The 114,976-nt window shown below is 42.8% G+C and overlaps 1 protein-coding gene across 1 annotated transcript; it reads left to right on the forward strand.

Moving 5' to 3' along the window:
* Positions 1-15,727: 15,727 nt before the first annotated feature.
* Positions 15,728-96,157, forward strand: C3H6orf58 (chromosome 3 C6orf58 homolog). Its single transcript, XM_075200659.1, has 7 exons — positions 15,728-15,754; positions 50,109-50,525; positions 51,169-51,243; positions 55,380-55,564; positions 59,514-59,644; positions 87,612-87,850; positions 95,232-96,157. The coding sequence occupies exons 2-7, from the start codon at positions 50,135-50,137 to the stop codon at positions 95,387-95,389; spliced, it is 1,179 nt and encodes a 392-aa protein (XP_075056760.1). The 5' UTR covers positions 15,728-15,754; positions 50,109-50,134; the 3' UTR covers positions 95,390-96,157.
* The last annotated feature ends 18,819 nt before the right edge of the window (positions 96,158-114,976 follow it).

Here is a 114,976-nt window from a genome sequence, read left to right on the forward strand (position 1 = left end):
TGTGGCCTCGGTACCAAATTGTGTACCGGGGCCACCACAGTCAAGATAGATAGATGCGTATCATAGATAAAGTACATTCAGTGGTGTGGGGCAAATTGAAAAATATTCAAAATGCACTGACATTATCAAAAACAAGAGGTTGTCACACGCTAAAACTCCAACATGTATATGATGGAGAGGATGGAGGAGCAGCTGTATGTGTAGTGTAATGCAGACCTGTTGAAGGTTTTTTATATATTTTATTGTGGTGCCCAGTGCCCACTCCTCTACGCAGTCCAGATACATTTATTGGTGCGAATCATAAAAGTTCAGGGTTTTTAATCGCACCAATAATTGTACCTGGACTGCGTAGAGGAGTGGGTCACCACAATATATTAAAAACCCTGAACTTTTATGATTCGCACCAATAATTGTACCTGGACTGCGTAGAGGAGTGGGTCACCACAATATATTAAAAACCCTGAACTTTTATGATTCGCACCAATAATTGTACCTGGACTGCGTAGAGGAGTGGGTCACCACAATATATTAAAAACCCTGAACTTTTATGAATCGCACCAATAATTGTACCTGGACTGCGTAGAGGAGTGGGTCACCACAATATCTTAAAAACCCTGAACTTTTATGATTCGCACCAATAATTGTACCTGGACTGCGTAGAGGAGTGGGTCACCACAATATCTTAAAAACCCTGAACTTTTATGATTCGCACCAATAATTGTACCTGGACTGCGTAGAGGAGTGGGTCACCACAATATCTTAAAAACCCTGAACTTTTATGATTCGCACCAATAATTGTACCTGGACTGCGTAGAGGAGTGGGTCACCACAATATCTTAAAAACCCTGAACTTTTATGATTCGCACCAATAATTGTACCTGGACTGCGTAGAGGAGTGGGTCACCACAATATCTTAAAAACCCTGAACTTTTATGATTCGCACCAATAATTGTACCTGGACTGCGTAGAGGAGTGGGTCACCACAATATCTTAAAAACCCTGAACTTTTATGATTCGCACCAATAATTGTAACTGGACTGCGTAGAGGAGTGGGTCACCACAATATCTTAAAAACCCTGAACTTTTATGATTCGCACCAATAATTGTACCTGGACTGCGTAGAGGAGTGGGTCACCACAATATCTTAAAAACCCTGAACTTTTATGATTCGCACCAATAATTGTACCTGGACTGCGTAGAGGAGTGGGTCACCACAATATCTTAAAAACCCTGAACTTTTATGATTCGCACCAATAATTGTACCTGGACTGCGTAGAGGAGTGGGTCACCACAATATATTAAAAACCCTGAACTTTTATGATTCGCACCAATAATTGTACCTGGACTGCGTAGAGGAGTGGGCACTGGGCACCACAATAAAATATATAAAAAACCTTCAACAGATCTGCATTACACTACACATACGGCTGCTCCTCCATCCTCTCCATCATATACATGTTGGAGTTTTAGCGTGTGACAACCTCTTGTTTTTGATAATGTCAGTGCATTTTGAATATTTTTCAATTTGCCCCACACCACTGAATGTACTTTATCTATGATACGCAATACGCATCTATCTATCTTGACTGCGTAGTGTGGTGGCCCCGGTACACAATTTGGTACCGAGGCCACAATATAATTAAAAAACCCTCCACGTGTCAGAATTCCACCAAACAAGTATCTGGACTGCATAGTGGGGTGGCCCCGGTACCGGGGCCACAATACCTCCTCCAAACATGGTACAGACAATTCGTCATTGAGATCCCAGACAGACAGGGTCAAAGTGTTATTGTTTGACTTTGTAAACCCAAAAAACTGTCCCTGTTGCACATAGTCGTGCAATGAAGACTGACTTTTTCATTTAAAGGCACGATCTTTCAAGTGTAGTGTTTGTAAGTCTAAGTCATATTATACTTTTGGTAAAATTGGTTTATTTTGTTCCTCTTTATGGTAATTAATTAGTAATAGAATTAAAGTATGAAATAGAATTAAAGTATGAAATAGAATTAAAGTATGAAATAGAATTAAAGTATGAAATAGAGTGGTATAGAGTTGTAGTGTGGTATAGATAGAGTGGTCCACACAATATAATAATAAAACCCTCAACTGGTCTGAATTCCACCAAACAAGTATCTGGACTGCGTAGTGTGGTGGCCCCGGTACACAATTTGGTACCGAGGCCACAATATAATTAAAAAATTGGGCATCAACTGTCACCGTTGTTTAATATCTGATACACCTAAATATGGACTGCACAGTGGAGTGGCCCCGGTAGTAAATTTGGTGCCGGGGCCACAATACCTCCTCCAACTTCCAAGTGTAGTGTTTATAAAGACAGACAGCGTCGAAGTGTTATTAGTTGACTTTCTTAACCCTAAAATTGTCCCTGTTGCAAATATTCGTGCAATGGACAGTTACTTTTCTATTGAAAGACTCAAGCTTTCAAGTGTAGTGTTTATAAAATATAAACAACAATACAGTAGTTTTAGAGCACGTCAATACCTCTTGTTTTAAATTATGACACGGCATTTTACTTTTGGTTTAATTTCTTGAATTTTTTTACATTTGGTTTTACTTTTTGAACATGGCAAACGACTGTTGATTGGTCATATAATGCAAAAAAAAAAGTTCCAAGATGGAATTGTCCTTGGGCCCTCACACCCACCCTTATGTTGTTGAAATAGGACATGCACACTTTAACAAACCAATCATTTCAGCGACAGGGCCTACCAAACAACTTTGGCTGAAATGATTGGTTTGTTTGGGCCCCCACACCAAAAAAGCTATTCATCTCTCCCTGTACAGACTAAACAGGCTCTACTGAGGCAAGATGTCGTCCTCATCCTCAACCTCTGATTCCTCTCCCCCTACAGTGTGTACTTCCTCCTCATCACACATTATCAATTCGTCCCCGCTGGACTCCACAACCACAGGTCCCTCTGTAGTATCTGGAGGGCAGTGGTGTACTTCATTGAGGAATTGATTATTCATTTTTATAAACATCATTTTTTCAACGTTGTGAGGAAGCAACCTCCTTCGCCGCTCACTGACCAGGTTCCCCGCTGCACTAAAAACTCTTTCCGAGTACACACTGGAGGGGGGACAACTCAGGTAAAATAGAGCCAGTTTGTACAGGGGCTTCCAAACTGCCTTTTTTTCCTGCCAGTAACAATATGGACTGTCTGACATGTCTACTTGGATGGTGTCAGCAAAGTAATCATCCACAATTTTTTCTATTGTGACAGCATCCAATGCAGCGAGAGTAGACATGTCTGCAATGGTTGGCAGGTCCTTCAGTCCGGACCAGATGTTATCAGCATCCCCGCCAGTGCCTCTTTTGGGAAAACTGAGCTTTTTCCTCGCAGCCATAGATGTGGAAGAAAATGAGGGTGGAGCTGTTGGCATGTCACGGTCCTCTTCAGAGGACAATCTCCTGACCAGCAGGTCTTTGCACCGCTGTAGACTTGTGTCCGCCGGAAACAGAGACACAACATACGCTTTAAACCGAGGATCGAGCACGGTGGCCAGAATGTATTCCTCTGACTTTAAAAGAGTGACCACCCTCGGATCCTGGCAAAGCGTACGAAGGGCTACATCCACAAGAGCTACGTGCTTGGTGTAATCGCAATGGCTTACCAGCTCCTCCCTCACTTTCTCCAGCTGCTTCTGCAACAGCCTGATCAGGGGAATGACCTGACTCAAGCTGGCAGTGTCGGAACTGACTTCTCGTGTGGCAAGTTCAAATGGCTGCAGAACCTTGCACAACACGGAAATCAGTCTCCACTGCGATTGACTGAGGCGCATCCCCACTCCTTTGCCTATGTCGTAGGTGGCTGTGTAGGCCTGAATGGCCTTTTGCTGCTCCTCCATCCTCTGCAGCATATAGAGGGTGGAGTTCCAGCGCGTCACAACCTCTTGTTTGAGGTGATGGCAGGGCAGGTTCATGCTTTTTTGATGTGCCTCTAGTCTGCGGTAGGCACTGGCTGAATGCCGAAAGTGTCCAGCAATTTTGCGCGCCACCGCAAGCATCTCCTGCACACCCCTGTCACTCTTGAGGTAATGCTGCACCACCAAATTAATGGTGTGGGCAAAACATGGGACGTGCTGGAAATTGCCCATATTTAATGCCCGCACAATGTTACTGGCATTGTCTGACACCACAAATCCCCATGAGAGTCTAAGTGGGGTAAGCCACTGGGAGATAATTTCCCTCATTTTCTCTAATATGTTGTCAGCGTTGTGCCTCTTATTAAAGCCTGTAATGCACAATGTTGCCTGCCTTTGCATGAGCAGCCATTTTGTAGATGCTGCTACTGATGCAGCTGTTGCTGTTGCTGCGGAAGGGGATGCATCTACCCAGTGGGCTGTCACAGTCATATAGTCCTTCGTTTGCCCAGAACCACTTGTCCACATGTCCGTGGTTAAGTGGACAGTGGGTACAACCGCATTTTTAAGAGCACTGAGGACACTTGATCGTACTTCTCTGTACATTTTTGGTATCGCCTGCCTAGTGAAGTGGAATCTCGAGGGGATTTGGTACCGGGGACACAATACCTCCATCAACCCTCTAAATCCCACTCCACTGATGGCGGACACCGGGCGCACGTCTAACACCAACATTGCAGTTACAGCCGCAGTTATACGCTTTGCAATAGGGTGACTACTATCGTATTTTGTGGTCATGGCAAACGACTGTTGGACGGTCAATTGTTTTGTGAAAGACTTAGCGGTCTTACGACTTCCCCTCTGGGAAGATGACCGACTAACAGCAGCAACAGCAGCAGTGGCAGTAGTAGGCGTACCGCTGCAGGATTCCTCGGATGAATCCCGTATTGAGGAGGACTCAGTCTGGCTGCTGACTTGGGCTGCAGGACTGAATCTGATGGAGATTGTGGAGGAAGTTGACGAGGAGGGTGTTGCTGGTGTGTATCCAACTGGACCACGGGATTTAGGTGTCCCTGTACCGATGAGGGTCCTAGCCCCAGTTCCTGAACTAACCACTGATTTATGAAGGTTATTCAGGTGACGTATAAGGGAGGATGTTCCTAGGTGGGCAAGATCCTTACCCCTGCTTATTTGAGCTTTACATAAGCTACATATGGCCATACATTGGTTGTCTGGATTTGGATAAAAATAACTCCAGACCGAAGAGGTGCATTTTTTGGTCTTCTGACCAGGCATGACGATGGGCTTTTTCATCCCATGGACATCAGCTTTTTCCCCCCCTGGTGCCTCATTTACAATAACCACATCACCATCCTCATCATCAAGTTCCTCCACAGCGCCAGCTACATCATCAATAGCCTCCTCCCGAGCCACCTCTTCCCGTACAGTGATGGGAAGGTCAGGCTTGACAACCACCAACACCCTTGGACTCGCCTTGGGGATTTGTGATAATTTCTCTTTAGAAGGCAGAGTTGTTTGCTGTTTTGTTGCTGACAGCATAACTCTCTTCAATTTTTTGTAGGGGGGGGGGAGGAGGAGGAGGGCTAAGATCCGTGGGTGAAGCTGAACCACTAGTCATGAACACGGGCCAGGGCCTAAGCCGTTCCTTGCCACTCCGTGTCGTAAATGGCATATTGGCAACTTTACGTTTCTCCTCAGATGATTTAAAGTTTCTCTTTTTGCTACATTTTCTTAACTTGGGCTTTTTGGATTTTACATGCCCGGTACTACGAGATTGGGCATCGGGCTTGGAAGACGACGTTGATGGCATTTCATCGTCTATGTCATGACTAGTGGCAGCAGCTTCAGCATTAGGAGGAAGTGGGTCTTGATCTTTCCCTACTTTATCCTCCAAATTTTTGGTCTCCATTATATGTAGCACAAGATACTGCAGAATGTGTGAACTTGGTAATATTGCAGTACCAATGGACTTATACTGCTGGATTGGTTTTGCAAATTTGGTTATAATTATTATATATTTTTTTTTTTTTTTAATTTTTTATTTTTTTTTACTTTTTTTTAATTTTTAAAAAACTTGGGAATAGTGGGGAAAAAACTATGCCCTTAGAAGCACAGAGCACAGGACACAGCACCATTGGACTGAACAGGACACGGCACAGGACCCAGCAGCACTACGGAACTCAGCAGGACAGAGCACAGGACACAGCACCACTGGACTGATACTGCAGAATGTGTGAACTTGGTAATATTGCAGTACCAATGGACTTATACTGCTGGATTGGTTTTGCAAATTTGGTTATAATTATTATATTTATTTATTTATTTTTTACTTTTTTTTTTTTTTTTTACTTTTTTTTATTTTTTAAAAACTTGGGAATAATGGGGAAATAACTATGCCCTTAGAAGCACAGAGCACAGGACACAGCACCACTGGACTGAACAGGACACGGCACAGGACCCAGCAGCACTACGGAACTCAGCAGGACAGAGCACAGGACACAGCACCACTGGACTGATACTGCAGAACACAGCACAGCACAGCACAGCACAGCACAGCACTGCACAGCACAGCACTAAACAGCACAGAACTAAACAGCACAGAACTAAACAGCACAGAACTAAACAGCACAGAACTAAACAGCACAGAGGACCACCTAACACACCCTCCCTCTACCCTGATCAATGCCCGAGTGAAGATGGCGGCGACTAGCGGGGAATTTATAGGATCCGAGTATCGCGAGATCCGACAACGGGATTATGAGTCAGAGCCTCAGTTTCACTTTGAATTTGGCGCCAATACCCGGATCTGTCTCGGATCCGACTCGGATCCGCAACGTTCGGGTGGGCTCGGATTTCATAAATCCGAGTGCGCTCATCCCTAGTGGTGACCCACTCCTCTACGCAGTCCAGGTACATTTATTGGTGCGAATCATAAAAGTTCAGGGTTTTTAATATATATTGTGGTGACCCACTCCTTTACGCAGTCCAGAAAGATACCTTGTTGCAACGTTTTGGACTAATAACTATATTGTGAGGTGTTCAGAATACACTGTAAATTAGTGGAAATGCTTGTTATTGAATGTTATTGAGGTTAATAATAGCGTAGGAGTGAAAATAAGCCCAAAAACTTGATTTTTAAACTTTTTATGTTTTTTTCAAAAAAAATCCGAATCCAAAACCTTAAATCCGAACCGAGACCTTTCGTCAAGTGTTTTGCGAAACAAATCCGAACCCCAAAAATAACGAAAATCCGGATCCAAAACACAAAACACGAGACCTCAAAAGTCGCCGGTGCACATCCCTAGTCATAAGTTCAATTCCTGACCATGGCCATATCTGTGTGGAGTTTGTATGTTTGTGGGTTTCCTCTGAGTGCTCCAGTTTCCTCCCACATTCCAAAAACATACTAGTAGGTTAATTGGCTGCTATTAAATTGACCCTAGTCTCTCTGTATGTATGTTAGGGAATTTAGACAGTAAGCTTCAATGGGGCAGGGACTAATGTGAGTGTGTTCTCTGTATAGCGCTGTGGAATTAGCAGCGCTATATATATAGCTGATGATAACATGTTTTGTTAGCATACATCTTCATGGTTGGCTATACATCCACTTGTGGGGCATGATCTTACCTTGTGTTCACCAATGAGGTGAAAGCAACATCAACACCTGACATAATAGTAACCTGTTGATAATTGATAAGCACTGTTTCTTTGCTCAGGGAAAACTGTTGTAGGAAACAACTATTATAGTAATTAAAAGATCACTAGAGGTGAAGGTAAAACTCCCTTTGAAAGTACACCCTTAAGGTGTAAAACAAACATTTTAATGAAGAAAAATTAATTAAAAAAATTATGTTACATTGTATAACACACAAGGATCAAGCAATACTTGATATTTGAATTTTGTGTCTTTAATTATGGCGCAGGCATTTATAGCACACAGACCCATCTGCTGTGGGCTTCATGCACGATATTGTTACAGGCTTATATGGTGTCGCTGGTGCAATGCAACATGAAGCATTGGCACAGACTTATGTATGGTCTTCTGCCCACCCTGACCATTTCCCTTATTGTACATGAACCTGGAGCACCTAGAACATGCATAAAACACACACTTATAATACATCAATACCCACCACATTACAGTACCCCTACATTTCAGTAATCAGCATTACCCCCACATTACAGCAAACAACATGACCCCTACATTACAGCAATACCCTCTCCCACTAATTAGCAATACTAACCCCCAAACACACTGCAACATTACCATTAGCACGCCACCCTCACACAACAGCAATACCACCAATTATATGGTCGCCACTGTAGGGAACCAACTTCTGCTTTTTTTCAACTTTCCCACATAATAGCAACAACAGAGTAGTTGCACACATATAATTAACAAGAACCCTTTTCTCTCAATTAAATTGTAATGTGAGAATTTTCATGAATCATTCCACATGAAATAAAATGCTAGCAAATATATCAAAAACAAAACATAACTGTTGAATGATCACCTGAACCTATACTGCCACATTAAAAGGTCCATCATTTTGATTAGATCGGAAACATTTATATTATTTACCTGCAGATGTCTGCCCCACTGACTCACAGACAGGGCTGACAAGAGAAATTTTGGGCCCAGGTACAGCAACTTCTTGGGGCCCCTGCCATAGTCGACAAAGACAGAAACTTGTGCGTGAAAAAGCACTAAGTCACCCCCCTTTGGCAGAAGTGCACAGTGCCCACTCACCGGAGTGTGACATATCTCCCCACAGTCTGGACAAAGAACAAGCCCTAAAAGCAGCATTTTTAGTGAAAGGTATGTAGATATTATAATGAAACAGACAAGTATGAAAAAATATCAACCTTATTTTTTACAATTCTGATGTAAACAACAAATAAATAATATACATTTTTGTTTTAGAGAGATAGAGGAACTTAACTTTGACATGTTAAAACTTTAAACATAAATATCTAAACAATTTAGGTGATATAAATCAGTACTCCTGTAAAGTAATGCACAAAAGCTCTTTCATTGTTTTACCAAGGCACACCACCATACGGTATAAATTCCAAAACCACCATAGGAGGTAGGTAGTAGTAGTAGTACCCCCAGTTCACATAATGCCACACCATAGTGCCCCCAGTTCACATTATGCCACACCTTAGTGCCCCCAGTTCACATTATGCCACACCTTAGTGCCCCTTGTTCACATTATGCCACACCTTAGTACCCCCAGTTCACATTATGCCACATAGTATTACCCTCAATTCAAATTATGTTATACAGTATTGCCCCATTTCTAAATTATGCCATAGAGTAGTACACTCAATTCATAATATGCTATGTACAGTAGTGCTCCAAAACATATTATACCACACAGTAGTGCCCCAAAATCATATTATGCTATAATAGTACCCCCCAAATCATATTATGCCACACCGTATTGCCCACAAATCATAATATACCACACAGTAGTTCCCTCAAATCATATTATGCCATGCATTAGTGCCCCAAATCATACCATGCCATGCAGTAGTGCCCCCAATTCATATTATGCTATATAGTAGTGCCCCAATTCAAACATATGCCACACAGTAGTATTCCTAATTAATAACATGCCATACAGTAGTGGCCCAAATCATATTATACCACACAGTAGTGCCCCAAAATCATATTATGCCATAATAGGGCCCCCAAATCATATATATGCCACCCCATAGTGGCCACAAATCCTATTATACCACACAGTAGTTCCATCAAATCATATTATGCCATGTATTAGTGCCCCAAATCATATTATGCCATGCAGTAGTGTCCCCAATTCATGTTATGTTATACAGTAGTGCCTCATTTCAAAACTATGCCACAAGTAGTACCCCTAATTCATAACATGCCATACAGTAGTGCTCCAAGTCATATTATGCCACACAGTAGTGCCTCAAATTATACTATGACACTCTGTAGTGCTCCAAAATTATATTATGCCACAAAGTAGTGCCCCCAAATTATATTATGCAATGCAGTAGTGTCCACAAATCATATTAAGCCATGAAATAGTGCCCCCACATCATATTATACCATGCAGTAGTGCCCCCAAATCATATTATAGTGCCCCCAAATCATATTATGCCATACAGTAGTGCCCCATGGTCAAGAAAGAAAAAAAAAATAATAAAAAATACATTGCACATGAGAAAATATATTAACATACCTGATTATGAAGACTAATAACCAGTGATCTGGTCTCCTACTAGGTGTGCCGGTCAAGAAGGGAGCCGCAGCCATCAACTCAGACAGGCAGGCAGTCATGAGAGATGAGCACTCCCATGGGGAGCCCATGACAGAGGTTAGATGGATGCTAGGAACAGGAAGGGGGGAGGGGGGAGGAGTGTGGCATATGTTGAAAGGTGGCTGGTTCCTGGGGAGTAGCCAGCACGAGGAAGCTGGTCAATGTCGGGGCCACTAATAGGCTAGGGCTATCCCCTTTATCTTGGGCGCACAGACTGCTATACCGGAACCAGCCATGGAAGATAGAATATAACAGATGTAAAGTAATGGCCAATCCGCCCCTGCATCGGCCCATCTAGCCATCGGCCATTCATTGATTTACCAGAACTGCCAGATGGCCAGTCCAGCCCTGGTTCTCTACTTTTTCTGATGTGACAATATGCTCCCTCCCAACTTGTCTGCACCCTGGTATCTTGCCCAGGGCCGGATTAACCCAAGGTCTAACTGGGCTACAGCCCTGGGGCCTCGGCATCCAGGAAGCCCTTGAAAGTGCTCAGCATCATTATTGCTGCTGAGCCTGTCACTGCAGTCCTTCCACGGCGCTCAATAATCTCCTTACTGAGAAGATCTCGTGAGAGTGAGACTATGAGTCTCACTCTCACGAGATCTCCTCAGTAATGAGCTTACAGTGGAAGGACTACAGTGAGGGGAGAAGGAGATAATCGCTTGGGGGGGTGGGCGGCGGGCGGCTCACAGGGAGTAGCCTCAAGGGGGAATGGAGGCCCCTTAGCCCAGGGGCCTCCATTCCCTTAATCCAGCCCTGATCTTGCCCCAGTTGCCTGCCTGTAGTTACACCTTTGAAGACTGCATTAATGCACTGCAGCACAGTGTAAAAATGCACAGTTGATATGTATAAAATTTGGATCACTCCTGTTATCCATGCGGTATACTGCTGCAGAGGAAAAATATCTCTTAAATAGAACTTTTCATAAAAATCTACTTGTGTTTAATTATTTGTTGTTTGGGTGTTTGCAAGCACATGGAATTGCATGGATTACTTTTTACACAGAGATTTTTTCAACCTTACAAACAATAGAACTCCATGCCTTCATAACACCTTTTTAAGTACTGTAATCTATTTTGAGTTACTTATGTATACCTATTCACAATGGCAAATAGTATGGGCTCACATATAAGTCTGGGTGCATTGGATTCATGCCCCTTCTACTAAGGGTACATAAGGGTTAATTCAGTATCTTTATATCCCTGTGCTATGAGGGTTGGAATATAGAAAAGGCCCTAGCACATGCAAGTGGGAAAAGCAGGCTGAATGCAGGATATCACAGGTTTCACATTACAGTTCACATCACTATTGTTATAAAAGTTGCGCCAGACCACTTCTTTATAAAATCCACTCATTAATTGAACACTGCCAACAGAAACTTAAATAAAGACCTATGGTGTTTTAATAGTTTTGCACAAGAGCTGACACTCTACACATTGGGGTTAAGTTCTCACTCTTGCCCTCTACTTTGTCCTTCTTAGCAACTCTCCTCATTACACTGCATCAGGTTGTTCCTACACCAGGACTTTCTTTAAAAAGTCAGCCCTTGAGCGGACGAAACTCGTCAGGGAGATATGTTTTAATGGATGTGAGTACATTTCTGGATCAGCAGACTGTTCAAAATAATTAGCACTGGACATAACTGGACCAACACTTTACAAGCAGATTCATTATTCATTCTCCATCCTTAATAATAGAGACACTCCAGGAGGTAAATGTATCAAGGTGCGATTTTGTAAAATCAGCGATTTTCTCAGGAGAGTTGAAACTCACAGATGTATGAAGCTGAGATTTCATATAAAATCGCCAGAGTTGTGTTTCTGTCAAAATCGCTATTTGCAAAATCGATAGAGATCAAACTCTCGACTGTTTGCCACTGCAGCTATACAAGTCTCAAATGTATGAAGCTGCGATTAAGCGAACTCAGGAGAGTTTGCTTTCAAACACGCCAGATACAACAAGCTGCATTCTAGCAGCGTGTTGTATAAACACATCACTGTTACACATCACTGTTACACTGCCTGTCAAAAGTTAAAGAAAAAAAAAGCGTGGGGTTTCCCCCTCTATTCAGTCTTAACCCTAGTGCTGCCAGACTACTGCTGGTCTCGTGAAAATCGGTGAAAAATTTAGCGTGGGGTTCCCCCTATTTTCACGGAAACAGTACTAGGCAAACCAGCCAGGGTTGGAGGCACTATAGCAGTGGGACACGCAGCAGGCATCCCCCTGCCATAATGACTAATCAACCCCAGGCTGTTCAGCACTGGGCTGGATTCCCTAGGGAGTGGGGTCCACCAAAAAAACGAGCACCCCCCCAGGGACACCCAGCCCAGTGCTGATAGGGCACACTAGGGCACTTCCTACACCCCTGGGTGGTGGGTGTAGGGTAATAATGGCAAAATAAATGATAAAAAAACAAATAGACGCCATTTTGTTTTGTGAAACTACAAGTCCCAGACAGCCAGGTTGCCATAAATAGTGTGGGCATGCTGCTACTTGTATAACTACAAGCACCAGCATACCCACGGCAGCCAGGACATGTTGGCACTTCGAGAACCACAAGTGCCAACATGCCCTAACACCCACAGCTGGCTGGGACCTGTAATTCCACAAAATAAAATGTTAACAAAATCACAACACCCTGGTTAAAACCACTAACATTTATTAAAAATAATAAACCCACAATAATGACAATAAACATCCTCATTTACACCAATTATTTTTATTAAAAATAATAAATCCCCAAAATACTCACCAATCAAGTTTTCATCTGTTGTCAAGCAGCTTTTAATCCCAAAATGGCTGTCATCAAAGTCCAAAATAAATTTGTATTCAAAGTCAATGCTTGACCATGTCCCAAATAAATTTGTAATTCCAAAAGTCCTGCTTGTAATGTCTTCTGTTCTTCTGCCCAGGGGGAACCCATTGTTGATTGCAGTCTTGTGTTTTTTGGCCAGGGGGGCCCCATGTTTGTAAGATCTCCGAATCTTCTTGCTTGATTGCAGAAAAATAAAAAAAGGGAGGAGCCGCCACAAACAGTTCCTACCTAGTAGGAGCTCCAATACGCAATGAGCTTAGCTCATTGTGCTAGGTCTATTTATAGTATTAGGGGATTTTCCTACAAGCATGGGAAAATCACCTAATACTATAAATAGAAGTACCGCAATGAGCTAAGCTCATTGCGCATCGGAGCGCCTACTGTGTAGAAGTTCCGATACGCAATGAACCTAGTTCATTGCATGACAGGACAGTGTAACAGTGATGTGTTGATAGAACTCGCTGCTACAACACAGGAGAGTTAGCTAACATGGGAGTGTTTTACATCGTAGCAAATCGCCAGAGATGACCAGCGATTTTGAAGATCAGGGTCAAAATTGCAGCTTAATACATTTGAGAAAATTTTGACTAAAATCGCGGGTTATCACCTGCGATTTGCCGCGATTTTAACACGCTGAAAAATCGGACCTTGATACATTTACCCCCAGATCGGGGGTAAATGTATCAAATGTATCTAATCATTGCAAATAAAAGGGGGGAAAGGGTGCACCCCTGTCGGGTCCCATTTCGGATAGGAAAAGAAGGGGAAGAACATCTGATCACCTGTCCAGAGTCAGTTGGGTTTCACTGTCGGTAATATGTTGGATAAGGTCTATAGTCTACAGTCCACCTGGTATTGTCCATGGCCTGTCAGCCTGGGACAAATCCAACCTGATCAGGGTGCACTAGTTTCGGTAATACTGACTTTACCCTATTCGCGAGGACTTTGGCGTATATTTTCAGATCTACATTTAGTAATGATATGGGGCGGTAGCTACTACAAAGAGAAGGGTCTTTGAGTTAGCAGAATGTATGTATGAAAAGGGTCATATGTTTGTCTATTGAACTGAAGGATAAACAGAGAGATAGAACCTTAGAAAATTAGCACATATGGTGTGATACAAACCCATAGTATGACACCATGAAGCCTTTGAAGGATTCCAAAGATATACAATTTTTTTTAATATAAGATGTTAGTAGAAACTGATATTTAGTTCAGTGTTCCATCAACCAACTATGATGACTTCACAGAGATAGGTTTTGGACCGTCTGCACTTGTGAGTGGTGAGAGTTGTGTGGTGGTGGTTGCCTGGCGGAGGGTTCAGGAGTTCCAGGCCTGTGTTTGGGGTTTGTTGGAGCAGTAGTGTTGAGGATGTGGAGACTGTGTAGTTAGTTTGTTTGTATGGGCTATGAAAGAAGAGTTCCAGTGGATGTAGTCCTGTGAAGAGAAAACAGGAGGTAGGAGAGAGGGGCTTACATATTGTGGTGATAAGGAGAAATATATTCATTGTCCTTGTAGGGAAGTCTTGGTTGGTGTTTGTAATGATGACAACATGCTGAAGTGCCTGTAATGTTTTGCTGTGCTGGAACCTGGTGAAATAAAGCATCATGGAACATCAAGTTTAAATTCACTTGCAATTTCCAACAAAGTATTGTTATGGAACGGGTCATTTTGCAGAGGTGTGACGTTCCAACGGTACAATCTTTGCTGTGCAATTCCACAGAATGTCATTCTGCACTATGAGTCTAATTTAGAGATGAGCACAAAGATTCCCCATTTACGTATGAGAAAAAATGCATCTGCATACTTGTGTCTCCACATCTTATCATACATGCATCCGTGAAAACCATAAAAATGTGACAATTATCATCAACTCCAGAACTTGCATCTGGTTTATGCAAGTGCAAAATGTAAGTCTTGTAGCTAATGTATTTCAAGATCTCTGTAACTCAAAAAAAGACACATTTCAAAGAGGCATGCTTACCGTACAGCTATATGACACTACACATACACTTGCACATTATTGCTCCTGATCTGCCCTTCCATGTACAAAGGGCCACAGGTGCAAGATAGGTGTAATATGAAATACAGATGCAAGTTGTGCACATATGTACTGCACTAATTTTGCACCAAGACAGGACTTTATTTCACACCAATGCACTTATGTTCACCCTAAAATTAGGCCTTGTATCTGTAAATAGGCATCTCACTAAAATGCTCCAAGTGGGGCTGGGAAGCACTAACCCCAACATTATTAACAGTGAGCAAATATCATTCTGCAAATTTTTTAAGCGATTGTCATCATCACCGGACACCACAAGGAGCACGTTGGCTTAAAACAGAGCAGTGGAAACCCCCTTTAAGTCTCCTAAGTATTATGTTGCTCTTCTTATGACTTTCTACTTGCTTGTTACTGTTAAAGTCAGATTTATAATAATAATGCACTTTATTGCGTGCAACCTGATTTGCAATATTATTATTATTTATTATTGTCAACATGAGTATGGTTTATTGAGGAATTGCTTATAAAATACTATGAAAAGTTTAGGAACTATTTAACCTCAAAATATCTGTTGCACAACAAAGAAACAATGATGATTCACTACTGGTTTGTAAACTGCTCATGTGACCTCTGTGATGACATAATTTTGTTTAGACACGCCCACCATTATTAAAAGTTATAGATTGGCCTGCAACCAGAGCTCTCTCTCTCTCTGCCAAGAAATCATAGTTGCAGGTAGTATTGAAACTGTGCTGTGTACTGTACTATTTGCTGTATCTGTAATAAGTAAACTTCTATTTGCTGCAAGATCTACAATTGGTATGGACAATATACATTTATTCTAGAAAATGACATCAAAACTTTTTTAGAGAAGCTGATATGTATCTTATGTCAGTTGAATGAAAATATTGATTTTCAAAGTAGTTAAAAAATAACATGGTTATATAAATCTTGAGAGTGATACAAATATTCCTATAGACGTATGTTTTCTTTTTATAGACGTATGTTTTCTTTTTAAAGTTGTTATGTGAATGTTTCTTCTGTCCTTTTCATCATTATTTTTCAATTTAGTAATGCTTTTGTATTGATTTTATTTCTTGACACAGATATGGTTTCTGTGAGAAATGAGCACAGAATATAATACAGAGAGAAGAAAATAGCCCATCAGAATTATACACTTCGGCTTACAAAATACTAAACACTATACAATAAAACCCTATTGAAACACTAGTTATAATTAACTAGTGTTTAAATAGACAAGTGCAAATACTGACAGATTACTAATTTTTAAAAAATGAGGTGCTTGTTTCTTAGTTATGTACAATTTTCATCTGCTTTTATACACACAAAAATGTACCAGACTACAGTGTTTGATCATTGATGCTTTCACAGTAATCAGTATATGGTCCCAAGACTCACATACCTTCTATGGAATTGTCTTTTTGCTGTACTTTGTTTTGGGTGGGAATTGCATCAAAAACAAAATGAGGAACTATAGGAGATTCAGGGAGTTGGCATATAAAACTATTGTCATATTAGCATATTGCTTTATTTAAAAGTAGGGTCACACAGATGAAGCATGATACTTTGAGATGAATGACATTTTGACATGCAAATCACACCACTCTCCTTTATGGTGAGGGCACAGCTGGTACAATCCTCCTCACTTTTTGCGACACCAGCATATGTTGTTTGTCTAACTATATTGTTCTCTGTCTGTAAAAACATAGCACATAGGTAAAAGTGTAGCCAAGTGGTACAGTACAGTATGGACAGTACAGTATGGAAAAAGTTAACAGGATTCAAGTAACTTGTACAGAGACTTTATTGTATAGAACAGTTTGTTCATGAAGGTCAGTGCACACAGCGCTGAGAAAAGATAGATAAACATCGTTGTCACATTTTGTGGGAGTCTCAGAGAGATGATGGCCATGTTTTATTTTTTTGTTTATACTCAATGCGATCATGATCATACAATATAGGCAGCTGCACAAAACACTAAATAAATATATGTCATATTGCAAACATGGGTTTGATTCTTGCCTTCATCAATAAAGTTATGTTCACGCACTGCTACCAGCAGAACATGTAACACTTATTATCTTGCATTCATTATTGTCTATATATAAATGAGTGGAGGAGAAAGTGAGTATAAAGTTATGACAGTCGATGCTTATTAGACTGATAATTGAGCAGATTAGTCTTCTGTGCTGGTACTTGCAGCTGGATCTAACCCTCCTTCATTGTTGAATCGTGTTTCTGGCACTTGCAGCTACCTAATCAGGTCTCAGCCATGCACGCTGAATAAAAAGGGAATAAAGTTGCAGGGCATGGCCATGTCTCTTGGGAAGTTATTTAGCCATATTTACTAACTCCAATTCATATCTAGTATTCTTAAATTATTCTTTCTGATAACATATTAGCTGTATGATTGTAAAGATTTATTCTTGCCTGATTGTTGAATCAAAAGTCCTGCAAACTTTTAAAACCACCTTAAATGTGTGGAAATATAATCCCACACTATTGCATTTAGCACTGTGAGCAATGCTTTCAAGGGCCCATTTTGCATTGAACGCAAATTGAGTTTTTGGCGTATAATGTCATTTATATAGCACCAGCAAATTCCGTACTGCTTTATCATTGGAAACACAAACCATAATAAAACAATACTGGGTAATACTGGCAGACAGAGTTAAGAAGGCCCTGCTTGCAAGCTTACAATCTATGGGATAATATGTTTTTCACTTCTGCAGAAGACCATAAAGCACTAGTTCTGAAACTGCTCAGATGTAAAAAGCATATTATCCGTCAAAAACACAATTTGGGAGTGAGCCCATTATTGCCTAACAATTTAATATCTCAGAGACTCTTGTCTTACCTTGTACTGTGTTTGCTGTATGTGTTACTGTAATCATTTGTATTTCATTTTAGATTTACTTGGTTTATTACAGACATTCAAAGATATTTTACAGATATTATACAAATAGTTGTTTAAAATATTTTGGTGTAGATTAAATTTGATTTGTACAACAGGATTCAGGGTCAGGTTGAATTTTTGTAATTGTTACTTGCTACAATATAGAGTTTTCTGTTTGCTACTTGATTGTATCTTGTCAAAATAAGTGTGAAGTAACAAGCTTATAAACAGTTCACTCTTGGAAAGAGGACAAGTCGCATGCCAGGGTGGCTTAGTTCCAGAGTTTCGACACCTGTGGCTGAATTTCTATTTTGATGGGCTGCGCTATGAAAACAGATGTTGATTTTTGGCTGAAATCATGGTCAGAGCTGAGAGCAGGGCAGTTGGATGGATCCTTCTGACTGCAATTTGCATCCTTGAGTTAGTTAAAAAAAGCACTCTGTAGTCTTAATACGAGGAAATGTCTGAGGAGATAGTTACATTTAAGAAAACACCATGTTGGAATCTACCAGGGCAGGCCTGTGACTAAAAATCAGTCCTGGCATTTAAAGTGCACAGGCCCACCTCTGATAATTATTATAATAATAATAATAATAATAATAATAATAATAATAATTAATAATAATAATAATAATATCTATTACCATACTTTTGTATCCTAATCAGAGAATCTATGAAAACCTTGCAGTTGCTGTCAAAGTATGCTTGAGGGACAGCCCCCTTGCGCTTCCTATTGCTCTCCAGTTTAAGTGGAACTACAAGTCCCAGCATGCCCCACAATTGGCTGGCAGGTATCCTGAGAGGTCTAGTTCCACAGCAGCTGGAGAGCTACAGAGTGTTACTAGAGTCCACTGTGGATCAGATGGTTGACTTCTCCCGGTATCACCGCCACAGTCAGAGGAGTCACAGGACAAACCTCCTCTGTCAGTATGGAAACAAAGGCTGTTATGCGGTGTCCCGTGAGGTGCAAATGTATCACTCGCAGCTCGACTCTCTATTTGCAGCATAGGGCATGCGCAGGATCAGACAATGTTATGTACAGGGCTGCCAAGAGAAGTTTGGGGGCCCTGGCACAGTAAACTTTTGGGGCCCTCCTCTGTAGATGAGTAGGAATCGAACAGTGTGCTGAAAGGGCATGGCCACATTGTGTTGGGGCATGGGCAACATGAGGTATTGATACATTCATTATAATAAAACATTACATTTATCATGACCACCTTAGTCACATCACGCTTTCCCATCCCCTCCCCCAGGGGCACATTATGACACCCCCAGCCCACTGTAATTATCTATGCTTATGGTGCTGCTCAAGTCTAAATTTCGTGAGACTTAAAGCTCCTTGGCTTTCACTGCAGGCTGTGTCCTGTTCGGGGACTGGGAGAAGCTATCAGCTCCCTCCCCCGAACCAGAATTTGATTAAGACTCGAGGGGCCTGAGACACTTAAGACAGGGGGGGGCCCTATTATGTAACATGGTTATCATTTTAGACAAAAACACAGGTAATACTGTGTGCACTACTGTTAGGTGCACGCAGCTCTGCCTTCACAAGCAGTGTACTGTGAAGCAGGATATACCTCTTGTGACAAAACGAGTGTGATACGCTAACCATTCTGTGTCTCGTTTCTCACATAATGTGGATTATAGTACTTTTTATAGCCCTTGCTTTTGTTCCCCAGCTCACCAGACTACAACTGCATTGTCCAATTACATGTGGTTAAGGGGACATTGTAGTTCAATGTAAATATGTATATTGTGTATTATATATTGATGACTTGCAGTAATGTTATTCATTGTCCTTAACATGAAGCCAGGAGGGTTATGGGTAAAGATCAGGTGGTGTCCAGGATACAGGTGAGCGGGCTGGAGCTGCATTCATTCTCCCCCCTCCTTCCTCTACAGGAAGCATGGAACAGCTGGGGACCCTGTGACATCACAAAGTAGTGTAAGGGTTTAATTTTAACAGGGGCTCACTGCTACCTTATCCTTGGAAGTAGGGTAAGCCAATTAGCATCAATTGTTCTCCTTAGGACTAGTCCAGATGTTCTGTCTGCATCCCAGCAGGGGGCTTCTGTGAAAGGACAGCTCACCTTCACTGCCCTGTCCAAACCCCCTAGTCCTGCACTGACCAATGGTTAGACCCAGGGGTTTGCCCAGGGAGGGGAAAGACTGTGGAAATTAGACCTGAGATATAAGGAATGACTCCAGGGGGGAAGGGTGTTCATTCTGGGATTTCATTGATGAAGTGCAAGACTAGTTTTGAGTTGTTTTTCTCTAACTAGAGTCTATATATGCAGCTGAGAGAGATCCATGGGTCGTGAAGTCTGGATAGCCAGGTGACTATAACTCCTTAAACTAGTGGGGTAAGGGAGAGATGATGTGGTAAACCTGCCTGGCAGGTACTGTGTGTACATAATATTCTGGTGTTGGTCGTATGACATTAAATATACTGTTGTATTTTTATAACTGCATTTTGCCTGAGTGACTATACGAATCCTAGAAGGTACTGGGTAGACTTCCCTGGCATAGGAAGGCACCCGTGGGTGGCCAGCCAGCGTGAAGTGGGTAGCATTGGGCCAGATAAGCCTGGTATCTTCACACCTCTCAACTGTCCTTGCTGTCGGACCAAATCCTGACTAAGCGAGACAGTCACCCAAATTTGGGACTACTCCACCAAATTCAGGACAGTTGGCAGACTGCTCTCTTCTACCTGTTATTGTCACTTTCACCTGTGACTGCTGGTGTCTTTAGCTCAGTTGCTGCTTGTCTGGATCCTGGATTGCTGGAGGCCCTGTTTGTGAAGCAAATGGGTACATGAAATTTAGAAACCTCCCTCCAGCCCAGGCGTTAAATGAAAAGCACCCACATTTAATAATTAGGCGTCTCTGCAGCCCCAACATTAAATAGATTGATTTCCCAGCAACCAACCCTGATATTAAGTTAATACTCCCATTTAATAAATAATCCTATCTTCCTCCCTCCAAACAACCCCAGCAATAAATTAATAGCATTTACATTTAATAAATATAACCATTTCCCACAACCATCCCTGGCATTAATTAATTAATATTCACATTTAATAATACCCCTACTGCCCCAAACTCAGCCCCACATTCAATCAATAGCCCCGAACCATCCCAACTTTAAATTTAAGGTCTCGTCACTCCACCTTAAATAAATTTGCCCACTATTAAATTAAATTGCCCCACCAATAAATTATATTGCCCCACCATCACCCCACAAAGAAAATATCACCCATTTAATAAATAGCCCTCACCCACATATCCCCCTCCCTCACACATTATATTAACATACCCCTCCTCATACATTATATTAACATACCCCCCCTTCCGAGACACTTTATATTAACATTCCCCCCCCTTTCTGTGTCACTTTATATTAACATACACCCCTCCTGCATAAATAATAATTGTTGGTTATACCTCCTGATGTTACTAAAGGTGTTCAGCGGTGTTAATGTGAATGAATCCACAATGCTTTTGTAACTTAAACAGGTTGCTGCAGGGGTGGATTAGCCATGTAACCTACCGGAAAAATTCTCGGTAGGCCGATGGCCTCAGGAGGCCACCTGGAATCTTTTTAGAGGTTTTTGAAAAAAAAAAAAAAAATATGTGTAGTGCCTCCTTCTCCCCCAGGACTGGAGGTGGGGCAGTGTGGTGCTAGGTGGCATCTGCTGATCTATCTCCCTCCTCCTATCTCTGTGTCTGCAGTCTCCATACAGTGGTCACATGACAGCTGCATTCCCAATTTCCCATGTGTGCAGCAAGAGGAGTCTGCAGCAGGAACCAGGTAAGTGTGTAACTCGGCGGTTCCCAAACTGTGTGCCGCGGCTCCCTGGGGTGCCGCGGCGCTGTCACAGGGGTGCCGCGATCGCCGTAGAAAAAAAGAGAAAAAAGAAAAAAAAAAAACGTACCCATCATCCAGCGCCGGATCCTCCTCCTCACTGACTGCAGGGCGTGACGTCATCATGTCCGGCAGCCTCAGTGAGGAGCTGCAGCAGAGAAGACGTCAGGAAAGAAGGTAAGTGAAGGGGGCACTGAGAGACACTGAAGGGGACAGAGAGACGCTAAAGGGGACAGAGAGAGGCTGAAGGGGACAGAGAGACACTGAAGGGGACAGAGAGACGCTGAAGGGGGCAGAGAGATGCTGAAGGGGGCAGAGAGACGCTGAAGGGGACAGAGAGACACTGAAGGGGGCACAGACAGGCTGAAGGGGACAGAGAGACGCTGAAGGGGGCAGAGAGATGCTAAAGGGGACAGAGAGAGGCTGAAGGGGACAGAGAGACACTGAAGGGGACAGAGAGACGCTGAAGGGGGCAGAGAGACGCTGAAGGGGGCAGAGAGACACTGAAGGGGGCAGAGAGACACTGAAGGGGACAGAGAGACACTGAAGGGGGGCACAGACAGGCTGAAGGGGACAGAAAGACACTGAAGGGGGCAGAGAGACACTGAAGGGGACAGAGAGACACTGAAGGGGACAGAGACACTGAAGGGGACAGAGAGAGGCTGAAGGGGACAGAGAGACACTGAAGGGGACACAGAGAGGCTGATGGGGGACACAGAGAGGCTGATGGGGGACACAGAGAGGCTTATGGGGGACACAGAGAGGCTGAAGGGGGACACAGAGAGGCTGAAGGGGGGCACTGAGAGACACTGAAGGAGACAGAAAGACACTGAAGGGAGACACAGACAGGCTAAAGGGGACAGAGGCACTGAAGGGGGAAACAGACAGGCTGAAGGGGACAGAGAGACACTGAAGCGGACAGAGAGGCTGATAGGGGACACAGAGAGGCTGATGGGGGACACAGAGAGGCTGATGGGGGACACAGAGAGGCTGATGGGGACACAGAGAGGCTAAAGGGGGACACAGAGAGGCTGAAGGGGGACACAGAGAGGCTGAAGGGGGACACTGAGAGACACTGAAGGGGACAGAAAGACACTGAAGGGAGACACAGACAGGCTGAAGGGGACAGAGGCACTGAAGGGGGAAACAGACAGGCTGAAGGGGACAGAGAGACACTGAAGCGGACAGAGAGGCTGATAGGGGACACAGAGAGGCTGATGGGGGACACAGAGAGGCTGATGGGGGACACAGAGAGGCTGATGGGGACACAGAGAGGCTAAAGGGGGGCACTGAGAGACACTGAAAGGGACAGAAAGACACTGAAGGGAGACACAGACAGGCTGAAGGGGACAGAGGCACTGAAGGGGGAAACAGACAGGCTGAAGGGGACAGAGAGACGCTGAAGGGGACAGAGAGGCTGATAGGGGACACAGAGAGGCTGATGGGGGACACAGAGAGGCTGATGGGGGACACAGAGAGGCTGATGGGGACACAGAGAGGCTAAAGGGGGGCACTGAGAGACACTGAAAGGGACAGAAAGACACTGAAGGGAGACACAGACAGGCTGAAGGGGACAGAGGCACTGAAGGGGGAAACAGACAGGCTGAAGGGGACAGAGAGACGCTGAAGGGGACAGAGAGAGGCTGAAGGGGACAGAGAGAGGCTGAAGGGGACAGAGAGACACTGAAGGGGACAGAGAGACACTGAAGGGGGACACAGAGAGGCTGATGGGGGAAACAGACAGGCTGAAGGGGACAGAGGCACTGAAGGGGGAAACAGACAGGCTGAAGGGGGACACAGAGGCTGAAGGGGCAGAGAGGCTGAAGGGGGCAGAGAGACACTGAAGGGGACAGATAGACACTGAAGGAGGGGGAGAGAGAGAGACACTGAAGGATGGGGACAGAGAGAGACACTGAAGGAGGGGGACAGAGAGGGACAGAGACGCTGAAGGAGGGGGACAGAGAGACGCTGAAGGAGGGGGACAGAGAGACACTGAAGGAGGGGGACAGAGAGACGCTGAAGGAGGGGGACAGAGAGACGCTGAAGGAGGGGGATAGAGGGACACTGAAGGAGGGGGACAGAGAGACACTGAAGGAGGGGGACAGAGAGAGACGCTGAAGGGGGGTCAGAGTGTGAGCTGATGAAGAGGGGGACACAGGGTGTGAGATGGCGAAGAGGGGGACACAGGGTGTGACATGGCGAAGAGGGGGACACAGGGTGTGACATGGCGAAGAGGGGGACACATGGTGTGAGATGGCGAAGAGGGGGACACAGAGTGTGAGATGGCGAAGAGGGCGACACAGGGTGTGAGATGGCGAAGGGGATACAGAGTCATATGATAAAGGGGCACAATGTGATGGTGAAGGGGTCTAAATACATCTTACGTCATTTTGACCCAACTACTCAAAAAACGGGACTACCCGGTAATTATTTTTGCTTAGGGGTGCCTTGGAAAAATTATGGTGACCCTAAGGGTGCCTCGAGCTGAGAAAGTTTGGGAACCACTGGTGTAACTGCTAAAGTGTGTGAGTCTCTGCTAAAGTGTGTGTGGCTGCTAAAGTGTCTCTGCCAAAGTGTGTGTGTGGTTGTGTGTGAGGGGGAGCTACTAAAGTATGTGTAGGATACACACCTGTAGGATGTCACCTGACTCATAAAATTATGCAATGCATTATGATCATTGAGGGTACAGCGCACTTAGATCATACTTACCAACTTGACAAAGTTGGTTTCCGGGAGAGGGGGGCATGATGGGGACGGGGCTCCAAAATGTGCCTCATTTTGGACCCGCCCCCCGTGACATAATGATGCAAACGCGTCATTTGACAGCGGGGGTGGGGCCAAACACAGCGATTCACCGGGAATTGCGGCGTTTGGGAGCTAATTCTACCCACTTCACTAGGAAGTGGGCAGATCCGGGATATTGCCACACTCTCCCGGGAGTCCGGGAAACTCTCGCAAAATGCAGGAGTCTCCTGGACATACCGGGAGAGTTGGCAAGTATGACTTAGATATCACACTCTGCTCATCCAAGCAGCATGTTTGTTTAAAACTGATTTTTGCATTAATGAGGTAAAGTAATACTATGGAATCTGAGACTATTTGTATGCTGATTCATGCATAGGTTTGCAGGGAATTGGTGATCTTATCCTATTGTATTGTAAATGTTCCACAGCATTTGCAAGCTTTATTGTTCAATTCTGAATAGGGAGCTTATTATGATGTACTTAAAAGGACATTATATTGTATAAAACGTTGTAAAACAGTAGCGCAGAAAGAAAGAGAAGACAGGACAATCTGTGTCTCTTTTCATTAATATAGAAACAATAGTATCACTGTCACTCACCGGACTGTGAGTGCTTCTTCCCGTATATTTAGGAACCGTGGTCGTCCTCCATCCTGAGGGTCTGCGCATGCGCAGCCCTTTCAAACCCTTCAGTACCTGTTCCTTTAACTTAATTGGCAGATCAGGCAACACTCCCTATATTAAGCACCTGTGGTCAATACCACGTTGCCTGATCTTGGAGTCTCATTCCCCATGAGCCTCTGAAGGTGTTCCTGTGTTTCCTCGTGTATTCAGCGCTGCTGATTCCTGTGGTTTCCAAACCACTTCTACCCCTGTGGTTTCCAAACCACTTCTACCCCTGTGGTTTCCATACCACTTCTACTCCTGTGGTTTCCTAGCCACTTCAACCCTCCTGTGTATCATCGTGACTGTTGCTGATTCCTATCCGCTGCCTCCGTGCACTACAGTCTTCAAGCCACTTCAACCCTCCTGTGTATCATCGTGACTGTTGCTGATTCCTATCCGCTGCCTCCGTGCACTACAGTCTTCAAGCCACTTCAACTCTGCTATGTATCATCGTGACTGTTAGCTGAATCCTATCCGCTGCCTTCGTGCACTACAGTCTTCAATCTACTTCAACTCACCTGTGTGCCATCATGACTGTTAGCTGATTCCTATCCGCTGCCTCCGTGCACTACAGTCTTCAATCTACTTCAACTCGCCTGTGTTTCCTCGAGACTGTTTGGCTGATTCCTATCCGCTGCCTCCGTGCGCTTCAGTCTTCAGCTCATCTCATCTCTCCCGTGTTTCCTCGAGACTGCTACAGCTGATTCCTATCCGCTACTCTCCGTGCTCAACAGTTCCAGCTCAGCTCTGCTCTCCCGTGTTTCATCGTTGCTGCACCTGCTGGTTGCTATCCGCTACCTCCGTGTATCTGCAGAGTCCTGCTGCTGCTACCTCTCAGTTCTACTTGTCCTACAACAGCTGACCCGCTCTCCGTGCTTCTTCGTGTTCCCGCTGGTCTCTACTCGCCAGTCTGCATCGGATCTGCGCCTCACTGTTTTCATCTCATCTAGATCATCGCTACTCTTCAGGGTTCTCCAGGAGTCCAGTCCTACATACTACTGCTTCCTGAGTATTTGTTCCCCTGCTGGTCTACCTACCTGTGCGCTGCACCTACTTGATTACCGCTTCACCCCTCCAGGGACTTCGCATCCTGCCGGCCTCCAGCCGTTCAGGTATCTCTGCACTCCTGTCTGACAGCCTGCTTCTGAACCACGGTATGCATACTTCTCATTGACTGTGCTGGTGTATTGCATATCTTGCTGGACTGAGTTTGTTCTCCTCTGGAGTTTACTATCCGCTGAGACTATTGCCATCATTGACTGCGTTATCTTGTGCCGGATTACCTCAAGTGACTTTCTATTATTGCAGTGCTGTTCAGTCATTAATATATTGTGCATGTTATTGTGGATCAAGTTTAAGGTGCCCGTGTATCCCCTGTATTGCAGTCTCTCCCCGTGCTCCTCCTCACATATATATTCAGTGGTACAACTTGCTAGAGGCAGACCACTGATCCCTGTTTCCTGTGTCACCTGTTCCAGTATCCTCTCACATAGCAGTGGTACAACTTGCTAACGCAGACCACTGACTCCCCGGATACCTCCACTTGGATTTCATTCCTTCACTCAGACAGCGGTACAACTTGCTATCCGCAGACCGCTGACTCTCATCACCTCCTCGTTTCTGTTGGACATTCCACCTCACTATAGCAGTGGTACAACTTGCTACCGCAGACCACTGACTACCCTCACGTGTCCTTTGTCCATACAGTTCCTCGTGTATTTCTACATCCATATTACCAGTGCTGCTAGTCATAGACTTTCCTGAGCATCTCTATCATCTACTATTTCCTGTTCCGTGATCACCCTGCTACCAGAGTACCATATTACCATCTATACTGCTCTGGTAAGCCTATCACCTGGTGATCCCTGGGTAAAGACTCCTAGTGCCCATGACAGTAAGATCAGGCCATGACAGACCCAGATACGGAACCTACAGCCAAAGAGATGCTGCAGCATCTGGTCACCCGTGTGGAGCAACAGGATGCTCGCCAACAGCTGTTACTTCAATGCTACCAGTCGTTAGCCTCCCAAGGACCATCTGGACAGCCTGTTACAGCTAATGTTGAAGCTCCTGTGCTTTCCTCCGTTTCCCCAGTGCCATCCCAGGTGTCTACAGCTCCCACGCTTCACCTGCCTACTCCGTCAAAGTACGATGGAGACCCCAAAACTTGTAGGGGTTTCCTTAACCAATGCTCAGTTCATTTTGAGCTCCAACCTCAAAATTTTTCTACCCACCGTTCCAGAGTGGCCTATCTTATCTCATTGTTTTCTGGACAAGCTCTGGCTTGGGTCTCCCCTCTGTGGGAGAGAAACGATCCTGTATTACAAGATAGTGCCAAATTCATTTCTATGTTCCGAAGTGTGTTCGATGAACCAGGTCGTGTGACCTCCGCTGCTTCCAGCATTCTTCGTTTACGTCAAGGTTCTCATACAGTAGGCCAGTACGTCATTCTATTTAGGATATTAGCCTCTGAACTTCAGTGGAACACTGAAGCATTAATTGCCGCCTTCTGGCAGGGGCTCTCCGATAAAATTAAAGATGCACTGACTACCCAAGAGCTTCCTTCGTCACTAGAGGATTTGATCTCTCTTTGCCATCGTGTAGACATGAGGTTTCGTGAAAGAGAATCTGAGAAAACAACTTCAGTTAAAGCACCTCTTCGCTCAACCCCTCAGTTTCGTCCAGCTTCACCTTCCGTGATTCCCATGGAGATAGGACGTTCCAAATTATCTTTAGAAGAGAGGAAACGAAGAGTAAAGAATAAACTTTGTATCTATTGTGCTGATTCCACACATATGCTCAGTTCTTGCCCTAAGAAATCGGGAAATGCCAGGCCCGAACTAGTTCTGGAGAGGTGAAGTTAGGGTCCCTGGAGTCCTCTCCATCTTCTATGAAATTAAAAGTCTGCGCTTTTGATGTTACGATTTCCTTTGCTACCAAATCCTTTGAGTCTCAGGCACTGATTGATTCTGGAGCAGCAGGAAATTTCATTTCTAAATCCCTAGTGAATCAATGGTCCCTACCAGTGATTAGTTTGAAAACACCGATTACTGTGACTGCTATAGATGGATCACGTCTCATCAATGGTCTCATCACTCAGAGTACGTCTCCAGTAACACTTCAGATTGGTGTGCTACACCATGAAGAGATCTCGTTTTTAATTCTTCCAGTTACGACAAGTCCGATTGTCTTAGGCCTTCCATGGCTTCAATGTCATTCTCCTCAGATTGACTGGCGCACTCCTCAAGTTACGTCTTGGGGAGCTGAATGTCATCATCGTTGTCTTTCTCAAGTCATTCCTCTTAAAGTACAGCAATCTTCCATCTCATCTTCCTCACCGGGACTCCCTCCTCAGTATGCTTCATTTGCCGATGTTTTTGATAAAGCTCAGTCTGAACGTCTTCCTCCTCATCGTTCTTGGGATTGTCCGATCGATCTTCTACCTGGCAAGACTCCTCCTAGGGGTCGGGTCTATCCACTTTCGTTACCTGAAACTCAAGCCACATCTGAGTACATCCAGGAGAATCTCCAGCGAGGGTTTATTCGACCTTCCACCTCTCCCGCTGGAGCCGGATTCTTCTTCGTAAAAAAGAAGGATGGATCACTACGCCCCTGCATAGATTTTCGTGGACTCAATGCCATTACTATTAAGAATCGGTATCCCATTCCGTTGATCACTGAGTTATTTGATCGCATCAAGGGAGCTCGGATCTTTACCAAGTTGGATCTTCATGGTGCCTATAATTTAATTAGAATCCGTCCCGGTGACGAATGGAAGACAGCGTTCAACACCAGAGATGGGCATTATGAATATCTAGTAATGCCTTTCGGGTTGTGCAATGCCCCTGCTGTTTTCCAAGGCTTCGTTAATGAGATCTTTCGGGACTTATTATATGTATGTGTCGTTGTCTACCTGGACGACATATTGATCTTTTCACAGGACCTGCCTTCTCATCACCAACATGTGGCAGAGGTCCTTTCCAGACTCCGGGAAAATTCATTATTCTGTAAACTAGAAAAATGTTCATTCGAGTTGCCCCAGATTCCATTTTTGGGGTATATTGTTTCCGGAGTTGGCCTGAAGATGGATCCAGACAAGGTGAATGCTGTATTACATTGGCCCCAGCCAACTACTCTTCGTGCTATCCAGTGTTTTTTAGGTTTCGCCAATTACTATAGACGCTTCATTCAAGACTTCTCGTCCATTACATCTCCTATTGTGGCCCTGACTCGTAAAGGGGCCAATACTAAGCAATGGTCATCCGAGGCCCTCCAAGCCTTTCAAATTCTTAAAGAGTCCTTCTCCTCTGCTCCCATTCTTCGACAGCCTGATGTGACACTTCCCTTCTTCCTAGAAGTAGATGCCTCTAATGTGGGCTTAGGAGCCATTCTCTCCCAACGCTCGGACCAACAAAAATTCCATCCTTGTGCCTTTTACTCTCGGGGTCTCCTGCCTGCAGAGAAAAATTACACGATCGGGGACAAGGAGTTGCTGGCTATCAAAGTTGCATTAGAGGAGTGGAGATACTTATTGGAAGGAGCTCGTCATCCGGTGACGATTTTCACAGATCATAAGAACCTGTCATATCTACAGTCTGCCCAATGCTTGAATCCTCGTCAAGCAAGATGGTCTCTTTTCTTTTCCCGTTTCGAATTAATCATAACCTTCAAACCAGCTGCCAAGAACAAGAAAGCTGACGCTCTATCTCGAGCTTTTGTGACGTCCTCTGACGTTGAAGAGGTTTCCAACCATTCTATATTAGACCCCAAATGTATCTCGCTGGCTGCTTCGTCCACCAAAGTGCTACCATATGGGAAGACCCTCGTGCCTCCTACTCTGAGGAGGAAAATCCTTTCGTGGTTCCATTCTTCTCGTTTTTCTGGACATGCTGGTGAACGCAAGACCTTTGAGATTCTCTCTCGAAGTTACTGGTGGCCCTCGATGAGGAGAGACGTCAAAGAGTTTGTTGCTTCCTGTGAATTGTGTTCTCAGTTCAAATCCTCCCGCAGAACTCCAGCGGGGTTGCTGCAACCACTACCCATTCCGGTCAAGCCCTGGACCCATATTAGTATGGACTTTGTTACTGATCTGCCATCTAGTAAAAATTGTAATACTATTTGGGTAGTGGTAGACAGATTTTCGAAGATGGCTCATTTTGTCCCTTTGTCTGGTTTGCCTTCCTCGTCTACTCTGGCTGAACATTTCGTTAAAGAAATCTTTCGTATCCATGGATGTCCGTCTGAGATTGTGTCAGATAGAGGAGTACAATTCGTTTCCAGATTCTGGCGGGCCCTTTGTAAAACCTTGGGCATACGATTAGCACTCTCATCTTCTTACCATCCGCAATCAAACGGACAAACTGAACGGGTCAATCAAGATCTCGAGACCTTTATAAGGATGTTCTCATCAGCCAATCAAGACAACTGGGTAGAATTGCTTCCTTGGGCTGAATTCGCCCATAACAACATGTACCATGAGTCATCGTCCAAAACTCCATTCTTTGTGGTTTACAGTCACCATCCGTCTTTTCCGGAATTTCCTGCCCTCCCTCCCACCCAAGTTCCTGCTGTAGAGACTGTTTGTCAGACCTTCAAAAACATCTGGTCTCAGGTCAAAACCTGTTTAAAGTAGACATCTGACAAATATAAGTCTTTCGCAGATAAGAAGAGGCGGGCTATTCCACCACTAAAAATTGGAGATCGTGTCTGGTTATCTACCAAAAATATTCATTTGAAGGTCCCATCTATGAAATTCGCTCCTCGTTTTATTGGTCCATATAGGATCATTCAAGTAATAAATCCAGTTTGTGTCAAACTTCTACTTCCTAAGAATCTTCGTATTTCCAATGCCTTCCATGTGTCCTTGCTCAAACCTCTCATCATCAACCGTTTCTCGACTCCTCCTTCAGCACCTCAGCCAGTTCAAGTTCATCAGGAGGAAGATTTCGAGATTACTCAGGTATTGGACGCAAAAATTTCGCGAGGAGTTCTCCGTTTCCTCGTTCATTGGAAGGGCTTTGGTCCTGAGGAGCGTTCATGGATCAAAGCTGAAGATCTCAACGCCCCAGCTCTTCTTAAGAAGTTTTATTCCAAAAATCCGGACAAGCCCGGTTCCAGGCGTTCTGTGCCCACCTTTAAAAGGGGGGGTACTGTCACTCACCGGACTGTGAGTGCTTCTTCCCGTATATTTAGGAACCGTGGTCGTCCTCCATCCTGAGGGTCTGCGCATGCGCAGCCCTTTCAAACCCTTCAGTACCTGTTCCTTTAACTTAATTGGCAGATCAGGCAACACTCCCTATATTAAGCACCTGTGGTCAATACCACGTTGCCTGATCTTGGAGTCTCATTCCCCATGAGCCTCTGAAGGTGTTCCTGTGTTTCCTCGTGTATTCAGCGCTGCTGATTCCTGTGGTTTCCAAACCACTTCTACCCCTGTGGTTTCCAAACCACTTCTACCCCTGTGGTTTCCATACCACTTCTACTCCTGTGGTTTCCTAGCAACTTCAACCCTCCTGTGTATCATCGTGACTGTTGCTGATTCCTATCCGCTGCCTCCGTGCACTACAGTCTTCAAGCCACTTCAACCCTCCTGTGTATCATCGTGACTGTTGCTGATTCCTATCCGCTGCCTCCGTGCACTACAGTCTTCAAGCCACTTCAACTCTGCTATGTATCATCGTGACTGTTAGCTGATTCCTATCCGCTGCCTCCGTGCACTACAGTCTTCAATCTACTTCAACTCACCTGTGTGCCATCATGACTGTTAGCTGATTCCTATCCGCTGCCTCCGTGCACTACAGTCTTCAATCTACTTCAACTCGCCTGTGTTTCCTCGAGACTGTTTGGCTGATTCCTATCCGCTGCCTCCGTGCGCTTCAGTCTTCAGCTCATCTCATCTCTCCCGTGTTTCCTCGAGACTGCTACAGCTGATTCCTATCCGCTACTCTCCGTGCTCAACAGTTCCAGCTCAGCTCTGCTCTCCCGTGTTTCATCGTTGCTGCACCTGCTGGTTGCTATCCGCTACCTCCGTGTATCTGCAGAGTCCTGCTGCTGCTACCTCTCAGTTCTACTCGTCCTACAACAGCTGACCCGCTCTCCGTGCTTCTTCGTGTTCCCGCTGGTCTCTACTCGCCAGTCTGCATCGGATCTGCGCCTCACTGTTTTCATCTCATCTAGATCATCGCTACTCTTCAGGGTTCTCCAGGAGTCCAGTCCTACATATTACTGCTTCCTGAGTATTTGTTCCCCTGCTGGTCTACCTACCTGTGCGCTGCACCTACTTGATTACCGCTTCACCCCTCCAGGGACTTCGCATCCTGCCGGCCTCCAGCCGTTCAGGTATCTCTGCACTCCTGTCTGACAGCCTGCTTCTGAACCACGGTATGCATACTTCTCATTGACTGTGCTGGTGTATTGCATATCTTGCTGGACTGAGTTTGTTCTCCTCTGGAGTTTACTATCCGCTGAGACTATTGCCATCATTGACTGCGTTATCTTGTGCCGGATTACCTCAAGTGACTTTCTATTATTGCAGTGCTGTTCAGTCATTAATATATTGTGCATGTTATTGTGGATCAAGTTTAAGGTGCCCGTGTATCCCCTGTATTGCAGTCTCTCCCCGTGCTCCTCCTCACATATATATTCAGTGGTACAACTTGCTAGAGGCAGACCACTGTACTGATCCCTGTTTCCTGTGTCACCTGTTCCAGTATCCTCTCACATAGCAGTGGTACAACTTGCTAACGCAGACCACTGACTCCCCGGATACCTCCACTTGGATTTCATTCCTTCACTCAGACAGCGGTACAACTTGCTATCCGCAGACCGCTGACTCTCATCACCTCCTCGTTTCTGTTGGACATTCCTCCTCACTATATCAGTGGTACAACTTGCTACCGCAGACCACTGACTACCCTCACGTGTCCTTTGTCCATACAGTTCCTCGTGTATTTCTACATCCATATTACCAGTGCTGCTAGTCATAGACTTTCCTGAGCATCTCTATCATCTACTATTTCCTGTTCCGTGATCACCCTGCTACCAGAGTACCATATTACCATCTATACTGCTCTGGTAAGCCTATCACCTGGTGATCCCTGGGTAAAGACTCCTAGTGCCCGTGACAATCACGTCCTTATTACTTAATTACTGGCTAATCAAAGCTTATAGTAAAACAAAGTTCCCCTTTGTCGGCTTTTTCTGGGGGAGAGACATATAAGAGGAATGCACAGTATTGTAATTGCATATCAAGTATGCCACTACAAGCCCACTGTTTCATGCTAGTACAGCCTTTCACACTACCTGGAGAGCCACAGGTTGACCAGGCCTGTACTGTACAGGCCTGGCCAACCTGTGGCTCTCCAGGTACTGTGAAAATACAAGTCCCAGCATGCACGTTAAAACTACCATAATTCCTATTCCTGTGCGTTGCTCAAGCCGAATTTCCCCACTCCACGTTTAATGTGCCTGACTACTCAATTAAACCATCATAGTTCTTAACTATATCTGTTGAACACTGTTGCGTGAAATTGAAATAGAACACATAACATGCCCCTTTCCAAAATATTTTAATTTACTCAGCAAGCCTCATACGCCATGTATTTTGCAATAAACAGAAAGACAAATGCCCGAGTTCCTTGGAATATACTGCAAGCCACTCAACTTAAGGTCACTCTATTTTGTCAAGGACATATGTGCACTACTTGCGGCGCTGCGGAAACCTTGTGGCGCCTAACAAATAAATGATAATAATAATAATACTCAGCTTGAATGGTAAAAGACACTCAAACATCTGAGAAGTCTCCTTTTGTAATTTTCTACTTTTGCCAGTAAAGATATAGGTGTTTACATAAAGGGCCATTCTTTCACCAAGTCTCATGTCAGTGTTTAACCCACAAAGTGAGCCACCCATAGAAAAAAAACCCTGCAAATTAACATTGTGTGCATGTGGGTATGTATGTGTCAAGTTAATTTTTGTAAAAGGCAACCACAGGATATAGAGTGGCTATGTGTAATATCACCTCAAATGGTTCTGTCACTACAAAAGAACTTATCTTTTAGACATGATAAAAGAAATGGGAGGGTGATGTAACAAAAACATTAGAAAAACTCTAGAACTGCAAGAAAGAAAATATTTCCATCCTTGGAACATTTTGAATATGCAAAACCAGTCTCTTGCATTTTAGTACAAATTTTATAGAAATTTGTCAAAACTAATCTATTTTAACTCTCTTGTTATGTATGTTTTACACTGAAGACAATATACAGTCATGGTGTTAGGAACCCCCCTAGCCGATACTGCACAATCCGGAATCTACTCCGCCAGTCAGGTGTTCACTGGAGCCTCTAGTGGTGGGGACAGACTGGGCCGCAGACTGACAGAGGGTCGTGAAGTGCGTACCGGCTGGGGAGAACCCAGGGAAGCGGAGTGAAGTCCAGGCAACGGTCAAGACAGCAAATCCAATAAACAGGCAGAGGTCAAGGGTCACGAGCAAACAGGAAGATCGGTAAACACGCCAGAGGTCGGGGTCACAAGAAACACAGGCAGGGTCCAAATACAGACAAGGGGTCATACACGGGCAATCCAACAGAATATCCAAAGGACAGGAGCTAGGAGCAAAGCAGGTCAGCAGACTGGTAACAGAAGCTATAACCGGCAGTGAGGCAGCAGACCTCACTGCCTTAAGTAAACAGATGGACCAATCAGGGCTTGCCCTTGAATTGTGCACACTTGCAGGCTAATTGCCTGCTATACCGAGAACCAATCAGGGCTTTGCCCTGGCATGCACACTTGCAGGCTAATGCCTGCTAATTCAGCCCACAGGCTGAATCTAATAGATTACACAATGCGCGTGCGTGCCCGGCTTCCTATACTGCCGGGACGCCGCGCTGCAGAAGCGTCCGGCCGTTGCCTTGGCAACGGTCGGGAAATGGGCGGAAGTGACATCCGGGTCATCATGGTGATGGCCGGGACGCCGGGGAGCACAGTAAGCGAACCGCGGCGGCTGTGAGTACCGCCGCGGCTCGTGACAGTACCCCCCCCTTGAGGAAGGGTTAAAGAACCCCGACACCCAGGTTTCCTAGGAAATTTTTTGAAAAATTCCTTCAAATGTCTTGAAGCGTGCAGTCGTCTTCGCGGGACCCAGGACCGCTCCTCTAACCCGCGATTCTTCCACTGCACTAGGAAGTGCACCTGACCCTGCACTTTTTTAGAGTCGACAATCTTCTGGAAAATTTATTTTTGTGGTTTGTTCATATTTCTCACAGGCAAACTTGAAGGCTGGGATTGGTTCGGGTATAGTACCGGCTTAAATAGAGAACAAAGAAATGTATTGGGGATCCTCAGAGAACGAGTAATCTTAAATCTGAAAGTTCCAGGATTAATCTGCTTGATAATCATGAACGGACCAATGAATTTAGGCCCCAGTTTCTTACAAGGCTGTCTGAGCCTAATATTCCGTGTTGAAAGCCACACTTTCTGGCCCACTTTGAATGAGCAGGTGGTACGGTGGCGATCCGAATTTTTTTTTGCAGAAAATGAGGCCCGCTTTAAGAAGGACTGCACTTTCCTCCAGATTACTGTCACGGGCACTAGGAGTTCTCCCCAGGATTCACCAGTTGATAATGCTAACCAGAGGGGCAGGGTTTACATAGTGGTCCTCTGGCAGTAGGGTAAATACAATTGGAGAGCAGAGGAGCTAGTCTCAAACAGATATGCAGCGTCACAGCTAATAGTCTATAGCGAGTATGTATACCGCTGCTGAGTAGAGAGGCTTGTCCAAAGCGGATATGCAGGATAACAACTGATAGTCAATAATAAGTATGCATATCGCTGCTGAGTAGAGAAGCTTGTTCAAACAGATATGCAGCGTAACCGCTAATAGTCTATAGCGGGTATGGATACCGCTGCTGAGTAGAGAAGCTTGTCCAAAGCGGATATGCAGGATAACAGCTGATAGTCAATAACAAGTATTCATACCGCTGCTGAGTAGAGAAGCTTGTCCAACGAGGATATGCAGACACAGCAGGAGAGTTGAGAGACTGTAGCGGGTATGGGAACCGCAGGTGAGCAGAGCAGGTAATCCAGCAGACAGCTGAAGACACGAGCAGGACACAGGATTCAGTAGCGGATATGGGAACCGCCGATGAGCAGAGCAGGTAATCCAGCAGACAGCTTAAGACACGAGCAGGACACAGGAGTCAGTAGCGGGTATGGGAACCGCCGATGAGCAGAGCAGGTAATACAGCAGGAAACTGAAGATACGAGCAGGACACAGGAGACACCTTCAGAGACTCACAGGGAATGAGACTCAAGATCAGGCCACGATACAATGGCCACAGGTGCCTTAAATAGGGAGAGGTGATTGATGCACCAATTAGGTTAAAAGCAAGGTCATAAGAGTTCATGGATGCTGCACATGCGCAGTCCATCAAGATGGCGGACGGCCGCGGCTCAGGACAGGCGCCGGGCAGGAAGGATAGAGAACCGCACACCAGCGCAGAGGCACTCACGGTCCGGTGAGTGACAATTACTTTGAGATCAGCGGCTGTGGAACGAAATCGGGATAAATGCAGATGAAAAGGAAGATGCCTCTTTCTCTGTCTTCCTCTCCTTGATTCTCCTGTCAATTTTAATGGCGAGTTGCATAAGGCTTTCCAACGAGGTGGGGGAAGGATACTGGACAAGTGAATCTTTGATCTGCTCTGACAGTCCATGGCGAAACTGGCTGCGTAACGCTGGATCATTCCATTCACTGTCAGGTGACCATCTGCGGAATTCAGCCAAGTATTCTTCTGCAGGATGTCGTCCTTGCTTTAGAGCCCGTAGATGAGCCTCAGTGGGGGCAACTCAGTCAGGGTCATCGTAGAGCAGACCCAATGCGTAAAAGAAAGCTTCCAAAGATTGCAAGAAAGGACTAGATTGCGGCAGGGTGAAGGCCCAAAACTGGGGGTCACCCTGCAGAAGGGAGATGACAATGCCGACTCTCTGCAGTTCCGAACCGGAAAACCGAGGTTTCAGCCGAAAGTAGAGCTTGCAGCTTTCCTTAAAGTTCCAGAACAGGGTTCTATTTCCGGAGAACCGATCCGGCAAATTTAACTTGGGTTCATCGGTGAAACCGGAAATGGCTAGTGTTGTCTGGGAGTCCTCTTCTTGAGCGGACAAATGCTGGGACAATCCACGGACCATCTGATACAGGATCTCAACATGACCGGCCAGGGCTTGGAATGGAGACGATTTGGTTCCGCTTTCATCCATCCCAATTTCTTCTCCAGAATGTCTTTTGGCTGGTTATAATGTTAGGAACCCCGTAGCCAATACTGCACAACCCGGAATCTACTCCGCCAGTCAGGTGTTCACTGGAGCCCCTAGTGGTGGGGACAGACTGGGCCGCAGACTGACAGAGGGTCGTGAAGTGTGTACTGGCTGGGGAGAACCCAGGGAAGCGGAGTGAAGTCCAGGCAACGGTCAAGTGCCGGCAGCAGACAGCAAATCCAATAAACAGGCAGAGGTCAAGAATCACGAGCAAACAGGAAGATCGGTAAACACGCCAGAGGTCGGGGTCACAAGAAACACAGGCAGGGTCCAAATCCAGGCAAGGGGTCATACACGGGCAATCCAACAGAATATCCAAAGGACAGGAGCTAGGAGCAGAGCAGGTCAGCAGACTGCTATACCGAGAACCAATCAGGGCTTGGCCCTGGCATGCACACTTGCAGGCTAATGCCTGCTAATTCAGCCCACAGTCTGAATCTAATAGATTACACAATGCGCGTCCGCACCCGGCTTCCTATACTGCCGGGACGCGGTGCTGCAGAAGCGTCCGGCTGTTGCCTTGGCAACGGTCGGGAGATGGGCGGAAGTGACGTCCCGGTCGTCATGGTGACGGGAGCACAGTAAGCGTGCCACGGCGGCTGTGAGTACCGCTTGTGACACATGGCCAAATGTTTTGAGAATGACACAAATAATGTTTTTCACAAAGTCTGCTGCCTCAGTTTTTATGATGGGAATGTGCATATACTCCAGAATGTACTGAAGAATAATCAGATGAATTGCAGTTAATTTTAAAGTCCCTCTTTACCATGACAATGAACTTTATCCCAAAAACAAAATTTTCACTGCATTTCAGCCCTGCCACAAAAGGACCAACTAACATCAGGTTAGTGATTCTCTCGTTAACACAGGTGAGAGTGTTGATGAGGACAAGGCTGGAGATCACTCTGTCATGCTGATTGAGTTAGAATAACAGACTGGAATCTTTGAAAGGAGGGTGGTGCTTGAAATCATTGTTCTTCCTTTGTTAACTACGCTTAGCTGCAAGGAAGCATGTGCAGTCATCATTGCTTTGCAAAAATAGGGCTTCACAGGCAAGGATATTGCTGCTAGTAAGATTGCACCTAAATCAACCATTTATCGGATCATCAAGAACTTCAAGGAGAGTGATTCAATAGTTGTGAAGAAGGCTTTAGGGTGCCTATGAACGCCCAGCAAGCTCCAGGACCGCCTCCTAAAGTTGATTCAGCTGCAGGATCGGGGCACCACCAGTGCAGAGCTTGCTCAGGAATGGCAGCAGGCAGGTGTAAGTGCATCTGCACACACAGTGAGGCGAATACTTTTGGAGGATGGCCTGGTGTCGAGAAGACCAGCAAAGAAGCCACTTCTCTCCAGTAAAAACAACAGATACAGACTGATGTTCTGCAAAAGGTACAGGGATTGGACTGCTGAGGACTGGAATAAAGTCGTTTTCTCTGATGAATCCCCTTTCAGATTGTTTGGGGCATCTGGAAAAATGCTTGTCCGGAGAAGGAAAGGTGAGCGTTACCATCAGTCCTGTGTCATGTCAACAGTAAAGTATCCAAATCATGTGTGGGGTTGCTTCTCAGCCAAGGGAGTGGGCTCACTCACAATTTTGCCTAAGAACACAACCCTGAAAAAAGAATGGTACCAAAACATCCTCCAAGAGCAACTTCTCCCAACCATCCAAGAACAGTTTGGTGATGAACAACAGGGCCTGATTCGGAACTTAAATTGGCCCTGGAAAAAATTCTTGAAGTGGCCTCATGTGGGTGGGTCCAAATCAACTGTGGGTTGGGCCAACACAAAAGTAGGCGGGATATAGAACTACTGGATTTCGGTTGTAGTAACATTTAGGAAAACCTGGATGTGAAGACCTAAGACACTGGGTCATTTCTAAAGCAAAGCAGGGAAAAAGCTGCCAGTCCTGTGCTATAAAAATACATGACTCCTTTTACATTATCTGCGACTCGTTTATGCCTCTGTGCTCAAACTTCTTTAGTTGCCTACTAACACATCCTTCTAAACTTCCCTTCATAGAAACATATCTAAATATAAATGAATATACAGGGTGCATCCACAAAGGATGAATGTAATTTAATAATTAAAAATGCATTAAAAAATAAAATGTAGAAAATAGTAGATCTCACATATATAACATCGATGAAATGTAATGACTTATCACCAAGTGGAGTAAATGACAATTACATATTAACTGTATATACAGTTTAGTACTCTGAATTTATAGATACATATTGTGGTTTATGATGTACTGGCCAGGCACCTAAATCAATATATTCTACAGAGCCTTTTCAATTCAGCGTTGTGTTTTCCAGGCTGTATATTGTCATTTACTCCACTTGGTGATAAGTCATTACATTTCATCGATCTTATACATGTGAGATCTACTATTTTCTACATTGTATTTTTTAATTCATTTTTAATTATTAAATTACATTCATCCTTTGTGGATGCACCATGTATATTCATTTATATTTAGATATGTTTGAAGATTGGCAATCTCACACAGGAGATGCGACAAGAGGATAAGCTATATTTTATATTTTTATATCTTTAGGAGTATACATGGTTACATCATAATAAGCCTTTTTGTCTTTTTATAGAAACATATCTGACTGTTTAATAAGTTTAACTATTACGAAACTTGTTGGCAGAATCCTAATTGATCAGTCTGCCACAGCAGCATATGAGCACCTCACTGCACTGTTGCATCTTTCCCTGACATCATGAGCTGTAAACTACCAGTTAAATCTCTCTCTTTAATATATAAATAATGTATACTGTGTGTTTCAAAAAATGCATTAAAAATAATCCTTATAATAAATGGCTATCCAGTGCAATCACCACAAAGGTAAAATGCTTCAAGCATCTGCAAGAAAACACTTATTTTGTAACAATTGTGTATGAGTCCTATATATGCCCTGTGATTGGTGATGATGGTGGTTTGATTTAATAACAGTGCAGGTAGGGTTGGCAGACAATGGCATAAGTGAAGGGGAAAGCTATTCCAAGGGTTTGCTGGTGATATAGTAAGTGCAAGGAGGAAGGATTAATGATATTGTCAGTGCAATGGGGGCTGGCCATATGTTCAACAAAGTGATCTGAGAATTGGACGAATGCAATGTAGAAGGCAGGCAATGGAATCAATGCAAGAACCACTTAAGTATAGCTAGATCTGGAATAAGGCTCCCAGGGCACTTAAGACAGGTGGGTTATCATTTATGACAAATACACAAGCAAAACTGTGTGCATTACTGTTAGGTACACGCAGTTCTGCCTTCACAAGCAGCACAGTATGAAGCAGGACATACCTCCCAACTGTCCTTGTAGTTGGACTAAATCCTGACTAAGCGAGACAGTCACCCAAATTCAGGACAGTTGGCAGATTGCCCTGCTCTTTCCTACCTGTTTTTGTCACTTTCACCACCTGTGGCTGCTGAATCAGTTGCTGCTTGTCTGGATCCTGGAATGTTGGAGGCCCTATTTGGAAAAAAAAAGTGGGTGCATGAAAGTTAGAAAACTCCAACCATTCCTGGTATTTAATCAATAGCACCCACATTTAATAATAAGGCCTCCCTCCAGCCCCAACATTAAACTAATAGAATATACATTTAATAAATATATATTTTTCCCTTCGACCAACCCCAACATCTAAGTAATAGAATTCCCATTTATTTAATAAACCTATTCCCTCTCTCCAAACAGCCCCAGCAATAAATGAATAGCATTTACGTTTAATATGACCATTTCCCACAAACATCCTTGGCATTAAATAATTAATATTCACATTTAATAAATAGCTCTCCTCCCCAAACTCAGACCCACATTCAATTAATAGCCCCAAACCACCCCAGCATTAAATTAAAGGTCCCTTCACCCCATATTAATTTAATAGGCCCCAGTATTAAATAAAAGTGCCCCATCAATACATTAAATTATCCCACCACAACTCCACAAATATTAGCACCCATTAAGTAATTAGCCCCAACCTAAGCTCCATCATTAAATTAAAACCCAACCTCCCACCCATGAACTATTAAGACAGCCCCCTCCCTTCCCTTATATCACACAATATATTAAGAACCTCCCATTCCACCCTTTAGCAGCCCCCCTCCTATCCTACACACCCTTTAGCAGCCCCCCTCCTTTACTACACTCCCTTTAGCAGCCCCCCCTCCTATCCTACACTCCCTTTAGCAGACCCACTGCTATCCTACACTCCCTTTAGCAGCCCCCACTCCTATCCTACACACTTTAGTAGCATCCCTCGCACACACACACACACACACACACACACACACACACTTTAGCAGTCACACACACACTTTAGCAGCCCCACACACACACTTTAGCAGCCACACACACACACTTTAGCAGAGACACACACACACTTTAGCAGAGACACACACACTTTAGCAGAGATATACACATTTTAGCAGTCACACACTTACCTTGTTCCTGCTGCAGACTCCTCTCGCTGCACACATGGGACGGCAGCTGTCATGTGACACGTCCTATATGACCACTGTACAGAGACTGCAGACACAGAAATAGGAGGAGGGAGAGACAGATCAGCAGAGGGATCCGCAGCCACATTGGGTGGGTGGCTGGCCCCTCCTCCGGGGCCAGCCACCTAGCACCACACTGTCCCCCCTGCGGTATGGGGGGGTGCTACACATAATTTTTTTTTTTTTTTTTTATTTTAAAAAAAACCTCTAAAAAATTCCAGGTGGCCTCCTGAGGCCATCGGCTTACCAGAACTTTTCCCGGTAGGCTACATGGCTATTCCGCCCGTGATGAACAATGCCTTTTCCAGCATGATGGAGCACCTTGCCATAAGGTAAAAGTGATAACTAAGTGGTTCGGCGATCACAACATCGAAATGTTGGGTCCATGGCCAGGAAACTCCTCAATGGGATTAAGGTGTGGGAACTTGTGGTCAATCCTCAAGAGGCGGGTGGACAACCAAAAGCCCACAAATTTTGACAAACTCCACACATTGATTAGGCAAGAATAGGCAGCCATCAGTCATTATGTGGCCCAGAGACTGATTGACAACATGCCAGGGCGAATTGCAGAAGTCTTCAAAAAGGAGGGACAACACTGCAAATATTGACTCTTTGCATAAACCTAATGTAATTGTCAATAAAAGCCGTTGACACTTATGAAATGCTTGTAATTTTACTTCAGTATATACCATAGCAACATCTGACAGAAAGGTCTAAAGACACTGAAGCATCAAACTTTGTGAAAACCAATACTTGTGTCATTCTCTTCTTCTTTACCATTAATAATGTAGTTGTCTGATTCATTAATAAACATAATTTCTTAGATTGTGTTTTGGTTGTTATATAGATAAATATTTATGTTATATTTAAACCATTCTGCTAACTGAAGCAACAGCTTCACCAGTTACTAAAGCATATGCATTTCTGTAGAATACACAATAAACAACAAATATCTGCACTTCAATAAATCCATTGCTATTTTACTAAAGGCCAAAGTGGGAAGTTGCTCTGTGCCCATCAAAAGGGGACCACTAGTAGACTAGTAAAAAAAAATCTTCTATTTCAGCCCTCTCATGTCCAAGTAAGTTAAAAATAAAAAAAAGACCCCCATGTTTTAAAGCAGAAAGTATTCTTCTCAAAGTAAGATGATCATCTGATCCCATGGGTAAATAATTAAGAAAGCTGTAAAAAAATAATAATAATCTCATTCTTAATTTAAATTGTTCCACATCAACATATGATAATAATGGTTCATAAATCTTTCATAACATATTAGAATTATTTGATATGTGATAAAACTTGATTGTTATTTAAATCCTAAGAAATTAATATCTTCTGACCCATGCACGCGTTTGACCTTGCTTGGCAGGTCCTATTGTGCTATCAAATATGCTATTGCTGTACCTGTGTTAAATCTACATAGAAATTATATACTTTTAACACATTGTCATTATGTAACTTTTGTGACCCTACTAAAGAATGCTTTTATTATTTAACAGATGTTTCCAGTTCCATGCCTGTGTGTCAGAATTGGGCTCATTTATGAACATTAGGGCTAATGCTGAGTTTGAATGCAATTTTGTGAGTGTGTAAAGTTGGACGAATCAAAACATAAATGTAGTTTTGCACCGGTAGATTTGAACCAGATTTACATGAAATATACTTACACCCAATTGTGTAAACTTTGGTTTGATAACGAAAATACTTTCTCTATTAGGTTGGAATAAAATGTAAAAAAAACACTCTTAAATACAGCAGATATAACTTTCTCATGGAAAAATAAAAATATATACAATTTCAAATTGTTAACTTTTTTTCGCATTTATCCTAAAATGAACCTTAGTATGTTGTAAGAAATTGTAAACAGTACAAAAAATGGAAAATAAAGAATATCTGAAAAAACAATTATATGTATGACATATATATATATATAGATATATATATCTCTCTCTCTCTCTCTCTATATATATATATATATATATATATATATATATATATATATATATATATATATATATAGTGACAAAGGGAATGCTTTGCAACAGGCATCTAAGAGAGGAATTAGGTTTTCATCTGACAGGTGTAGGACATATGTGTGACAAAATAATAGCGTAGAATGTGATTTAACTTATATGTTTTGTAGAGATTTAGAAGTCCCTTTTTCCACCGCTACCAGCAGGCTGAGAGGGTGTGTCTGCAGTGAGAGTAGTCAAGCAGAACACCTGCAGAGAACTTCTTTTAGAAAAGCAAGGTGGGAGTGTCACCTGTTCATCAAGCTAGGGCTGTGGGAGGAGTCCAAACTATTTAAGTCTGAGTTCATTATTCAGAGTGACTGATGCTGAATAAGTTGGCCGGGAGCTGGTCTCTGTTAATTTAGCATTAGGGTCGCAAGAAAGTGTGTGGAACTTTGTGTTATATGCTAGTTTGCCATCCTGGCGAATCTCAGCAAGCTTATATGGATCTGGATGAGGACTGGGCCTCCGATTATCTGTGCTTAAAAGCTGAGATATTGTCTCTCATTGGGGTTTCCAGGTCGAGCCTAGCGCTAACATGAGTGGCGCTATAACATAGATAAACCAGTCAGAGTACAATTATCAGAGCATTACAAAAATTTTTAAAAAATGACTGCAATCAGGAGTGAATTTGCCTATTCAGATTATTGAAGTTTGGTGATAGATCACTGCATCCCTGAGCTAGACCACATTCTGCAAAGATGGGTGCTGCAGTCGACCCACAGTCTTATGAAGAACTTACCACAGTAGTAGAGAGGTTTTGTGCTCTACCGCAAATGACCAAAGCACCTGTGTTTTGGCCAAAACCGATGTCATGTCAAAAACTTGGTTTGACAATCCACGAGGCAATATGGTAAAATTGCTGCTGACAGAGGGCCAGTTACAAATGTGTCTAATCTGAAGTGCTTCAAATGTGTGGAGCAAGGCCATTTAAGGGCCAAGTGTACTAAACTACTGGAACCCATGCGCTGTTCTGTCGCGCATATAGGGCCTGCTTATCCAAGCTGTTGTACTATGAGTCCCACATTAGGAAGTCCTTGTATAACCAAAATCTTGTCCTAGCTTTGGCTGACTCTGGGAGTGATCTTACATTGGTTTCCAGCTCTGCTCTGCTCAAAACCATAATTACTCCTCTGTCCAAGATGAAGGTCCTTTGCATTCATGGGACAACTGAAAAATATGAGAAAGCACTTCTGCAAGTTACACTTGAAAACCAAACATTTATGATGTTGGATGCCATAGCGCCTAAGCTGCTGTACATGTTTATTCTGGTACCAGGCTTCCCACTGTTTTAAGAGGTCCTCTGTGAGCAAGTCTGGTCAGACATGTCAGCAACTGATATAATGGTCAGAAGCCCGGACTTAAAAAATTGCCAAGAAACCAAAATGTCTGGACCTTTATCTTTTGGAACTGCCAACCCAGAATGTTATCCTTGGGGTCATAGCAGGACTTCCACTTAAGTGTCACTGTTCGGGGAAGCATAGACAATCTAAAGCGGAGCTGGCTGGTGACGTCGCGGATGTGCCCTCCCCACCTGTCAGTGAGGATACAGATTGGTCTGCAATATCAACTTTGTTTCTTTTGCAGGACTGCTCATGACTAAATTAGCAATGCAACTTTGGAGCATGCATTTAAAAATGTGACTGAGTTGAATAGTGTAGCAGAGACCAATCAGTCTGCAGAAGGTATACCATACTATGTTATTAAAGATAATTTTCTGTATAGAATTGGTATGTGTAACAGAGAATTCTGCATTTTTATGTACAAGTAGAATAACAGCTTTTTACTAGTTTATAGCAGTAACTGGGGGATTTTTCTGTCTTTTTTTCTTTTCTGGATAACCCCACCCTTTCAAGCACCTGCTATAAACTTATAAATAAATTGAGCAACTTCCATTTCTGTACCTATCATAGCCAGCATTGACTTTTTCAGCAATTTGGGCTACAGTAGCTCTTCAGTGGGATTGAACCAGATGGTCTAGCCTACGCTCCCCACTTGCATCAATGAGCTTTGGGCGCCCATGACTTTTTCACATATTGTCCATCCTTTAACCACTTTTGGTAGGCACAAACCACTGGATATTGGGAGCACTTCACAAGACCTGTCATTTTGGAGATGCTCTGTACCAGTCGTCTAGCCATCACAATTTTAGAGGGGCATGTGTGATTAAAGCTGCTTGGCAGAAGGGGGCATATGTGATTAAAGCTGCTTGGCAGAAGGGGGCATATGTGATTAAAGCTGCTTGGCAGAGAGGGCATGTGTGATTAAAACTGGGGTGCATGTGTGAGTCAAGCTGCATGGCAGAGAGGGGCATGTGTGAGTCAAGCTGCTGGGCAGAGAGAGGCATGTGTGAGTAAAGCATGTTGGCAGAGTGGGGCATGTGTGATTAAAGCTGGCGGGGGTGTGAATCAAGCTGCTGGGCAGAGAGGGGTATGTGTGAGTAAAGCATGTGGGCAGAGTGGGGCATGTGTGAATAAAGATGGGGGTATGTGTGAGTCAAGCTGCTGGGTAGATAAGGGCATGTGTGAGTCAAGCTGCTGGGTAGAGAGGGGCATGTGTGAGTCAAGCATGTGGGCAGGTGATTAAAACTGCTGGGCAGAGGGGGACATGTGTGATTAAAGCTGTGTGATTAAAGCTGGAGTGTGTGTAAAGCTGCTGGGCAGAGTGGGCATGTCTGTGTAAAGCATGTGGGTAGAGGGGGCATATCTGTGTAAAGCATGTGGGCAGAGGGGAAGATTATGTTGAAGGGGTCACGGTGCATTTAGGGGCTCACAATGTGATAAGGAGTCACAGTGCAATGAAAGGGGCAGTAGCGTGATGCAGGGGGCAGCAGTGTGATGAGGGGAACAGTGTGATGATGGGACAGACATATCTTTCTTTTGCTGCTCTTATGATATATATATATATATATATATATATACATACATACACACAAACACATACCCTTTTATAATCGGCCAGGTATGTAAAAAAAAAAAAAAAAGATGCTGTAGGCAGAGGATATAAAATATGAAATGAAATACAAAGTGAGGTTTGTTTTTTGTTGCTATATTTATTTTCATTATTTACGATTTATCATTTATAATAATAAAGTATTGCTTGGCTAAGCAACACTAAAAGTAGCCTCTTGTTTATATTAGATATATATTGTACCGGAAACCTTTAAAGATGGGCCGCTACTTATGGGCCAGTGCTGTGTGTGTGACCCCCCCTTGCTAAAGTCTGCCAGCCAGCCCCAGTTTGAGTGGATCTGCACCTATTTGCAATTACGTAAACATGTCCTTACTGTTATTGGCCTACAAGGAGAGAAAAAAGTAGAGCTGAATACAGAAGCACTCCAGTGTACTATTTTCTTAAAGTAACCTCATTAAAGTTAAAAACACACTTTTATTGGTTATAACTTAAAAACTAATTATTTTCTTAACCAGGTCTTAGCAAGGCAATTATATTAAAAGTTGATATAGAAAACTGATTAAAAAAAAGAGAGAAAATTGTGTCACTAAAAATGTATTTTGATTTTACAGACCGTTCAGTGGAGCTGGTAATGAGATATTTATGGATATCACCTCATCTCATATGTTACATATATATCATTCCATTGTCTATAATTAAAACACATTTGTTCTTATGAGTTGTTTATACCAGTCCTTGTGCTTGGATGCTTAAGTTTAGCATTAACAATGATGACATATCACTTGTTTCTTATCTGTAAGTGTAAATATGTCCTCGGATCAGTGCCAAAGATATTATTCACCTTTTTCTAAGGTCAACTAGGACTTACACCAGTGTCAGGGACATTATTCCCTTGTGTTGTGCGACAAACACATTAACTCACAGCATGTTAAAGTATCCTGCTATAGTTTTTGGTATTGTGGATGACTTACCTGGATCCCCGGAGCCTGGTGAGTCCTTCCGGTGTGCTGCGGCTGCTCCCTTGTTGGCCAGGTCGGTGAGCCAATCAGGGCTCACAGCCCAGCCACTTGAGTTTTTGGCGCTGCGGCGAGCCAATCATGGCTTTCTTTGTCACCACACAGCATTGCAACACTGCAGCAGGAAGTAGGCTATTTAAGCCGCAGTGTGCCGCCATTTTGGAAGTTAGTCACCAGACTGAGTAGAAGAAGGACGTCATGGAACATCCGCTCCAAAAACCAGACAAAGATGCCAGACAACAGAAAGAAGACCCTGCGGAAGACAACGGAGGCATGGAGCCCTTATCAGGGCTTAGAACTCCTCTGCCAGCAGTAGTACCCGCTGAGTACCGCCAGGATCAAGAAAAAAAGCGTCAGCGTGGTGACCGTCGCCAGTGGCTGGTATCATGCATGGAGCAGGCAAGTATAAGTCTGGCCAATTAGATCAGGCACAAGGCCCGTGGTGCAAGTTGGACACTAAGCCGTTTGCAGATAGTGGCACAAGGCCCGGTGCAATTAGGGTTTGACTTGAGGGAATTAAGGTATAAAGCCTTTTGGACACTAGGCACTAGGTCCTTTGTTTAGAGGGGCATTAGGCCCCTAGTTTAGTAGTACACTAGGCTCTTTGGGAAGCAGGGCATTTATCTTGTATGTGGCTGCAGCACCTCAATACCACCAGAGGTGCTGTTGTTTTGCCCTTGAACAATACACCTCACCTTCCTGATTAGTCCCTGCACCTGTTCCACTGCTTTATATACCTGCCTTAGTCAGTGTTCCTTGAAGTTCATCGTTTGTACCTGGCTACAGCTGGTTGTCTGTTATCCTTGTGAATTACCTGCTCCAGTTTGTACTTCGGTTTGACCTCTGCCTGTGACCTGACCATCCCTTATTGCTGCCTGGTTTGAACCATTGCCTGTGGTCCTGACTACGCATATCGATGCCTGGACCAACACTTTGCAGGGTATTTGACTCTAATAGTGTTTGTATGCATAAATAAAAAAATGCTTAATATAAAAGAAATCTGATTCTCTCTATAATATGACAGACCAGATCACTACTTAAATTGAATGTTAATGGAAAATTCCTTCAACACTTAGACCATAAGACAAACATATATGCTGCTAATGAATGAACATATAACTGAAAAAATACTTATATTTGTAATGGAGATCTGTCCTCTTCTCTTATATTTTGTTCATTCAAACAAATATTTTTTCATGGTGATATACATGTGTAAAAGAAAAAACATAAACATAGTGTGCTACTGTATAAAACACAAAATATTCCACTCCAATTATAATCGTTGTGATGAAAATTTCAGATAGATCTTGATCCCTTCCCCCTATAGGGAGTGCACTTACAAAAACAATGTGTTTTTTATGCTTATCAAAATATCTCCTTTTATCAATGAGTTGTGATTTCCACCTTCATCTCCAAACTCCCATTGTATGTAAACTAACAAACTAGAATTATTGAGAGTGTTGTATTTAAAAGTTTTCAACAATCGGGTTCCAGTTGTCTGATGATTAGTTTCTCCCCAATGGATATATTGTATATATTGTAATATCCAGCATTTAATAAATCAATAAAAAAAAAAAAAAAACATAACAATAATGTGATCCTAGGGCAAGTCAGAATACTGATGAACTCCCCACCAGATGGAGATATTTTTCCACATGGTACAAAACATTACGATTCCTGGGATAATTGCAATGATGGAACCTCCAAATAGTCAAATCCTGGTGGTAGTATTCATCTGTGCCTCTAGGAAAGAGAAACTCCACATCCAATAGTAATCGTTTTATCTTTTATAATACTGCTATTTTTTGGAAAAGATACATAATTGTTTCTATATGCATTTTTACAGTACCTGATTTGTTTTCTTATTTCAAATATGTACCAGTACTCCATTTGCACTACAATCTTCAAACTTGTAAAAATCAAGGTTTTGACCATAATAGCTTTAGCAGGCATCATACATTTTGCATTTGTTTATCATATCTATTTTGCAGACAATAAGAGGTACTATCAGTCAAACACAGTGTATGTTAATGCAAAGCTTAACTTTTACATTGTTTTCTCAGCAAACTAAGTTAAAACATTTACCAGAATACAAATATATTGCTCTAAGGTCATTTGATTTTCAAAGTCCATATTACAGTTGTATATAACGTGGGAAAGCAGCAGATGCTAACAGAAGAGAGTACAGAGCAGCAGGTATTTAAAGAACCAGGAAATCGGAGCCGAACACACTTTGTATTGAAAATGACGCCGTTCCATGGAATGACTACATTATTGCTTCTGTTCCTCGTATTGGTATTCAGCAATGCTGCTCCTAAAGTATCCAGTAACATTGATGGTTACCCACCAATGTGGAACCTTGTTCCAGAGAAACTGAATGATTTTAACATTCACAATGGCAAAGTTGTAATCAACCCCTGGGATTACCTAGAAAGGATGGGGATGTATAAAATATTATTAAATGTCACAGCACAATTTTTGGATATGGAAGAACCAGACAACAAAAGGAATATACTCTGGGGATTACCTCTGCAACATGGATGGCAGTTTCGTACAGGTAATACTATCTGAATAAGAGCATCTCAGGAACAACCTAATGATTTTATTTGTAAACCTCTGTTGGTGGTATAATTTATCTATGGTACTTTTTATGTATTCAATTTAAACATACCATAAATACCAACTTTACAACAAAGGAATAATAATCTTTTCATTATACAGTAGCGCAAAAATAGCACTATGTTATTCAGGTGTAATAGATATGTATGATTTTGTTATTTCTTCTCTGTAAATTTCATGCCAGCAAATACAAAGAGACAAAACTAGAGGCATTCTTCTAGTGTGAAAAGAAAAATGGCCCTGTTCCTATACTTGAGAGTAGAATAGAATGAGTAATTATAACAATTCAGTTTTGCTTTTACACACAACCAGACTAATACTTATTTTCATGATTTACAGACAATAATGCCATAGTTACTGTTCCACTTTAAGATTCAAATGAGATATACAAAAATAAGTATGAGTCACCTTATCATAAAATAATTATTTTTAATCAAATGTACATTCACATTTTCTGCATTTTATGTAAAAGAGGACATTACAAATATGTGTGTCAATATAAAATGTATAATTACTATTATGTTTTTGCACATATAAATGAGTATCAGTGACCGTACAGTTCTATTTTTTACCTTAACTAGGTCGTTTAGAAGATGTAACTAAGCAGTCAGCCTGTGAAGACCGAAAATGCATCTCAGTAAAAAGCTGGTGGGCTTGTAAGTATAGCAATATGCACCTGGCACAAGCTTTTCAACCTGTGAAACATCTAAAATGAAACCTGTATTATTATTATTATTATTATTATTATTATTATCATTTATTATATTATCCTTATGCTCTGTAATTTATAAGTTAACATTTATTGAAAAGTTGTACTTAAAATGCAATAAGCATGTTATGATCTAAGTTAGTAAACTTCATATGAATGGCATTGTAGTGCTCTGAGGTCCAGTGAGACAGTATAGCTTGTGATGTGATTAGATGTACCACAGCAAAATATCCCTGGAAACTATTTTAAAATATTGGTAACTATGCACTGTATCGCTTCTCTTTTCTGCAGTGAATGTGTCCTTTTTCTGCATTCAGTAAAAGTTAGTCAACATTGATAATTGTTAGTACTATGAGCTCAGCTTCTTACTTTTCAAACTCACCTACTGACTTGAACTGGCAAACAATGGCCTGTTCCTGTTTTGTCACTTTGACAGGATGGACCGCCTATACCACCCTGTCTGTTGTTGCTGAGAATCGGCTGGGTTTACTTTGTCACCGTCCCCTTTCGTTATTCCGAATATGCCCCTCCTGCCCCAGTAGGAGAAGCCAGCTGCCCCCATCGGGTTCCTTTATGGCGCCCAGAACCACATTCCATCTGGATAACTGTTGCTGCTAATGTGCTCCCATGCTGGTACAATTGGGCTGGCACCCCTGACCGCTTACTATGGATCAGGGTGCTGTGGATGGATCCCCCTGGCCTATCACACTGGCCAAAGCTGCTGGGTAGCGGCAGAGCAGTGGTACTGGAGAGCTGGGTCCAAACCTCAGAAACAGCCGGATGACGGATTAGATTCAGGGTCTAATCTGTAGGTCACAGGATTACAGAAATATTGAAGAAGTTGTCAAGCATGGTCTTGAAGCAGAGTGATGTTTATTGCTCAAGTGTCCTGACAAGGAGAGTTCCACTGATTAAAGGTATCAGTGGTCAGGTCAGATGGAACATCAGAATGATACATTACATGCTCAAACAGTTCACCTTTTATACAGTTTGGACACAGCCTCAAAGGGTAAGCCAGCCCCCTTGAGGTCTGAGCTATTTTTAGAATCAGGATATCATTTGTTTACACAAACATGGATTTACATGCATTGCAAAGCTAACAATATTTACACTTATCTGTGAAATTCTAGAAATGCTGTGATGTCCTGCATCTTGTTTTTAGACGCAGGAAATCTAGTAGTAAGTCTAATTACATCTTCCTATGACCCTCACACATCAAAAAGTCTAATTAGCATGAGATTAGCATGATTCCTTTCTTCCAACAGTAGCAAAATACACATTTCATCCAAAGAAAAGAATTCCCCAGGAAAAGTTGTAAACCCCAAACAAGACATTTCCTTACACCAAGAAATACAAAAGGCTTTCTAAACAGAGGCTTATTGTATCAGATATATACATCAGAATTAAGGCATTTCCTCTAGAAAGGTTAAAACAGAAAAAAACAAATTTTCTCCCCCAGGTCTCAGAAATTAAAGATTTCCCTTACCAAAATATACACAATATCATAAATAAGTGCATGTGCAATTATATAAATAAGCACCCTGCGCTATTTCCTTTAAATACATTTATACCATAAGTTATTTATAAGTGATCCAGTCACAGTCACTTACTTTCCAGTTGCAGTAATCTGGACTGAATCTAATAATTCATGTTAAAGTTTTTTTTTAATTATTTAGTTCAGGCCAGGTTTGGAAAATAAGTGGGGAAATAGGAACCATTGATTGTATCATGGTTCAATCATGTTGGATTGTATCTTATGTTACGGTTAATCTGGTTGCTAGAAGGAGTTAGATCAAGCTAAAATGCATCATATATTACAGGCTTAAATTCAAAGTGCATTTACGTCTGTGCAATGATGTAATTGAATGTACTTCAAGTCAAAATTGGTATTGTGAAGGTATTCATATACTGAGAGGGGCTTTTGAAACAAAGCCAGGTAATGAATGATCTCTTTTATTTTATCAGTCACGGCATTACTAGGAACAAGGCATAAAATTAACCCAGACAAGTTTGAAAGACTGCAGGTTTCACAGGACCTACACTGCTAAAAAAGAATTAAACCGGTCAGCTTGCCTCCTAAACTAAATCCTCAATCAGCCCCAGCACTGCTATGTTGAATTAAGAAGAAATAAGATTTGTTAAAAAAAATTTGTTCAACATTATGTTTTTGGGGTTTGTTTGTTTTAATCTTTTAATATAATGGACAGGGTTCTATAGCTATGTCTGTTTTCTATTCACAACACTTATTGTAATGTCATACATCCAAACATTTCAAAAAGCAAACTCAGGACACAAATATTGAAACACTTAAGGCAAACCATACATCAAAACACATAAATCAAAACCGCAAGGTCTCAAACTGCATTTGCATTTTGAGCTATTTTGCCAGTGAGAACCACTCCTTCCCCTCACTAATTAGCGGTGGTTTGACATGTGGTTTGGAACACCACTACTTAATACATGGCATTTTTTTATATTTTCCATGTATATAAATCAGGATTGCAGTTTAAAATAATGTGCTTTGATGTAGAGTTTGGACTTTAGTAAATTGCACAGCTTACAAACTGCACATCCAACGCCAAAAACAATGCGATTTGGCAAATCCGCTCTTTAGTAAATCTTCCTCCTGATCTTTTTCTGCATATTAGTTGGACTTCTCCCACCTCACTAATACTGTTTCATGATGGTCACTGACCGTGATCAGCAGCATTCTTAGAGAGCTTCGCAGTGACATAATTACGCTTGCGGGTGTCTAAAGCATAAGGATACAATTTTTGTCTCTGAGGCTCAAAGAATTAAAATTAGGATTTTTTGTGCTTGAACATTGAAATCACTTAGCAGAAATGTGAAATACATTTTGCCATGTGCGCTTCAACATTACTTAGAGAACATCATAAAGAACCTTTCCTTGTGGTGATTTATTTACTGTATTCCAAACAGCCGTACTGTATCATAAAGGACTGCTAATGTTACTAAATCTTCTGACAATTTTTCTGGTATTATGATATCACTGTAATTTGTAGGAACCTTGAGTATTGGGTAAACATACATAAATCATGATGTGTCAGACAAACTGTCTGAACTGTAAAAAATGTGTGTGGCTAATGGTGCAAGTGATTAAAAGTGAATTTACTGTAATTTACAAAGGGTACAATTTTCCACTTTTTAAAGTTATATAGTTATGTGCCCCTCTCGTCTCATTTTTTAGTTTCCCAAATGCAGTGCGCTCTCTCTTTAGGATTGAAGATCTTGTCAAGGTACACCTGGGGGTATATTTACTAAACTGTGGGTTTGAAAAAGTGGAGATGTTGCCTATAGCAACCAATCAGATTCTAGCTTTCAATTATTTAGCGCATTCTACAAAATGACAGCTAGCATCTGATTGATTGCTATAGGCAACATCTCCACTTTTTAAACCCCGCAGTTTAGTAAAAATATCCCCTTGGCCGACTCACTAAACACAATTTGTGACAACTCACTCAACCACACACCGGGAAAAGGGGATGGGCCACTTAAAATATGCTTATGAAAAGGTCTGTACATGATAGACCTCTAGGGTTATTTTGCAAATATAATAACTATTGTACTTAAAACCATTTTCTATATAGAGTACACTGTCTACTAGAGTGTTTATAGCACTTACTTTGCAGAAACTTCTTCTATCTTCTGAGGACTAACCATGGCCCGCATCACAACATTATCAGACTTGAACAGACAAGCGCAACAATATATTCAGGTTCTGTGTTAGTTACCTGCAGAAGGAACTGGTATTGCTTTACAATGGACTGTTCCATTTTCCACTGTGCTACAAAAAAACTCACATAATCATGAGTTGTTGGACACATTCCAAATACAAATTGATAAGTAGCTCACTTATATTTTCCATGAGCTACTCTGGTGGTTAAAAAGTATAGTTCTAAACAGTATAATTTGTTCCCCACACCTCTTAAATTATAAGTTCAATTCAGTAGAGCCATCATTACCTTTTGTTTCATATCATTGTATAATATTAATTTATACACCACTAAGTACTATTTTAGCGCTATATAAATAAAGGATAATAATACTAATGCTCATTTTCAGGTATGAATTACTACTTGGCTGTGATTCCATTTCTTGGAGCTTTTGATGCAGGATTTTTTGAAAGTTTTCCATATGAATTAAACATTGCACGTCCGGAAGAACTTGATTTTGACTTTTGCTACAGCAGTACGGAATGCCGCTTAACTTCTCCTCATGCAATGAATGGATGGAAGGCTTTTTTTGAGGTAATCATGATACTCATAACTTAAGAAGAAAAACATATTAATAGATGGCAAATGACAGCAGTAATAATACATATACGGCACAATGTCTTGCAGTGCTCAGCAGTGCCGGACAGTGGGGAAAACAGGACATGCATAAAACAGGGACATACAAGGTAGACAAAATAAATGCAGACATGAAAACAAAGGGTAGGGATGACCCAGCTCATGGAAGGGCTTATAATCTAAATGATTCAGAGTGGGCATAGTATAGTTGTGAGCAGGGCCGGACTGGGACTAAAATTCAGCCCTGGCATTTAAAATAAAGAGGCCCACCCTAGTTCAAGCATGAAAAAGGGCCAAAAAGGCCAAAAAGGGCGTGACTACATTGTTTTGTGGGTGTGGCCAACATGGGGCATTGATACATACATTATAATAAAACATTACATTTATCACAGCCCCCCTCAGTGAGACACAGCCCCCCTCAGTGAGACACACACACGCCCCCCTCAGTGAGACACACACACGCCCCCCTCAGTGAGACACACACAGGCCCCCCTCAGTGATACACACACAGGCCCCCCTCAGTGATACACACACACACACACACACACACACACACACACACACACAGGCCCCCCTCAGTGATATACACACACAGGCCCCCCTCAGTGATACACACAGCCCCCCTCAGTGATACACACACACAGGCCCCCCTCAGTGAAACACACACACAGGCCCCCCTCAGTGAAACACACACACAGGCCCCCCTCAGTGATACACACACAGGTCCCCCTCAGTGATATACACACACAGGCCCCCCTCAGTCAAACACACACAAGCCCCCCTCAGTGATATACACACACAGCCCCCCTCAGTGAAACACAGCCCCCAGCCCCGGTCAGTGATACACACACACACACACACACACACACACACACAGGCCCCCCTCAGTGATATACACACACAGGCCCCCCTCAGTGATACACACAGCCCCCCTCAGTGATACACACACACAGGCCCCCCTCAGTGAAACACACACACAGGCCCCCCTCAGTGAAACACACACACAGGCCCCCCTCAGTGATACACACACAGGTCCCCCTCAGTGATATACACACACAGGCCCCCCTCAGTCAAACACACACAAGCCCCCCTCAGTGATATACACACACAGCCCCCCTCAGTGAAACACAGCCCCCAGCCCCGGTCAGTGAGACACACTCACCTTGTTGCTCGGCGGAGGGAGTTCAATGTGATGTGGGGCTGTTGCCAGTGATCACATGGTACGCGCAGCATGTGACAGGTGCTGTCCCATGTGATTAATATCACATGACCGCACATCTCATTGAACTCCCTCCGCCGAGCAGCGCACAGTGAGCTGCGCTGCTCGGCGGGCATGGTACCCCACCTGATCGACCCAACTAGCCATCGGCCCTTCTGGCATTTGCCAGAAGTGCCCGATGGCCAGTCCGGCCCTGGTTGTGAGGATGCATTAGTGTGGTTAGTATAAGTGGGAGTAGGACAAGTGCTAATAAAGAGATGAGTTTTCAGAGAGAGTTTAAAGATTTGAAATATATGGTAGAGCCTAATTAGGCATGGTAGTGAATTTCATAAATGGGAATGGTACAGGTGAAGTCTTGTAGGTGATTACTAGAGTCAGAGCAAGAGGCATGTCACAGGTATATTTAAGAGGCCATGAGGGAGAGTATTGAGATGAATGAAGGGGTGGTGTTGTTGAGGGCTTTGTAGGCTCGGGTGATACTTCTGAATTGCATTACATTTTGGAGCACATCATGAGTCAGTGTAGGAATTTGCAGAGTGATGTGATAGATGTGATGCAGCAAGAGAGCAAGATCGGTCTTGCCACAGCATTAAAGATGGATTGAAGCAGAGATAGATGGGTGAGGGGAATGCCATGTAACATGAGTTGCAGTAAAGAAGACAGGAGTGGCTGAGATAATGGATTGTATCTTGGGCAAGAAAAGGGCATATTCTGGCAATATTTTGAAGGTAGAGGTGACAGGATTTGGAGAGAGACTGGATGTAAGGAATAAAGCAGAGGACAGAGTCAAGTGTGACAACAAGGCAGCAAACATGGCAGACTAAGGAAATTTTAGTGTTATTGACGGTGAGGGAGATTACAGGGAAGATGGTGACGCTGGGAAGGTGGTAAGATCTGCTTTGGACATGATGAGCTTTTTTATTATGTTGGAGGCAAATGGGAAAATGACTGAGTGCATGTTTACAGGAAGATGGAAATGTACTGAGCTAAAGGTTGGCATATAGTGGTGGAAAGGAAGTTGTGAAGGAATAGGTTAGAGGGGGCAGGTTGTAGGGTGAAATGATAAAAAATAAGTGCAGAGTCTGTCCTTGGTTACTGGGGAGAATACACAGAGTGGATTTGGGAGTATAAATAGGGTAGGTTGGGTGTGTAAAATTTGGCATGATGAAATATCTTGTCGAATGTTGTAGATTTTGTCTTTGAAGTAATGGCAAAATCATGGGTTGTGAGGGAGAAAAAGGGAAGTGGTGAAGGTGGGCAGAGAAGCGAGTTGAAGTTAGCAAAGAGGTGTTGAAGTGAAGCATGTTTGCTTGGAAAGTGAAATTATTTTTGTAAGATAAAAAATGAATTTATAGAGGAGGAAGTTGGCTTTAGAGTGAGATTCCCTCCAGTGGTGCACAGTACTTGTGTGGGTCTGTTTGGATATGTTTGTTACAAACATATCTTGAATTCCAAGTACACAGGAAAAGAGAAAGGAGCTTAGTAGAGACATGTGGATATTATTTGAGGGATTGGAAGTATGAAGTGGAGAGAATATTTTGGGGTGAGCAGATAGTTGGTATTGCATAGGACTCGGTGAGATGTCTCCAGCAGCCACAAGAAAGAGCAGGGCAAGAAAAAGGATATTTGTGGGTGAGAAGTTGTTTGCTGCTTATGTAAGCCAGTGAGTGAGGAAAGTAATAAATAGGACATAATAATGGGGGAAGGAGAAATAGGATGCTGGCAAGAGAGAGAGAGAGAGAGAGAGAGTTTGGAGGGAAGTGCTGTGAAAGTGAGTAGGAAAAACGGAGAAGGTAAATTGAGTATGTGCATGGTGGACTGATTTTAAAGATGTGGAAGTATGTGGTTCTGCTAGGGTAGGTATTAAGAGAGCGTAAGGAGGAACAATTGATTTAGGTTATGCAGGGTAGATGAAAAGATGGATGCAGGTCTATCTTTGCCACCAAATTGGTTGGGAGAATGGAGGAAGCAACCTCTGCAATTTGGACACTTGGTCCAGGATACAGAAAGTTGGGTTCAGTTGGTCCAGCAGCCAAACAGTGGTGGTAACAGCAATCACAGTTGAGCTCAGTGAATCCATCAGATGAATAGAAGTGGCATTAACAATCACAGTTAAGTTCAGTGCATCCAGTAGCTGAATATAGAATAGAGATTCAAGAGTTTTTGTTATGATGACACTCCTCAGAGCAACAGTATTTACCAACAGTTTCCACAAATCTTCTATTTGTGAGAATAATATAAAGTGGGAGGTAGGAACAGAGCCTAGTTAATGGGCAGCTAACTCTAACCGCCATCCACATACCATATACACATGAAAGAATAGAATATATACAGTATCCATTGAATAGTCATTGGAAAAATATTAGAGTTCAGCTTCTCCGCCTGCTTACTGCATGCCAGCAAATTTTCAGCTTTACTTTTTCAATATCCCAAGAAGTGTTTTTGGCTAGTGAGTCTGTATTACCATCTGTAATACCACCTATATAATGTGATTAGGCTGCAGGAATAACCAATATAGCATTGCAGTACAGATCTTAATTAACGATTACAATCTGTTGCTCATTATTTGGTATCACTGCAATCAGCAATGCTGCTATATAGCCAAATATCATACCAAAAAAAATATATATTATGTTCCTTACACTGAAAAATGATTACATAAACATGTTTATTATATTTTTAATACAGTATATTAAAACATCGAATCAAATATCTGACAAGTCAGTGCCATTATCCAAAGAAGAAAATGGATTCTTACCCCATATGTGGAGCGCTCATGTTGAGTCTATCAAGGCTGCTTTGCCACGATGCTCAAAGAGGTAATAAAAAAGCAAAATTACCATGTAAGAAACATATAAAGAAAACAATTATTGTAATCAGACTAATGACTGTTTGCAAGCAGGCTATTTAATTAGTTAACATAAACCAATTTAGTTTTTTATTTTAAATATAGCACAACTATTTTATTTTATTACTAGATATGTGAGCATGATACAGTGTTAGCTAGTAGAACAGATGCAGGAATAATATTGTAGGAGAAAACAAACATTTACAAATACTATTTATAGTCTATGATTTTTCCTATTTATTTAATCCCTATCAGTACTAGTCAGACATAGCAAAATAATATGAAGATATCTAGTAACAGTGTGTATGGTAATCTATGATGCAAATGGATCCTAGTAAAGTGTAAATGTATGTGCTTTTTAAAACATGATCCCTGATGATGTCTGTTTCATTCAGAACAATACCATCATCAACTTGCAGAATGGACGCTTTGTATATATACATAACTAGAAACATTTTACTTTCTTAAAAGTTAAACAAGTGAACCAAAGTTTCAGGATAATCTGCGACAGAGCACTAAAAAGCAATATCTTCTGATACAAACCTTTATTATGCTTTATAATCAATGTTTGAAAATACCATAAACTTCATCCAATTATCTTGTAGCATGTTGTACTTTCTACACCAGGATTGAGTTTTAGAGGATTTTTATAAAAGTTCACAACAAATGAGACTGACATTATTTGTAATGTGTATGGCTGTTGTTAGAATAGGCCAATCGCACTTCATTGTGTTGTGTATTACATCTTGTTTGATTACCATACTTGATATTGTTTGTTTGCCTTAAATTTTATAAAGATTTTTTTAAACACTGTATTGAGCACAAAAATTGACATTTTACTGGAATCCGTTTGTGCTATAGATTCCCACTACAAACTACATTCTAGGCAAGGTGGAAAAGGGAATACACCACCCCTATAGGCAGCATCAGATTACCATATGCACACACTACAAAAGGTAGCGCTGGTCTCTATTTCTAGAAATTGTGTAAGGTAAGACAAAAGAACATCGTAAAAGTGTATTGGTCAAAAAAAGCGCACACGGTCCTGTAAAATTTATATAAAATGTAACTTATCAAGCATGCTTAAAAGAAAATACAGCCACCGCATATAAAGTAAGTCACCTGAGTGCATGCAGGTTAAAAGAGGTTGGGGCCTATTATATTGTAAAGACCTTGGTGATACGTTGTATAAACAAGGGGCTTTAAATCTTTTTGGGGCCAGTACCAAAAGGAGGTCTGTGAATAACTTTTGCAAATCTGCCCTCCACAATTTTGACACCCGCCACAAATTCTGGATCTGTAATGGACTTCCTATCCAAGAGGGAAGATAATTGTTAGACATGCAGACCTCCCAACTGTCCTGCTTTCGGCAGGACAGTTTCGATTTTAGGGTTTTGTCCAGCTTTCATGCCAGGGGACATCATCCATGCATAGCAGATTAGCGATGAACCTGGTGCAGAGCACCAGGTGCTGCAGTGTTTGTAGGGGAAGGGAGATTTCTAATGGGTAGCCTACTACTTTACAGCACTAGGTAGCCCTTTGGGGGTGTGGCCACACCCTCATAGTGATATGTCCATGCTCCTATTGAGATGTTGCTGCACCCCCTGTCCTGATGCCAGGTACTGGAATGTTGGGAGGTATGGACAGGGCCGGATTAAGGGAATGGAGGCCCCTGGGCTAAGGTGGCCTCCATTCCCCCGTGAGGGCCCCCCCGTGACCCGAGCTTCCCGCGCCCCCCTTCCCCCTGCACTTACCTCCTTCTCCGGCGCGCTGTACGCTCTTTACTGAGGAGATCTCGTGAGAGTGAGACTCACAAGATCTCCTCAGTAAGGAGACTACAGCGCGCCGGAGAAGGACCGCAGTGAAAGTGCTCAGCAGCACTGATTGCGCCGGGGGCGCCCCCTGCCGGCCGATCAATACTGCTGCTGAGCACTTTCAAGGGCCCGCTGGATGCCATAGGCCCCTGGGCTGTAGCCCAGTTAGCCCTATGGTTTATCCGGCCCTGGGTATGGATATGTGAATGTTGAATCTGCAGACTGCAGTCTCTCATGTTGAATATGTATTGTGCTAGTTTGTACCCAGTTCTGTTGAATTTTCTATGCTGTCTCACTTTAATTTCTGTTTGTATGGTGTTGAAATTAACAAACCACAGCCTGTAAAGCACCCCTGGTCTCAATGTATTATTGAGTTTATGCAGTCATTATTAAATACACTACAGATACCATATGGATTCCTCCATGCTTTGTGATTCAACCTAAATGTGTACATAGATGTACATACTTTCTATATTGTATGTTTTCAGTATGTTGTCAATATAATATGCTGTTTACACATGTATGACACTGTCCTAGCCTGTGTAACAGTGTAATGGGAAATGTCAAAACTAATAGCTGAGGTAGATGTATATAGAGATGAGTAAACCCTACTGCCTTCCCTCAGGTGTTTGCCTTGCATTGAAGTTTGTGGGACTATCCAGGTGTGTTTGTTGACATGGGGACTCATTGGTTCACTTAACTAAACAGTTGGTGCAGTTGGAATGAGGGTAGGATCCTTGAACATTATCAGCAAAATTCAGGAAATTGGAGGTAACAAATTAGTTGCTCTGGCAGAGCTTCCTCACATCTTCTTATATTCCAGTCTGTGGCTTAAGCCGGTCAAGAAGCAAATAGGAGCAGTCTAGGTGTTAACCATGCCCCTAACCTCTCTCACAGGAAATTGATAATGACACATAGGGGCATATTTAAGACGCATCCCATTATATGAAAGATAGTTTTCATTCCTCATCGTATAGATCATGATTGAACTATCTTTCATATTTATTAAAAAACCTTCCCATGAACAGCGGTTCCAAAAAACTGCTGTTCCTGTGAAGTGCAAAACTCACCTTTCACCTGCCTCTTCTCTTCCTATGTGATGCTGATTGCGATGATGTTTCCTCCTTTCAATCCCTGAGCGCATGCACCAACCAAAAACCTCGGGCATGCGCATAGAGATGCCGGACTGCAAGAACGTGAGTCATGTGACAGGGAGGGATCACATGATCCCTCCACACATGCACTGTCCAGGTCTACTGTTCAGAGCAGAGCTGACTTCAATGAAAGTTTTCAATTATGTTAATGTACGCCAGCGAAGCATAGCTGATAGAATGAAAGATTTCAATCATGTTAATGTACGCCTGCTGCCCCATATACTTTTATGGGGACTGCTCAGTAAAATGAAGACAGATACAAAGCAGCAGATATCTACGAGATCTGCTGTGATGCAATTATTATAATTATTCTCCACTGCGCTTGATTAAAATACATCCCCCCTCCTTTACCAATGTCATGGCTTGTGGAGTAAGCGTGGATGGCTTTTCGCTGTTCCTCCATCCTAAGAAGCATATAAAGGGTGGAATTCCACCGTGTTACCACCTCTTGCTTCAGTTGGTGGCAAGGCAAATTAAATAGTTCTTGTAGCTGCTGCAATCTCCTACATGCTGTTGCAGAATGCTGGAAATGTCCCAAAATTTTACGGGGCACAGACAGCATCTCCTGAACATCCCTGTAATTTTTTAAAAAGCTCTGCACTACCAAGTTGATTGTGTGAGCAAAATAGAGAATGTGATGGAATTCACCCAGCTGTAATGATTTCACAATATTGGTGACGTTTTAAAAAATAACATATATTTTGTGGAGAGTCTGAGTGGGAGAAGCCATGTAGCAATGAGATCCCTTAGTTTTTGTAACAAATTGTCAGCTGTATGACTCTTAGTGAAGCCGGTGATACACAGAGTAACCTGCCTCTGAAAAATCTAACATAGTTGGGTATTTGCTGCTGCTCTTCCTGTTTGTGAAGGCAAATCACCAACCCAGTGGGCTGTCATAGTTAAATAATCTTTAGTTTGCCCACTTCCGCTTGTCCACATATCTGTGGTTAAATGTACAGTGGGTAGAATGTCATTTTGTAGGTCAATAATTACATTTTTATGAACCTTCTGGTAGAGGTGAGGAATAGCTTTTCTAGTAAAATGGTGTTGTGATGGAATTTGGTAACAGGGAAACAAGGATATTGGACACAGATCTAATACTAGCATAGTTGCCATGGCATCTGTGATCCACTTTGCGACTGGGTGACAGCTTTCACACTTGTTCCTCTTGAAAAGGATTGAAAAACAGTCAGTTGTTATAAACTAATAGTAGTCTTCTTGGTCTGTTTCTGGGATGGAGATCCAACCCCAGCAGCAGCAGCATGGGCATTAACGCTAAAGAATTCTTCTGAGCAATTCTGGATAGTGGAGGAATCATCTAACCTTAGCAAGTTGGATGCAGAACTAACTCCGATCGCTAGTGAGAATATTGATGAGGATGGTGTTGTGGGTGGCGATTGCAGGTGCTGGGATCTAGGTGAGAGAAGGGAGCTAGCTGATGCTGGACTGCTTGTTGTTATTTTTTAGCATAAGCTTCTGATTTTCCCAAAAGCTTCCCATGAACTCTCTTCAAATGGCAAAACTTGGATGAGCTTCCTTGATGGTTAAAGTCTCTACCCCTACCTCTACTGACTGTGGCTATGCAAACGCTATAAATGGCTAGACAACTTTTGTCAGGATTTGGGTAAACATAATTCCACACATAAGAGGTGGATATTTTGGTCTTATGTCCAGGCATGACAATGTTCTTCTTCTTATCACTGACAAGAACTGCTTCCATTGGTGCAGGACTTACACAAACAACATCATTGTCATTAACATCCTCATTAGCGCCGTCATCAGCAACACAAATATCCCCCTCATCTTGTTGCAATTCCAAAGCGGCATTCTCAATTTGGGTATCACTGGCTACACTTGGGCTGCTCGTCCACATATCTGCAGAAATGCTGAAAGGAGGCTTCTTTATGAGTACACTATCAGAAAGGTCAGGCTTACACATAGCACTCGTGGATAGACTCTCCTCAGGGATTTGTGTCATTTCTCTATCTAAACATACAGTTTCTTCTGCCTTAGTGCTTTTTTCCAGCTCGACTTTTACACTTAAAAGTATTTTGGCACCACTTTTTAAGTCTGACTGACAAGGTCTTGCATCATCATGACTGACCTTACAACAAGATGCCTGTTAAGAGCTTACCTGATCCCCGTTCCGCTGCGCTGTCAGCGTGGTCTGACAGCGGTATCTGATCCGTGCAGCGCTTCTCCTGATGGCGCCGCTGCACTTCCGGGTTCTTCCTGCTGCCGATCATGTGACTCCTGGGCGGGGAATTCAAACTCGCTGCCTGTGTCAGAGCAATGTGTTTCCTGTTCCTGGCTACAGTTCCTGTGTTCCTGACTCCTGTGAACCTGCTCCCCGTGTATCCCTCTATTCCTCCTACTCCTGTGTACCAACCTGGCTGTGACCTGACTATTCTTTGACTTATTCCTGGCACCACGAACTGGACTATCTCCTGTGTACCGAACCGGCTGTGTTACCAACTATTCTCTGGATCTCCCTCTGGCACTGTATACCCGATACCTCCTGTGTACCGACTCGGCTGTGTTACCAACTATTCTCTGGATCTCCCTCTGGCACCGTATACCTGATACCTCCTGTGTACCGACTCGGCTGTGTTACCAACTATTCTCTGGATCTCCCTCTGGCACCGTATATCTGATATCACCTGAGTACTGACCCGGTCGTGTCTCTGGACCCATATCCTGCCACGCACCCATTGGCTCCGTGCATCTACCGGTTACTGTTCCAGACCTACAACGCCTGGAATTAACGGTTAGTGCCTGTACTTGCACCACTTTGTCTTATTGCTTGTCTGCCTGCCATCACTTAGAACTTTCTCCCTTACGTCAGTAGGCTAATCTGGGGGCCGCGACCTGCGGTTCTTCGGCAGCAAAGTCCACACTACCTTGCGGTGGTTCTTGGTGAAGACCGGAAGGCCGTAAGACTCCGCGCCTTAGGTAAGCCTGTGCTAATACTGACTAAGGCATCAAAATCTTAACAGTTTGCTCTGACCCACTTATCTAACTGATGGAAGCGACAGGGAATCCCACTGCGAGAGTATTACTGGATCACTTAGCGGCTCAGGTTGAAGACCAGGGGAAAAATCAAGAACAGTTATTACAGATTCTGCAGACTCTGTCTAACAGGTTGGATATGCTTCAAGCAGCTCAGGTGGCAGCTCCTATTCCTCCACCTGTTCCGGCTCCACAACCTGCCCCCGCTCCAAGCAGTTCGGCTGTATCTGCTCCAACAACCTCTCAACTCCGCATACCTAACCCACCCAAGTTCAATGGGGATCCTAAGGAATGCCGAGGGTTCTTGAACCAGTGTGCTATTCAATTTGAACTTCAGCCTGGAAACTTTCCTACACAGAAAACTAAAGTCGCTTATATCATTTCCTTATTGTCTGGTCAAGCGCTTGCCTGGGCTTCTCCTCTCTGGGAACGTGATGACCCCATCCTCCATAATTGTGCCACTTTCCTGGAAACCTTCAGACACATCTTTGATGAACCCAGATGAGTCTCCAGTGCAGCTTCTGGACTCCTCCATCTGCGCCAGGGTACCCTTACTCTGGGCCAGTACGCCCTTCAATTTCGCACTATGGCGGCCGAACTTCGTTGAAACAATGAAGCTTTAGTGGCCACATTTTGGCAAGGCTTGTCCGATCGTATTAAGGACGAGCTAGCGGCCCGAGGGTTACCCACTACCCTGGATGAATTGATCTCTCTCTGTAACCAGATTGATATACTTTTCCGTGAACGCACTCAGGAGAGAGAGAGTTCCCGTCGATCTACTTTCAGATTGGCTCCTCGCTTCCAAAGTCCTATTACACTGGAGGAAGAGCCTATGCAGTTGGGAAGAGCATGTTTATCCCAGGAGGAAAGAGAGAGGCGATTCAAGAATCGTTTTTGCCTCTATTGCGGGGAACCCGGTCATGTCCTGAGTCAATGTGGGAAGCGGCCGGGAAACGACCGGACCTAACTGATGACGGAGAGGCTAAGTTAGGTATGAACATTCTCTCTCCTGTGGATTCTAGTTTTTCTATCCAAGTTCTTCTGCAATATACTGATAAACAATTGTCTCTTCCAGCGCTTATTGACTCCGGTGCAGCGGGGAACTTTCTACGAGCTGACATTGTAGAGAGGTTGTCATTGCCTAGGCAACCCTTAGATCCACCTATTGCTATTACAGCTATAGACGGCAGCCGTATCATTGGAGGATCCATTAAGAACAGAACTGTCAACATTTCTCTACGCATTGGAGCCTTACACACTGAGGAAATCTCCTTCCTAGTCATTCCAGAGGCTATCAACCCTTTGATCTTAGGCTTACCTTGGCTCAGACTTCACTCCCCCACTTTAGATTGGCAGAAACCGGAAGTCCTTGCATGGGGTTCAGAGTGTCATTCCCGATGTCTTCCCAGGATTCATAGACCCGCTATGGGCCGTCTTTCCACATCCTCCGGTATTCCTCCTCAATATCATTCGTTTTCTGACGTCTTTTCTGAAAAGGAGGCTTCCAAGTTACCCCCACATAGACCTTGGGATTGCACCATTGAATTGTTGCCGGATAAGATACCACCCAGAGGACGTGTATTTCCATTGTCTCTACCCGAATCAGATGCTATGTCCCTATATATTAAGGAGAATTTAAACAGGGGTTTTATCCGGAAATCCTCATCACCAGCAGGAGCAGGTTTCTTTTTCGTAAAAAAGAAGGACGGCGGATTGCGTCCTTGTATAGACTACCGTGGCCTCAACGCCATGACGAAAAAGAATAGGTACCCCTTACCATTGATCTCTGAACTCTTTGATAGGATCAAAGGAGCTTCAATTTTTTCTAAACTTGATTTGAAAGGGGCCTACAACCTTATCCGTATTAAACAAGGGGACGAATGGAAGACGGAGTTCAATACGCATGATGGGCATTTTGAGCATCTTGTCATGCCATTTGGACTTTGTAACGCCCCTGCGGTTTTTCAAAATTTCATTAACAAAGTTTTTCAGGATTTCCTGTATCAATTTGTTGTCATTTATCTAGACGATATTCTAATTTTTTCACCTGATATTATTACTCATCGCCATCATGTCTCCTTGGTTCTTCAACGCCTTCGGTCACATCATCTGTATTGTAATTTGGACAAGTGTGTCTTCGAAAAAATGCATCTTCCTTTTCTTGGTCACGTGGTTTCTGGCTCCGGTTACGTATGGACCCTGAGAAATTAAAGGCAATTTCTGACTGGCCCCAACTGGTTGGACTTAAGGCCATCCAGCGTTTTATTGGGTTTTCTAATTATTACCGCCACTTTATCAAGGGGTTTTCGTCTGTTATTGCACCCATCACTTCCTTGACAAAGAAATCTGCCAAAGCTAAAACCTGGCCACCAGATGCGGTAGAGGCCTTCAAGTATCTTAAAGAAGCCTTCATATCGGCACCTATTCTTCAACAGCCAGATTCTGCCTTCCCCTTTTTTCTCGAAGTTGATGCATCCTCCGCTGGAGTGGGAGCTATCTTGTCTCAGAAGAATTCTACTGGAAAATTTTCTCCCTGTGGCTTCTTTTCTCGTACATTTTCACCCACCGAAAAAAACTACGGCATTGGAGACAGAGAACTACTTGCTATCAAATTGGCCTTAGAAGCTTGGAGACATCATTTGGAGGGAGCCAGATTTCCTGTTACTATTTTTACGGATCACAAGATCCTGCTATATTTACAAACTGCATCTTGCCTCAATCCCCGTCAGGCCAGATGGTCTTTATTTTTTTCCCGATTCGATATGATCATTACCTTCAGACCAGGATCCAAGAACAAGAAGGCTGATTCTCTCTCTCGTTCCTTTGATTCTATGGATACCGAAGAAGAGGGTGTTAGGTCTATTCTAGATCCAGAATGTATTTTGGCTACTACTCCTACTCGTTTGATTATTCCTCACGGGAAGACTTTGGTTCCTCCACATCTCCAAACTAAACTCCTTAAATGGGCTCATGCCTCCCGTTTTTCTGGTCATGCCGGTATAAAGAAGACCTTGGAATTTATCTCCCGTAGTTATTGGTGGCCGTCTATCCGTTCGGACGTTCGACAGTTTGTGACGGCGTGTTCCACTTGTGCTCAGAATAAAGTCCCTTGTCAAGCTCCATACGGTCTGCTGCAGCCTCTGTCAATTCCGGATCGACCTTGGAGTCATCTTTCCATGGATTTTATCACAGATTTACCCTCCTCCAGAGGGTTCTCAGTAGTGTGGGTGGTCACTGATCGCCTTTCCCGAGCCGCTCATTTTGTGGCATTAAAAGGTCTCCCTTCTGCTCCTGTTCTGGCTCAACTCTTCATTAAAGAGATTTTCCGCCTACATGGCTGTCCAGATATTATCGTTTCTGATCGAGGAACTCAGTTTGTGGCAAGATTTTGGAGGGCCTTTTCTCGTCTTTGTGGAATTAAGTTAAATTTCTCTTCTGCATATCATTCTCAAAGTAATGGTCTCACTGAAAGGACGAATCAAGAATTGGAGAAATTCCTCAGATGTTTCATTTCAGCTAAACATGATGATTGGGTTGATTTATTACCTTGGGCAGAATTCGCTCACAATAATAATTCACACGATTCTACCTCCACTTCTCCCTTTTTTGCTCTTCAGGGATTTCATCCTAAAGTTCCACCCTTCCAAGAGTTAACCGCTTCTGGAGTTCCTGCAGTTGATTCCCTTCTATCGGACTTCTCGTCTAGGTGGGATCTTATCAAACGCAAATTACTTCACACCTCTGCCATCAGTAAAAGAGCATTTGACAAAAGAAGAAGACCATCTCCACTACTTACTCCTGGTGACAAAGTATGGTTGTCTACGAAGAATCTTCACTTGTTGGTCCCTTCTAGGAAATTCGCTCCCCGATTTATTGGTCCCTTCAAGATCATAGAGGTCATTAATCCGGTGGCCTTTAGGTTAAAATTACCTCCTACCTTGAGGATTCCCAATGTCTTCCACATTTCTCTTCTCAAACCACTTGTTATTAACAAATTCTTCTCTTCAAGAAAACCTCCTGCTGCTATTTCTGTGCTAGATCAGGAATTTGAGGTGAAGGAGATTCTAGATTCCCGGATTTACAGAGGTTCCTTGCAGTTCCTGGTTGACTGGAAAGGTTACGGTCCTGAAGAGCGTTTTTGGATTCCTGCACGAGATCTTCATGCTCCGAGTTTGTTGAAGAAATTCCATACCAAGTTCCCTCAAAAGCCTTATAGGTTGTCCGGAGGCCACCCCTGAAGGGGGGGGGGTACTGTTAAGAGCTTACCTGATCCCCGTTCCGCTGCGCTGTCAGCGTGGTCTGACAGCGGTATCTGATCCGTGCAGCGCTTCTCCTGATGGCGCCGCTGCACTTCCGGGTTCTTCCTGCTGCCGATCATGTGACTCCTGGGCGGGGAATTCAAACTCCTATATCTTCTCTGCTCTGACACGCTGCCTGTGTCAGAGCAATGTGTTTCCTGTTCCTGGCTACAGTTCCTGTGTTCCTGACTCCTGTGAACCTGCTCCCCGTGTATACCTCTATTCCTCCTACTCCTGTGTACCAACCTGGCTGTGACCTGACTATTCTTTGACTTATCCCTGGCACCACGAACTGGACTATCTCCTGTGTACCGACCCGGCTGTGTTACCAACTATTCTCTGGATCTCCCTCTGGCACCGTATACCTGATACCTCCTGTGTACCGACTCGGCTGTGTTACCAACTATTCTCTGGATCTCCCTTTGGCACCGTATATCTGATATCACCTGTGTACCGACCCGGTCGTGTCTCTGGACCCATATCCTGCCACGCACCCATTGGCTCCGTGCATCTACCGGTTACTGTTCCAGACCTACAACGCCTGGAATTAACGGTTAGTGCCTGTACTTGCACCGCTTTGTCTTATTGCTTGTCTGCCTGCCATCACTTAGAACTTTCTCCCTTACGTCAGTAGGCTAATCTGGGGGCCGCGACCCGCGGTTCTTCGGCAGCAAAGTCCACACTACCTTGCGGTGGTTCTTGGTGAAGACCGGAAGGCCGTTAGACTCCGCGCCCTAGGTAAGCCTGTGCTAATACTGACTAAGGCATCAAAATCGTAACAATGCCTCACTGACAGTTGCCGAACTAGCACTCATACAGAATGGTGAAGATTCCTTCCTTGCCACTACGTGTGTAGAATGGCATGTTGGCAATTTTATGTTTTTCTGCAGTTAACTTTGCCTTGATTACAGGTGTTTTATTCTTTACCAAGGTAAAAAAACACCCATGCACTTTAACAGATGGCTTTAGCAGATGACATAGAGGGATTGCTATCATCTGGTGCCAGCACCTGCTTGGTGCTCCTGGTCTTCTGTGGACTGATGTAAATCCATTATGATGGCACAGTACAATGTCACTGGAGACTTTAAAGAACACTGCCAGCCCTATTATTTATGTTTCAGCACTGACAATGAGCAATCGCACGTACACTGTAGACTGGCAAGAACACTGCCACCTTTCCTGTTTCTGAGTGAGCTTTGGCACAGCAGAATGTGATTGCAGACTTTTAGGAACACTGTCAGCCCTATTATTTTTTCTTTCAGCACTGAACACTTCCACCTCTCCTGTTTCTGGGCGATCAATGACACAGTAGAATGTGACTGGAGACTTTTAAGAATACTGCCAGCCCTCCTCTTTTTCTTTTATTAATCACGCTGCCCAACTGCAAGATCCCTGCTACCCCTTCTGTGTCTCTCTGTGAAATGGCACCGGATCTCTGTGGAGGGCGGTACCTGTAGAATTCAAAACTCGCGAAATCCGACGACGCAACAATGACGTTTTGCCTCATGTTCCGTTCTGATGGTGCACGAAAGTACCAAGCATGTTCAGGTGGGCTCGGATTTTGGAAAACGGAGCCCGAGCATCTCTAAAAAAAAACACATTCAGAAAAACAATTAACAAAGATTGGCATGTAAACCAGATGAAAGTAAACAAAGTTGTATAAAGTGCAGTCTGATACAATGTCCCAAGCATAAACATGTAACTCAAATATAAAAATGGAGTATTTTCTCACACAATTTGTTCTCTTTGGGCTTTCTGCTGTAAAGTGTGTTGAGCTTTAGCAAGTCTCAACAAGACATTCTAAAGCATAACAACCTCTAGAACCTAGAACATGAGGGCCCTTGTTTTGCAACAATTCTATAAACAACATCAACAATCTAAAAGTAAAATAAAAACACAATCTTTTCCCATGCATTACGCTGACTTAATTTCCTTAATTGAAAACAGACTTTGCTTTAGACAAAAGCTCTGTGGAAGGTTTTAATTGGTGTCAGCTTATGTCTGCAAACAAATTATTGTTCCCACTGAAGACAATATCTCCCAGTCTTCACTTTACAGTCCATGCCGAACTCCTTTCAATTAGAGATGTTCACTGACCACTGTGTTTTGGTTTTGGTTTTGGATCTGGATTAATTTCGTGTTTTGGTTTTGGCAAAACTGCCCTTGCGTGTTTTAGTTTTGGTTTTAGATCCCTATTTTCCTCTAAAATCCATATTTATTTTTATTTTTTTTAGAAAATCACATAATTTGGCTCTTTTTTTGTTCCTACATTATTATTAATCTCAATAACATTAATTTCCAGTAAATTTTTGTCAAGTGACAGTAGCAAGTTGATAAATAATTTCCTATCCTTCATTTGCATTTCTGAGTCACAAAAATGTATGTGCACAAGTCCTTCCAAAGCGCTCCACCGTTAATTATGTTGGATTTGACCAACTTGAACAACAGTATTTTGTACAAAACCATTAAGCACTAGTGCAATTTGTGGACAAAAGGTGAGCGATACTGGAGTACAGTAATGACTGAAGGAAGAGAATATGCAACTCTGTTATTGCATTCTCAAACATTTTACAGAGAGCTCTGCTTCTTGATTTCTTCTCACAGTCTTCAGACTGGAAAAATTATTACAGAGCAGGAAACATTTTATCATTGCAGGAATGCATATTGAGCCACCTGGCTAACCCTGGTTTCAGTATGTGAGAAAACTCTATTTAAAAAAACTCACTCATATCTTTCAGTGGTTGAACTCTTAGCACTATAGCTGAAGTAGCTTGTGAGTTTGTGAAAAAAAGATTCAGCATCAAATGAAAGTGCACTGTTTACCTTGCTTGCAGCTAGGTACACGAGATTGGCAACAGGCAATCATCAGTAAAGGTTGAAGGACTCTTCCCTTGAATTAAAGTCTTTACAGACCTATGTCTTCCCATATTAACAAAGGCATTATCCAGACCAATACAATTGTTTCCATGGAATTTGACAATAGGAATCCACCTTATTTGGAGTTTGTGACACATTTCTTATCAAAATCACTATTAGACACGCACTGTGTCTAATAGAAAACATATTTACTGCACTAGTAAGCATGTTTTCCTTGTGCGGATTTCTTTATACTGTGTAGCTTTTTGATACTTAGCATTACTTTTGTTTTTTATAGCAGGTACACTTTTTGTTTTATCCTGCTCCTCTTTATTACTGGAGCAAAGATCTCCTTAGTCATCCTCCTCACCCCCAACTTTGTAGGAACTTGTGTTGGGACTGTTCAGAAATTCTATAAAAATAAAAAAGCATCACAGTCATCACCACTGTCTACTACACATTCAGAAGTATCAAGTACTATGGCCATAGCTTCACTTTCCTCTGTTGCTTGGGGTTCAAGTGGTTGTGACTGCTTAAAACCTTGCTTGGCAAAGCAGTTACCAATAGCCATCTTTATGCTTTCTCAAATATCCAATATTTCTATATTTGCTATATATTCTTAACTGATACGTCCCTTTCATTTTCAGTAAATTTACTGTTGGATCTCTGCAAAACAACTAAAAATAGATAAATGTGTTTATCTCCCAAATGTTGATGTTAAGCTTCATATGTATAAGTAAAAACTTTTGAAATAACCTTATCGTCTGCACTCTCTTAAGTATCTGCTACAATCAAGGGTACATGTTATTTTAATTAGTAAAAATATGTTTTAGTTAACTATTAAATGTAAGATTTTGAAGATCATTTGAGGCTGATGTGGGGTATGAGGAGGTGATGAGTTGTAGGAGGAACTCAAAAATGTTTCTTATGAGTAATAATAATTACCACAGGATATTGCATTACACAGCCATACATTCCTGGGGTGTGTTAAATGCGTTGCCACCCTGGACATTAACAACCAAGAAATGCTCATGTGTTAGAATGCTACTTTTATAGACTTTTCATATACTTCTGTTTGGTTATATTTTGTGTGTTTCATGCACAAACAACCGTGCTAGCCCTAGTCTCAATGACCAGGGGCAGAAGAGAGTGGGCAAGGTCTGGGGAAGTGGGAAAGAAGCCCATAGGGAGTAGTACTCTAGAGGAGGAGAGGAAGGCACTGAGGAAATTAGGCAGCTTACAGAGATGTAAGTACTATAGAGGAGTATATTACATACATAATAAAAAAAAGAAAATATGGATTAAAGAAAATAATGAAAGCTTACTTAGTACTGTCTCTTTCTTTCTAGTTGCCGCTGTTTTGTCCTGCAGTGCAGATATGTAGAACAAGGAACTGGTCTTGTAACTCTATAAGAAACATAATTCAGGATGTAAATTCATTATAACAAGTAATATATGAAACTAACTGATGTTGTGCATTTGCATGCCTATTATCTTGAAATAAACCTGCAATTACTAAGAGCAATTGCCCAACTTAAACAAGAACTGGACCTTATATAGTAAGATAAAACAACTTGTACTGGCTCAGTGTAATTACTATAGGGCATAGGCCACATCCGGCCCTCCAAACCTTCATGTGCAGCCAGATTTGTTTGCTATAGCTTGGGACACTTGTTTAAAATGCCTCTTATGTCTCTTATTAATAAGATTAAGGGTAATGAGCAGCCCTTTTGAAAGTTAGAGGGGCGCCCCACGCTGCACCCAAAGTGTATCAGGTTGCCTATAACTGCTATAGGAGCTATTTCCTAATGTGCAGTCCCCATACCCATAGCACTGGGGGCTGCTTTACTTCTGGAGGCTTATAATGCTGTTGCAGGCGCAGTTTGCTGATGCAGATCAACAGGAGGTAGGTGGCCCCTTTATAATCTTCTCTCTCCTACAGTGTTGTGAAGGCAGGGGCTGTGCAGCCTAGTACAGCAGTCATTGCCCCTCTAACTGTTCACACACTACCTATTGCAAACAGTTTCTTTCTCTCACTCCCTAGTGCTTCAGCCACGGATTCTGTTTCGGCAGTATAAGTCCAGCTGCAATACTTATCAATTAGGCTTCTCTGTGCAAACATTTGGATTTACACTTTCTAAATGACCTCCAACTGAGTTTGATTTCTTATTCTTTGCACAAAATCTATTTTGTGGAATATTCTGTATATTAAATCCATTATGTAGACATCCCTTATAATTTGAATGATTGTGTAATGCATGGCAAAATCGAGTAAATAGTATTCATGTAATACCCTGTAAATTACAGGTATATTACTGCATGCACTCTTTCAGAAAACTACATCTCCCTGAGTGCCTCATGAGAAGTTCATTATAAATTGCGTTGGCCATTTTGAGGTGGACAAACTGTAAACTAGAAGTATGCAGAGACAGTTAGACCATACCTGCCTACTCTCCCGTAATTCCTGGGAGGCTCCCGAATTTCGGGGGAGTCCTCACGGACTCCCGGAAGAGTAGGCAAACTAAATTTGGCGAAATTCACTCCAGTGAATGTAGGGGGCGGGGCTTGATCTTGTCATTAAGCTCCGCCCCCTCCATTTAATGCCGTGAATTTCGGTTTTATAGTGGGGGCGGGGCTATGGTGACGAAAAATGTCATCACGCCCTCCTCCTACCCCATGTCACATGACTTCTCCCCCGGATATCCCGGGAGAGAAATCTTAAAAGTGGGCATGTATGAGTTAGACACTGCAACAAGTTATAAAAAAAAACACAAAAAACAGGCATTTTGACATCAGAATGTACTAGAAGGTTTCAGGAGATTCTTAGGGAGAAAGGGGAGGAGCCAAAAACAGACTGCTAGAAGATAGTGAATAGTTGCTGGTTGCTGTGAGGCATGCTGTGAATTCTGCCTGGGTTTATAAAGGATCTACCCACAAGGAGCTATAGGATGTTGTTGCTGGATGGTTGCCCTGACGGATGTGTGCAGCTAAAGTTCAAGATATAAAAGTCAGCCCAGAGGGAAGCATCTTTGAAGTAATGGAAAAGAACCAGCTTAACACTATCAGTCAGATGTCAGCAATACTCATATGAAGACAGATATGTTTATGGTTTATTTTGCTTTGATATGTTTAAGTTATTAAAGTTAAGCAAGTGAGACATCAAGCTGTGTTATTAAAACCTTTGACCAGGACTATAAAATTGCTATCAAGATGTTATGGTTCTGTCTGAAGAAAGAGTTTACTTCAGCCATATCTGCTGTATTTAAAGTTTATCTGCCAGCTGACGCAGAATACTAGAGACACAGAGAGAAATCATTTGTCACAAGAGTTTGTCTATATTGCATCAGAAGTTTGATCTTATTTTGAAACTGCCTAAATGGTCGCTGAGGAGAGAATTGCAAGTTGTTTAACTCTACAGTTGCTGGGTGTGATCTGTTTATTCCATTAGACAGTTTACTAGGTGAAGATTATGTCCCTTACACTGGAAGATGTGTATTGTGCAGTATTAGTGTTTCTTACACTGATCTCAGTAGTCACGTATGTGTCAAGTTAATAAGCTTCATATGTCCGGCTAAAACTTTGCTTTAACCTGCAGATTACTATCTACTACCGGTTCTGTCCATTATATAGTGACCCTAGTCTACAGTCATTTCTTCTAAAGCATCATCCTCATCACAACCTCATCAAGTTGTATTAACCCTTGTTGCATCTCTACTAATTTTTGTGTGAAAAGTGTAATCTGTGTAATTGCACTGAAAGTTTATTGTGATTGATTTGTCTAGATAGTCTACTGCAGCAGCACTTTTTCATTGTCTAAGCTGTTAGCAACCGGTTGTGTCTCAAAAGTAATTATCCAGTGAAACCCATTACACTGAAGCACTAGTGCCTAACTTCAAAATGAGATATATTTATTGAATAACCTGCAGTGATTTATGTTTGCATATTGCTAACACTGTAGAAAGATTCCTAAATTGTTATTTATTTTGTGGCATGTTGAATAACATTACAGGGTATATAGGATTTTGCTCTATTCCTAATTGTTTGCAGGGGCTGCACAAACCAAGGGTATCCCTCCCTTATATTAGCAAGATTATATGATCTGCCTTGTTTCTTTGTGTGCATTTTACCCTGTGTTATGATTTGCCTTGTTACCCTGTGTGCACATTACCATGCAGTATCTGTGATTCTCCAGAGGAGCTGATGTCCGGCCATTCCTCTATCAGGGGTTAACTAGCACTGCTAATTAATTATCCTCACCTGTCTGTGGCCTATATATGCCTGCTAATTCCTGAATCCTTTGCTGGTCATTGATGTTCCTAGCCTGCTCATGTGTCTGTTCCTGGATTACTTGCATGTTTCTGGCTGCTACTACAAACTGGTTTCAGTTAAGTCATCTGCTGCATTTCTTTATTATTTACTGCTTGTTTGCCAAGATCTGGAAATCCATTGTTCCATTCAGCCTGAACTGTTACTGTTTATTTTGCCTTACCTGGATTATACTTTTCTGCAATAAACAGTTTAAAACGTTTATTTCACGTGTCTGGCTCCATGGCTGTAATTAAGGAAGTGGTTTTGAACAGAACCCTAACACAAAAAACAAAAAGACGTAGGTTCGGCACTCACTGACTGAATAATCCTGGTGAGTACAAACAGTGTTTTATAGTGAAAAAATAGAATAATAAATTCTCCTTTTTAATGTGACAACTATATACAATTGTTTCACTATAAAACACTGTTTATACTCACCAGGATTATTCATAGTCAGTGAGCGCCGAACCTATGTCTTTATGTTGAATAACATTGCATAATGAAGTCTCATGGTATTACTTTCCTGCACTTTTGCTTCTTATCTGCTGTGGTAAAACCTTACGCCACAAGCAAACACAATAACCCACAAGACAATGCAGTTTTAGTCCTGTGTCCCTTGTTTCATTCCAACACTACTGGGAGGACCTTTGCCTCTCTACCATACCACCGGGACTGTGGAATTCTATCTTACACTACTTCTGGGGTGCCAACCATCTGCCCGATTGATTTTGTATGTCACTGTTCTACACATGGCAAACAGCCTTTTTTTGGTTGGTTGACATTCATAGATATAACTGACTTTATAGACAAGACAGATTACTTTCTGCTTCAAAATTAGACATTATGAGGGACGTGGCATGGCAGCCATTCTGAGAGGACGTTTGTTCTCAGAGCTCCGGCTCAGTCACCCTTGATTTTCCCTATTACAGGGTTATATTGTCGCCAGAAAGTGCTCTGTGTTTGCCCCAGGTGAAGCAGGCACTAGCAGGAGGACTCCCGCGGCTGATGAGCTCTGGACGGCGAGAATACAGGCCAGTAATATTACTGTGGCCTTCCCCACTCGCTGACCCCATGGCCGGCCCGTGCTACCTGAGGGCTTACTCTTACTGGACCTGGACCCTGCGCTGACTCCAGCTATCCCCTCATGGAGTCCTCCTCCTGTGAACCCTGCACCTGACTATCGCTGACATACTCCAAAAAGCTGTGCGGCCACCCGGCAGACATCCGGTGGCACCACTGAAGCGACTGGGGATCTGGACACCAGGCCAAACTGTCAGTTGTAAAACTCCTTACCCTGGCTTCCCCTTTACACCCAGCAGTGCACCCCACATCGGCTTAACCTCTGCAGCGTGGCAAGAGAGGACTCCACCACTCCCCCCCCCCCCCCCAACACCTTAGCTCAAACCACAAGACGGGACTAGGAAGGAATCCGTTGTCCCCATAATACGCCTGGGACCTGTGTTGGGAATCTATCCTTGGATTTTTACCCACCTGGCTGGCCTTGGGGTCTCCTTTGTGCCACTTGGATCTGGGTGTCCACTGACAGTACTGCCTGACTGTCCGCGGTGGCTGTCCTGAACCTGTCAGACAGACTGGATATACTTCAATGTTCATAGGCTCCTCACAGCCTGCTGCCCTCTAGTGGTTTACAGCCCACATTACTGCCCCTGCCTTCTTAAGCACACAGTGCTCATATTCCTATCAGGATTCAGTTTTTCCATATAGGCTACAGGAGCTGCCTAAACTTCCCATCCTGCATTATATCTACTACTGCACTCAAGGGCGGACGCAATCTTGTCCCACCTCACCCTTAATCTCCTGGGATGCTCAATGATTGAATAGCTTCCTACATGCTGGCAGGAGGGGGAGACTGTTCTGCACCACTCTTCAATCCCAGATTCATGTGAGTCCTCCTACCTACGTGGACCGGTTCTTTGTTTTTTACTCTACTACTCTGCTTGGATCTATCGCACACCTAGAGATTCTTGCTTAACCCTCCAACCTCCTGTTTTCCTCCAACATGCCTAAGAGAGGGAAGAAATCCAACCCCAAAGGACTTCCTCAATATTTCTCGAAACAGTCAACTTCAACTCCTCGCTGGGCGAGGACAGAGTCTCCACACACTTCTGCTGATTCTGACTCGGACGAGGATGACATGTCCCCAATAACCAGACGGGACTTTCTATCGCTAATCAAAGAAATTAAAGAACTTAAGTCTTCGGTTCACTCAGAGGTTCAAACTGCCCTTCACTCAATATGTGTGGAGGTGATCTCTATCGGCGACTGCACTGACCAAGTTGAACAGAGACTAGAAACGGTTGTGTGCTCCCAGATGGGGATGGAGGAGGATATTGTGCGTCTTCGCAATGACCTGACATCTGTCCAGTAGCATCAGGAGGATATGGATAACCGGGACAGGCGGAATAAACTATGTTCAAAGGGCATTCCGGAAACGGTTGAATCCGCGCACCTTGACCAATACCCTAAGAAACTTTTCTCCCAACTGGCCCCTGAAGCACCGGAGGAACACTTACTATTGGACAGAGCACATAGGGCCCTAAAACCCAAATTGCCCGACCAAAACCAGCCTAGGGATGTCATCCTACGCCTTCATTTCTATACAGCCACTACGGGGGGGCCCAGAAAACTGCATACTCTAACATATGAAGGTCACAACATACAGATTTTACAGGACTTGTCGCCAACCACCCTGGCTAGACGTCGAGAGCTTGCCCAAGTAACACAAATCCTACGAGATCATAATGTGCGATATCATTGGGGCTTTCCATTCCGGCTCTTCCTCTGGCGCCAGGTCTCTGCTCGCACGCTGCCGGAGACTCAAACTCTTCTTCATCGGCTGGGTCTAGCTCTCGATTCCCCTTCAGTTTCTTCTCAACCATCTTCTTCAGGCACTCAGGATACTAATCCTCAACCTCAAAGAGCACCACAAAGCGAATGGTCCACGGTCCAGAGACCCTCCCCTCCTTGCAAGACCTCTTCCTCATAACTTAACTCCCTGATTTCCCTCTTGGTTCAAGGAGATTCTCTCTCATGTTGGCACAACCGGGACTGGGCTAATAATAGCTGACTATACTTGCTTTCTGGTTTCCTCCTCTGGTCGCTGTCCAAGAAGATGGAAGCCTCCGGTTACCAGTCCTGTGGGCAGCACGGTGGCCTAGTGGTTAGCACTTCTGCCTCACAGCGCTGGGGTCATGAGTTCAATTCCCGACCATGGCCTTATCTGTGTGGAGTTTGTATGTTCTCCCCGTGTTTGCATGGGTTTCCTCCGGGTGCTCCGGTTTCCTCCCACACTCCAAAAACATACTAGTAGGTTAATTGGCTGCTATCAAAATTGACCCTAGTATCTGTCTGTCTTTCTGTGTGTGTGTGTTAGGGAATTTAGACTGTAAGCTCCAATGGGGCAGTGACTGATGTGAATGAGTTCTCTGTACAGCGCTGCGGAATCAGTGGCGCTATATAAATAAATAGTGATGATGATGATGATGATAGTCCTTCATGACGAACCATTGTTGTTTATCCTTAATTGTAATGTTTAAATGTTTGATGTTTGCTGTTGTGTTTTTTCTCTCTTGTTCTCTCTTCTCCCTTTTTCTCTTCTCCCTTGTTGCAGGTTGATCTTCACATCCATCACCTTTTCAGCACCATATTGTACTGCTTGAATAGTCTCCCCTAGTGGTGTGCTTCTCTTCCCTTCTTCACCAGCAGGCCTGTTTGTTTATTTTCTTCATGTTTATACTTTTACCTACGTATATATGTGGAATTTTACCTGCTATGTCTGTCTCCACTGCTTAGACAATGTATTGCTCTGTTTTTTCATATATTTTGAGGGTTTTACTGTGTTTTCCTATGCCACAGTTAGGCCTAGGCCCGTTATTCCTTACGGGCTGTTATGAACGTCTAGTCGCTATTCAATGAACATTGTCCACTTCAAATAGTGTGGTTCCAACTCACAATGCGGTTTAATTTCAAAAAGTAGCAGAGTAACAATTCAATAAAATAAGTACAGCCGATTACATACCAGGCACCCTGGATCCAGCATACAGTCATTCAGTCCTGAAGTCTGTGGTCAAGAAGACTGACTGTTGGCCCCAAAGCTCCTGCTTATATACAGTTAGTGATACAGTGAAAACAATAGAGATTTGGCATGTTTCCATAGGTTCAGGCTTCAGGACAATCCAGTGAAATACAGGTCATTGGCCAGTTCAAACGATGCCCTCCAAGGGTGTGGTCAGCTCTCCAACAGATGCATACTAATCTTCCTGCCGAAAGCTGGTTCAAACTGGTCTATTTGCATTACACACACAATACCATTCTGATCATTTATTCCCTATAATCCATAACTTGCATACGCAAGGTGCGATCTCTTATGCGATTGAACTGGACGTCTGAGGATAAATAGGGGATTAGAATGATCCTAGACATGATATGTTTCCTGTATCCTGAACCTTAGATCTCACAAACATTGTGTATTTAACATTATTATATTTAACTATAAACTCTGCTACATTTCATTATAAATGACTATTTGTTGGAACTATTTTTAAGGTGAACTAATTACAAGTGTATGTGATCATGTAAATGTGTGTACAAGTGTTCGCACGTGTTGTGGTTAAATACGCTCCTCCTTGCTGTAGCGTGCTATTCGCATAATTTCAGACAAAGACAATCAGATTGATATTGATTTTAAATGACCATATCCTATTATGTGACTTTGACAGGGCCCACTGGGGGGGTGGCACTGGGGGGGTGGTTCTCACCTCCCCCTTCCTTCCTACCCGCTCTCCACCTGCCGTCCTCTCGGCTGGATCCTACCAGTCACGTCCCCTGTAGAGCTTTATTGCTCACAGCTGGTCCCCAGATACTTAGTGTACTGCTCCACTCTCCCCACCAGCACTCTAGATGGGTGTCTAGCACCACACCCAACACCCCGCCCTTGTCTCACCGACCCTCCTTACACTCCTACCATGCCTCCCCGTTCCTGGTCGTCCTTCTCATTCACTCCCTCCACTAACAAGAATCACACTTTACTGCACCTACTTCCTTTGCCTGACTCCTCGCCCCTGAATTTTTCATGACCCTTCGCCTGATATCTTTTAACGTCAAGGGACTCAACTCTTAGAGAACTATCCGAGCCTCTCCAGATATAAGGGGAGTGGAGACGGGGACCCTGGAGAGTAAGCTCTCTATCTTTGCTGATGACATACTTCTCACCCTCCAGCGACTGAGAACATCCTTGCCCAACCTGTTCGACCTCCTCGCAAGATATGACAATTTATCCGGCTATAAAATTAATATAACAAAATCCGAAGCCCTGTTCCTCAATCCCACCCCAGGACTGCGTTGATCTCACTTCCCACTTCCACTTCAAATGACAAAAGAAAAAATTTAAATATCTCAGAGTCTACATTACTACCTCTTACAAGTCCCTATACCAGGAGAACTACCCGTCTCTTTCCTGAAGCTTAAATCAGTCATCTTCTCTTGGCGGACTCTAATCATATCGTAATATGGGATAGAGTGCAGTGCTCCTAGTGTGGATAGAGCTGCCAGAGGAAGATGGTAGTATAGTGTCAAAGAAATTTAGTTTTATTATATACAATAAACATAAATAGTTCTGGCCAGAACATAAATACAGAGACCAATTAGGCAAATAAAAATTATAATATTGGTGTGTCATATAATACACATCCCAAGGTCTGTAGCAACTGGAAATGTTCCCAATAGTATATAGGCAAAGTCTTTAATAGAGACAACGCAAGTTGGACAGGAACTGTCACAGCCAAAATGGCATAATTAATGTTCCATAGGCTCCCAGAAATGTCCAACAAATAATGAAGTGGCTAATAGCCTGAAAGAAGCCTGATGGATGATGTAAATCTGTGGGTTGTCTACTTCTGACATAAGGTTTATGCACGCGGCAGCGGGCAGTTAGTAAAGTCCAGGCAGCAGACAATATAGGATAGAAGGTGGACTTACGTTTATGCTGAGTGAGTCACGATTCCTTACCTCCCAGACAAGGAGCGGGGGTTGGACTACTTCTCTCCCCACAGTGCACGTTCACAGTTCTACCAAATGTTCCATCACTCACATTCACATCTTTTGAAGTACATGCTGTTAGGATTTTTAACCCGTTCTCTATGCGTGTTGCTGTCATCTATCACCCCCCTGGACCACACCAACAATTTCTTGAACACTTCTCTGCATGGCTCCCTCACTTCTTATCCTCTGACATCCCCAACATCATCATGGGTGATTTCAACATCCTTATTGCTAGTCCACATTCCAATGCTGCTTCCAAACTACTCTCTCTAACATCCTCACTTGACCTCTCCCAGTGGATTGAATCCGCTACTCATCAGGATGGCCACTGTCTTGATCTTGTTTTCTCTAGACTATGCTCAGTTTCTGATCTCCATAGAATTCCTTTCCCCCTCTCGGATTATCACCTTATTAGCTACTCGCTCACCTGCAGTTCTTTACCCTCCCTAGTGTCAAACCCTTCTAAGCCTCCTAACAACTGCAGGAATATCAACTCTATTGATCTTCAACAGTTTTCCACCTCTCTTCAACACCTTCTCACCCCAATTTCTAAATTCTCCTCCCCTGATCGGGCAGTACCCCATTTTCACCAAACCCTAGCAATTGCCCTTGATCAAGTGGCTCCAGCGACACTACATACTCCGCATAGACTTCATTGCCAACCGTGGCACACTAAAGTAACACGAACTCTACAAAAACTTTCTCGTAAAGTAGAACGTCACTGGCGTAAATCTTGTACCTCTAATGATTTCATCACATGTACTGGTATCTACCACTCCTATAGAAATGCTCTGGACACTGCAAAACAAACATACTTCTAATCTCTCATCTATGCTCAGGTTTCTAACCCCAAACACCTTTTTAACACATTTACATCTCTTCTAAACCCTCCCACCCCAATTCCTCCAACTACCATCAGTGCCCAGGATCTTGCTTCCTATTTCAAGGACAAAATAGATAAGATCAGACTTGAAATGATATCATCTCCCTTGACAAGCAATCGGCTAAATTCCTTTGTAGCACCCTCTAACACTCTTCATTTGATCCCACAAATGAAGAAGAACTTTCTACTCTCTTCTCATCTTCCTACTCTACCTCCTGTCCTCTTGATCCCATTCCCTCACAAATTAGTAGGTCCCTGTCTCCTGTGCTCATTCCCCCTCTAACTAAAATCTGTAATCTATCTCTTTCTACTGGTATTTTTCCATCACTATTCAAGCATGCAGGGATTACTCCCATTTTAAAAAACAAAATTCTGACCCAAACTCTCTCACAAATTACCGACCCATCTCTCAGCTCCCATGCCCCTCCAAGCTTCTTGAGAGAATTGCCTACACTCGCCTCACAGACTTTCTTACAGCAAACAACCTATTGGATACTCTTCAGTCAGGCTTTCGCTCTCAACACTCCACAGAGACTGCGCTGACCAAGGTTGTCAATGATTTGATCACAGCAAAAAGAGAAAACCATTACTCTCTTCTAATTCTCCTGGATCTCTCGGCTGCATTTGACACTGTTGACCACTCTCTCCTCATACAAACGTTACAATCCTTAGGTCTTGAAGGCACTGTCCTATCCTGGTTCTCATCCTACCTATCTAATCGCTCTTTCAGTGTTAATTTCTCTGGATCCACCTCTGCTCCACTTCCTTTATCAGTTGGAGTACCACAAGGCTCAGTCCTAGGTCCTCTGCTATTCTCTATCTATACCACTCTTCTTGGAAAACTAATAAGCTCCTTTGGATTTCAGTATCATCTCTATGCGGATGATACACAAATCTATCTATCCTCTCCAGATCTTTCACCATCTCTGTTGACTCGCGTTACTGACTGTCTTTCTGCCATTTCATCTTGGATGTCTTCTTGCCAACTCAAACTCAATCTTTTAAAAACTGAATTAATAATATTCCCACCAAAAAACAGAAGCTTCCTGTCTGACATTTCTATTTCTGTTGATAACATGACCATAAATCCCAACCCGCAAGCTTGCTGCCTAGGTGTAATCGTTGACTCACAACTATCATTTATTCCCCACATCAACTCTATATCTGTTACGAGCCACGGCGGTGCCCAGCCGCCGCGACTCACTCACCCGCGTCCCGGCCGTCGCCATGACGACCGGGACGTCATTTCCGGCCATAACCCGGCCGTTGCCGGGGCAACCAGTAGACGCTTCAGAGCTGCGTCCCGGCAATAGGAGGAGGCCGGGCGCAGCATTCTACAGCCTGTGGGCTAATTAATATGGGCAGATTATAGGAGGCAATTACAGGCATTAGCCTGCAACTGTGCAGGCCAGGGGCAAGCCCTGATTGACTCTGTTAGTGACTGCTTTATTAACCTGCAGGAGTGTGTTTAACTTGTGATTGGTTCAGCTGGGTATTTAAGGCAATGAGGTCTGCTGCCTCATTGCCGGTTATAGCTTCTGTGCTCCAGTCTGCTGACCTGCTTGTTCCAGTTCCTGTATCCTGTATCTACGTTTGACTTCCCGTGTATGACCCTTGGCTTCGTATTGGACTTCGCTTGTGTTTCCTGTGACCCTGATCCTTGGCTTGTTTACCCGTTCTGCTACTTTGCCTGTGACCTCTGACCTCAGCTTGTTCATCATTACTGTTACCTGCTGCCGGCCTTTGACCTCTGCGTGGACCTGACTCTTCTTGCCTGGGTTCTCCCCAGCCGGTACACACTTCACGACCCTCTGTCAGTCTGCAGCCCAGTCTGTCCCCACCATCAGGGGCTCCAGTGAACACCTGACTGGCAGAGTAGACTCCGGGTTGTGTTGTGCCGGCTGGAGGGGTTCCTAACAATATCTAAATAATGTTACATACATCGAAAGAACATTTCCAGAATACGCACATATCTCACACAAGACACCGCAAAAACCTTAATTCATGCACTCATCATCTCCCGCATCGACTATTGCAATTCCCTCCTTACTGGTCTTCCCAAATTCAGACTTAAAGCCCTACAATCTATTTTGCACGCAGCGGCTAGATTGATTTTCCTTGCAAACTGTTCTTCCTCTGCTGAGCCACTCTGTCATTCTCTACATCGGTTGCCTGTATTTCAACGAATCCAATATAAAATTCTTCTACTAACATACAAGGTCGTCAACAAAATTGCACCGACCTACATTTCCTCACTGGTCTCAAAATATCTCCCTACTCGATACCTCTGTTCTGCACAAGATCTGCGTCTTTCTTCCACTCTCATTACATCCTCCCATTCTCGGTTACAGGACTTTTTTCGGGCTGCACCCACTTTGTGGAATTCCCTTCCTCGCACAGTAAGACTTTCCTCTAGTCTTCAAACCTTCAAACGTTCTCTGAAAACTCACCTCTTCAGAGAAGCTTATGATATTCCTCAACCAGCATCTTAATCTCCCTAGGTTACCCTATTACCACCCTATACACAAAACAACAACCCTCTGACCAATATTGCTACACACACAGCCCACTTAATACTTTTACCTTTGCATTCTAGCTGGTCCAGTGTGCTATATGATGTAGCACATGCCCTTGTGTTTCAAACTCCCATTGTTCCATAGATTGTAAGCTTGCGAGCAGGGTTCTCTTACCTCTCTGTCTGTATGTATTACCCAGTATTGTTTTATTAATGTTTGTTCCCAATTGTAAAGCGCTACAGAATTTTCTGGCGCTATATAAATAAATGTTGATGATGATGTTTTGGTGGGCGCTAGATGATAGCTAGGTTGTGGAAGCGTGAGTGCCCCCTCCCCCCCCTTGTCTTTTCTCTAAGGTCCTATGGCTGGTTCTTGCTAACATGGAAAAAAATCACTTCACTACTACAAGACAAGGAGAACAAATTCCATCAAATCTGGGCTCCCTGGCTCTATTTCTAGGGCTCCCCACTTTATCACCCTCTAAATAGCCCTCTCCCCCAGTTGACCCCAGGCCTGCTGCTTCTCTGAGTCCTATAATACAGTCTTGTCGACCTTCCTCCCCATTGGAGTCTACACTCTTCTTTGCTCCCTTTACCTGATGACCATACCCTTCCCTCCTTCCCTGCCCCTCCAATCCCTATAGCTTCATTCACCCCCCCCTTTTATTCATTACCACCCGGTTTTAATGTGATTTTTATTTTTACAGCTGTAAGTGACACTGGCGGTTATTTGTATCATTAAAGTTCCATTTAATTGTTCTGTTACTTGTGTTTATATAATAAAATATTGAGTTAAAAAAAAAATTAGACTTTATAGTTTGTGTGCCATCACATGATTTTGAATTAAAACTAATTTAGTGGCTACAGAATTGATCTTGTATTACAAAATTAAAACTTATTGTTTGGTTGACAGCTACATTTGTGGCTAAAAATCTATTTTGTGGCTACATGTGTTGAAATTGTGTGATTATTACACAGCTAAAATAATGTTGCAGTGAATAAATAATGTTTCTAAAATATTATATTCATATTTCTATACAGGTTAAGCTACATTTCAGCACCTGAAGGAAACTTTGGTAAAAATTGGGCAACAGCCGTTGAATTCATTGCAGCTACTGATTTTCCCACTGATTTCCAGAGCACAAATGAGTTTCAGACTTTCCTTCCACACAGAATGTTGGTTGATGGTGATGTGGCTCCCTACATCTCTGACTTCTCTAAACAGGAAAACATGGTTCTGTTATCTTTACATTCGATCAAAAACGTAAATACTCTTACAGGTATGTGTATTTTATAGATATAATTAGGTGTGCAATATGCTTTTAGTACATACTGTTAATTTCTATTTATTCTTATTAAACAGTACAATATAACTTCTGGATTATTTTTGCCATATATAATATAGTGAGCAATTCCCTAGTAGTATTAGCCTGCATGCTAGATCAGTAAGTTTGATAGTAGAGAAGAATAACAAAGTAAGTGTCATAGAGAAAAAAATAAGTTGGGTTAAATTAACAAATTGCAGCCTGTTAATTTATTTTTCTGCTAGACAATAAAGTAAAGATGGTATTATCGTTATAAATTCTATGCAACAGAATGTATCAAAAAGATGGTCATAGAATAAGTAAGAATAAGTCAGCTCCAATGGGGCAGGGACTGATGTGAATGAGTACTCTGTACAGCGCTGCGGAATCAGTGGCGCTATATAAATAAATGGTGATGATGAATAATACTGGGGAGGAAACATGCAATTTTAAATCCAATAGTTAAAGAAAAACTTCACCTAAAATGGAATATTTAGTGGCTCTATGTTGTATACGCTAACAAATATATGGTGCAAAATCTAATATGCAGAACAATACCTGGTGTCAGGTCTAATATGAAGAACGCAACCTGGTGCTAAGTCTAACATGCGAGCCATATCTAGTACCAAAATTAGGGAAGCCTAACCGGCCCTATATGACCTTGAATCCCACTGTTGCCAGTTGTCTACTCTATCCCAAGGCTCCTGGGACAAGCTATCCCAGCTTACACCTGCACCTCCAGGACTTTTCTGAATTCCCACAGAGGCAGCCAGGAGCCATCTTGAACAACCCCTCTGACGGAGTCTGAACATTGCTCCTCCACAAGTAATACTTACCAGGGAAGTTGAACCTGTACTCCATCCAGGGACCTTCCACACCTACGGCAACCTCTTATCCTACCAGAGAAACGCTCGGCCCCTCCCTGATCCCAGATCAAAGTGCTGTCACAGGAGCCCTGTTCCTCTATCACTATCATGAGTACTGGGCATTGATTTCAGACTTTCTCCCTTGTTAGTTTGATGTCAAGCTAAATACTTCAGTGACGATTCACCAATACACTTTTATCAGCTTTAAATTGCTATATAAGTTTCTGTTTGTATGTTGACCTTGTTTGGCTATTTGTGAGCCTGCATCTGAATAAACAGTTTTGCTACACCTTACACAGGTAGCAATAGCACATGCGCATACTCATAGATTATAGGCTGATATTGAGGGTGACTTCTTCACATGTATTCTCCCTTTCCCTTTTCCTTCTTTTGGATAGATCCCCAAAGATCACCCACAGTCATCACTACTCCCCCAGACTCTCCAATTTTCGTTGTCAATGTGGACCTACTGCACACATCCTTTTGTCTTGATGATACGCTCCCACTTGATGACACAATTGTGGAATAATTACCATTTTCCTCTGAGACTCAACCCCAGCAATTTTAAATGCTGGACATCTCACAACATTAAATTCTTCCATGACACTGTCTCAGAAAAAGAAGAATTTTTTTTCGTATTTACAGATCCGCAACTTTTATAAGGATAAAATTAGTCAAAGTCCACATATCCATACTGTACTGGAAGTCTTCTGCCTCGGCAGTTCATCCTCCAACGACCTCATCTCAACCTTTTACTCACTTCTCATTAAACATGGCCAATTGATCAAGGAGCTACATGAACTCAGATCAGAGAGGGCTATGGGTGAATTTCCCCCTGAGGACTGGTCCCGGATACGCGAAGAAGTAGCTAAAAGCACCATTTGTGCACAGCTAAAGGAGAACTCATATAAACTTAGTTCCATCCAGACTTGGTACCATTTATCCCAATGCTTCAACTGCCTGCTGGCCTGGTTGTGGTGCAGAGGGCACTCTGTCCCATACATGGTGGGACTGTCCTGGAATCGTGGGCTAATGGAGAGGGGTCCATTGCTTGATTTCACTTATCACACAGGTACCTGCCACACAATATCTCCTACCACCTCCTCCTTTGCCCGGTCTCCAATCTCCCGAAATACACACAAAATTAAATTGGTTACATCCTTTTTGCAGCAAGATCTCTCATCACTTTAAACTGGGAAAAAAACAGACCCAACCCAACATTCAACCAATTATCCATAAAGTTTGACAAACATTCAAGTTAGAGCACATGACTAGTATTATACACGATCACCCCCTTCAATTTTCTAACATATGGAATGCTTGGACATTTTACTACGCTGATAGCCCTTCACCAGTCACTTAATACACTCCATACTCCAGTTTCTCAGTCCCCCCTCCTCCTTACTAACATTCCCCTGGATCCCTCTATATCTTCTCCCCCAATACCTTCCAAGACCACTCTTGAATGCTGGTTATATGTTATAGTTAAAGATAGGATGATCTATGGTATTGCCTGATTGCCTGTATAATTGATTGTTCTGTTATGAACCCTTATCATTGAAAACAAATTTTATCATGCTCCAATACCCTAGCCCCCTCTTCCTTTCTGTATCCTTCTTCCCCCATTCATTTTTCTTTCAAAATCCTTCAATACAAATATATATTTTTAAAAATTGCAATTTGTAAATACACTTAAAAGTATTTCTTGATTATTCATTCTATTAACTATCAATAATAGTGTAAAATATACTGCTTAAGCAAGCATAAACGGTTAATATGGATAACATTAGCGTGACATGAAATATAGGTGTATAAGCTGCAATTTGTTTTCTTCACCTGCCATAATACCTACTGTAGTCTTAGTCAACATCAAAGCTCCTTTAATAATCAATGACTTTGAACTTCAACTCCCACAACACCATTCCATTTTGCTATTGTTAATAGGATCTGGCTATGACAGGCTCTACATACATATAAATGTACAATAGGAATTTCCTATTTTCTTGTATCTGTCACTGTCTGATATATAATGTGTGAAGGTTTACCAAAGATATACATTTGAAGTTTGCATGCTTTAATCTACTGTACACCACTGAAAACAACAATTCTGCTTTTTGACTCAAACTGTTTCCGTCTTGAGCCATTTAATTCTCATTATCACATCCTGTGGTCTGTGAGCTGGTGAGGTGGTCCCAGCAATATACTGACCACATTTAATTTGTGTTTGCACAATAATAGAAGTTTAACTTTCGATATTATATTCAGTATATAATAACACAGATTAAATACAGCTGTCACTTGTAATCTTAAGTAAGATTTACTATTTACATTTTTAGAGCAATAATGCTAGTCAAACTTTATGTACTTTGATGGATAATTGAATGTTGAGTTTGCTGACTTAATATTACAAAATGAATATTTGAATGCATTTACTTCAAATGTAATTTTCAGAATTGATTTAGTTAAATATGCTTTGTATAAACTGAAAATATAATACCAGAATTATTCTCAGAACATTTCAATGCACTGCTTATTTCCCTCAGACTTCATCAAGGTACATGGGAAAGAATAACTTTAGAACGTGCTCAGTTTATTAAATAATTATTTCAAATAAGTTTAGTTATGGTGCAAACAAATATGTTATATGGTGCATAATATAACTGTATAAGATTATAATAATCTTAGAATGTTCCAAGTCCTTATTTAATATCATGGTGCAAAAGGCAAAGATGACCTGTTACTCACAACAGCCAATCTGTTCTGTCCTGACTATAAACTTCCCTTTAGCCTGTGTATAATCAGACAGACAGCATTACTACTCCTGCTTGTGATTGCACCAATAAAGCTTATCAATGCTTTCGTTCATGCATATATTATGCTTATTATTATGCATTTGTGAATTTTTAAGACAAACATATTTTTTGGTTTTACATGAGAAGGGGGTTGTTTCTGCTGTATTAGAGAGGTTTTTAGGTTTTAGCAAAAGCATTTATTGCAAATAAAATAAATGGATACAACCATAGGTGCAAGTGGGATGTAAGTGTCTGTGACATATGCCTGGCGTAAGTCAGGCACATTCTTCACAAATTAAACAAATGACTAGATTGGGGTTTTTATCTCATACATGCCCCCCTCTTATTGTGACTTACACTCATTTTGTGTGACACACTCAGTCTATCATTATTAATGGTCGTAAATGAGTGCTTACAACAATCATGTTTTTATCATATTCTAAAAACAGTAATATACCTATCCTCATCTAAGCTTTGCCCCATTAATATTCTTCTTTTATTCCTCGCTATCATCTCTCTTTATTTACCCAATCAATTAATTTTTACAAATATTCTTCCATTCCAACCAACCACATTTCTCTGGTAAGATGCCATCATATCTGTATAAATTTCCTCTGGTGTTGAGCTTCCACTTTGAAATGAATGGCCGGGCACCCCAAAGGTCAAGAAATTTTGACAGAGTGAAATTCATTTTAGATGCAATTTAACAGTATATAGTAATATTAATATAAAACATATTAAATATTGCAAGGCTATCCTCCCTGTGTCCCCCACCTCTCCTGTGTCAAATTACCTTTCCTCTATGTCCCTCCACCTCTCCCTTCTGTCTCCTTTGTGGACTTACATTTTTCCTCATATCTCTATAATATTATAATAAAAGTATCCAAAATATCTCCCTTTTATCTTCCATGTTACCATTTATCTTTCCCTTATCTGTTTCTTTTCTCTGTTCCTATGTGCCCCTATGTTCATTGCAGGTGTCCCTCTCTCTCCCTCGTTACCTATTGTCCCCTGTGCCTCACACCCTGCTTCTCTCAATCCTCTCTTACTCCTTGGTCCTCTCTATCTTTCCCTGTTCCTGCTCCTATTATTCCATTCACTAGTAAATTCACAGTATTGCCCCTCACAGTTTTGATCATAACAATGCACCTCCTTCATCACACTGTGCTTTCTCCTTATCACACTGTGACCTCTTTCTCCACACTGTGCCCCCTGCATCACACAGTGTTTGCTCCTTCATCACACTGTGCCCTCATTCATCACAATGTGTAACCACACTCATCACAATGTGCCCCCTCACTTATCACAATGTGCCCCCTCACTTATCACACTGTCACCTCCTTCATCAGTCTTTTTTCCCCTTAATCATAATGTGCCCCTCCATACAGAGCCGTAACTTAAAATTTTAGCTCCTGGGGCAAGTAACAAAAATGCCGCCCCCTAGCCCTCAATTTTAACCAAATGAACCTAAAATATTCATAAACTGCGCTCCCCTTCAGCATTGCACCCTGGGAGGTCGCTCCTATTGCACAGCCCTAGTTACGGCCCTGCCTCCATATCACAAAAAGCCCCTCCATTACACCGTGCCCTCCTTCATCACCCTGTGCCCATTACATTGTGCCCTCACTCATCACCCTGTGCCCATTGCATTGTGTCCTCCATCATCACCCTGTGTCCATTACATTGTGCAATCCTTCATCACCCTGTGTCCATTACATTGTGCAAGCCTTCACCGTCCTGTGCACATTACATTGTGCCTTCCTTCATCACCCTGTTTTCCCTGCTGTCCCCCTCCATTTATGCTTACCTCTCTATGTGCTTCTTTCTTCTGTCTTCTGCTTGTCCATGGGAGCTGCATGCGGCAGAAGCTTCCTGCTCCTCTCTGTGTCATTCCTCACTGACAGTGTCGGGACTTGGTGATGTCATGCCCGACACTGTCAGTGAGAATGGACCAGACAAGAGCAGGCAGCTGCAGGGAAAGCAGGTGGAGCGGATCGCCGTTCCAGTATGGTGCTCCCCCGCCTTGATTTCACCACTAACCGCCGGCCCTGGATGCTCCTGAAGTTAGGTGAAGTGCCGTTATGTTATACCTGCAGATACCGCCTCACTTTGAGCACTGCTCCCAACCCTGTCTTAGTCTCTTCCCCTCTCTTGTTTTCACTCTTCTTGACACACTATTGCACTTTTGAGCTTAGTACTGTCAGGCGCCGTCCCTGCAGTGCTGCTGCTCCCAGGGACGAACGCCCGACTCCTTCTGGTCACAAGCGTTCTGTTTTCTAGCAACAGAACGCAGTGCTGCCGGCCAACTGCATACATAGGCTCAGCGCCCAATTGTTGAGCAGCGGTGACGCTTCCTGTCTGAATCAGGGGGCTGTTCACTTTGCATCTGCCTATCCAGAGCAGGCTTTCTCACGCTCCAATCAGGAGCGCTCTGCCTCTATTTAAACCTGCCTCTGACACCACAAGGGTGCCAGAGTATTAAGCTCACACCTGATCTCCAGCGTTGTTCCAGTCTTCTGTCCCTAGTATCCTGCTGACTCTGCTTATTACTGACTTTCTATGGATCCTGATTTGGCATTAACTCAGCACTCCTGGTACTACTCTGCTTCCCTGACTACTCTTTGGCTTCCGACTCTGTACTGTATCGTCCTACTGGTTTTGACCTCTGCTTGTATGACTATCTGCTGTTCACCTATCTCGCTGGTGACTGTCTTTGAGAACCGCGACCTGCGCACCCTTTGCAACCAAGTCCATACTTCCTTGCGGGGGTCCCTGGTGAATACCAAGGATGCGTTTGATTCCGTGCCTCCCTGCTCAGTCACGTCAACACCAGCAGATAGCCTCCAATAAACTTCCATTGTGACAAGTGCACCTTTATTAATTGGGCTTTACTATTCTTTCTCTCTAACTCTCAGTCTCTCAAATATATTTTGTGACAGGAATTAGTTCAAAGGTAGCAAACCTTTTGACTATTGCTTAGTGTTATGGTGCAAAATAAGAGTCCCCATCCAGCAAACTCAAAGATTAAATATAAATGAGCTTTAATCATTTGCAATACCTGAAAGTAATAGATACATAGTCCCAATTCAAGGCACTATCTCACTTATTGGCCCTACTTCAGTCAGTGGGCAACTAGGCCATTTACCGCTATCTTTAGAGGCTGCATACACACATACACAGTCCTTTTAATTGTCCGAGGTTCACTCCTCAGTCAGTCCTCTTTGTCTCTTGCAGGACACACAATGGCCTCACTTTGGGTCCTTTACTTAACTAATTGCTGAACTTTCTCCTTATCTCATTGCTGAGCCTCTGACTGGCATATTCCAGTCTCCTAGGATAGGCTCCTTGTCCATCTCTAATTTATCCTATCAGATTTCCTGCCTCTAGAAGGACACACAGGTCGTCTCTGATCTTCTGAAATTTCTATGCTGTGGACAGGTGTGGCCACACACTAATTAACCCTGTAAGGGAGGATCACACGTGTGTGTGTGTGTGTGTGTATATATATATATATATATATATATATATATATATATATATATATATATATATATATATATATATATACACATACATACACACACACACACACACACACGAATAAGAGACTAAAATCAACCATTAAACAGTATAGTAATATATATTGTATGCATCTCAGAATAGCAGGGCTATCTTTAATATCTTCTTTTATTCCAATAGGTGGTCTTCTTTTGAGGCTATGGAAAAAGGCCATGTGCTCTGAACAAGGAAAAGCTGCAGGAAGAAATCTTCTTCAAAATATAGTTACAGACCCACACTTGGCACCGCAAACAGTAATTCAAATTATTATGGAATTGATTAAAAATTCTGCATGTTAGAAGAAACGTAACACATAAAGGAATGATCATATTTAGCAGAATTGTATTATGAAAATGACTAGCTGACACCTTTTAATAAGGTAATGCTGTTACACCTAATTTTCCAATTAGCAACTCTTGTTTATCTCATTCCCTTCTCGTTAACAAATGTCTTGCTGAAAATACAAATGAGAACTCTGTTAATTAGTCTTCTAAGTGATTATAAGGAGAGAGATTGATATAAGGCCAGGCAATCACTGGACTGAAACTACACTCCCCATGCACTCTACTGTGAGGGTTGGCAGAAAATGGGGCTGTAATATGAAAGATCAAACTGGAGTAGGACAAGTGCTTTGCCATAATCACTGGATGTTATTTTCCTCTGAGCTGATTAAGTGATTTGTGTCACAGATAAATAGATGCAAATAGCAATTTCATTAAACCCACTTCAGCGAACTGTGATGACGATACCGCAGTCAATATCATGGTATTCTCTACATTAAAAGACAATAATTGTTTTCTGTTCCTTCCATTGCTTCTGGATCAGGTACTACAGTTGAGAGCATTGACTAATGTCACAAGTACATTGCTCTAAGAATAATTAAAATCTTTACAGCATCACTGTTTTTCACCAAAACAGGTCAATTTCATGCTTTTCGTGTATAATTACTGCAATCAATTTTTTAAGTATATAATTTTATTTTAAGACCTTTTAAACATTTCCTAAATAGAAAAACTAAAAACTAAATGACTAAGTTTTTGGGCAAAGTTTGATTAAATGTTTATATGACCTTTAATAACTCTAGACATAGTTTTCAATTACATTGTGTCACACAATGTATACACTTCTAATATGGTTTTAATATATAACACTTTCAAAGAAAATAAAGTAATGATGTTTAAAGAAGAATGTTTTAATGTTTTTTTTCTTTTAATTACTTGGTTCATAGATCAGAGTCATTATACTTTAACAGATATCATGTATTATAATTTTAAAGTAATTACTGCAGCTGTCAGCTGTTGCATAATTAGGTTAATTCACCCAAGAAATGTTTTGCCACAAGCACTACTTGTCTTATTAGCATCATACCAACAGACACATTACACAAACAGTGCAAGGTCTAGCAGTGATGTAGTAGGTTGTAATGGTCAGCAGTTCAAAGGCAGGGTGTTTGTCATAATGCCATAGTTAGTAAAGATGAAAAAAGACTTCTAGATATAATGATCTAGAACATGGCATAACAAACCCCCAGTGAAGTATCTGCCATTTTGACTTCACAGTTGGGGAAAAAATCCTTCCCAATCCAGATAAAATCTTAGAATTACACAATACAACTGCTTAATGTGCTTGCTACATTTTTTTATACCTGTCATTGAAAAGAAAGGTATTAAATCCATATTTGAAATCAATCAAATGAATCTGCAATTTCTTCGTCCCTTCATAATGAATCTCTCAGTCACAATGAAAAACTCCTTTCTCTGTTGGTAGTAAAAACGACAAAACCTCCAGTCACAGTGGATAACCCTTTGTCATCTGTATAGTTCTGTATGTGAAAAGGTCATCAGACAAATCGTTCTACTGTCCTTTAATATATTTGAAGATTTTAAGATCCCAAGGCTTTAATAATAGGAGTATACCAGAGTCACATTTATTTAGAATCCAGGGGCCTGATTCATTAAGGAACTTAAATTAAGACGTTTCTTATTTAAGTGTCCTGGACAAAACCATGTTACAATGCAAGGGGTGAAAATTAGTTTTCTGTTTTGCACATAAGTTAAATACTGACTGTTTTTTCATGTAGCACACAAATAATTGATAGCTTATTTGTACACTGAAATTTAAAGTTGATATTTGTGTGCTACATGAAAAAACAGTCAGTATTTAACTTATGTGCAAAACAGAAAACTAATTTTCACCCCTTGCAGTGTAACATGGTTTTGTCCAGGAGACTTAAATAAGAAACTTATTAATTTAAGTTCCTTAATGAATCAGGCCCCAGGTCTGCATCTGGAAGAATATTTATAATAGCATAGATTTATATTCATCACGCAACTTACAGAGTACCCTCTGGGAGGATTATTCTGATATATATTGCTGGTCCCAAATGCTTGATTATGGCAAAAAGAAAAACAAAACAAAAAAACAGTTGTCATAATAATAATAATATAATTAGACCCATAATATGTATATAAATTTAATAATATGTGTTAAAGAATATATTTTTAACTAAATACTAATCTCTTCTCACATCCAACTAAATAAAAGCTACAATTAGTGTTACAATTAATCACCCAGCGGTTCACATCACTCTCAGTAGCCAAAAAAAAAAGCAAAAGAGTAACTTACTTTTACTGCATATTCTTAGTACTTAAAATCACCCTAGAGGAAACACATAAGCAAGAGCCATACACTAGAGCCAAAATAAGAACAATAACGGTGGCCATTTTTTGTTGAAGTGATAGTTAATTAAAACATAGGCAGATCCCTCAAAAAAATGAGTGTTTTAGTGTGTGCGTGGAGGGGGGCTTTTCTGGGTAACATAAGCCCCCTTCTTAAGTGCTCTCCTAAGCATATAGAGTTCAGCAAAAATTTAGCTGGAATGCACCATTTTCCACCTTGGCAAACCTATCTAATGGTGCAGAGGAAGCAAATTTAGACTGTGCATAGAAATAAACCTGCCTGATATTTGTGTGTAAATGCAAAAGCAGGCAGTATTTTCTCTATGTACAAAAAAAATGAAAACATTTACATTAGTTAAATTGAAAAATGGTTTGTCTAGGGGCAAATTAGCATCTTTTCCTAGTTAGGTTTGCTCCTAATTCTAAATGAGATAATTACATGTGAACTATTGCTGAGGCTCATCTATGGCCTCCTACATGCAGCGTCTTATCATACAATGTAGCATATATAACCTACAGAGACTTTACACTGAATACCGTATTTCCCCATATATAAGACTCACCTTTTTTCCAAAAATTTGGGGTCTAAAAACTGGGTACGTCTTATACAGTGGTAGCGAGGGGATCTAGGGGGGAGCAGGCAGTGGTACAGTGTCAGCGGGGGCGATTGCAGGGGCTTGCTGCCGGCGGCTGCACACTATGTGCAGGTCCGTTCGGCAGAGACAGGTGGGGAGAGTTTGTTTAAAACACAAATAGAGCAGCTGGCCAGCACACTCTCCCTGCCGGTCTTTGTGGAACGGACCAGCACATAGTGTGCAGCCGCCGGCAGAAAGCCCCTGCAATCTCAGCACACAGCACACTTCTCAGCAAAATCTCAATCCTGCAATCTCAACACACTCAGCACACTTTTTGACAGCTAAGGCTGCCGGCAATTAAGGTGTGTCTTATACATGGGAGCGTCTTATACATGGGGAAATACGGTATTTCCCACTGGGTTAATTCCATTATTTATGAAGCAACTTAAGACAGAAACAGAAGTGGGTTATTATAGATACACAGATTTGTCCATGATAACTTTTCCAGCCCACTTACTGTTTCTCCCATGTTACTGCAAATTGTTGGATTGCTCCTCTTGGAGGATTACTGACAAAAGTCTATCAAAGTAAATGGAGAAGGCATCATTGGTACACAGTCCCTAGAATGGTAGTTTGAGCAGATATCCAACAGTTTTGTTAATGGTTTTGACATGTTGATGCAGGCCAGCTAGATAGAAATGGAACAAAGTAATATGGAATACTGGGCTGCGAAACCCTAAAAGGCAAGCAATGAACAGCAGTTTAATTGTTGCAGAAAATCCTCCTAATATGTTTTTGCAGATCCTCCTCGCACTTCTAGGCATCAAAGACCATAGCAACATAGGCAGATGTTGACTTTATTGTGTTCCCTTTGCTTTGTACAGAATACTGTACAAAATGCTATCCTATTGAGCCCTTAGCATTTGACAGGTTTTTGACTGATCAGCAGCACCTGATATTGGCTTTTCCACCTGAATTCCAAGGAGGACTTCTTCTAGTGCACTTTGCAAATATACCCAATCACCGGCTGAATGGAATGACACTATTGGTCCAGTTATTTAGACCATGTACCTTGGAATTGTGTTTTTTGTGGTGGTGGATCTCATGTTAATGAGTGTACCTGGCCATTTGAGATCTGTTTCTGCACAAATTTTAATAACCTTGCTTTTCAAGATGCCATTCTGTCTTTCTAGCTTGCAATAAAATCCTTAAGCAACTTTTGCAGCTAGTGACTATCTGCGCCAACCCAATCAGAGTACATGCAAACATGTACATTTATATATGCATATTCAAAACTGCAAAACTTCTTCAATTAAATAAATTAACTTGAATATTTATAAAGGCTGTGCTGCTTTCTTCATCTTCTCAAGCTTGCACAAAACAGGATATAGTAACACATGCAGTATAGCAGTTACTTATAGCATAATCCAGATATATTTAATCTTAGAGTGTGACAGGATGGACCGCCTATGCCTCCCTGTCTGCTGTTGCTGGGAACCGGCTGGGCTTACTTGGCCACCATTCCATTTTGCTATCCCAAATGCGCCCTCTTGCCATAGTAGAAGGGGGTTACAAGTGCTGCCGTCACTGGACTTCTTATCGGCATCCAGAAACGGGTTTCTTCGGGCTGACTGACGTTGCTAGCATACCCTGTTACTAGTGTACCTGGGCTGGTACCCCTGACGTCGTCCTATAGATCAGGGTTGCTGTAGATGGATCTCCCCCGGTCTATGACACTGGCCAGAACTGCTAGGTAGCGGGCAGAGCGGTGGTATTGGGTGCTGGGTCAAAACCTCAGAACAGCCGGGAACGGATAAGAGTTGGGTCTAATCTGTAGGTCACTGAATAGAGAAGTTTCCAAGCTGGTCTATGAAGTAAGTGGTTTATTTGCAGTCATACTGATTGAAGGTATCAATGCTCAGGTCAGACGATATAAGAAGAACAGCTTTTAATATAAAACAGAGCCTTTATACACATTTGAGACTTGTCTTAGCAGGAGGTAATCCGTCCTCCTGTCCCTTTAACCAATCTGGGCTGATTCATGCAGCATGCACGTGAATCAGCCCAGATAGTTTATCACCTTTAACATTGCTGCTAACATTGCTAATTCCATTGCTTCCACAGGACTCGACAAGAAGACAGTGACATCAGCCACGTAGGCAACCACCTTCAAAGGACACTCCAGACCCAACAGCACCCCTCCTGTTGAGCAGCCTTCAATTCTTCGAATGAAAGGATCTATTGCAAACACATACAAGAGGGGGCTCAGGGGGCAACCCTGCCTTACTCCAGAGTTGACCACAAAGGAAGGACCTACCCAACCATTCACAAGGGGGAAGCTCTCGGCCTGTTTGTAAATAGTACAAAGCCAATTCACCACCTGCACTGGAAGACCATAACTCAGAAGTAGAGCCCACAGGTACTCGTGATCCACCATTTCAAAGGCCTTTGACTGATCCAGAGCTAAAAGATACTTTGCCCACTTCTCAGCCCAACACTGCTCAATAGCCTCCCGGACCCCCAGGACTGCACTGAAGGTACTTTGGCCTTTCACAGTGCAATGCTGTGAGGGGGAAAGCATTTGACCGGATATCTGCATCAGTCTATTAAAAAGTACCTTTGTCATAATCTTTCTGTCGGTATTGAGAAGGGCTATGGGGCACCAGTTCTCAATACGCGACTGATCCTTCCCTTTGGACAGCAAAATAAGTGCGGAAACCCTCATGGAGGGAGGCAATAAGCCTCTCTCCAGGCTCTCATTAAAAACCTCCACGAGACATGGAGCCAGAATGTCCACAAAGATCTTAAAGAACTCGGAGGTTAAGCCATCTGGGCCTGTAGATTTCTTTTTAGACAATTCATCTATGGCCATTCTGACTTCATCCACCATTATCTCGCTGCCCAAAGACTCAAGGGAACTGCTGAGATCCTCAAGACCAGGTTTCTCCCTTAGGAAATGGTCCATCTTCTCTCTGTCTAGTGATTTCTCAGACAAAATATCAGAGTCGAAAGACTGCACAACACCAAGGATACCCTCCTTATCCTCACTGAGAACACCCTCCGCATCGTATAGGCCTCTCATCTCTTTCATATCTACCGATTTTCTGCAGTTACAGTAAGGTTTGGGCGAGTGGTTCTTCCCGTAATCCCTCGCTAGAATCAAGGAAGCAAACCGGTCATATTGCACCTCTCTCATCTGAGCCTTCACTCAGGAGATTTCCACACCATCTTCCTGTTCAGAGATCAGGAATACAAGTTTCCTTTTTAATGCTGAATAGGTATTTTCTCTTAGCAAGTTGTTTCTAGCTACCAGGTCACTGAAGAAACCCTGGGTCCTCTTTTCAAATACCTCCCACCACTCTGACCTACTCCCACCTGCCTCTATAAGCGTGTCTTGGGATTTAAAGAAGTCCCTAAAGGACTGTCACCTCTTCTTATACGAGCTTAGAGTTCAGGCGCCAAAGGCGCCTACTTTTCTAAAGAGTCCCTGAAGCATTCAAGGATACACTAAGGTAAACGTGATCAGAGAATTATACCAGCTTTAGCTCTGAGCCAAAATTTTCGAGCTCTCCTTAATGAAAAACCTATCTATCCTAGACCTCAGCTACCTCTATAATAAGTGAAACCCATGAGATCTGGGGAATGGCGAACATACACATTCACCAGACCCGCCTGTCTCGTCATACTAACTAGAATAATGGAATCATAGCCCAGAGAAGCCCTTGAACCCTCCCTGTCTTTGGTCATAATAATAGTGTTAAAGTCACCACCAAAGACTATCTGCCGGGCCAAAAAAAGATATGGCTTTATCTCCCTGAAAAGACACTTCCTTTCCCATTTGGTTTGAGGACCGCAGATGTTGATCAATCCCAGGTTGTGTCCTCTCAGGTTGACATCCAAAATCATACATCTACCTACTTGGAGCTCTATAACTCGTTGGACAGTTATCATGTTGGTAAAAAGGACCACCACCACACCATACGGCTTGGCCGCAAGAGTCCAGTATGCTGGCCCATGCCTTCACTCTCTCTTAGCTTTATGTAGGTCACCAAGCCGACCTATCCTGGTCTCTTGCAAAAATAAAAAATCAGCCTGAACCGTGCTGAAAAAACTCAAAGGCCATGTAACAAGCTCGTTTGGACAGAATTACACATTAATGGTGGAAAACATTATGGGCTGGGAAGCCATCCTTCTGAGTTATACAAGTAGGACCCAGATTACTTCTTCTTTGCCCGTTTGGTGGAGTCCTCTTCTGATGAACCCAATCTCTTTACACATACGCCCGAAGGGACATTCTCACTGTTAGAGAGGGAAATTTCTACATCCTCCTCTCCAGAAGACTCAAAAACATAAGACATCTTACCACTTGTTATTTTACATATTACCGACTCAGACTTAGATGCCTTCGCCACATCCACAGAAGATATCGCCCTGTTTACCCTTAAATTACCTAAGGAGATAGGGACTAAAGGATCCGAAGGACCTGGAACTAGAGACAGAAGGGGGTTTTGCTAACGGGAAAGGCGTTAGGGCCGGGAATTCAATTTTCTCAGGGGGAGAGGTATTAACTGGGGCCACTAAAGAAGAAAGAAATACCTGAGAAGGGGTCAGGGAGGGAGACTGAGGAGCTAACTCTTCCACACTTAGTGGATTAACCTTCAAACTTGCAGATCTTTACCCACCATAGATTCCACTTTTTTATTTTTACTTTTGTCCTTTGGTTTTTAGCATACAATACTTGGTTCATATTGGGTTGCTAACTTAAACTTGCTTTTCCTTCTCATTACCTTAGGTCTAAGTACCAAACTATATAGTTCCAAGAGAAAAAGAAGGGGATGACCTAATAAGCACTCCAAGTGTGAACAAAGCTGTTTCCCATTCGGATTTTAATTCTTTAGTAGCTAACTCATAAGCTGGGAACAATTTTGGTCTGAGACCTCGGGGTGTAATCGTTTGCTTGATATAATTTTCAGTCGTAGTTATGTTCCACCAAGTTTTACTTTGTTTGAACATTAGTGTTTTTAATTTGTTTAGACCCTCCAACCAAGAGTCATTAGTACTATTCATATTTATAGTATCTTGATCGGGGAAAATGGATCCTAAATTATCTTTTCATCTATCGCATCTTTTATTAAGATCTGCTCTTAAATTAAAGGTGGCCATTCTGAAGTGTAACCCAATAGATAGAAATATATAATTAGTCTTGAAAAAAACATAAAAAGAATAATCTTATTTGTCACTTATTGATCCCTTTGATCTTTGTCTAAACCAAAAAGAGATCCTAAATTTAAGTAGGAAGAGTAATTCCCAGTTAGTAAATTTTCATGGATCTTATCTATCTTACCAAGAGACAGAGTTAATTGGAAATATTTCATGCAAAATCTGGTGTGTTGCAGTATCTAGATGTACAAAATCCCATCAATAATATCATTAATTAGATATCCAACATCAAATGGTTGGGTATCTCAGAGTCAAATAATCAATTCGTATTAGATGTGTTATTCATCTTACCTGTGCAGGAGCTGTAACCTGAGAAAAGACTCTCAGTATAACATGTATATAATTGGGAAAGAAAAGGGAATGGGGAATGGGGAAAGGGGAAAGAGCTCCGCACTAGGTGAAAACCAACCGCACTATTGGACCAAACTAAATTGTATATATCGTGAGGGGGTGCTAAGGTCAAGGTTCATTATTATATAGTTCCAAGAGAAAAAGAAGGGAATGACTTAATAAGCACTCCAGGTGTGAACAAATAATTACATTAAAACATAAAGCTTTATTAGTACTCATTAAAAATATATGAGAATACACAACCAGGTTAAAGAGGCGAATCTTTAAAATAAAGTGTTGAATAAAGAAAGAGTTTAAAATAATACACCCGGTAGTGGGGCTAACCTAACATATATAGTGCCATGCAGATCTAAACAGGCTAGTGAAAGTACCCAATAATCAAATAGTATGTGCAGGTATTAATGGCCTGAAATATAGGTAGAAAGAATTGCCTAAAAAGATAGAAACTAGCCAACAAATAGTCCCTGAAATATAATGGGTGTATTCATGGGGTTAAAGTATCTCTTATAAAAACCCTAGATTATTAGATACAAAGTATCAAAGTGACACCTATTGGATAGTTGGTAATCCTATTACATATAAATGGACTGTAGGTGACAGCAGTGTCTTAGACACTGTTATTAAATGGTATTGTACAGTGTGAATTTAATAGGCAAAATATGTAATAAAGGCTCTTATCTAACTACCTGCCTGTACAGCGGGTCACTACTGTTAAGAAACTTAGACTAATCAGTGCTTATATAAAAAGTTATATTCCGCTCATAGTCTAATAAGTTATATGATATGCTGAAACAGAGCCCATGTAACGAGCTCGTTCGGACAGAATGGATGCCACATTAATGGTGGCAAACCTTATGGGCTGGGAAGCCATCCTTCTGAGTTATACAAGTAGGACCCAGATTACTACTTCTTTGCCCGTTTGGTGGAGTCCTCTTCTGATGAACCCCATCTCTTTACACTTACGCCCGAAGGGACATTCTCACCGTCAGAGAGGGAAATTTCTACATCCTCCTCTCCAGAAGAATCAAAAACATAAGACATCTTACCACTTGTTATTTTACATATTACAGACTTAGACTTAGATGCCTTCGCCACATCCACAGAAGATATCGCCCTGTTTACCCTTAAATTACCTAAGGGGATAGGGACTAAAGGATCCGAAGGACCTGGATGTATAGCGACAGAAGGGAAAGGCGTTAGCGCTGGGAATTCAATTTTCTCAGGGGGAAAGGTAGTAACTGGGGCCACTAAAGAAGAAAGAAATAACTGAGAAGGGGTCAGGGGGGGGGGGACTGAGGAGCTAACTCTTCCACATTTAGTAGATTAACCGTAAAACTTGCAGATGTTTACCCACTTTTGTCCTTTGGTTTTTGTATACGATACTTGGTTCACATTGGGTTGCTAACTTGAGCTTGCATTTCCTTCTCATTACCTTAGGTCTAAGTACCAAACACCCATCCACCTGCCTCACCACATTCCCTTTCGCTTCATCATCGCTTGAAAGAACAAGGTATTTATTTTCCACAATCAATTCCTCTTTTTCTAAGCTCCCTCCACCCCCTTTCTTAGCCTTCTTCTTTGGGACTAAAAATGGCCCCTCTACTGCTTTCTCTACTACAGTCACTGACTGTACCCTCCTCGATGCAGGAACAGGTTTCATCTGAGCAGACTCAGGTGCCAGTTGAACAATAGAAGTTTTTTCTCTGCCTCTACTAATTCTGCAACCTGAGGCAGTTCACCGTCCGGAATTTCACCCTCATTGTGGAAAGCCTGGGGACAACGGCTAAAGGGATGCCCTATTACACCACAGAGATTACATCTAATGATCTTATATTGCCTCGTCTCATGCCCCAGTCCTCCACAATGCCCACACTTAGTCACCAGACAGTTCATGCTGAAGTGGCGGAAGTGACAACAGCGATGGCACATCCTTGGCTGGCCAGGATAGAATATCTGTATACGATCACGGACTATAAAGGCCGCCGATGGAACATGGACAGAGCCAGCCTCCGTGCAGCTAATTCTAACTGTGGTAGACCATCCTCCACCTCAAACATGCTGGATCGGGTCTGGAACTTTCACCAAAGGAGTTATTAGGTTCAAATACCTCTTTAGCCAAAAAGTTAAGTCAACTACTGGCAGAGACTCATTACGGACCAAAACTATTTTAACTCTCTCCTGCCTTGTGATGGCATATGCCCTGAAATTCACCCACGGCGACTTGTCCTTTAGGGTTGCCCATTTAGACCAAAAGGCCTGGAGGCCATGGTAAGTCATAAAACTGATGTCAAAATCGTGGCATGAATACAGGCAAAGAGGTCTGGAGCAGAGGAACCAAAAGCTGAAAATAATGCACCCAAAAATTCCGGCCTACTAAGAACCTCCTCATTAATAAATTTTAATTGCACTACATTGCACCTTTTAACAGGCTGTCCAACACCAGAATCCTGCTGGAAGGGATCCATACTACTCCTAGACTGACCAGCCAATATGCCAGCGTATGATGTCCTGCCTAATGTTTGACCTGAGGCTATTGATGTCCCCTCTCTTACCCCTAACGCAGCAAATGACACAGACTGACCAGACACTACCCCAGCATATAATATGACACCAGGGGGTAAATGTATCAAGCTGAGAGTTTTCCGGCGGGTTTGAAAAGCCAATCAGATTGTAGCTATCATTTAATTAGTACATTCAACAAAATGATAGCTAGAATCTGATTGGTTGCTATAGGCAACATCTCCACTTTTCAAACCCGCCAGAAAACTCTCATCTTGATACATTTACCTCCAGGTGTTTTATCAGTGGCTGCTGATGTTTCCTCTTCTACCACTGATGCAGTAGATCATACAGACTGGCCAGCCACTCAATCAGTATATGACGCTGTATCCGGCACTGAGACTGTAATTGCTGCTAATTGCTGCTAATTGCTGTAATCCCCTGATCCCAGTGTTGCAGGGGACATACCTATATTGTGCACATTAATTTTGGGCACACTAGAAGTACTTTTGTTCATTCCCTGCTTTCCTCCCACACTCGAAACTACTGGGGTTAATATGCCAGGATTATTTTTAACCACTGTTTCCATGACAATCAGTGCTGCCCTAGAACCCTCAGTAACAACGAGCAGCCCATAAATAGATTCCACAATTTGCATTTGGACAGGAGACAGAGTATCCCTATTCAACAATTTAACTTTTCCACGCTCACCAAACAGTTTCGGCAAAGGATCACACACACACTGTTGTCTCTAGCAACCGGAAGTGTGGTTTCTCCGATACCGGAAGTGGTTGCCTGGCAACCGGTTGCAACTTCCGGGGCCACTGAATTATTACACAATACTGGAGTACTCTGACCTCCTACAGTGTCCACTGCTGCCGGATTATTACTCGGCATTGACCCATCTGCCTGAGCCATGACCCACGCCATCAGGGTGACGCAATCCAGATGCCCCAAAATATTAAGAGCTGAGGTTGGGGAAGAAGGCGTCGGTCTGACAGCATCAGCTGCCGCTGAACCTGCACCCCCCCCCTGCCTTCTTACCAGACTCCCGCGGCTCCTTCATCAGCTGGTCATTTTCTAAGGCTCGAATGCAGTCATATAGGGGATCTGTTGCAGTGTTCATACAGGCATCAGCAGGCAGATTTGCTGGTAGTTACTCAGACAATTCTTCTTTATCACTTGAAGAGTCAGCTTTCTGCAACTTCTCCTGTAATGCAGTTAGGCAATCAAGTTTCATTTTTAACACTATCTCCAACGTTTTTATTTCTTTTGTGAAAGGTAAATGGTCTCTACTGTATGCACTGTTCCTTTTCCTTTGAACTTGTCCAGACATTGAACTTGTTCACTGATATTTCCATCTTCTATTTCACTCTCCTTCGGACGAAGCATTAACACTTTGCTGTGTAGGAAAACTTTCTCCTACACAATCAGGAGTTGCTTTTTCTTGTCCCAGAGGGAATTCTGTGATTTCCAAACCACTGTCTATATCATGATACTGCTTCTGGGGATCACAAACCCCAGCATCCTTGATAAATTTGGACTTTCCAAGATTTTCTTACTTTTTGCTGTCATCATCAAGCAATTCATCTGATATTATCCTCAGTGAAACAGGTTACAAATCCTCAGAATGTACTGGATTATCTGGGCCTTTTTTAGCAATTTGTAACTGGCTGGAGAGGCCTTTTGCCTTTTCAGACCGCTTAACATCCATCTGCTTAATTCCTAATACCGAACTTGTAATGCAGGCAGGCTGATCTGGAACTGGGCCGTGGCTAGGCTACAAAGCCTGGGACTCGCCTCCACTTTCTCCCCACAGACTTGCTTCCTCGTTTTGGGGCCCAGAGTAGGCCTCCTCTTTTTCCCCAGGATCCTGCATCTTTCCCTGGGCGCGATCCCAGGGGTCATTGGAGCATAGAGCTTGCTCTGACACAACCTGTCACTGCAGCATCTGAATCCAGAATGAGACTGGATCACCCTTAGCTCAAGCATCTCCTGTACCTCCTATATTTTCCTTCGTCTCTGGTGAGACCCGATAATCGGGTTGCCTAACTTGGCCTATGCTCACCAGTGTCCACATGGTGCATCACAAAGGAAGTCCGACCAGGTTTCCTGCTGAACTGAGTCACAAATGGCCACAACACTGCCTCAAGCTGTTCCCTCTGAAGGGCACTCAACCGCTCATCCCAGCCCACTTCCTCTACACCACCTTCACTTCTGGCATCCACGAGGAGGTCAGGTGGTGGGTCACTTCCTGGTTCCTCAGTCAGTAAGCAGCAAATCGACGCTACCGCCTCCACACGCTCGTGGTATGCCTTCAACATATTTATGTGGTAGGTCCGATGCCGCCTACCATCGCTGTCAAATGACACCATGTAGGTGATGTCACTTAGGCATTTTGAGACAGTGTACGGTCCAGCCCAGGCAGCCTGGAGCTTGTTCTGGTGCGTGGGCATCAAAACAAGGACCTTCTGCCCTACCTCAAACACTCTGGCATGCCTGATCATACAAAGTCTTCTGTTCTGCCTGCGCTTCTGCTAGGTTAGACTGTGCGAGCCCCATGAGAATTTCTAACCGATCTCTAAGCTTCAAGACATACTCCACCACAGAGGCACCCTGGGTGGGTAGCTCCCCTTCCCAAGACTCCCATCACAGGTAAAGAGGTCCACAGACTCTGCGGCCATATAGTAGTTCAAAGGGGGGAGAAACCGGTAGACTCCTGCGGCACCTCCGATAAGCAAACAGGAGGTGCCGAAGTTACAAATGCCCATAGTATGTGCTTCAGAGTGCCATTGAACCACTTGCACAGTCCATTAGTCTGGGGATGGTAGGGGGCAGTACGGAGTTGCCGCAATCTGCACGTTGCCCAGAGACATTGGACCAGTTCACTCATGAACTGTATCCCTTGATCAGTTAGGATCTCACTAGGGAACCATACTCCGCTAAATATGCCTAGCAGCACATCAGCTAACTTTTCCACAGCCTCTGGATTCCGGGTAGTGTAGTCCACCACAGTGAGGATTTACCGCTTCCCTGATCAACTGGGCACAGGCAGGGGACCTACTATGTCCACAGCCACTCCCTGAAAAGGTCTCCCAACTATTGACAAGAACCTGAGGGGAGCACGAGCACTGGGGTGCCCAAGACACTGACACACATCACAGGACTTACAATAGACCCGGACGTCATCCGACATTCCCAGCCAGAAAAAGTTCTGTGTCAGGCGCTTCAGTGTACAGTCTCTTTCCTGGTGTTCCACCATAGGGATTTCATGGACCACTGACAATAGTTGCGCATGAGAGCCCTGTTGAACTTGTGCCACTGGTTCACTCCATGGGGTGTGACTGTTGCTGGGAACAGGTTCACTCTGTGAGGGGTGACTGTTGCTGGGAACAGATGCTGTGTTCTGGGATGTTACTGCAGGCACCTCTAGGTTTGATGTTAACGTTTCCTCCTGGTCACTGTCAGCCTCCTCCTCTGCTGACCTGTACTGCACCTCCCAGGCTCTCGGCGCCTTTTACATTTCGCTACTTGTCGCTGTGTAAGAAATTTCCAACTTCTTTGCTTGGCACAGAATCTCAACGTCTGCCTTTGACCTTTTACTGTATTTAGACATCCTGTGCGTTCTCCTGGCTGCAGTTATTCCTCTCTTGAATAACTCGGTTCTCTTGACTGGTGCATAAAAAGCCGCCCGGAGTTATCACGCCGCTGCCACCTGAAATCTGTGACAAGATGAACCGCCTATGCCACCCTGTCTGCTGTTGCTGGGAACCGGCTGGGCTTACTTTGCCATCATTCCCTTTCGTTATCCCAAATGCGCCCTCTTGCCGTAGTAGGATCGGGCTTACAAGTATTGCTACCACTGGACTCCTTACCGACATCCAGAACCGGGTTCATCGGGGTGACTGACGCTGCGAGCATACCCTGTTACTGGTGTACCTGGGCTGGTACCCCTGACCTCCTATAGTTGCTGCAGATGGATCCCCCCTGGCCTATCACACTGGCCAGAGCTGCTGGTTAGCAGGCAGAGCGGTGGTACTGGGTGCTGGGTCCAAACCTCAAAACAGCCAGGAAAGGATTAGAGTTGGGTCTAATCTGTAGGTCACAGAATAAAGAAGTTTCCATGCAGGTCTATGAAGCAAGTGATGTCACAGTCACACTGATTGAAGGTATCAGTGCTCAGGTAAGATGATATTAGAAGAACAGCTTTTAATACAAAGCAGAGCCTTTTTATACACATTTGAGACTTATCTTAACAGGAGGTAATCCGTCCTCCTGTTCCTTTAACCAATCTGGGCTGATTCATGCAGCCTGCACGTGAATCAGCCCAGAGAGTTTAACACCTTTAACATTGCTGCTAGTGGCAGGGGTGAGTATACTTCCACCCTGTCCATGAGCTGCCAGGTAGAGGCTCAACCCACTTTCCTGCGCTGGTGCCTCTCTGTCTGGAAGTCAGTTTGGGCGGGAGATTTAAAAGATAAATCTCTCGCCCAAACTGACTTCCAGAGACCCTGCTCCGGGGTCTGGCTCTGCTCCCTGGCCAAAAATAGTACCAGGAGAGAGCAGCCAGAATCCCAGATTCCGGGCCAGCAGTCCTTGCCCTTTCGGTAGTTGAAGCACTTTGATCTCCAACTAGGGACTTAGCTTTCTGGGACCCCCAGGAGCCGCTGCACCTCCTGGAGCTATTTGATTCCAGGAGGCTGGTTGTTAAGTCCCTCTGGCAACCACTGAAGCTGGCTGCCGGAGGGTAAAGGGTATCCAGGGCTGCCTCTGCAGCCCCAGCACAGGGTAAGTACTTTATATTTTTTATACATATATGCATTGCACTTTATTACATTTACAACACATATATTTATATTTAATACATATAGTTACACTCCTGGCGCCTAGTGCCAGGAGTTATCCCAATCAGCGTTCAGCGCTGGTTTCTTACCTGTGCTGCAGCGCCACACATACTTTTTTTACATTTAAATTACATTTTTACACTCCCCGGCGCCTAGGGTTTAACCTTTTCCCTGCTGCAGTGCTGGGTGCTACTCACCCGGCGCTGCAGCGCAGATTTAAAATACATTTTTATTTATTTTAAAACATTTTTATTTAAACACTTTTCATTCGACGCCCAGCAGTGATTTAATCCCTCTGGCGCTGGGTATTAACCCTCCCGGAGTGCATTTCAAGATGGCCGCAGCACTTGTGCGGCTGCTGGTACTCAGGGACACGGCCACATAGAGGATACAGTTAAAAGTATAACATTTGGAGAGAACAAATATCTTTATCGGACACCATATGTAAGTAACGTTATAAGGAACTGCTAACTTACTTTTACCGCATTTTCTTATGCGACTGTATACTGTTTTTGTATAATGTTCAGTATGTGGAATTTGGTGCTCGCTCCCCAGAAAGAGTAACCAACTGCAAGTGGAAGTAAAGGCTTTTCATATTTATCCCATATTATGTGCCTGACAAATAGGACATGCATGCCAATACTTATGAACATCAGATATAAAATTTGGGAAAATGTTAAAACCAATCCCGATTCAACGATGAAATCATCCTTCCTCTTTTCACATATGTCACCCCATGGTGCATGCAAGCAAGATATGGTAGTAGCACCATCGGTATCTCCAAAAAGATTTCACAGACTGCACATAGTTCATGCAAAGATAAACTTCTTAAGGTGTATATTTTATTACATTCTCAATTTCCTGAGTAAAACTGCTTATAAACTTTTTCTTAACATGATTCACTTGTAGTCGAAATCCTTGTGGCGATGCTATATGTGATAATATAAATGAAACCAGGGGAGGGTTGGCAAAATTTAGCCTGGAGGGGGCAAGACTCGACTCAGTAGCCTATTTTAATGGAAAAAAAATGTCAGGTGGCCCAGTGACCCAGCCCAAGGTAGCCCACTATGGGACAGCCACAGGGTGCTGATGTCCCCTGCCCCCTGGCCCAGCCTGACCCTGACTGAAACCCAGGTGGAGGTCCAATTCCGCAATAGCACCATGAAGTTATATTGTGTTTCTCCTTGCAGTAACAAGGTGTGCACCATGTTTGATTTTACAGTAGCACTACTTGCGCCACTAAACAGCCATCAGGAGAGTCTCACAGGTGGTCAGACTGTGATATGTAACCATAATGCTTCCATGTAACTTTTTCCAGCTGTCCTGCATGTACTAATAGGACAGCTACAGAAAAACACTCCCCTCACCAATTCACAGAAAGGTAGACTGGTGTTATGTCCCTAATTATCATAACCAATAAAGATTGTCCAATGCAATCAATGTGGTTCCAACGAACAAAGAGATTTAATAGCAAAATATAACAAAGTATAACCAATACATACGCTTGCGCACTGGATCCAGTAACAGCTCATCAATCCTGAAGTCTGTGTTATCAAAGATAGTGTTACTGTACCAGTGGCCTGTTTATATACAGTTTGGTTTGAAAAAAACAGTGATGATGTCACAATGTACACAAAGATAACACTAAATTGGTTCAGGGTTTAAGATAGTCCAGTACAATGCAGGACATAGGTCAGTTTGAACAATGCTTCTCCAAAGGTGGGGCAACTCACTTCAACAGCTATGTAAGTGTCTTGCCTCAGGGAACTGCCGAAAATCTAGTTTAAACAAACTGATTATAACTAGTGATCGCAATGTGTAATCGCTTATCCGATGATACCGGATCCCTGCTGGTGAAATGTGGATTAATATAAGAGCAAACACAATACAGTTCTTATGGCCTGAACCATAAATATCTTTAATGTAGGTTTATCTTTGTGTAATACAATCTCTAAGTGTTAATAATAAAAGAATGCGAGTTGGAAACTTTATTAAAAGTGAACTATTTACAAAGGTAGTTGCGAATGTAGATGTTTTTCTATGTGATTGTGTTTTTAACCTTTGTAAGCTGTTAAATACTATTCGAAATCGCACAGAAAACTATGACAACCGATTTTATTAATTTTTTAATTTATTAATTTAAAAGGACTTCATCCAATTATTTGACTTTGACACTCGACACAGAATTGGGTTGACAGCATCAACTGATTGATATAGATAGAGGATTTGACTTCTTATGTGGTTAAAAATCCCTGCTGTTTTGCTTGTGCTACCGTCTTATGTGAAAGTGCAATGAGTGAGCATTGTAATTCCTTGATGTAAAGGTAGGTCATAAACACTGGACATCAGTGTCAGAGTGGGAGGGGCCTTACTCAGACATATTTGTACTATTGGGACAGCACAGCCATTCAGAGGACTCTGAGAATTCAAACAGCGTGGGGGATCTGCATGACTTCATTTCTACTACACATTTTCATCTCCACTAATGATTTTTACTAGGTGCTTCCAAAGCAGTTTTACTTCAATAACTGTCCCACAAGTATCAGCTGCAATTTGTTGCTGATTATCCAGTTATTGTTCCCCATATTTTGGCTATTCCAAACACTATAATATTGAAAGTCAACAGACAATACTCCTCCAAAAATTACATATCTTTGTCATCATTACATGATGTCATTTAACAAATGCCTCAGCTTTTGCCATGTATGTTTACATCAAACACCACATATGCAAAACTACACCAGATGAAGAATTGAAAAGGCACACAACCATAAGTGGGATTATTAACATTAAAATAAATAATATAGCATGCATATATACCTTTACTTGCAGATTCTAAACATTTTTAATACAGATGTTGCAGCTCACAAACAAAGCAATTATCAGACTTTGTACACATATAAAATTATTGAGAAATATACTGCTGTTATCCTGTAAAACAAAACAAAATAAAAATACATGCAGTTCAAATTATCCAATTACTTTTAAATTACCTGCTAAAGTTATGCAAATTCTTTTAAACCATCCTTCTGGGTACTGTATATACTCTACTCTATGACCTAGCTTTCACTTTTCTTTATTCTCGCAATTATAAAGTATTGGATATTTGTGGATACTGTTGGCAAACATCACAGTAGTGCTGAGGATTGACTTCACAATATTGATCTAATGAACTACCATCTCAGCTGTTGGACCCACAGAGCTCAAATATCATTGCTGTTTCAATATCTGTTCAGCTGCCCACTGAGCTCAACTGTGATTGTTGTTACCATCTCTGTTTGCCTGCTGGAGCTTCTATGCACAACTGCCAGCATCCTCCTGGACCTCATTGTGTTAGAGCTGCAGAGACTGCCTACTGCATTAACCCCACTTGGGGGGTGATAAAGTATCTTTCATCTCCTCCATTACTCTAAATAATTTTGATCATTTGTTCCTTCCCACGAACCCATTACCTTCCCTTGCCAATCCACATTCATCCACATCTCTTACATCCCTCCATCATGCACCTTCTCAATTTATACTCTTTCTCCTATTCCCTTTCGTTACACCTCTCCAAACTCCTCTCTCCTATTTTTTATTATTTCCTTTCAGTTCTTCCCTCCTCACTAGTCTGCTCCCATGAACTGTTTTGTTTCCTGCACCTACCACACTCACCAGCCTACAAAAACAGAAATAAACCTCACACCCAAAAATCATCCTTGTATGTCCACTTTCTCGCT

The sequence above is a fragment of the Mixophyes fleayi genome, chromosome 3 (assembly GCF_038048845.1).
Source record: "Mixophyes fleayi isolate aMixFle1 chromosome 3, aMixFle1.hap1, whole genome shotgun sequence".
NCBI lineage: Eukaryota > Metazoa > Chordata > Amphibia > Anura > Limnodynastidae > Mixophyes > Mixophyes fleayi.

Bases quoted from the DNA above. Each gene is read 5' to 3' on its own strand.
- C3H6orf58 (XM_075200659.1), top strand. From the start codon at position 50,135: ATGCTAACAGAAGAGAGTACAGAGCAGCAGGTATTTAAAGAACCAGGA. The intron at 50,526-51,168 runs GTAATACTATCT...TACCTTAACTAG, and splicing joins TGGATGGCAGTTTCGTACAG to GTCGTTTAGAAGATGTAACT. The intron at 87,851-95,231 runs GTATGTGTATTT...TTATTCCAATAG, and splicing joins AAACGTAAATACTCTTACAG to GTGGTCTTCTTTTGAGGCTA.